The sequence below is a fragment of the Diabrotica undecimpunctata genome, chromosome 2, assembly GCF_040954645.1.
Source record: "Diabrotica undecimpunctata isolate CICGRU chromosome 2, icDiaUnde3, whole genome shotgun sequence".
NCBI lineage: Eukaryota > Metazoa > Arthropoda > Insecta > Coleoptera > Chrysomelidae > Diabrotica > Diabrotica undecimpunctata.
Window position 1 is genome coordinate 155,704,035 of NC_092804.1, and position 114,865 is coordinate 155,818,899.

General features: G+C 33.4%; 3 protein-coding genes across 5 annotated transcripts in view; 1 reads left to right on the forward strand and 2 right to left on the reverse strand.

The window, feature by feature from the left end:
• The window catches only part of VGAT (vesicular GABA transporter), a 13,866-nt gene extending 630 nt beyond the window's left edge, over window positions 1-13,236 (reverse strand). Inside the window, exons 1-4 of the mRNA XM_072521507.1 lie at window positions 12,621-13,236; window positions 9,139-9,505; window positions 6,641-7,114; window positions 1-104 (exon numbers count right to left, since the gene is read on the reverse strand). The exon at window positions 1-104 is cut by the window's left edge and continues 630 nt beyond it. Coding sequence (XP_072377608.1) covers window positions 1-104; window positions 6,641-7,114; window positions 9,139-9,505; window positions 12,621-13,031 — 1,356 coding nt within the window. The 5' untranslated portion in view covers window positions 13,032-13,236. The remainder of the gene's footprint in view (window positions 105-6,640; window positions 7,115-9,138; window positions 9,506-12,620) is intronic.
• A 6,145-nt stretch (window positions 13,237-19,381) lies between these two features.
• tou (bromodomain adjacent to zinc finger domain 2B toutatis) lies at window positions 19,382-109,473 on the forward strand. 3 transcript variants are annotated; one of them, XM_072523806.1, is made up of 25 exons: window positions 19,382-19,787; window positions 37,108-37,243; window positions 37,299-37,418; window positions 38,323-38,562; window positions 41,259-41,469; window positions 42,056-42,442; window positions 48,640-48,853; window positions 49,492-49,714; window positions 49,903-50,223; window positions 50,334-50,633; window positions 54,101-54,219; window positions 54,441-54,595; window positions 58,778-58,982; window positions 62,792-62,836; window positions 64,041-64,939; window positions 66,177-66,348; window positions 76,430-77,122; window positions 79,698-80,077; window positions 80,909-81,203; window positions 83,278-83,456; window positions 84,867-85,068; window positions 86,742-86,863; window positions 93,029-93,301; window positions 94,378-94,692; window positions 102,385-109,473. In XM_072523806.1, the coding sequence occupies exons 3-25, from the start codon at window positions 37,313-37,315 to the stop codon at window positions 102,536-102,538; spliced, it is 6,210 nt and encodes a 2,069-aa protein (XP_072379907.1). In that variant the 5' UTR covers window positions 19,382-19,787; window positions 37,108-37,243; window positions 37,299-37,312; the 3' UTR covers window positions 102,539-109,473. The 3 variants fall into 3 exon arrangements, with proteins under 3 accessions (XP_072379907.1, XP_072379908.1, XP_072379909.1); XM_072523807.1 differs by having other exon boundaries at window positions 50,358-50,633; XM_072523808.1 differs by having other exon boundaries at window positions 48,670-48,853.
• Window positions 109,474-112,067: 2,594 nt separating this feature from the next.
• LOC140433524 (uncharacterized) lies at window positions 112,068-113,028 on the reverse strand. Its single transcript, XM_072521508.1, has 2 exons — window positions 112,506-113,028; window positions 112,068-112,429 (listed from the first exon to the last, which is right to left on the reverse strand). The coding sequence occupies exons 1-2, from the start codon at window positions 112,981-112,983 to the stop codon at window positions 112,080-112,082; spliced, it is 828 nt and encodes a 275-aa protein (XP_072377609.1). The 5' UTR covers window positions 112,984-113,028; the 3' UTR covers window positions 112,068-112,079.
• Between the last annotated feature and the right edge of the window lie 1,837 nt (window positions 113,029-114,865).

Here is a 114,865-nt window from a genome sequence, read left to right on the forward strand (position 1 = left end):
CATCAAAATTGTAAATACAACTACTCCTATCCTCCAAGCCAGGCCCCAGACCTTCAATTCGCCATCTACCGCCCAAATGGAATTGAATGGAGTTTTTGGTTTACCTGGAAAAGGAAAAGTAATAAAGTTCGTAAAATATTAAATACACTGCTCAACAATTGATAAGGATGATTATTATTATTTCAAATATTTTAAAAGTTTGTTGACGTCGTAGTATTTTTTCGTTGGTTATAGTTAGAAAATATATATATATATATATATATATATATATATATATATATATATATATATATATATATATATATATATATGAAAATTTCTGAGTTCTCGGGAAGAACCGCGTTGAGAATTTAAAACTCGACGTTTCGGCACCCATTTTGGAGCCATTATCAAGAGTGTTACGGTTCGGTTCGAGTTCGGGGTCTCAATCTGCCTACTCCCCACACTTGAGACGTACCAGTATCGTGTTCTATATTGCAAGAACTGTCTCTCGGCACTGAGGTCTCAATCTGCCTACTCCTCAGTGTCGAGTGACAACCGGTCTTACCCTGTGTATCTGCTTTTATACTCGCTGTATGCGCGGGAACGGTATGCGCTGACGTGGTCTGAACTGACGTGGCCTGAGCGGTGTGGGCGGGAGGTCGCTGAAGCAGGGGTCGCCATGTTGCCGGCAATCGTTTCGCGTCATCGCGCGTGTTCAAGCTGTTAGGCCGTTTTTCGATTTCGATAGCTTCACGAATGATTCTCGCTTTTAATGAGCGGATGGAAGCGATGTTGCTTTTTCGAAATCTATTTTGTGGCCTGTCTGAATATGATGTTGGGCTAGGGCTGAAGTGGTATCGGAATGTTTGACTGATAGAGAATGTTCGTAAATACGGTTATGGATTCGTCGGTTTGTCTGTCCTACGTATGTACGTGGGCAACTGGAACAAGGTATCTCGTAGACACCATGGTCTTCATTGGGGATTTGGTCTTTTACGGATCTGACGAGATTGGACAATTTGGAATGAGTGGTGAAGATGGTTTTGATATTATGAGGGATAAGAGTTCTACTGATCTTGTCAGTGACACCTTTAATGAAAGGTAGAAAGATTTTGGGTTGATCCGGCGGCAAGGTTTCTTTTTTGGATGGAATGGGGTTTAGAAGTTTTTGATGCTTCTATTGATTTGGGTTTTATGGTAGCCATTTTGTAGGAGTGTTTGTCTTATTGAATTGATTTCGGATGACCTGTGATTGTTGTCGCTAAGTCTTATGGAACGGGAAATAAGAGTGTTGATGACTGAATTAAGTTGGGCGGGGTGATGATGTGACTGGGCATTGAGATAGCGGTTTGTATGAGTGGGTTTCCGGTACACGGAATAGGAAAAACTGTGAGGTGGATTTTTCTGAATAAGAACATCAAGGAATGGCAAAGACGCTTCAGACTCAACTTCCATCGTGAATTGAATGCTGGGATGTATTCCATTCAGGTGGGAGAGGAAGAGATCTAATGTGTCTTTACCATGGGGCCAAATGACAAAGGTGTCATCAACGTACCGTAACCAGCAGGTGGGTTTGAGATTTGACGAGGACAAGGCTACTTTTCGAAATGTTCCATGTAGATATCTGCTATTACGGGAGAGAGGGGCGATCCCATTGGGGCACCTTTGATTTGACGATAGAAATGATTTTGGAACGTGAAATATGTATTAGACATGCAGTGTTTTATAAGAGATAATGTGTCTTGGGGAATTTGATGTTTAGAGTCCAAGATGGAAATGGTTTCATCGATGGAAATGTTGGTGAATAAAGAAACAATGTCAAAACTGACTAGTATATCTGAGGGTGAAATAGAAAAGTTTTTCAGAAGATCAATGAAATGAAAAGAGTTTTTGACAAAGGACGAGGCGTTTTCGGCTAATGGTTGTAAGGATGAAGCGAGATGTTTTGCCAATTTCTGAGTGGGACAGTTGTATGCACTGACGATGGGTCTTAGGGGAACATTGGGCTTATGGATTTTTGGAAGGCCGTATATCTTTGGAATTCGGGATGATTTTTCTCTGGGTATAAAAAATTTTTTGAGGTCTGGAGGTAGAGTAGACTTATTTATAATGGATTTGGTCGTTTTTTCTAGATATGTGGTTGGATCATTTGGGACATGTTTGTATTCTGTAGAATTCAGAAGTTCGGACATTTTGTCGAAATAGTTAGAAGAGTTGAGAATGATGGTGGCATTACCTTTGTCGGCCGGAAGGATGACGATGTCAGGGTTGTTGTAAAGTTCTTTGAGGGCACGTCTTTCTGAAAGACTGATATTTGAAGGTGGGGGTTTGGAAGTACGGAGAATTCTGGCGACATCTTGTATATATATATATATATATATATATATATATATATATATATATATATATATATATTAGGCATACTCATAGAGTATACTTTCATAAGTGAAAATATTGTTCTGCAGCTTCCGGGTTCAAAACAATCTGTCAGACAGAAAACCGATATTTTACATATCTGGAACAATCTATTGGAGATATATACACAAAAAACATTGATGAAATTCGTACCCTTTCAGTTCTCTTATATCTTGCAGGTGCTTATAAAGCTGCATGCGAACTGATGATATCAATACAAGGCATGATAGAGTTAGTTTTAATAAATTATCGCCAATAAGAGATCTCATTACCAAGTGGAACGAAAATTAGAAAAAATGTTTCTCTCATTCGCAATACGTAACCGTGGACGAAAAGTTGGAGGCTTTTACAGGACGGTGCTTGTTCCGCCAGTACATACCAAGCAAACCCAATAGATACGGTTTAAAAATATTTGCACTGTCTGATGCGAAGTTATTTTATACCAGTTACAGGAAAGTATACGTTGGTAAAAACCAGGTGGATGGTCCATACTATCTAGATACTAATACCAAGACAGTAGCGGAACGGGCCTGTCAACATCTCTACGAGTCTAAGAGAAATGTTACCACCGACAATTGGTACACCAGCGTTGATCTTGATATACTCTTAAAGGAAAATGATTTAACTCTCTTGGGTTTCATTCAAGAGGAACGCCAGTGTCATATAAACAAAAAAAAAACAAAAACGTTCTGGTGTATTCCACTATGCACCATGGGGACTACTTTGATCCTGTAACTTGAAAACCGGAAATCATATTGTTATATAACAGCACAAAAAGCGGTGTTGATACCGTAGATAAATTATGCGCACAGTATGATGTGGCACGTTGTATTAAAAGATGGCCTAGGGTTGTTTTGTACAGCCTTTTAAATGTTACAGCAATAAATTCGTTTGTTATTTACAATTGTAACATTCCAAATTCCACAAAGACTCGACGAGAACTTTTTTAGCATTTAGAGTTATGTACAACCGCCAGAAGAATCGTAGCCAAAATGTCTATATACCCAAGACAATAAGGATTCGACTAAAGGAGATCTCTCATTTGGATGAAGATCCAGTTCAAAGAACTCTGAGAGCTATTAGGAGGTGTGGTGACTGTGGATGAAAAAAGAATCGAAAAACGAAATATTTTTGTTCGATTTGTAAAAAGTATCTTTGTTTGGAACATGTAAATCCAATTTGCAATGGCTGTAACAATATTCCTAATTAATTTTATTATGTTTTTGCCATCTCTTATATTTTTTAATGATAAGTGTTAGTGAATAATGTTTTATTTTTGTTTAAGATAGTTCTTGAAGACTGATAGGGTAAGTGTCCTAATAGTCGGCACGGGCCCCGTTATTGACACTTCGAATATTTTTGCTGTTTCATAAGAAAAGGAGGTATCCGTAAATCCTAATCAGTACACTATTTGATAGATTGCGCATTCTTGTTTGTGGGTAATGTAGGTATTGGTTTTGTATTTGCATATGGCTACAGATATTGGCTTGCGATTGTTGACACCATCCTACAAGGTAAGTTTCTTAACAATTTTCTTAAGAATGCAGTAGGTTTGCGATTTGTTTTTATTAGCGGCTCTTCATTAAAAGTGTAGTATTCAGTAATGCCCGTTTTAAGAATACAATTTTACTGAAATTTTGCGTTTATTTTTGCCTATTTTTTAAGTGGTTATTAAAAATAAAAGGGTGCCGGTTACTAGGCCTTGGGGAAGTGCCACGAGCAATGATTGTCAGTTATGCCAATAACTGAAACTCCGTAATTACTGGTAAGATGTAGTTATCGGCATCAGCATAACTGACATTTCGATTATTAATTATTAAACTTTTGAGATGGTTATATATAAATATGAGAAAATAATTAGTTTTTTTTGGTAGGTGAACATTCCATTTTTTTTTCAGATTGTTTACAATGCCAAAAGTCAAAAGGAATACGAAATATCAGAAAAGATATACCGAGGAAGTCCTTCAGAGTGCTTTAACAGACATTGGAAATGAAATGGATAAGAAACTGGCTTCAAGAAAATATGGAATTCCCAGACAAACCCTTCAACATAGACTGAGTGAAAAATTAAAAAAAAACTGGTCACGTGCCTGCAACGTACTTAACAAAACACGAGGAAGACGTGTTGGAGGAGTGGATTACTAACTGCCACAGGAAAGGTTTCCCCAGAAGGAGAGACGATATTCAGTCTTTAGTGAAAACTTTCTCGGACGCCAACCCACGTAAGACTCCATTCAAGGACAACCAACCATGAAGACATTGGTATGAAGCCTTCTTTAAGCGTCATCCAAACTTGACCCTGAGAACTCCAGAAGCGGTTACTAAAGCGAGCAGCTGCGTTTCTGAGAAGGACATAAAAAATTGGTTCTCCAACATCGAAAATTATTTAAAGGAGAAAAATTATTTTGATATATTGCAAGATCCAAAAAGAGTGTTCAACGGGGACGAAATTTGTTTTCTCTTTTGTCCAAAAGAGGATAAGGTTGTCGCTCCTCGCGGTGCTAAAAATGTATAGCAGATGGATCAAGGAACAGCAAAGGCCAATCTTACTGTGATGTTTACCTTCTCAGCTGCTGGCTCAGTAACTCCGCCGATGATCATTTCCCCCTATAGGAGGCTTCCTGTTGCTGTTGCTAAAAGTGTTTCTGATACGTGGGAAATAGGAACAAGCGACAATGGCTGGATGAAATCCAAATTGTTTGTGGACTATATTTTAAATATACTCCATCCCCATCTTTGCAAAAACGAAATACAGTTGCTTGTCATTCTTTTTGTAGATGGTCACAAAACTTACATGAGCTATGAACTAAGTACCCTTTGTACGAGGCTTCAAATAATACTTATTGCATTATATCCAAATGCTACCAGAATCCTTTAACCAGCAGATGTTAGTTGCTTTAAACCTCTGAAGAATGCCTGGAAACGCGCAGTTCGGAAATGGCGAAGAAATAATCCCTTCATTGGATTGACCAAAATTCATTTTGCGTGAAATGAACAAAATGACCAAAGTAACAAAGAGGCCAGAAAAACCAAAACACGTCACCAACTTAACAAACACTTTTGACAGAAAACGAAGATCCGATGACCAAAAAATCCATTATATCAACCCAGCGGAGTTCTCCAAGTTCAAGTAATTTAAGCAATGAGGGGATGTCCACAATCCCAATGCGCCTCCCTAAGGATAATATCATTCGTAATAAGAGATTGTATTTTATATGTACGAAAAATGCAACCGTAGCAAATTTTGGAATTAAGTACCAGAAATGTATGAGAATGTACCATTACAAATGCCTGCTGAAAAAAGATTTATACACACCTCATTATTTATGCAAAGTGTGCCAAAGGAAGGCGTAGTTTTTTATATTTTTTGTTCATGCCATAAATATTTTTATTTTAAGTTTCAATTAAATTTTGTTTATTCGGATACTGTTTTTAGTTCAAAATATTTCAGCTTAAGATATAGTTTTTTTTATTTTATAAATATAAACCTTTATTTTAAATGATTTGAGCTCTTATTGTTTCATTCCATTACTAGGAAAGTGATGCCATTAACTACAGCAAGACGTGTGACAATTACTGCAGGTAGGTGCCAATGACTACAGCCATGTGAATGCCAATAACTACAGTCAACGTGCCAATAACTAGTACTTTCTCTGTTTTTAATTTAAATCAATTTCGTTTAAATATATTAACGTTATTATTGAAAACAGTTTTGTGATCAGAAAGTAGGACATAATACCGCCCAGAATAAAAGTTCCCGAAATTGTGATTCTTTTCTTGTGGAAATCAGAAATATTTTTCCCGGGACATTTCCTTAAAGTGCCAATAACTGGGTGCGTTACCCTATATTATATTCTATTTTTAAATCAATTGTAATTTGTTTAGTAAAAAAAATAAATCAAACTATTACAAAAATTGTGGACTATTTTTTGTGCTACGTAAATAAACATTTTAAATAAATAAAATATGTCAATAATAATAAATTATCTTAAAAAAGCTACAAACAGTAGTACAATAACAACAACAGTTTTATTGAAATTTAAACAAAATTCATCCAGACGACTATTTTTATGACCGGTGTAGTAGGCCGTGTGCGACTACTGATACACAAAATTAAACTGCGTCTACTGAAAGGTTAAATGTGATTTTGTAAACTATGAAATTTGATTTCATACTTTTTAAACAATTTACTTATTGCAATCATTATTACAGATAATAAATAAATGGGATGTTAAATGCTTACCTCTAAAAAATGATCGTTCTAGCAATTCACAAGCTGCATAATACGGAAGTGGATAACTCAAAAGTGCTTTAATAACAAGGCAGATGTTAACAAGTCCTTTAAATCCAGCAGAAGGTAAGTTATTTGTTATAACCTGCTGAGTATCATTTTGAAACGTTAAAAAACATAAATATCCAAATAATGATTTAAATACAGCTGCCCATACGTGGGACCAATCCAACATCCATTGAAACTTGCTCGGGTCTTCCATGTTACCTTCTAGTGTAGGAAGGAAAATTTGCGATGTGTATGAAAAAACAATAACTCCGAGATTGATGGGGAAGTTTTCCCAGTCAACCGACCATTTAACTTTCCTCCAGCCCCAATCACCGATGTACAGAAGACAATATCCAAGGATGATGGCATTAATGAGAATGTGGGACATTGTACACCAAAAAGATAGAATACTTACGCTCTTTAGTGATTTAAGGAAACCTGTAATAAAAAAAATAAGTTTAAGAAATAAGGATTAATTATTATTCTTTCTCGACTAACATTTTTCTTATTTAATAGTTCAGAGTACGTCTCTTTTGTCTCATAAATCAACAAAACTTGTCATACATTAGAAAAGAATTGTTAACATATAGACAAGGTGAAGAGCTCGGGTTCGTTCGGAAAAATATTTCCATAAGATTTGTTTCCATAATCAGTTTCATGGGATACCCCAAAATAAGGTTTAAGAGGTTGCTCAGGCAAGAAGTTGTTCAAATTTTATTAACCCTCTCATGCATAATTTTAACAATTTTTTTTTAGAAAAATTATTTTATTGCGAAATATTAAAAATTAACATTAGAAAATAGTATAGTAAGTGTAAAAACACGAATTTTTTTTTAAACCTAAAAAACAGTCCGTCCCCTCTAGTGGTCACTATGCATTTGCGGAATGAAAATGTTTAAAGCACGATGGACACAGCGGCTCGTTGCACCTTTTGCAGATGTATTTTGTTTTCCTTTTGCAAGCTTTAGAGTGACATCTTCGAGCATTTGGTACATCAATTGGTTGTGGCCAGTGGCCACAATCACTTTGTCTAATTTCAGGAGGTGCATGATGATTCAATTTCTTCTTCTTCAAAATATGAGGTGGTGTACCAGACGAAGGCCTACCTCGTTTATTTTCTTTCTGCGTTTGCTAATTTATTAATGCTCTGGCAAACTTGCTTTAAATTCAAGCAGATCTTTTTTTGTATTTCCGTTTTTCTTGTAAAAAATCCATGCATATACAAGAACATCCTTATCCAAGAACTCTTATGTACTAGCGTTTGTTTCTTCTCCTTAAAGGGGACAAGGCCAAAAACTGGTCCATGAGGTCTACTTCTCCCATTTTTTTTCTTATAAAACTGAACAGAAAATGGTCTGTTCACTTCAATAGTAGTCTTTAGATGTACACCAGCGTTTTGTTTTATTTTGAGGTTCTATTCCAGCACAAGTAGAAACAATGTAAATAGTCTTGTTGTCTAGCCATTTAGAAACAATTATATTGCCACCATCAGTACTTGCAACGGATGAAGTTCCCCTACCCTCTTGTTTCATTTGTTTATCTGTTTACATAACAGAATTACAATTTTGTAGTCGATTCAGTCGGAGAGTTCCCGTCTCCCATATACCTCTTTTATGCAGTTCTTCGATAAGGAGAAGTGAGCAAAATAAATTATCAAAAAATACTTTGTGATTGATTCTAAGTCGTCCTCATTTTTTAGGTTTTTGGTAAGTATTGCTTTATATCTAATTTTCCTTTTAGTGGAATAATTTGCTCATCAACTGATTGGTATTCCTCTGGATCCGTGGCACCTACGAAGTTTTTCTAACATCCACCCCTTGGGCCAGAGGCCAGAGGCATAAATAACTGTTAAGGAGAAATAAAAGATGAGTGCAGTTGCGGTTTGAGCACGTGCAGTTTTCCACACCTATTTCCCATGGCTGAACGGACAGCGCTGACAGCAGACGCGTAGCTGCATACACGAAGAAGATGGCGATTAGAACATTAGAAGATGTGGATTTGTTTTTATACAATTGTTTTTGAGTTTGAGTAGAGCGAGCGCTCATTCATACAATGAGAATTCAAACCAGCAAAAATTTGTGCCATACATCTTGTTTCTCTTTCTTATACACGACACAGCTCGAACGCCCGTCCTGTCATAAGCGCTTCATCAACGAATAAAAAACAATATTTTAAAATTAAATAAGCCCAAAATACTTATCAAATAGTGATAGAAAAAGGATTGATCTTCAATTTAGGCTCTTGGTAAATTCAAAAATAATAAATTTTAGTTATGTTTTTGTCTTGAAAATCGTTATTTTGCGTTTTTTTATAACTTGAAAACTATCAAGTTTACGAAAAAAATACAAGAAGCCTATTTTGTTTAGAATGGTCTAAACGAAATTTAAAAAAAAATCTGCGGACGAACCCGAGCTTTTTACCTAACTATATTAAACAAAACTAACTGGGCAATTTCTTCTTACCTAAAGGAATCAGAAAAATTCCCACGAGCATCATCCAAGATCGAGTATCTATATCTCCATCAGGAAAAGTCCCTATCATCAAGTCGCCACAAACAACTACGTACAGAATGCACGTCATAAGAAGTTCGATAACCTGGGCTATACTGACAATTTTACTTCCATATTTTTTGCCAAAACACTCTTTTGCGATAGCCACGTACGAATCTCTAACTCTGATCTGCTTGCCTGTTTGTACGTCAAATTCATAAAGACATTCAACAAGTATTTTGCCGGTGTAGCAACAAATGTATGCTACACCAATCATTGCTGCGATGGCCCAGTATCCACCTTTAAGAACGGCGAAAGGCAGAGATACGATGAACATACCCTGAAAATACAAAAAGTTGACATTAAAATTGGCAAAAATTTTATATTACATCTGTTTTAAATAAATTAATTATAGCATTAATAATAAAATGTGCAATACCAGTAATAAGGTTTAAACCAAAGTAGACGAATACTTTTAGGGACTATACGGAAACAGTTTTTTACTATATGGGAAAATATTTTAGAGATAATAAATTGTTACAACAAGACTTTTCAACAGAAATACGGATTTTTTTGGCCAGAATAAAAAAAAATTAAGATCCACATTAAATATTTTATCATTACTGTATATAGAAAAAAAGTTATTAAATAAGGCTTTTAATTATGACAAACTGATTGACAAAAAAAAAACATTGAGTTTGCAGAATTAAAATTGAGAAGAAACACAATATAACTAATCAATCTGGGTATATTTGTTTAAGTATTGTTATTGTATTAATACTGTTTAAATATTGTTTGTTTTAATAAATAATGATTATTTAATTCTTATACATGTATAATTATTTGTTTTTCCTTTTTTTCTTAGACTCTGATAATTAAATCAAACTATATACTATATGCTTTGAAACCAAACTACCAAACGGTCACGACGGACAAATAGGCCCCGAATTACAATTTTGCCTAGGGCCCGCTTTAGCCTTAGTCCGCCACTGAATATAACATTTATCTTCAATTTGGTGCTTTTAGAATTCACGTAAATTTAATAGTTTATTACTTATAATAATGTTGTAGATAGGCTTTCTGGAAGAACACAATTTCAATTTTGCAATAAGTATTAAGTGAAACTTCTTGAAATTTTTATATCTGAGTATAACATGTAATATTGTTCCGTATTACATGTTTTGTCCGTGTAATATTGTCCCATATATACCATGCGGTCCATATGTATGGAATAAATTCATTTATAGCGTCGCATAGCACTATTATATATTATCTGAAAGAAACCTGAACCTTTTATTCTTAAATTGACAAATTACAGTATGAAAATATTATTTGCTTCCAGCACCCCCTTTAAATTATAAGCACCCCCTCGAAAATTTTAAATAACAAAGGAAGTCGTGTGGCACCTTGTTAGAAAAAGATTTTAGTCCTCTGTTCAGCAATATAAACTTTTTTGAGTTTGTGCAATCATAACTGAAAAAATTGATTTTTACAATTAAATTAAATGTTCAACTTGACCACCATTATTCACTTCTTAACAATAACCGAGGCGATTTTGGAATTCTCGTACAACATTTTGTACGACCTAGGGGGATATTTTGTTAGTTTCTATCGTTATCCTAACTTTTAAATCAGCAATATTACCGGGTCTATTAAAATATACTTTAAAAATAATCAGGTATTTTCGTATCTGTTCTGCTAAACATTAGGGAAAAACCTTTGAAGATAATAAAATATTAGTCAAAAAGCCAAATAAACAGTTGATATGAATCTAGTAGGCTGCTGTCATTTAGGTATTTAAAGTTACTAAAAGACTTGCATAAAGAAAAATACCACCCTTACAAAGTTCAGTTGGTTCAGGAGTTAAATGAAGATGATCCCGACAGAAGGGAAGAATTCTGTGAAATAATGATGGACAGAATGAACGCAGATTTGCAGTTCATAAACAAAATAGTTTTTTCTGATGAAGCGACGTTTCATTTAAACGGAACGGTTAACAAACTCAGAGAAAATCCTCACTTGGTGTGTGAGACTCACGCAATATCCTAAAAAAATTTAACATTTGGGCTGGTATCATTAACAATAAAATTATTGATCCTTATTTTTTTTAGGGCACAGTTGATGGTGAGGTTTATCTAGATTTTTTGATTAACTTTTTAGTGCCTACATTACGAAGATTTTTTCCTGATGTTAATCATACAAATGAGATAGATCGATCTATTTACTACCAAAAAGACAGAGCCATCCGCATTTGGCACGTATAGTTATAAATTATTTAAACGAGGTTTTCCCAATAGGTGGATTGGAAGACGTAGAAAGATCGAATGGCCGGCTAGATCTCAGATTTGACTCCTCTTGATTACTTCTTATGGGGTTATTTAAAATTTAAAGTATATTTTAATAGACCAAACAGTATTGCTAATTTAAAAGTTAGGATAACGGAAGAAATTAACAAAATAACCGCCGAAGTCGTACAAAATTTGTGCGAGAATTCCAAAATCGCCTCGGCTATTGTCAAAAAGTGAATGGTGGACATTTTGAACATTTAATTTAATTGAAAAATACATTGAAAAATACATTCTAAATATTATGTGACATTATTATCTTCATTCAACCTAAAGTTTTGTGATAGAGACATTATCAAAATTTTACATCTTAAAAATCAATTTTCTTAGTTATGATTGCACCAAACTTAAAAAAACTTATAATAAAACTTAAAAAAATTATATTTCTGAACAAAGGACTAAAATCCCTTTCTAACAAGGTGCCACACGATCCCCTTTGTTATTTAAAATTTTCGAGGGGTGCTTATAATTCAAAGGGGGTGCTGAAAGGGGATAATATTTTCATACTGTAAATTGTCAATTTAAGAATAAAAATCGACCTGTTTCAGGTTTTTTTCAGATAGTTCATAATAACGCCAAAAATGAATTTATTCCGTACATATGGACCGCATGGTATATAATATTGTTTTGAATTAAAATAGTTTTTAAAAAATCGACTTTTGATGCTATTTTAACAATAATTAAACAAACAGTAAAATTATCACATAGCGATCTTGCATTATTTATATATATATATATATATATATATATATATATATATATATATATATATATTGCTTAAAAGTAAAAAATGACGTTTAATCTTTTGCAGATTTTGTTTATTACATATTTTTATCGCCAAATTCATCAAACCAGTTGTTAGATACCTGTATCAGAGTGTTTTGGAAAAATTGTTACTTCCCTGGTCAATTTAAATGATCAAAGTATTTAAAAAATGGAAAAAGATATAAAAAAAAACTAATTACGGAAGTAAATATAATATTAAGATAAACATAAGCATCCACATTGAGTACTGAGGTTATTATGATAGATACTGTAGAATAAGATAAATTACTTTTTATAGGCGATAATGAACATTAAGACATTCTTATTCGTATAGACATTAGTCACCTGTATTGCATTAGTAACATTCCATGCTGCCTGATACTCATTGATTTTAGACACTGTTCTTCCTTCCACAAAATCGGACCCTTCAGAAAAATCAACAGATGACATTCTACTTTGCTGCCTTTGATATGCATTACTAAAATTGCTATCTTCTTGTTGACAGTTATTAATATCATTACTGAGGAACGGATTAATTCCTTTCATATTCATATTACTCATTTCATGATGTTCGTCAACACCTCCATGATTGACTTGATTTTGATTAGGAACTTGGGCAAAATGGACCCTTTCTCTTTCCGATTCGGAAGGCTCGTCGGGTAATCTGTTAGACGGCAAAATTTGTCTTCGAAGCTGATTAGCTACGTTTACGGCAGCGGTGAGTGGAGGAAGACGGATTTGCCCTAGTCGGTTCATTTTTTATATGTGTGTGTGATACACTTGATTCTCCAGACGGCGGATTCAAAGAAAATCAATATCTGGTCACTGTACACAAAACCTTATTTACAAATTTTATCACCCACTAAAATCACCGTGCGACTAAAACAATGAGTCATTGCAGTTCTCAAACGAAAATTCGACAGAAAGATAATTTAGTTTTGAGAATAAGAATGCTGGTCCATCGCAGCATCTCGATTACGTATTTGACATGGCAACAGATTTACAATAGGAACAGCGCAGCTGCGTGAGAAGTATCCCTTTGGAAGAAGGGGGATGATAAATCGTCATTCCTATAAAAATACACACAGGGTGATGTGTAGAAAATTAAGATATATTTTATTAAAATATTCTCTTAGAAATTTGAAAACGTTTTAATTCAATATTAAGTTTTCAAAATATTTTAAAGATACACCAATACAGGGCGAGTCATAAATAATGCAATAAATATGCATATTGCAATAGCAATAAAAATATATTTTCGTAAAAGTAAAAAAAGGTATATCTACTTGTTTGACTTTTAAAATGACTGTTTTCGAGATTTTTTAACATTATTAAATCACTCACTAAATCAATCGAAACAGATTTTGACGTGGACACCACAAGGGAGAAGGAAAAGAGGAAGGCCGAGAAGAAGCTGGAGAGATGGAATTGAAAAAGAACTAGAGGAAAGAGAAATCTCTCCAGGCCTATGGTTAAATAGAGAAGAATACCGATTAGGAGTCGGAAGACGTCGGAGAACGCTGTAAACCGATAGTAGTAGTAGTAAATCACTCACACGGACGATGCGCCACCGCTCGGCATTGTAATTTTCAATAAATAATTATTAGAGAAATAAAGAATTAAAGTAGAGATAAAAATGTCAAGAAAAAGGGGTTATTAATGCATAGAAATAGAAGAGTATGACAGAAAATACGACAGCTTTAATATGCATAAAATTATAAAAGAACGAACAAACACCAAAAAGCGAGCACACTATGGGATACTCAAAGATGATAATGGTAAACTCATTGCAGACATCAAAGATAAACTATGATTTTGACAAGAATTAATAATGAAACTATTCGACGATGATAGAATGATACAAAAAGGACCACAGGAGCAAACAGGACCGAAAATAATAATCTGCGAATTAGAACAGGCCGTTAGAAATGCAAAGACCGCAAAATTAGTAGGCCCAGATCAGATACCCACTGAGCTAATTAAATGCATTGACGAAGAAACACTGCATATTAAATAAGTCGTGTTTAGATATTACATCACCTATTTCGTCGCACCTGTCTTTCATCCATTTTCTTTGGCTAATTTGATCTCCTTTTTTATTCTTCTCTGCAGGTGTTTATATTCTGTTTCATTAGATTTTATCAGTCGACGTTGTTCCATTAATTTCAAGATGTCGTCTGTCATCCATTTATTTTTCTTGATTAAGTTTTTTCTATAATCATTGTTTGTGGAGATTTCGTTAACTTGGTTTTTGGTTTTTGTCGCTGAATTCGTTTTAACCTTAGTTTAATATCGGCTATAAGTGGTTGATGATCAGATTCAATATCTGCCCCAGGAAATGTAGTGACTTTTTTGAAGGCATTTCGGAAACGCTCATTTACAAGTATATAGTCTATTTGATTTCTTGAGGACTCAGGGTTATTGCCATCATCAAATGTGGCTTTCCAAGTGTATAGTCGTCGCTTGGGTAGTTTATACCAGGTGTTTGCATGATCATATCGTTTTCTTTACAAAATTCATACAATCTCTGTCCTCGATCGTTAAGTTGTCCTAGACCATAACGACCTACAGTCTGACCTCGTCGACCTTCCCCAATTTTTGCATTGAAGTCACCTATAATAAATAAAATTTCGTGTTTATTAATTTTCTGTAAGATGTCTTGGATCTGATTATACAACGGAATAATATAATACACTTACATTACAACCGTCCTTTTTACATAATCCTGACGCTGGCTATCTCATTTCGCTGATTCCCAGTAGGTCTATATTCATTCTTTTCTGGAGTTCACACGTTTACAAATAGAGGTAATATGGTCGGACCAAATTAGACTGCTGTTTACGATAACACCAAGGTCGTTATACGAGAACACAGAATCTAATAGCTGCCCATTAAATATCAAAGTACGATACAAGTGGGTTATTTTTACCAATTCGAAGCACTACACATTCATAACACCAAGTTAAAATAGAGGATGTCCAATTGGAGGGTTAGCTGGTTTATGATTGAATTGGCATATATTTTTGTGTCATCGGCGTAGAACGATATTTTACTTGAAACGTAATAAGGAACATCGCTGGTATAAACCGTAAAAAGCAGAGATCCAAAGACAGAACCCTAAGACACTCCACTTTCCACTAACCTGTCCTGTGTAAAAGATTCGCCAACTCTAACTTTGTAATGTCGATCTGTCAGGAAATAATTTATCCAAAGAAGTAAAGTATCGCATACTCCGAAATGTTCTAGCCTATGTAGAAGTCTGCGCTTAGGTAAACGGTCAAAGGCTTTAGAGAAATCTAGATAAACAACAGCAAATTATGAACAGCATAAAAAGAAGAAAACTAGAATATTTGGGTCACATAACCAGAGGAGAAAAATATGAGCTGCTGAGAATTATTATGCAAGGAAGGATCCAAGGAAGAAGAAGCTTAGGAAGAAGACGCATCTCCTGGCTGAAGAACCTTAGAGAATGGTTTAACTGTAGTTCACTACAACTTTTCAGAGCAGCAGCCAACAAAGTGACCATAGCCGTTATGATATCCAACCTCCGATAGGAGATGGAACTTTAAGAAGAAGATAAACAACGTTGACGGGCTGTAAACTGTCAAGGCATGACGCCCAGTTGTTAACGCAATGTAGGAGATTGGTTAGAGTCGAGCGACCAGAGACAAATCCATGTTGTTATGTTGAAATAACATGTTCCTGGAGAAGAAATTTGGTCATCTCCTCGGAAATAATGGCTTTCATGACTTCGCCAACTATTGACAGCAAGCTAATGGAACGATAATTGTTGGGGTCGAGTTTGTTGCCTTTTTTTAAAGTAGGGGTGACGGGTGCTAATTTCCAACTAGAGGGTAAGGAGTTCTGGATAAAAAAGTTTACATAATTTACTTTAAGGGTATTGCAAGCGTATCTGCGCATCTTTTTAACAGTTTTGGTGTTAAACCATTTAAACCAGGTGAAGCGGTTGTGCGAAGTTTAATTAAGTGTTGTTTGACATGATCCACTGTAAATTTAACTTGCTGTAAGGATGCGCTGACACGATTACAGTTAATAGCAGGTAGATAGGCATCATTTGATTCTTTAGTAAAAACCTGTGAAAATGCTAAAGAGAGAGTTTCGGAGAAGATTATTTGTCAGAAGACCATAAAGTCTGGTTGGATTTTTGAAGTAGAAGAATGGAAATTTTTGACATCAAGGAGAAACGTATGTATTTATAGATTTTTTTAATGTTACCACTTTCACTAACATTTGCTTCAAAAATTTTTCTTAGAGTTTTTAAAGATATTTGTAACTTATTTGAAAATCTGCCGTGGCTTTAGAAATCAATGAGAAATCCGGTATGTTTAAATTTATGTCATAGATGTAGTTTGTAATTAATTTGTTTTATTGCTGTTTGATTTATTCAGGCTTTAAGATTGGTTTTATAAATATTACAGAAGGTGGTATTTGTAGAAATTATATTGTGGACGGTATCGAGAAATGCAGTACACATTAATGAGGGGTTGTTTAAGTCTGCAAAAAATAAATGCTAGTCAATTTGAGAGAGTTCAGTGTCAACTTCAGAAAAGTCGGTAGTAGCTTATGTTACAATATGATTTTTGCAGGGTAGTATTGTATTGAACTGAATGTGGGCCGTTATAACTGCATGATCTGACTTTCCTATAGGAGAACTGACTTCGAGAGGTGAAATCAGCTGTTTGTCATTAATAAGCATTAATAAGCAGTAGATCTAAAGTAGAAGGTTGGTTATTAATTCTAAATCTAGTAGGTTCTATGATGAGTTGTATCAGGTTCGAATTTATTACAAAGCTTTTAAATAAATTATGAGCGTTTTCGGCGTCAGATAATGAAGTTTTTGGCTAGGTGATCTCTGGGAAATTAAAATCTCGAGTAATTATAAGACCCACCGTTTAAGCAACCGCTTCAATTGGGCAAGATCGAAGATTTCTTGGACCGTTGATGACCGGTGACAGTGACGAATCGAAATTTGATGTTTGCGTGAGAGACTTTCTAAAACGGGTTATCAGAAGTAAAAATGAAGCATTCCATAAAGATTGCCTCAAAAGAACTGTGAAGTTCAATACATGAACATTAAAGTGCTCTCATGGACTTCGAACAGTCCAGACCTTAATTTTATTGAGATATTGTTGTGGCATAAGGTGAAATAGAAATTGCGTAATGATTCCCATAGAATTATCGCCGATTTGAAGAATAAATAAGGTGAATTATGAGATAGTTTCGGCCCTGACTTGTGTAAATCCTTAAAGAATAAATTTTCGTTTGTCCGAACATTTAGTTGTTAGGGCTCATAATAAGACATAATCAATTAACGACTTAAAAACTCAAATAAATTATCGGCTAAATGAAAGTTATTTAAAAAAGAATTCACAGTCTAAAAACAAATACGATATTATTCAACTCAAAGACCTAGCAAGAAAAGAAAAAGTAAAAACCCCATAAAATAAAAAACGTGGATCGATACAGAAACAGATAGCAAAAATAGAATTAAAAAAGATCCACAAAATACATCGAGAAATACCCGAGAAATATTTACCTGATCAAATAATAAAGAATTAGCAATGGATAACTGAGGACATTCCGAGCATGATGAAAAACAATAAAATTAACTTTTCTTCTTTTAGTGCCCTGTTCTACTGGTCGTTGGTAATCACTCTCACGAATTTTTTGCGGTTTTCAGAGGCTCTTAATAAGGTTAAACTGTTTCATCCGGTCGACTGTCATATTTTGTTGAACCAAGACGTCTTTATTTGTTTTATACCTTTCTTTCCTATGATCATTACACATTTCAAAAGATTCTAATCAATTAAGTATAATGATTTTCACCATCCGGTGGTTTAAGGCTGGTAATGGACCTCGGAGGTAGCGTGAGGTGTCGATCCTCACACTGTAACAAAACTCTAAGAAATATCCACTGTTTGCCGACAAAAAAGTCGGTGGTTCTAGGTATAGGACTCAGCTTTGCCAGCAAATCCTACTCTAGCATCCTCGAAGACATATGTCGCGTAACCACTGGGTGTATGGCCTACAATGGGTGTGTGCTACGCAGCATAGTGGGTAACAGGCGGATTTCCGGCGCCTAAAAACTGGAACAGGTCGACTAATAAAAAAAACCCGAACAAAAACTCTGGTACTTCAAGTATGAGGGGTGGATCGACGTGCTAGGGAAACGTTCGGGAAACGCTTTAGATATGCTAACAATTTTAATAATTCTCCTCGGAATATGGAGAGATTAAAACGACGACCAAAATTGAAACGGAAACGGACATTGAAAATGGCTACATAGAACGCACAAGGTATCAGAAATATACAAAAGAAGTGTTATCGGATCTTGAAAAAATGGAAATCGGTATCTGTGTACTAACGGAAACAAAGAAAAAAGATAAAGGTAACTAAAAATTCCGTAACTATATGGAAATTTACAGCGGTGTACCAAAGATTAATAGAGCCAAAAGGGGTGTAGCTGTATTCATTCACAATAAATTACTAAAATACGTAAAAACACAAGAAGTTGACGAGCAAATTATCATAGTAGAGCTGACGAAAAATGGTCGCAATATACCTAGTTATCATAGGGGTTTATGCTCCCAACAAAAACGCTGGTATAGAAACTAAAGAAAAATTTTACGATAATCTCCTGAACGTATTAAAAGGAATTAAGAAAAACAAGGAGGTATTTAGGAGATAGGAAACTACTTTAAATCAAAACGATGCGCGACTTATTGGCTCATCGTCTTTTTCTCAAAGATATTTAGTTGGTTGCATACTTTATTTCAACCCTGTATATATTTTGTATGTTCCTATTTCTCCTAATTTAACTCGTATATTTTTATTTCTTATAAAGTGCTACTCACTTTATGAAGAATCAAATTAATAAAATTTTCAAACAAGATAATTAATTATTTTTCTAGTTAGTATAACTAAGATATCAATAATGAATAGAATAAGAATATAAGAAAAGTAATCTTTGTTTTAGCAACCCTACTATAAAGCTTCCAATGGCCATCCTTGCCCACATACTATTATGAATGATTTTAATAGAAGCTTTGTTCGGTTCTTCAAGAATCCAGTTCCGAATCGTCGGCGTCGGAGTAGGCCAAATCAAGAATGAGTAGCCGATTCGAATTTACTTCGAATCAATTATTTGGATAACTGTATGTTGCCGCTGCATTGACGGTTCCTTGCGAACCAAAACAAGCCAACAAAAAATGTCTTCTGACTCTTCTGGCTGAATGTAGTCACAAAACTTACTCCTGACCAGGTATGTTCGGCCATCTTGCGACTGAATTGCCGAAATTAATAATAATAACAATGATAAAACGTAAATATTACTAAACGTAAAAATAGTGAATCATCTCATTGATAATTATTCAGAGAATAAGTGTGCATTTTAAAATTGGTTATTGGCTATGTAGTTTGTTTTTGTGATCGTAAGATATGTGCAGTCGGTTTTATTTCCTTATATTGGACTGACAACATAATTACAAACAGGTAATTGTGCTTTTATGATAAATAAAGTATTCATTCATTTGTGCTAATTTATTAAGGTTAATATTATTTTAAATGTAAGTATAATTCATTAGGTGCAGCAGTCTTTTTTTTATTTACCAGCACAAAATAATGTACTTAAGTACTTTGAGTAATGAATTATTTAAGAACTTGTACAATTCGAATGCAATTAACTTTTTGTCGATAACATGTTTTTAGTCACAAATATTTACGTTGCCGTAAGATACTAATGTTTCTTAAAACTTAAAAAGATCTTCCTTTTGTGGTTCATAAAAAGGTTAGAGAGCTACGACCTCTTTTTTAATAGTTGTTCGAAATTGCTACAAACATCGTCATTTCTAAAATAGGAATGTTGACAACAAATTATTTACATAATTAATTAAAGTAAATGAAAATAATGATACAGTAATTCATGGCTATAGTATTACCGTATTACATATGTTTTCTATTAATTTTTTGAAATTTGTATCAATTATTTATGGAAATACCTATATAACATCCAAATTATATCCCAAAGAAGACAGTATTTGAGTATAGTGTATTATTAAGTGAAAAAGAATATAAAAAAATGTAAAAGCATTAACAACAGAAAGATTCAAATTGTTAATCAGAACCATAAATAGGATATCCAATCATCGAACAGTTAGTTCAATGTGTTAAAAAAGAAGTGATTATACTTAATTATTAAAACTTTCATATAAACTAATGTCATATAAGTAATGTATTTGGAAATTCTGCAATGGCATCAAAAACTAAATCAGAAAGACTGTCTATTTTCTTCTCACAAAAAGTACCTGACACTAATGTAATTTTAGTTTTGGATAAATTAATAAATAGTTTTGCATAAATTATAATGTTTGGTAGTTATTCAAGAGAATACAATAATATAGAAAGACAATAATTAAAGAAGCAACAGGAAATTGAATGCATGAATTTGAAGAATAAGAAGGATAGCAGAAGAATAAAAGAATAACAAATTAAACCATTTATTAATTTAAACACAAATACTAAATAGAGTGATCTTGTCACGTTTTTAATAAAATCATGTTGAGTGCTTTTAAAATATCTGTATAATCATGATTAATAATGCATATGCTTAATTTATATGCACATTGTCTTAAAAATTTGTTCTGCAGTCTCTCCAATGTAGTAGAATGAACTTGGTATTGTGGAGACCATACAATAGATACATATTCCACTTTAGATATGACCAAAGTATAATAAACCGTTTTTAAAGCCCAAACAGATAATCTCATACAGTGGTGAATGATAAAGCTTAAAGATTTTAATGAATTAACTCATTTACATCATTTATATGTTGTACAAAACACAACTGTTCATCAAATGTGACTCCCTAAGTCTTTTATTGTTTTGACAGAAGACAATTCATTATCATTAATTGTATAAGAAGTATCATATTTTTTAAAACCTCTATAAAAACTTATATAGCAGTATTTAGCAACATTTATTATTCCCCACCAAATACTCAACTGATCTAAATCTTCTTGAATTAAAGCTAGGTCATCATTGAAATCTATGGACTTAAATAAGTTTAAATCATCTGCAAACATTAGGAAATCACAGTTTCTAAAACATTCTGGTATATCATTCACAAAGATATTAAATAACAAGGGCGAACAGTGAGCTCTTTAGGGTACTCCTGATGTCACCTGAATTATATTTGAATTAAAACAACCTATTCTCACTTGTGTGTGGTCTCTTAAAAAGCTGCTAAACCATCGTAAGGATTGATAACTGAAACCAAAGGCATTTAATTTTATAATAAGATGTTATGATCTACTCTGTCAAATGCCTTGGAGAAGTCAGTATAAATAGTATCCATCTAACTGTTATTCTCCAAGGCGTTTAAAGAGTACTAAATTTGTTATTGTTGATTTATTTGGAGAAAATCCATATTGATTGTGTATTAGGCGCTCTTTACAATAAAATTTTAATTGATCGTGCATTAGTCTATCAAAAAGTTTTGGTATAGAGGATTTTTTACACACTCTTCGATAATTTGTTATGTCTTGTTTATTACCTGATTTAAAAATTGAGCAGATATAAGAATGCTTCCATAAAGTTGGGAAAACCTATGTCTTTAATGACTCAAAAAGAAAAGGATTAGTTATTGAATAAATACAATTCTTTAGAAAATAATCAGGAATACCATCTGGATCACTGCTTAACTTATTAGGTAAGGATAAAATGTTGTTATAAATATCTTTGACTGATATTGAAAAATTAGGTGTATAAAAAGATTGCTGTTTTCCTTTACTTTCAAGTTTTTAATATATTATTGTGGCGAATAAACTGTTGAAAAACATTGACTGAAACAGTTTGCAATATGTTGTCCACTTGTTGCTATAATATTACCATATTATATATTATATTTATTTTACTATAAATATCCAAAAGAAAAATGTAAATATACAAAAAGAAATATTCTTTGTATTTCAGATGTGAATATTAGTAAAGTCTACAATTGCACTGAGCACTTTCTTATTGAAAAAGTGCCTCCAAATTTTTAACGACCACTTTAGCACCTAGCATACAAGTTATCAAGTTTACTGCTCTTCGTGATGTGGGAGGAGCTGTTTTGCCCACTTATTTTTTTCAACTTTTCCAACCAAGTAAGGGACTGACTTATACATCCTCATCTTTAATTTCATTCTCAGAATCAGAATATATTTTTTTTGTCTTTACTATATTCTCTTCACTCTCTTTGTTATTATCGTTCACTACCTCTTCATTATGTTCATCTTCACTGAGAATATTGGTATAAACTTAATATAGATTCATCTGCATATCTAATATTATTAATCAGTCTGCTGTTGACTTTTATTTCAATTGTTATCTCTTGAAGTGATTTTTGAATTATTTCTTCTGAATATAAATTGAACAATAATAATCCTCATTCCCATCAAGATTAAATTTTCCCATCAAGATAATCAAAATTAAAATAGAGATGAGTTATTATTCTTATATGGTTTTTGTATGTTGTATGCAATTGTGACAAATATTATTACTTAATAGCTTTATTGTAAGCAATGGAACCAATAAAGAGTGATTTATTACATCTGTACATATTAGAATAAGTACATTAAATCCAAATAATGCCTTTCATATGTCCATAGCATTCCCAAATTCAGATTCAGTTTTCTGAAAATTCTAAGATATATAATAAATTCTCTGTATAGAAGTAGATTTTCAAATTTTGTTTTCATTTGTTCAAGGAATAATATATCCACCTACTATTTTTGCAAAACTAGATTTTTCTTTTATCCCTTCATTGTTTTTATACCAGAAATTAACAGATATGACAGAAATTTGTTGAATCCAAAAAAATACAAAAAAGTTCTTACAGAACATTACCACTAAATTATAACAAACAGACATGTACCATCTCAGAGATTGCATCAAGTAATTTTATAAATCCGATAAGTAATATTTTTGTACATTTTATGGCAAGATAAGGATTAGATAAAAGCCTATCATTCTAAATGCATTTATAAGAAAATTACAGATAACTTAAAATAGTCATTAGTCTTATAGGCCCATTAACGGTTAGGGTAAACTTTTCTAGTAACAATTCAATCAGCTTCATACTGTTTTAAATATGACCGCAGTTGCAAAAGAAATTGTTAATTTGACTGTTCAGTCTCCATATTTTGAAAACTGGTTTACAATCTCAAGTGCCAAGACCATTTTGTAGCCTAAATACTTGTGAGTGAACTAGTTGTTAATAATTCTCATAAACAGTTCATACACTTGCCTGAGCAATGATATAGGTCTATAAATCTTTAGATCACATTTGTTCTCTTTGTTGTGTAGAATTATTACTAGACTCTCGTTCCAGTTTTTAGGGATTTTGTTATGGAGACATATATATATTTTAGCTCTGCTAGCAATTATTCTGTTGTGTCCTGGAGCTTTATTATTTTTTTGTTGTTTTAAATGGAATCCCTCTATATTTGGTAATACTTCTGATCCCACGTTTTTTATATTTGACAGTCTCTTTTGTTGTTTCATTAGACTGGCTTTGTGAGATATACAAGGTTTTATAGAAGTCTTCAACTATCTTTGCTATTTCATATGAGTCGATCTCTTTCTTATTATTAATTTCTTTTTCTAAGTTTCTAGTTTCTTTTCTAAATAATTTTGATTATTTTCTAAACACCCAGTGTTGGTATTAGACATTTTAAGCCTCTGTTGTTTTCTATGACTTGCTCTATTAATTTTGCTGTGCACTTTAACTGTTTCTTTTTATTTGTATTCCAGTCTAATATCCCAAATTATATTAAAAAAAGATGACATAAAATAAAAGAAATGAATTTAAAATATTGTAAAACTATGAAAAAAGAAAGGAGAAAAATAAAAAAAAAACACTACAAAAGAAAACAGTTCAAAATATGATAAATTTATAATAGGAATGAAAAAACAACTAATCAACTATAAAAAATTATAATTATATATCTTTGTAAAATTAGAGCAGGATTATGTTTGTATACATATCTAATAAATAAAGAAGAAGGCAAGGAGCATTCCTTTAGAGCTGCGGTTCCCAATCTTCTAGCAACTGCGTATCACCTGGAATATTTTGAAGATAAACACTGCAGGGGATCATTTACTTTTCCAAGCCTTTATCAAGACAACAATAAATAGAATTATTTCTCAATTATGCTTTCTAATTTTCATTTAAAAATATATACAGATACACGTTTATTAATAAAATGTTGACAATAAAGGAAAAATAAAACAAATATGCACATTACAGTTTTTTACTCATAGCTCTACAAAAACATAGTGCAATGTTATACAATTGGTACAAACTATCAGCCAAACAAAAAAAATATGCAAATCAACAACAATCAACATTAGTCATTGTGTATCGAGATTAATGCGAAGCTTGGTGCAGTTTGCCTGTGACTAAAGTGTCAATTGCAGGAGTAATTGAACCTAATTTTATTCTTGAGTTCTCGGTAAGACTAACACTCGTTAGTCTGTTATATTTGGGCTATATCCAGCGTAATCGCTTGTTTCACCCACGCGACACGTACCACCTGAAATCTTCCCGCATACCACCAGTGGTATGGGAACCCCTGCAAATACGGCCGATTGGGAACCACTGCTTTAGAACATGCGCATTCAAAATAATTTCATACAGGTAAGATGGCGAATGGACATTGACTCCGAAGCCAATAATCCTCAATGCTTTTCTTGTGGATCCAAAATTATATGACTTCATATGTTGTTCGGAGCACTGGCAAAGTGAAGAAAATTTAAAATTAATTAGCATCTCCGGTTTTTCATTATCTAATTTCTTTTGTAGGGTAAAAAAGAAACAAGGCGGAGTTGCAATTTATGTATAAGAAAATCTTATGTAATCTCTTAATCTAAGTATATATAATGTAGAGCAAAGTTCTGAGTTTTGCGCAATTCATGTACCTTAAATAAAAACCAATATTTTAACTGTATACAGATCGGTAAGGGTGACTTTGACTTGTTTTTGTTGAATTTTGAGAATGTCATAACGTCCTTACTTAGTAAAGCAGACAAACTGATCATACTTGGTGATTTTAATATAAATTTTAAAATTGAATCTGACCCTTTTTTTTTAAATTAAAATCCATTAATATCTTTTGGTCTAAAAGTAACTATAAAATTTTATACTAGAATCACATCCCAATCCAGTAGTTGCATCGACAACATTATGACAAATTTTCTGAAAATATCTACAGAGTGGGCGTATTTGAACCTTGTTTTTCTGGCCATCGAGCTCAATTTTTATTTATTGACTCTGAGCTTAAAGTTGTTGACCATAATCAAACATTTCAACGGTTTATTACTTCTTATGGTTTACAGAAGCTTAAACGTGTGCTAGCTAGTACAAATAAGGACTTTTTCTATGATATTAGGAATGATCCTGATTTTTTAACAGTCTTTCTTACCGACACTTATAACAATTTAATATTAAAGCATTTTCCACTAAAAAAAAGTACGACAAACTGCTGAAAAAACACCCGTGCAATGGTTTAATAATGAATTAAGGTCTTACAGATCTAATCTTTCTCTTATTAAACACATTGCAGATGCCACTAAAGATCCCGATTTTGTCAAAATATATAAACAACAAAAATTTTAATATAATCGGCAATTACAAATTGCAAAAAAGTCCGCTTACTATAATTGTATTACTAATTACAATAATAAACCTAGAGACTGCTGGAAAGTAGTAAATTTCGAAAGAAACAACACAAGATCCAGTTCGGTACAACTTGATCTATCTCCAGACGAAATAAATCAATTTTTTACTACAATTGCAGAAAATATAATTACATCTCTTCCCACTATTAATGTCGATGTCCTCTTCAATTATAGAAATTATTCTTCTCCTAGCAAGTCCTTTTTTTCGTCCCGTTGTGGAAGAAGAGGTCTCTCAAATAATAAAGTCTCTTTAGTAATTCTACTTGTAGGGACGTTCACGAAATTAATATCAAAATTTCAAAAGAAACTTACCAAATAGTTTTAACACCGTTCACTTATCTTAATAATTTAATTCTATCAACTGGAGTATTCTACAAAAAAAAGTGATTGAAAAGGCTATCAAACAACCATTTTATTCCTATTTTGAGACAAATAATTACTTTAGCAACTCACAATATGGATTCTTGGAGGGGCTTGAACGCGGCAATTGCATAGCAATTTTTCTTTGCGTCTTGTCGAAGGCTTTTGAATGCGTTTCACACGACATTTTGCTCCACAAATTAAAATACTATGGAATCAGAGGTAAGATCCCTCTTAAGCTTATAACTTCTTATCTATGTGGCAAGGCGGTAGTGTCTAAGGGTCATCTCTCCGATTTCCTATCCGTAAAACATGGAGTCCCACAAGGTTCGGTCTTAAACCTCTTTTATTATATATATATATATATATATATATATATATATATATATATATATATATATATATATATATATATATATATATATATAATATATCTATTACTGAAAAAGCGATAAACGCTTGTAATCAACGCTGATCAAATAGAATACAAAACTCAAATATTTGGGTGTGCAGCGGAAGATAGGACAAAGAAATGAGCAACTCATTTGACCCCTACAAATTATGACGAAAACTATCCAAAATTGTAGGGGTCAAATGAGTTGCTCATTTCATTTGATAAACATCACGACAACTAACCTCAATTAGTGTAAGATGCAAAATAATTCTTTTTCTGTATTTTGTACTAATTTTTTTTACTGTAGCACCCTGATGATGCAAATAAAGATTTGCAAAAGCTTGGTAGACTAAAAAGAGTACCTGCATACCCAAATATTTGAGTTTTGTATATATATATATATATATATATATATATATATATATATATATATATATATATATATATATATATATATCAACGAGTTGCATAAATTCATATCTCCGTACAAAACCATACAATTCGTAGATGATACGACATACATTACATCAGGAAAAAATAATGATGATTTAAAAATGTCTCATGGGTAATTTTCTACTAAATCTAGCTCATGGTTTGCGGCAAACAAACTAAAACTTAACTCTGATAAAACGCAAAATTTGGTTATATCTGCAAGTAAATTACATAATGATCCATATAACAAAGAGACTGTTAAACTCATCGTCCATGGTTAAACTATTGGGAATAACCATAGATAATCGACTCAACTGGTCGGCTCATATCTCACAACCTAAGAAAAAGCTATCAAGTTAGCAAGGGTTGTTAACTTTGAAACATTAAAAATGACATATTTTTCTTTATTCAACTCTCACCTAAACTGTGGTGTAATCATATGGGACAATTCAACAAATGCACTTAAAATTTTTAGAATGGAAAAGAAAGCTGTTAGGATTTTAGCAGGGGTTAGTTATCTAGAACACGGCTGACCTTTCTTTATCAAATTCAAAATTATGCCGCTACCTACTCTGTTGATATTTCAAGTTCTAACTGAAATTCGCAGAAAACGTGCCCATTTAATAAAGCAGTCTGATGTCCATGTTCACAAGATCCGAAACTGTCACTACCTACGACCAAATCGCTTTAGATTAAGTCTTTCAGAAAAAAATTGTCTTAATTATAATTATTACAATACTTTGCCAAAAACTATTAAACAACTAAGCTGTAATTGTTTCGATAAAGTTATAAAAAAATATCTTGTAAAACATTGTTCTTACTGCTCTGAAGGATATATGACTCATTGCAGAACATCCACTGAACTGCTTACCCTAAATTTTTCATAAATAATGGATGGATTCGACCGTTACTTGATAGAAATTTATTTTATATAACAATAAAACACTGAAAACTTTGTTTTCAAAAACTTCCACAAAATTTATTATAAACTCTTATCACTGCAGCTGTTTCGGCTGATTGCCTTTCTCAAGTGATCTATTTTTGGCATGCGTTTACACTTTATAGTCTTTAATGAAATAGGTCGAGGAGGGGAGAACTGTTTGTCTCAAGTTGGTCATTCAGAATTATATTTGTGTTTTTTAATTTATTAATTTCCATATATTCTAACAAAGATAGCTTAAGGCCTTTATTTTGAATGTGAAGAATTTTAAATTCGTCATTAAAAGAATGATTATGATCTAGAAGGTGAAGTGCGTATGTAGAATCTGTTCTTCTATTATTGAAAGCCCTTTTATGTTCTGCGATTCGTTTATTAAATTTTCTACCAGTTTGACCGATGTAAGTTTTTGGGCAGTTTCCACATTTAAGTTTGTATACACCACTGCGTAAGTGCTTTTTATTTTGGCTATCTTGTTGTTTTTAATATACTTGTCTATGTTGTTATTTGTTCTGAAAGCTAGTGTTATTCCTTTCTTTTTTATTTATACGATTACATATACTGGCAAACTATCAACAAAAATGACCAAACACATAAAAAAGACTATAAAGTGTAAACGCATGTTAAAAAGTAGATCACTTGAGAAAGGCAATCAGCCGAAACAGTTGTAGTGATAAGAGTTTATAATAAATTTTGTGGAAGTTTTTGAAAACAAAGTTTTCAGTGTTTTATTGTTACATTTGCCATAAATGTTTTTCTGTTTAATATGTGTTCGTGTTTGTATATATTTAAGTTACGTTTTATATTCCTTTTTTAATACTATGTATTTTTTTTGGCTTGCTACAAACAATATTTGTATCTGTTATGTAGTTAAATAAATACTCTACTCTACTCAAACACAACAAACTGTGTTTTTTTTACCATTGCAATAAGCTGTGTTCGAATATTTAACACTTTCAGTGTCTAGTTCATAAATTTTCTATTGATGTTGTCATAAGCACTTTTAAAATTAATGAAAAGATGGTGTGTGTCTATATTCCATTCATTAGTTTTTTTCTACGAACTGCTTAAGACAGAGATATATGGTCTATTGTGAATTTCTTTGTGCAGAAACCACATTGATATCCCCACATACTTATTTTTTCTGCATATGGTCTCAGTCTCTCGTATAGAATCTTGTAGGCTGTATTCAGCAACGTTATTGCCTGATTTGCGTTGTAGTTGATCTTCCTTTTTGATCACTAGGTTATTCCATTCCTATGGCAGCCGTTTATAATTCTATATTCTTCTTCTTTAGGTGCCGTCTTCTTAGCGAAGGTTGGCGATGACCTCTGCAAAGTCTTTCCTATTTTGGGCTTTCCTTATTAAACTTTGAAAGTCTTATCCTGTCCAATCTTTGATGTTGCGCAGCCAGGTCATTTGTCGTCTACCCGGGCCGCGTCTGCCTTCTATTTTCCCTTCTATAATAAGCTGAAGGGAGTTATACCTGTCGTGTCTAAATATGTGTCCAAGATAAGACGTTTTACGCTTCTTGACAATTTCTGTGAGTTCACGTTCTCTATTCATACGCCTTAAAACTTCTTCATTTCTAACGCGGTCGGTCCATGGAATTTTCAGCATACGACGAAATACCCACATCTCAAAGCTCTCTAAACGAGCTGACAGTTAACGTCCAAGCTTCCACGCCGTGTAATAGTACACTATATACATAACACTTTATCATGCGGTATCGTAGGGACAAATCAAGATTACGAGTAGTGAATAACTGTCGCATGCATCTTTAAGAAGGTGTTTCTTGCCTGTTCTATTCTACATTTAACCTCTTGTTCTTGATCTAAGGTTTCATGTATCCAACAGCCTATATACTTAAACTTTTTCACTTGTTCTAGATTGTTTTTGACTAGTATGTTTATAACTGGTGTGTGTTTCTTTGAAATTACCATTGTTTTGGTTCTTTTTACATTCACCTTAAGGCCGTATAGTTCTCCTTCTCGCACTACTTTGGTTAACAGAATTTGTAGTTCTTCTTCACTGCCAGCAATCAGTACTGTATCATCGGCATACCTGATATTGTTCACGATTTTTCCATTGACTTTTATTCCTTCTCGTGCTTCATCTAGAGCATGTGCAAAGATGTCCTCTGAGTACAAGTTGAATAATAATGGTGATAGTATACAACCTTGTCTAACTCCTCTTTGGATGTTTATGGTTTCAGTATCACCCATTTCAGTTCTGACAGAGGCGTTTTGGTTCCAGTAGAGTTCACGTATTGTTAATGTCGTTTGGATCCAGTTTACTATTAATTCATGTATGACATTAAATAGCGGGTCTCCGGTTTCTTTTATTAATAATTGTTCAGCTTTTTTCACAGTGTCGTGAGTATCACACTAGGTATCATCTAAACATACAATGTTTCGTTTAGTTTTTCGATACTCGTTATATTTATTCGCTTACATTTTACTTTACAGCTTTGTAAATCTTCCATTTAATTATTTAGAAGCTTTCATTGGTTCTTCAGCTTCATGGATATTACCGCCACATTTTAAAAGGAATACTCCTGTAGGAGCTTAAAAGAAGCTCACAAATTACAGAATTAACAATCATAACCACACTCATTGAGTACAAGCTATTTATCACATTTAACTGAATGGAGTTTTTATACTAAAGCAGTCTCGTAGAACTGCCTCCGTTAGATTCCCGAAAATATAACTACTTAATTCGTAGAAATATTCTAATGTATCCTCTAAACTCCCAAAATGTCGAACACTGATTTAATGGTAGATAAATAATTTTTTCGTTTATGCTTTTTCAAACAGATATTCACATATTTAATAGGACCCAGGTGATAAACTGATAAAGATAAACGGCTTTTACAATTTGCTGTATCGGCGCTATCTCATATTCTAATGAGCTTTTTATTCCACATTCCACGTGGATTAGCTATAGAATAGCGCCAGTATAATAGGGTGACTGCTCAAATTCTTAGAAATTAAAATCTAATTAACCAGACATGTAAACCATTCTTAAAATAAATGTTAGTGACAACATCGATAAGTTTATGCATTTCATTCCATGATTATTTAGCGGTTAATTGCTTCTGGTAAAGTTTCATTTTATTTAATACTTTAGCTAGAAATAGATAAATGTTTGTACATTCTGACCGAAATGCGTGCGACTATATCTGTTTTCATATCTTCTTCTTCTTGTAGTGCCTATCCGTTTCGGATGTTGGCGACTATCATGGCAATCTGTATTTTGCAAACTGCTGGATCAGTAAGAATATTTAGGACTTCATCTGTGTTTGCCACTACGTCCTCTGTCGGTACATATAACTGTCCGACTCAATATCCCAATTAGAAAAATATTTGGCGAAAACTTACAACCCCTCGCCGAAAATGCCTCATCGTTCGCCAAAAACTATTTTCGTTTTATCGCACTTCTTACATAATCCCCTGTCTCAAATTCTTATAGAAGAAACCCTAAATATTCTGGAATCACTCATTTTATCTTTTAAGATCAATTCTACACACAAGTCAAAGGTGCCCCAATGGCCACCCCACTCTCTCATGGAAATCATTGCTAGTCATGAAAGTCATCTCCATTGAAAACTTTAAGACCCGAGCACTATCCTTATCAGTGTTCAAACCTGCATGTTGGTTACGATATATTCACGATATATTCATCATTTGGTCCCATGGTATATTTTCAAACCTTACTATTCCTAGACGTAGTCATAAAGAAAAATCAATTGCAAGGTTTATTTTACTCTACTGAAAAGGCGTCCATACCAACCACTACTATCATTATCCACCTTCCCATTATCCACCTTCACAAATTAATTCAGTCATCAATATTTCAGTCATTTGTTTCAAGATCAATACGCTTTTGCGACGATGCAAGTAGTATTAGATCTTCTCTAAAATATTCCCTCGTCTAAAATGGTTACCACTTCCCTCATCCCCTGACATATATTATATTCAATCTCAATTTAAAGAATCCACACTTGTCATACCAAAGCTTTTCTTTCAGATATTAACGGTGTCGCTGATAAAATAGATAAAATTCCCAAATCAAAAGGAATGAAGACAATATTTACTCCTCTCCAAAAACTTGGAGATCTCTTGATCTCTTGTCCGATCCTTTAAATACTAGAATCCTAACGTACAATACGGGGTTCATGAAATTTCTTATGCAGACTATCCATGATATTACATACTACTACATACAGAGTATATGAACGTTGCATACTGTAACCTTGGAAACCTTTTTTGGATGGTGCTATAAAAGTCACTAGAAAAGGCAGCTAGATGGTTGGTGGAGAGCGAGTCGGGGGTTCGAAACTAGCTTTTGGAACCGGGAATGGATCCAACAATAGAAATATTAAAGATAAGAGAAGATAAGAAAAAGGTCGCCACTTTTTTAGGGTTACAAGGGGAAACGAAAAGAGATAAGGAGATATAATTAGGATCTAAACCAAATATAAGAAAAGATATTAACAGTTAATTGTTAAATAAATGTCGTCAACACACTACATAAACAAATAATAAATATGTTCGGTGGAATTCGTTCACCTACTTACCTAAAAACATATACAGCCTGATCTTTCTCCTGGTCGAAGATATCGTGATAGTTAAATATTTTTATTAGCAAATATTCAGAGATACTGTATTATCGGGAAACTTATTAGGAGTAGATAAATAAAATTCAGTAGGTAAACAAAACAAAATGTATTCAATAACTGAATCACCAGAAGGGTGAATTCCAAAAACAAGAAAAAAACAAATAAATCTACCGTAAATTGGAAAAAAAAAATGCGAAATCTGTCAATATGATAGATATAGAAACATGCACATATAAATAAAATACACTCACCGGCAAAATTAACGGAACACCTTAACAATGCGTCATGTTAGATGTCTCGAAGTTCCTAAACCTGTCGTCTGATTTGAGTGATTTTTTTAGTATGTTATAGTTATATTATTTAAGAATATCGATGTAATAATATTGTTGCTAAACAGGTCACTGTCATTTTATACCGGGTGTAACAATCATACTGTGTTTTTTCCTTAAAGTTCGGAACACCCTGTGGAATATTCTAGCATATATAAAATATTGAAATTAAAACTCATTTATAGCCTCAGGCTTTCTTAACATTTCCTTTTTTGATTCATTTGCTTGTGTTGGAAAATAAAAAAGTTAGGTACTTTAACAATTAGCCATGTTTTTCATCAATAAATGCTCATTTTCTGCTTAGTTTCACCGGCATATTTAAAGGAACAACCATAAAATCTGAGTATTTTCTCTCTAGTCTATATATTGTTATTATTGTTTAGATAATATCATATTACGAATGTTGGTGAAGTATTTTGAATTTATATTACAATGGTAGTACAATATGAAACCTGTTTAAGAAGAAATAAAACACATGTCAGAGTCAAACAGAATACGGACTTTAAACACATTAACTTTATTGTACAGTTTGAACTTAAATTGGTTTTTTTATGCATTTTTTTTGGCTTTAATAGCGTGTGTTTCCCCCACGAGCCCTTACAACTGCAGTTATTCGTCTTCTCATACTTCTGATAACGCTATCGATCAGTTGTTGAGGCAGTCTCTCCCATTCCCTCAATCAAAGCAGTTCTGACTTCCTCTCTGTTTTGAATAGCAGGAACCCGTGCCCTAAGTTTTCTGCCTAGCATGTCCCATACATGCTCTATCGGGTTCAGGTCTGAGTAACAAGCTGGCCAATTCATCGTTGTTATACCCACTTGTAATAAGATATCTGTTACACAGCCTGCGACGCGTGGGCGCGCATAATCCTGCATTAAAATAAAATTTTCGCCAATATATGGTGCAAAAGGTACCACATGATCTTGGAGAATATCTCTGATATACCTATCTGCTGTTAATGCTCCATCATCAATTACCACTAACTCTCTTCTTGCTCCCAAACATATACCGCCCCACACCATAATTAAACCTCCACCAAAAGATACGGTCGTAGTAAAATTGAAAGGGGCATTTCGTTCTCCTTGGCGTCGATAAAATCTTTCTCTACCGTCGATGTAATTTACACAGAAACGGCTCTCGTCCCTAAAGAGATTTTGACTCCAGTGGTTATCATTTCAATTTTGATGCACTGAACCAAATTGTAGTCGTGCTAAACGATGGTGTCTCTGGAGTCTGGGAGCTTTTATGGGCAGATATGACTTGAGATCGGCTTCTTTAAGTCTCCTTCTTACCGTGCGCTCACTTATGGTAGTTCCACGAACATTTTGCAATAGGTTTTTGGTTTGAACTGCCGTTTGACGTCTACTACGTAATATTTGCAACGTTATAAATCGATCATCTACAACCGTGGATAAACGTTTTCTACCTTGTCCCCTTCTTCTTGCATACTCCCCGGTTTGTCTCCAACAACTTACACAACGATGGATGGTTGATGGTGATTTACCAAATATTCCAGCAACTTCCCTGTACGTTCGACCATTGTTACGGCCCTAGCAATATCAGTCGGTATTAAATCACCCATTTTTACTTACTCTTTGCAATAAGAACACCACTGATTAGAACAAATCAAAAGAAAAATCACATCCAACAAACTCAAACAAATTAACTTATCAATTAAATACAAGTTTTTACTTGTTATCAACAGACAGAACGACTGTAAAATGTAAAACACAATACAAATAAACAAATTAATTTTGACATTTTTACATTTAAGACTTTCTTGTAACAAGGAGCATTCAAAGCTATGTAGATATAGTCTATAAAATACAAATATAAAGAAATATTACATTTATAACTTGTTCCTTTAAATTTGCCGGTGTGTGTATTAAATTGTTAACTTCTCATAGCCTACTTTAGGCTTGTTTATTAAACTAAGCAGAAAATGAGGATTTATTGATGAAAAACATGGCTAGTTGTTAACGTACCTAACTTTTTTATTATCAAACACAAGTAAATGAATCAAAAAAGAAAATGTTAAGAACGTCTGAGGCTATAATTGAGTTTTAATTTCAATCTAGAATATTCGACAGGGTGTTCCGAACTTTAAGGAAAAAACACAGTATGATTGTTACACCCGGTATAAAATGACATTGACCTGTCTAGCAACAATATTATTACATCGATATTCTTAAATAATATAACTATAACATACTAAAAAATCACTAAAATCGGACAACAGGTTTAGGAAATTCGAGACATCTAACATGTCCCATTTTTAAGGTGTTCCGTTAATTTTGCCGGTGTGTGTATAACATTAAGAAGAACTTGATGTTTTAAAAAAATATCTAAAAGTGTAAATCAGAAATATCTCACCTTAATGTTTTAGGCTTGTCTCGAGATAACTGGCTTTGTAATAATTTATAGCAAGTATAAAAAATTACTAAATTAATTTACAATAAAGTTGCAGAAGTACAGAGACAAGATTATAAAAATCGGTTTTATCAAAAATTAAAATAAGGACCAACCCGCACTTGGTTCACAAGAAGCTACTCGCACAGTTTTTATTTAAATAATGCATGTTTGTGATTAATATTTGTTAATGAAAAGATATGAAAGTTCTGAAAAGTTCTATTGATGAAATAGTTGTTCCTTAGAGGAATTAATTGCATCAGTGGTTAGCTTTAACCACCGATCAGTAAAATGCTGTCGAAGATAGCCCGTAGATTACTCTAGGAGATAGTGGGAGGTAATATTAATAGTAAGACCACTTACAGTAACTCTAGATTATGTTGTCTCTTAAATCGCACTGAATTTAAACTATACTCAACTTTAGTATCAAACACTGAAGTTAATTTATAATGTATATTTGATCTACTCGGGTGTTAGATCAAACTTCTTGAGATACCATAGAAGTGTATATATACACTTATAAATAAATTCCTCTTAGACTACCAAATGAAAAGTGATTCTTTCTCAAATTGGACAAACTATCCCCTAGAACAGAATAATCCCCACTTAAAAAATTCCTTCTTAACAAGAACGGACTTATTTTCATTTTCGGCGCAAACATATAAAATTAACGGCATTTTTTAAAAAGGGAAGCAAAAAGGCAAATAACTGTACAATATTGAGGGAAAGATTCTCTTTGAAGTAAAGTAGCTGCTTCCTTGACCTAACTGTCACAAGTCGGATAAAGGTAGCTATTTGTTAAAACATTTTATTACTCTCTTCCCAGCGCTAAACGTTCTTTGTTCCCAAAAAAATGACGAAGAAGCCGGTTACTCTCAAATTTGTAAAAAAGCAGCCATAAAGTAATCTACATGTTTCGGTACTTCTTTTAAGGAATAAAAAATGAAAGATTTACGAAGAATTAGGTCTATAAAGATACAAAATTCTAAAGTACCGTTACATTCTCATAAAAGACTATATCGGTACCTCTCATACCAAACAGATTATAATAATAAGATCTATATAAAATATGAGATTCTAGGTGTACTTTCAAAATATCGTTATTAAATTAAAGTAAAATATAATAATTAGTTACTAATCTAATTAAAAAAAAATGCAATACTACTACAAACAGGTCACAAAATTGATGTTTAGAATTCTAGAACTATAGCCATCATTGTTTTCTTTGACAAAATTAATAATTATCCACGAAGATGCTGAAAATCACCATAATTATCTCAATAAAAGAGGTGGCGACACCCGGTTACCTTAAAGATGAAGACCTCTCCCAAAAGCACGATCTTCTTTGTCCATTAATTCACCTCTCACCTTCAAGAATCGTAAATATTCAAAACATAATATTTCTTTTTATTTAAATTATTTTTATCAACGATTTTTTACTTAAAAAATACTACACTGCTGGTTTCAGATTGTCTTCAAATAGCCGAATGTTCAAATAACCAAAATTTCATAAAAATAAATTTAGTAATCACCAAGTTAAAGTTGGTTTAACTCCACAGTTTATTTGTGTTTTCTGTGTTTCCTCTTTGTTAATATACCTCTATTTTTTACAGTTAAAATGAAGCAGTTTTTACAAATATGGACTTACTGACAAACAATTCCGCACTGGTAAAAATTTTAATTACTTCTATGATGATTCTCAATGGTTCAAAAGACAAGTTATTAAAAATATTAAGCAATTGAGATCAAGTAAGTTTTGTATATAGATAAAAAATCAAATGATATACTTTAATATACTTTCTAGATAGCTGAATTGAAATGGAAAAGGAAAATGACAAGAACAATGATGGAAACTCTAACTCCAACAAAGTTTCAAACCAACCAGATCATTCGTCTTTGCTTGATGCTGCCAATCTCTTTGGTGGTGAGTATTAAGTTTTCTTAGATTATGGAAGGAAGATTGTACATAAAAGTATGTTCTTTTATCAGCTCAAACTAGAATTAGAAGAATCTCTGACGATTTGCCTCGTTCCAAAGCTCATGTCTTTGAAATTATGTGTCTCTGAATTTTGTGGTGTCTCTTTTCTGCCATCCATAGTAGATGGTGCCGTGTAGGATGTCCATTACGTAGTAATAAATATGGTTAACAATCCTTTCTCCAAGTGTGTCTTTGATCTGTCGCTACTTGATGGGCCTTTTATATAGTGCAAAACGTGATCACGTGACCAGAGCACATAGTTTTACAGAGAAAGGACGAATACTTTATTTGTTTTTATTACTTTTAGTCATTTAAAATTATATTGTAATTATGTTAAGCATAAAACGAAGAGAGTAAGACAACTAAACCGCCAACGATAAAAGAGGTTGAAATGGCAATCAAACTGCAAAACAATAACAAGGCCCCTGGATGCGATAAAGGAGAAAATGCCAAAAGAGTGGAATAAGAATATTATCTGCCTATTCTATGAAAATGACGATAAACTCCTCTGTCAAAAGGAGGAATCTCCTTGCTGTAGTGTGAATACAAAACATCTGCCAGTATACTTAACCATAGACTACCATCTCTCACAGAGATAATCGGAGAATATTAATCAGGATTTAGGCAAGGAAGATCGACCATCGAACAACTATTCACGGTTAAGCAGGTCTTAAGCAAAGCCTGGAAACATGGCAAAGATATCTGTAATGAGGATGATGTCGATGAGAACGCAAGACATCTTCTTGGTAGTCAATCGTGGGAGAGAATGGCATAAAGAATAAAGAGGTTGGCTGAGGGAATCTAGGACTCAAATTATTCTTTAAATTATCTGTTAAATTGTATTTTTTAGCATACTGGCCCAGAGATGCTGCCGCAAACTTATTTGCTGTTGCAGCTGGTGGTTTTGGTCTTCCGACACACCCATCTTTACCATTCGGAATGATGTCTGCAAGCTCAGCAGGAAGTCGGCCTTCGGCGCTTCCTTCTTCCTACCAATCTACAGTCAACGCATCGGCAGCTGCCTCTGTATACACTAATACTCTCTCTGCTGTAGCTAACCAGGCAGCTAGTTTGGGCATACCGGCTGGTAGTAAGTATTACATTTATAATGTCCTTTCAATTTATTGAACAATATATTTCATATTATGTATAATTATGTTAATAATATCTAAACACGATTGATTTGGTAGCCAATGCTTTTTAGGCGAATGTTGACGCTCTGAAGAGCAATAACAATAAACAATAACCTAAATATTACCCTTATAGTCTTCGTCCTACTTTTTTCTATAGGCAAAAATGCCTATTTCTCCTTCGGGTTATTCCTCGGCTTTTATTTATGTGTTGGTTCCATTCAGTCTTCCTTTTCTTGGTCCACCCATTTATTCTACGAAATATTTTCATTTTTATTTCCAATAGTCTTTGTGTTGCGTTCGAATTAGCTCCAGTTTCAGCAGTGTATGATATGATGATCTGACAAGTTTTATACAGGGTGTTTCATTAATAATTGGAAATATTTTAACTGTAGATTCCTGGGCACACAATATTATGGATTAGCATAAATCACTTAAAATTTTAAAACCTATTTGTACCCATTACTTTGAAACTATTTAACATATCCTTATAATACTTGGTAAGAAGTGTAGGTACTGTGCACCCTGCTAAATTATGTTTAATAAACTTTTCTGGCTACTACCAGAGGCGTACGACAGAGGAAAACGCATGGTTGACCTCTCCCAAATTCTGCACCACTGGCGGAATTGTTATATTAGCACAATTTTTCGATTCTTCAATACTGTGTATGTAAATAATTTACTCTTCATTTGTAACAATAAAGTCATTATTTTTAGAGATATTTGAAGTTCAAAATGAACGACGAGGCTACATTTACACGTAGAGGAGTATTGTAACTGGAGAAACAGCCACAGTTGGAATATTGAAATTCCCCATCTATTTCGAGAGTCACTTTCTCAACATGAATTTAAGATTAATGTATGGTGCAGTATATTTGGAGATAGTTTGTTGGGTCCTTATGAATTACCAGCAAATTTTGGAATGGTAACTCGTATTAACAGTTTCTACAAACACATACACTTTTCGACGATCCAGAAGATTTGCCACTTAATTAATGAAGAGATATGTGATTCATGCAGAATGGAGCTCCGCCTCATTGTCCTTTAATAGTACGGAACTATCTAGATCAGCAATTTCCTCATCGTTTGATGGGGAGAAGTAGTGAAGTTCCGTGGTCGCCTAGAACACCCGAATGTAATCCCTGAGATTTTTATTTCTGGGGTATATGAAATCACTGGTATACCCACAAGAATTAAATAATCGTCAATGACTATGGCAGCAAATATTAAATGCCGTTAATTTTATTGCCAATCAGCCAAACATATTTGTTAAAGTTAGAAGATCGTTTAAGGAAAGAATTCATAAGCTTTTTGAGGTAAATGGGTTTCAGATTGAACATTTGTTATAAAAGGTTTAGTTAAAATGGGTTTTTTGACATTTTCGTGTTATGAAAATTGTCCTTTTATTTATTGTACCTTCTGTATCGTACAACAATAGGCCACTCCGTTCGAGCATTTCTTGTAATTATGTTGTTTGTCTTTACCTCTTTAATAATATTCTTTGTAAAATAAATTTTGAATTAAATTTTAAGAAATACGAGCACTGGTTTTCTATACACTCTGTATACTGAAGTTTGAATGTGATGAGTTTGGTACGGTTGTACTCACAAAAATATGGGCTTTTAATTTTTTAGATAAAAATATGCCTGAAAATAATTAAGTCATGAGACGATAGACCGTTTTCACACTTTATGAACACACTCTATAATAGATGTGTTACATCTTGTATTTGTACTCTGTCAAACGCTTTGGTTAAATCGACAAGGCACATAAATGTCGGTTATATTACAGGGATTTCTCTTGTACTTACTCTCTAACTTACCTAACAAGCCGGTGAGAGCACTCCCCTATCCGCTAGCTGGGGATATATCTGATGGGAGACAGACAACTCCACACCTGAATATGATATAGTGATATTTATTATTAGTTGTACTAAAACAATGAACCTTTGCGTGGCTATTAAATAACGAGACTGACACTGTTACAAGGTAAGTACTCATGCGTCAAACTCGAGTGACCGATTTAGCATGAAGCCTTTTTTAATGCAGTTTCTCCTGCTGCTGTAAATAAATTCCTACAGCCGTAGCTTTCGTTTTCATTGGAATTATTTTTTAGCAACGGAATGTTGTTAAATTTTCATTTCGAACCTGGTATGAGCATTTTAAGGTTAGACGTTGAAAATGATTCGTGCCAGGGTCGCCCTTTCCATTTAAAAACGTGTGAGAATATTTATAAAATCATACATTCTGTAGGAATTGTCAAATAACGCATACAACTAATTTTACATAAGAATTTATACATATAAAGATTGTGTATACAAGTTCCACATTATTTGACAAGGGGTGTCTAGCTCTAAGTACAGCATTCCAATATTGGATCATCGGCTTTATATTTCGGATCTGAAATATGTATTAAAAGGAATAAGATAAGAGTCCATTGAAGCTGTGAAATAGAACACTCTAGGCGTCCTTAAAGAGCTGAAGAGCTAAAGAAGACTTGCTACACTGTTTCAAAAAATGGATGATTCATATGGAGGTTTGTATGAAATGTACAGCATAGTTTCGTTATTTAATACGCGCATTCGAACTTATTGCAGTTTTTAATTGTGTTAAATTAGTATATGTCGAGGATATTCCCTATACTATTTTTTTTCCAGGTGCTGCTTGGTGGTCAATGGCTTCTCAGTTAGCTGCTCAAGATTATCTGGCACGGTTACAAGCATCTGGTCTCAATTTTGCCGGGTTAGGAGGTCCTGCAGATCTCCACTATTCAAGTATGGGACTACAGTCTCTAGCTGGTCAAATGAAAACGCCGAAGAGTTCCTACAAAGGTGGCCATCCTTTGTCATCATCCACGCCACTTTCAAGGTAAACTACAAATAATTAGAAGTAAAGTAGTAGAAATAATTTAGTCCCTTCTAGGTATAGTTAAAAGGAACCACAAAATATAACAAATCAAAACATACATAAATTATTTTAACGCAGTGTCACCGTTGTTATATCATTTTAAGATATTTCCGCTAAGGAAAGATTTTTAAAAGAATTATGTGAAAACATTGAAAGTGTACCTTAGAGTACCAGGATTAACAGAATTCTTAAAAGAAATAGACTAATAAACCCAAGTCTGATAAATTGCCCAATGCAATTATACCGTGTACGGACAATGAGGAGGAGGAGGCTGTAGAGTATCTCTTTAAGTGTTCACTTCGCAGCGTCCCAAAGTTATCCACAGTCTCCCAGAAACATCGTCTGGTCCAATTGCTTTACTATTTTTTATTTTTCGATTTTTTTTCAAATTCCTATCGTGAAACATTACTTTTTTGTCACTTAATACATCTGGAATTTAAAATTTCGAAATGTATTCAGATATTCTGATGATTATATTCGAAATTAATTCTTCTGATATTACTGGAAACAAGAATATCGATAATAATAATATGATTGTTATTTACAGGTCACAAGACCATTCAAAGATGTCCTTGCCATCCAAACTAGATCTCAACAGCATATCTGATCCAATGAAAGCCTCATTAGCTAATTTACACTCGAGTTCACAGTCATCCCGCAGTGGCGTCAAAACTTCTTCAAGTTTAACCATCCAACCAACTTCAAAATCTATCGATAAACATTCTAAACCTAAATCAAGCAATAATGATCCTACCTCCTACAACAAAGGACAGAAAAGTATGTTGTCCAGTAATGAAAGTCCAAATGTGAAAGAATCATCGTCTTCATCTCCAAATATGTTTGCCAGTCCCTTCAGTATTAACAGCAGTATTTCATCAGAGAATTCGGAAGGTGGTCAGGACACTTCGGGTTATCTTCCGCCAGGTGTTTTAGGGTAAGTATTTTGTTTTAAGGCATGTAATGCAGATGGTCATATTTGTTTAAGTGTTATTTAACTTAATTGTGTACTAATAACAGAAAAACTTCGATTTAGGTGCCATAAATTATTATAAACCTTATACAGAAACTGTAAAAATAAGGTCATACTAATATTTTTAAGTCTTCTTGAAGTTCAGGACATAGATAATGTAACGATTTTTTCTTGGAACTATTCCAAGATAAGTCGTGTAGTAAGTAAAATCGTAACTCAATTCTTCTAAATACCAAATTTTATTAAATTTTACGAATTACTTAACGACTTTATGCCTTTACTTACTATCATCGGACTATCAGCAGCCACAAAACTTGCAATTGTTTCGAAAAGAATCTCGTACAATGTATTGTTTCATGGTATCACGCGTATTTGTTCGAGGTCCCTTAAGGAGCATTCTGCGCATATGCGACACCACTCCTTCACATCATGGTACAATGAATACACAAGGTATGATATTGCGCATGACATTTGACAGCTGGCCCAGGAGTGTGACGTAGTTAAGATCGCCTGAACCACCTCGAACCCATTATTACAGCTTAACGTACACATTAATTTTGAAATTATGGTTAAAAAGTGATCTAATTTTTTTAAATGTTTTGTTTTGGTTATAATTGAATAAAAAATATATTTTCAGTAGCGTAAAACCTTTACTTCTCCTAGAGATTCAGGCGAAATATTTATTTTTGTTTTCATACATATACTAATAATATAAGTACTCTTCTTGTATGCAAATCCCTTGAAATTTAAAAATTTTCTGCAGAGGAAATACTGTGAATAGGTAAATAGTAGTAGATTTGCTTATTCTGATTCACTGTCACTCACTTCCAAGCAGTTTTACTGAAATAAAAACAAAATAGAGTACAATAGAGAAAAATCTGTTTTACAATTCAATATGGTATTTTAGATGAGTTATAATGAAATTTAGTAAAATAAAAAATATACACATTACTATAACCTACCGATTATTATATGCAAAATTTACTTATCAAACAATATAATAATATGAAAATAAGACACAAATTAGTTCAAACGCAAAACACAATAAATATCGACTTCAGACGACTTTACACCGGCAAGACAGAAAGCTTGTATAAAAACAAAAGTTCAACAATAATATCGGTTATCAATGGTGACTATTGCAAATTGCAAGTTATGAGATAATAAATATATTTTAAAGTATCTCAATACTGACTGAGTCATCTATTTTATAATAGAAAAATAATTTAGATATATGCTTATATATGTGTCTTTATACAAATGGTGTTTAGTTACTATTTATTTATACTGTATAGTATTTTTTTGTAAAACTGAATTTTTTATTTGCCATTGTATATCTGGTTTTGTACCTTTTTCAAAGTACGCTGTGCAATTGCTTGTTGCAATAGTGACAATGAAGATAAAATCTTTAGGTTTCATACATTTCCTAAAGATAGTGTAACCAGAAAACTGTGGATTATATCTTGTTGTAGATAGGATAATTTTAATTGTAATACTGCAAGAATTTGTTATACACATTTTAAAACTGAAGATTACCAAAGAAATCTACAACAGGAACTTTTAAATTACGTTTCTAAAAAGGGTCTAAAACTCAAACCTGAGTTTAACCCTACCCTTTTAACCAACCAAAAGAAACGCGTACAAGGAGGCGAACACAGAGAGTCCAAAAAGTATGTTGAGCAGCTTCTTACTACTTCTAGGTCAACGACGTAAGTCTAAATCTTTATTTTTATTAATTATTAGTCATGAAACCTTAAATGGTTTTTTCATATCGATTTGTTAAGTAAGAAACTAGCCTCAGCCTGCTATGCAATTTGCAATAAGAACTGTTTCGGAGGAAATCAATTTATCATATTTTTCTTTGTTAAATCATGTTATCATTATTAAAATATACAATGTTATCATTATTATAAACAATACCAAGATAATTTTATGTGTGAATATTACAAAAATGTCATTTTAAATGTTGTGCAATATTGTGTGCCGTCACTACACTCATATTCGATGGCCAGCTAGCTCATTCGATATAAATAAAGTTGACTTTGTCATTATTTATTTTGATTTTGTGTTTAGTTCAGTAGGTATATATACATACAACTTTGGTGTACCTCCATTACCACTTTTCTGTATCTTTTTAAACATCTAAAATATCGAACTCTTGAGGATAAGTTAATTAACCTGTACCTACGCTACGTGTAATAAAAGATAATTAAAACTTGTCTTATAAAGGATATCTATGTTTTATAAAGGATAAATATTATAATAACATAATGTTATCATCTCTTTATAATTACTATAATAAAATTAGCTAAATTATATTAAACAACTTAAAATTAAAAGTCTTTCCTATACAACTACATTCAAAGGTTGCGGGAATAAGCGTTCTTGACTACGTTATGCGCGAAAGCGAACCGATTTTGGAACATTATGTATCATACCTTGTGTATTCATTGTACCATGCACGTACCATGCACAGACCATGAGTATGTATGGTTTGTGGTACCATGCCTTCACATCATCGTGATATCTTCTATAATAAAATCGCTGACTTATGCTTTTCGTCTGTGCTTTGACATTTAACACGTTTACTGCCAAATAGGGTAGTATAAATTCTTCTCCTACGGCTAATTTCTGTTTTTATTGTAATTAGTCATAGAATAGCATAATTAACTCATGTAATTTTTTAAATAAACGTTTGTAACATTTTATGAAAAACGCCATTTTGAAATTGAGAACCAACATTCGGTACACGGAGCGCATGCATGGCTTCGGCCGTGAGACTCGTAAGTCGGTTCTCGCATCATTGCAAGTTTTGACCTGCGTTTTATGCTTGATTCATAGTTATACATTTACCTTCAGTGAGAGTTCATTTCGATACACAATGAGTGATTATAACGAAAAAAATTTGGCACGGTTGCAAAAGTTATGGAACGAAATTCTTTGAAGAAGAAAATGAAGAGGAAGAGCCATTTGAAGGCGATTCTTCAGATGAATCTGAAGTCTCAAATTGAAAATTCTTTAGTTAAGGCAGTTTTACGGCCGAAACGAGGGAAAAGGTGAGTTTTGCTTTATTGTTTTGATTATTGATAGTATATATACAGAGAGCGGTAATGCTGGGATTAATTTTACTTTATTCTACTTTGTCCAAAAAATTTTTTGTTTTGTAATATTCTTACCCGAGTATTTTTGCCTTAGTCTCAGTTTTTAGTTTTATAATAACATTATTTTCACGTCGTTCGATAAGGTTTATACGAATGCTGAACCTATCCAAAAAGATATAATCGCTGTTGCTTCGACATCGAAGCAGTCTCCTCATGTTACGAATATACAATTCTTAGAAGATACCATAGAAGCGGTGATATCTCAGTATTATTGTCCCCAAGAAGATGAAAATTGATAGATTGAAGATAATTAAGATTGCGAAATCATGAATTGGGGACCAGTTGTCTCTAAAACATTTTGATTTCGCAGTAGATTCCATAGGACCAACAGATGAAATTGTGTGTGAAAGTGTGACAGTCCTATTAATTTTTTCAACATATTTTTTGATGAAAATATAGTCAGTCTTATTGTTACTAAAACAAATCGGTATGCACAAGAAAAGCTCAGTGTTGAGATATAACCGAACTCTCGACTTCAAGGATGGAAGAACACTGATGCAGAAGAAATCAGAATATTCTTTTCTATCGTTTTGTGGATGGGTCCAGCAAGATTCCCCAAAATGTCAGATTGCTGGAGAAACAGTAATTTATATTCAGACAAAATTTCAGAACAGATATATACCTCTGCGTATGCTTCATTTTAGTAACAATGAAGACGCGATTGCTAGCGATCGCAATTTGGTAAAATTTAGTCATTTGCTGCAGCTTTTGACAAATAAATTTAGGGATGTTTAAGTTTATGTCCCAGAACGCAAAATTTGTATTGATGAAATATTAGTTCCATTTAGGGGACGGTTGAGCTTCAAACAGTACATAAAAAATAAAAGATTCAAGTTTGGGATAAAGTTATATAAACTTTGTTGTAAAGGAGGCTAAACCTATGATCTTAGAGTTTATTGTGGAAAAGATAAGGATCCAAGTGTAAGTGGTTGAGGTTATAAAGTGGAAACGCACTTGGAGGACACCCTAAGAAAAAATCGCAAATTGAATCCCACTGAAATAGCAGCTAAGAAACTCAAAAAGTAGAGGTTATCACAACAGAACATAATGAAGTGGTTGTTCTAAAGTAGCAAGATAAACGATGTGTGCAAGTACAAAGAAAATAACAAGAGGAGGTGAGGCAATTGAAAATCTCACTGTTATTTGCGATTATAACTATAGCAAAGCATTCATTGGTTTGTCCGATCAACTAAAAGCTTATTCGTCACCGTTAAAAAAGGGATAAAATGGTATAGGAATCTTGCATTCCTTGAGGAGGTACAATCCAAAGACCGTCGTCTTGTAGACACCAAAGTCTAGGTATTCTTGTAAAAAATGCGTAAAGTTTTATTGTTTAAAATGTTTCTTTGAAATTCATAAATGTCATCAATAATGTAGATAGTTTTAAACTTATTTTGTTAATAAGAATGTGTTTTCATTAATAATAAAGATATGTTTACATTAAAGCTTCTAGTTTTCTCATACCTACTTGATAGCAAAACGAAAAAATTATGGGCTCATAACTGGTTTGGGACCCTCAGGCCCAACCTTTTAGTGTTCCATACACCGCAAGGTAATACGTGAACCGTAAGTCCTGAAGGCCATGTGTTGAGTCCCAGAGTCTGGGCGGCTCTTTCAGTTGTGAACCGTATGTTGGTTCACACGGCGTTTAACGTGTTAAGTACTCCTTTTGTCGTTGTAAACCTATACCATTGCGCCCATCAACATTTTAAATTTTTTACTAGTGGACGAAATACCTCCTGTCGTATGAAGTCCGTGGTTGTTCTTCAGTAATATTAGGGCCATCATCGTCCAAATTTGTCATCCCAATTTTTCATTACTTCATACAGTTTACTCTATTGTAGGCCTGTTTAAAATCAATGAAGAGCATGTTATAGATCAATTATTATAGCAATATGTTTGTAGCTAGTTTTGTTAGTTTGAATTTCTGTTAAAGCGAAAATATTTGGTCCGTTGTTGACCTGCCTTTTCTGAATCTGGCTTGGTAATTTCCGAACATCGCATCGCTATACTCGTTGAACTTTCTTCTTTGGAGTTTTAGAGAGAGATTTTACCTGGAGGCGTGTTATTTTTCAGATTCTTTATATCATTTATTATTTCTTGTTCTGTTGGGTCCCAATTAATATACTGCCCTCTTCTATTTCAAAGGCTGCTACTATTTTTTCAATGTCGATGAAAACTTCTGTGAAATATCGTTGCCAGTTTGTCATTATTTGTTCTGATTCGCTTATCAAAATATCGTCATTTCTCATTTATGGATTATGGCTGTTACCCGCGTTCCATTTTTTTTGGATCTTGATAGAAGACTCATATCTTGTTAACTTATTTTCATAGTAATTTTTATTTCTTTATACAATTTGAAACCAAATACCTTTGTTTAAAATTGCTTTAATTAATTTTGACGAATAATGAGTATTAAAATATGCAGATATATTCCTGTGCCTAACCCTTTATTCTGCATTGTTTATTAATGAACTAAAAATCACAAACCTCCAAAATGTTTCAATACTCATGTTATACAATGTTATGAAAACAACAGTTTTGTCATTTAATGCTTGTTTTAGTTTCTGGCAAAGTAGCTATTTCACTGTGCTGTTCGTTCAGTTAATTTAACAAAAAAATCGATAAACTTTTTTATTAAAAAATAAAAATCAAAATTTACATATTTCCGTAAGAAGAGTACGCCACTGGCAAACTGAAAACTTGTCTAACTTGTATATTTGTGTATCGTGAACTCTGAAAACCAAATGCTCATTCCTGGCGTTTTATATATTTTATTTTGTATCTAGGTCTGACCGCCTGAATTTTTACCCTTCAACTTAAAATATGTGTGGTTTACGTGCAATTAAAACACGACAAAATTAGACTATACGAACCTCCATTTCTCTATCCTTTTATTAAAATTTATAAAAAACTAACAGATATGATGAAACAAGCCACTTAGTAAACTATAAATAGCAAGCAATATTTTATAACATGAAACATTACATGTTTTTGTAGTGATCCTAATTCTATTTTGGGCGGTGTTAGGTTACCACCTGACACAGAAATAATCAAGTACACATCATCTATCGTTGGACCGAAAGTACCTGGCACTACAAACCGAGGAAGAAAGAAGACTATCAGTCTTGATCCGCCGTTCGTCAGTCTGCATCCTTCACAGCTTGGCCCAGAAGGACTTATGCAAGCAATGATTAAAAAAAGCAGTTCAAATGTAAGTATTTTGTTACAATATAATTTCAAATATAAGTTTTATACGTTTTTTTTACAAATTTTATGTCTGTATTGAACTACAGAGATATACCAAAAATTTTGCTTCTTTGAAAGCGAATTTATTTTTATTATGGAAAATTTTTTATTATTGGTCGAACTTTTAATTATAGCTAAAAAGAAGATATTAATGAAGTAATAGTAACAGAAGTGGAAGAAAGCATAACTTCCATGAACCCATCACAAGAACCTACAACAACTTGTTTTTCGCGAAAGCCAGAATATCAATGCATCAAAGACCGAATTCTTCTCATTGCATAATCTCGACACAGATATGTAGAACCTGGATGTTCCAAATCCTAGTACTCACCGACGAACATATTCCTATCGTCATGCGCAGGCTAGCGAAACCATTGCTCCCCGCTTCATACATCCTCGCTACCAGCATATTTTCTATCCATACCTATTATCATTCTGCCATTCCTCTGAATTTCTTTGACAACTGCTTCTTTTTCCACTTTTTCAGAACTGCCCGAAAATGGTACTTTAGAGAGTTTGATCGCTAGTTCCGGTCCTCCGAGGCAGTTCCAATTTCCGATTTAAACTCATTTTTAATAAAGTTAATGTTATTTTATTTCATAGGGGCAAGATATTACACCTCCTTCTACACCGCCAACAGACAAAGCGGAGGAGAAGAGGGCTACGAATGGAAACATATCGGATATTACTGCCAGTTATGATGGCACAGAACCGACAGGAGAAACGCCGTTAAATTTGTCGGTCAAACCTACTATGGAGAACACTAGTGTCAATTCACTGGCATCATTGAGCAATATTTCATCAAGTGTCGGATCAGACAGGATATGTAAGTAGTGTTTAATTAATTTTCTGTGCTAATTGACAAATTTCAGATTCCAATTGCCAAGAATGTAATTGAGTTATCGAGTTATTTGTAATATTTTCTTTAACTAAGTTTCTTTCTTTAACTTTAAGTATTATTTTAACTTTGTCTGCTGAATTCTATACATTATTGAATGTAACATTGTTTTCCAGCTCGAAGAAAACCTGGTCCCAAGCCAAGACGAATCATTTCATCTGGAAACCAAATGTCTTCATCTTCAAGCAATTTTTATTCCCACCTATTTTCCCCAGTTGACTCTCCACGACCACCAAGTAGAAACGAAGGCTCTGACGGAGGCAGTTCGACTTCTTCAACATGTACGACTTCCGCCACGATATCTACAAGCGGTACTCCAATATCTCCGGGTCTGAGTTATAGTCAAAAGGAAGGAAGGCCTAGGAACTTGGGAAGAGGAATTAGTAAACCAAAAAAGAATACTGTAGCGTCGTTATTAGCGCAAAGTAGAGCATTAGGTAATTATCTATTTAATTAGTTTGTAAATAACAAACAGCAGGACAAACTATCAAGATTGAAACTAAATCAAGATTGAAATAATGTATTACATTTACATTATGTTCCTTAGGTATTAAACCTGTTCCACTTCTAGATGCGAATGCCTCGATAAATCAACAAATGAGTGTTCTGAAATCAAACTTGATGGCTGCACAGCAATATCTATCCGATACTGGTGACGAGCAAGCGCTTAACAGGCTTCTTCAAGATAAAATTAAAGGTGCACTCAGTGATTCCAGTACAATAGACGCCTCTGATTCTGATAATTTGACCGATTCCAATCATACTGATTCTGAAATGGAGGTAGAGGTGGTGGCAAAGAAACAAAAGCAATACGATGAACGTTTGTTGAGAGTTCCTCTAGAAAAAGGTAAGGAAAATGTTAACAATTTTCACATTGGGTTACATTATTTTATTCAATATTTGTATTAATGCACTGCATTTATATTGATATGTTAAAAATTTGGAAAGTTCAATATCCTCTAATGTGATTTGAATAAAAGTTTAAATTCCTTAGGAACTTGTTAACCACATACAGCTTTATCGTTTATAGTGAAAAGTTATTACACATTAAATTATATGTACATGGTGCTGTCAAAATTGGCATAAAACCGGTATCTCAAAATTTTCGCCTAATTCCTTTTTCAAATGGGACACCCTGTACGTGATTCATTATTTTATAAGAATACGTTTCTCACTGTCGATCTGTATTAATATTCCCAATACCTATCTCTTGCAATTTTTAAAATAAATTATTAACTTCATACATTTTTGTCACGAAATAGTATATTACTTTATGAGGCGGAGACGCATGACTTTTCTTGACGCGCCCGATATTACGCGCCGAACGAAGTGAGGCGCGTAATAGAGGGCAAGTCAAGAAAAGTCGCTTCTTTGCCGAATAAAGTATACTATTTTTTCTTCAAACGTAGCAATTTTCAACCATAAATAGTACAATTCATACGCTATTTTTACTCTAAATTAACTGTGACAACTATCAAAGTCGTCTAGATGTTAGAAATTAAAATAATTAAGTCGTCGGTGGGATTTGCGTCTCCCTGGTTACAGTTGTTTGACAGTTGTTTGCAATTATTAAAGACAGCTTATTGTTATTCACAAGTCGCCAACATCGGGAATGATTGCTGAAAGTTGTTCTCGACCATCAGTATCATCAACAATTACCAATGCGTATCAAGAGTCGGGAACATTTTTGCACGGTTTCAATTTTGAAAATGCCCCATTAACTAATTGTACTTTTAATATTACTATAAATAAAAATGATGTTTAATTGTTGTTAATGACATTTGTATTGTTGCTTTGTGACATGTTTCATATTGTTGCCATGACAACATTTTTCCCTCCGCCGTAAAGAAATGGGAAAAAAAACTGCTGCCGGCGGAGACATTAAACTTTGACAGGATCAAGTTAGATTGGCGATGTCAACGAACTATAGGGGGCGCTTTGACAGATGATCAGCTGATCACGCACGTAGGAAAACAAAACAGAGTTTCCATAATCTTTGTAGGTGAATCATTATTGTGTGTAAAAATTATCTGTATTTATTATTTTTTGTTAATGCAATGGCAAATACAGAAATTGAAGTTAGTCTGCTCGATACTTTGAAATATATAGGAGACACAAAAAGACCTTTAAAAGAAGGCGAGGCCTTGTTAAAGTCTGGCCACGTTTTGTTGTGTGGCAAATATAATATGATATATTATTTCCTAAATATATATAAATAAAACACTTGGTTGTTTTTATATCCCTATTATTCCAAAATGGTACAATTTTTTTATGTTTGATTAGCATAAAAAACAAGCAATATTACGATTTGTTTACTGATCGAATAATAAGTAATTTATTTCTAACCTAAACTAACTAACTTTTTCTAATCTAAAGTCTTACTTAGCAGTTTGTCTTTAGTTACTATTATGACATTTAATATATTTACATATTGTAAATGTCCTAATAGTAACTAAATTATACAATATTATATTTACATTTTACTACTGATCACTTCTGTACAATAGGAGAACTTAACTTTAATATGAACATTGGTAAAACAAATATTAATACATTTAAGACTAGTTACATTAATTACAACAAATTAAGAAACTAAAATTGTGACACTTCAAAATAAAATAAAAGAATGTACTTATGAAAAAAAAAAAACGAAGGAATGTCATGTACGATCTTGTAGATTTTTGTCACGAGGAAAAAAGTGCATACTTATTCTTTCCGATCGATAATTACTGCATTGCGGTGCAGAATAATACTTTTTAACATTTTGTTACCTTATTGTGCTTTATTTAATAATATTTAAAATGTTTATAACTATGTCATGTGTGTATAAATAAATACAAAATGTTTTGTTATCCTACGTGCACTAGTTCAAATTTTTACCGCACCGTGCCGCCTCTTTCGTTTGACATCGCCAATAAGTAATGTCATCATTATTTGACGTTTGAAGAAAATTTATTTATCAAGTAGCTTATAGTATATTCTGACAAATATCAGTTCATGTTTAATAGTAATCTTATTGTATGCCGTTGGGTGACAGTTATATTAATAATTTGCCTAATTTTCTTGACACAATAATAATGGCGCATTTAGGATATACAATAATTAATGTTTTTTTTTTTTAAGAAAAAATCATAAAACTGTAAATTGTTTGTTGAACAGCTGTTCACAGTTTGGTTAGTTATAAGTAAAAGGAACAAGCCCAAGACTCACGTAGTTAATGAAAACTTACAAATAGATATCCTGGGATATTTTGCAGCTACTCCAAATGCATCCTTACGGGAATGGGAGCAATTTTTACAGGTATCGACTAGAACAATTCACAGAATTAAAAAAAAAACATCTTTGGGCCCCTTATTCGTATACACTAGCTCAACATTTATTTACATCCTGGAGAATACGTAAGACCTGTAGAATTTTGTGAATGGGTTTTCATAAAATGCCAAGAAGATAAGATTTTACAAAAAAAATAATTGGTGTGATGAATCGAAGTTTACAAAGAATGGTATATTTAACCGCTATAACAGTCAGTTTTGGAGTGACAAAAATCCTCAGCTCACGTGGGATAGTAAATTTCAAGCGCCCTTTTTGTTAATGTTTTTTGTGCTGTGAAAAATAATCAGATATTCGCTCTCATGATTTATGACGAAAATTTAAACAGAGACCGTTACTGCAACATTTTACGGCAAGTAATTTTATCAGCAATGCACGCTTTACATAATAATGAGGCTAACGAGGATTGCTTTCAACAAGATGGAGCACCGGCTCACAATCTTCGAGGAGTCGGCACATTGCTTGATAAAATATTTAGCGATAGATGGATAACTAGTAAAGGTCTGTTTCTCTGGCCGGCAAGATCCCCACAATTGTCACCGTTAGTTTACTGTATTTGGGGACATGTTAAAAATAAGGTGTTCTCTGAACCTGTGACTACCAAGGAAGATATGATAGATAAAACTAGATTATGATAACGTACTGATTGCGTAAACGTGGTAGCACTACTTAGAGATTCGAATAAGACCACAAAAGATTACTACTTGGCCTTGGAAGAAAAAAAGTTATATTTTCGAAATAAACTGCTTATTAAATCAAATTTAATAGAATTGGCCTTTGTCAGGAAACGTTATATCAACCTTTTTTTAGCACTTATATAATTCCGGTACTAATACACGTTGGTTTTTAATTCTGTTAGCCGTTTGTTGGCATAAATGAGGTGTTTTTCAACAATATACATTACAGTAGTTTTAAGCTATTCCCCAGTGCCTTCTTTGTTCCAGTGTTTTCTTTCTTTTACTGATTTTTGCTTAACTTTCTTAGGTTGGAAAAGAGAAACGATCATTAGAGGTTTGACAAAAAACGGAAACCTAAAGGGCGATGTTACGTATACAGCACCAGATTCCTCGAATAAATTTAAACAAATGTCAGATATTTCACAGGTGAGTACTCCCAAATTCACTTGTTTTGTATAGTTTGATCCAAAAGTTTTTATTGAAGGATTTAATTAATTTTGTGATTGTTTATAATTCGTAAATTAATTGGTCATGTATTTTTATTTGTTCTTATATTAAGCTGCATAAAAAACGGTGACTTTAAAATGTTTACAAGGTTTATAGTGCAAGTGTTCCATCTTTTTCTAATTTTCATCTCGTTTGTCTAGTATTTGGAATACCAAAAATGTTTGGAACTTTCAAAAGAAAATTTTACCTTCAGCTGTAGAATAATATTAGGCGATTACCTACAACCTGTTCCTACAGAAATTCAGTTGGAAGGGAATGAATGTATTCGACTGACAGAAGAGGACATGAATAGAAGGTCAGTATTGTGCGTTTTTATAGATCTTGAATTTTTAGAGGAATGTTAAGTATAATTACAGTACTAGAGGCCCTTGGCGATGTTAATTATATAAGAAACCTTTAAATCATATATTATGTCGATATCGTTTATTGGCATGTTCTTGCTCTTGCGAGATACGTTAAATGTGATTTTAGATTATCAGTAACTGTATGGTTGAAATCTTATATGTTTTTCTTTGGGACAACCGAATACATACTCTCAAATAACTAGAACTTAAATTTTTTTTAAAACGATGCTGTTTTCTAACATGTGAAATAGATATGACAGCTCAAATAAATCAGGTCCATTATCACTTATGTATTTTTCTGATTATCTAACAATAAAACACAGCTGTTTCAGCAGAGTGGCTTTCTCAAGTGATGCATGTTTAATGTGCGTCTTTATACACTTTATAGAATTTAACTGAATAAGTTGAAGAGGGGTGAGCTGTTTGTCTCAAGTTGACCATTCAAAATTATATCTGTATTTTTAATTGATTAATTTCCATAGATTCTAGTAAAGATAGCTTAAGGCCTTTATTTTTAATATGGAGAATTTTAAATTGGTCATTATAAGAATGATTATGATCGTGAAGGTGAAGTGTGTATGTAGAATATGTTTTTCTATTATTGAAATCCCTTTTGTGGTCTGCTATACGTTTGTTAAAGGTTTTACCAGTTTGACCGATGTAAGTTTTTGGACAGTAAGTTTGTATACACCACTGTTTATGACCTTTTTCTTTTGGTTCTTCTCGTTCTTAATATATTTGCTTAAATTGTTGTTTGTTCTGATAGCTGGTGTTATTCCTTTCTTTTTTGTGTATTTGGCTATTTTTGTTGATATTGCCTGTATATGAATCGCGTATTTATGAACGGATATAAGTCACAAGAATGAAGTTTTGAAAAAATTTAAAAAAAATTGTTTATATTTGAAACAAATAAAAAATTTGTGATTTTCCTGGAAATTATTATGTATACTGATTTTAGTTAATTAATAGATATTTTATTTGTTATTCTATTCGTCTGATTATTTCCTGATAAAATTCTTGATAATTTTCAGGAAGATACCTAGTTATCTTTTGAATATCACGTTAATTGGAATGTTTTCATAGGATTAGCGCGTTCTTTCTTTTGGAAGTTAAACATTTTTGGTGTTCTCACTTTTTAGAACAAAGGAACTGGTTAGTGCTCCATCGATAAACTTCAATGTTTCAATAAGCCTTTTTTTGTATGATTGTAGCGGAACTCCATAAAACTTTAAACTGCGAATGACTGCTTTTGTGAACGTTGAATAGATTTAGCGGAAGTTTCAACAGAAAGGCACGTCTTTTTGTAATATTTGGACCACCATTTTTTAAAATCCAAAACGTCGTTAGTTCTGACCATTTGTACAGTAAATTTCTTGCTCTTTGCAGAACTACAGATACGAATTGGAAATTTGTGTACAATTTTTTCAAACTTTCCTGTGTCAGTAAGCGCAAGGCAAAATCGGATCATAACATTGTGTTTATTTTGGCCACCACAGCCGTCACTGTAGAGGTGAAGTTCTTTTACTGTGGTAGGTATGTTTTGCTTCGAATAGTTGAAAATAAAAGAACAAGTTTCATTTGGACCTTTTTTAACCACTTCTTCATGGTAAAGAAAAAACTGGCCACTGTTGTCTTTTAAGTTATGAATACTGAATGGAAATACTGATAACTGATGTAAATAAAAAATATCTTGAACTGGAATCGACGGTAATGAAATGTTTTGCATATAATCGAAGCAAAGTCTAATAACGCTGTCATTTTCTTTGCAAATTTTTTTCGTGTTTTGAATGCTATGATAAAATTTTTTAGAGCGTCTTTTATACACCGTAAGTTCAGCTAAGGCAGCTCTTTTAGCTATTTGATTTAAAGAGGGACTTGTTTGTGCATTTAATATTAAGTTTTTCACATTGGCAGCATGAATCGACTTGCGATCGCCCAAATTTATAGTCAAAATGCTCTTTAAAAATAGTATAATATGTTGAATATTTGACATTAATTCTAGCATGCGTCTCTTTGAATAAGGAATGCATAATTTTTACAATAAGCTTTGCGTCTAGGTATTGATATTCTTTGGATGAATACCTAATGACTTTGTTTGACAGGAAATGAAAAAAAGTGCTCACGTATAATGTGCGTAATATTACCAGGAACAGTTTTTCTATTATTCTGTAGATCCCTCAAATCTTTAGGAGGTTTTCCGAGACGCAAAAGAGCTTGTAATCTTTGTACTGTTTTAGAACTTATGCCGTGTAAACTTAAAAATGCATGTTTACAAACTTTGCGTCGCTTTGTGTTAACTAACACAAGATAGTCAAAGGATGAAGTTCTTTATGATGCTTCTTCTTTACGTAGTCGTCTCTTCTTAATAACTTTCGTCTCTATTAAACCTTGCAGATAAATATCTTGTTCATTTTTTGTTGAAAAAGAATATAATTTTTTTATTATCTCAATTTTGTCTGCTGCGCTTATCTTCTCAAAACATTTTGACTTGCACCTTCAATAAAATAAAATTGTTCAATAAACTACAAAAATAATAAAAACATTTGAAACTTACGTGCAAGGTTTTCCAATGGCCTTTCCTGGAACCATGTGTCCTTGGTAATTTGTATATTGTTGTCCCAACAACCGATTTCTCTTAATTTTAAAAGTTTTATACTCATCTGGGTTTTTAACTCCCTTCTTTCTCTTTTTTCTCAGTATCACTCATATTAAACCAAATATGTAGTATTTTACACAACAATCGCCGAAATATCAAAGTATTTGTCTATAAACATCAACAAAACAACCTGCTTGTCATTTATCACCAAGCAAAATCGCTGCGTTCATGACACTACTAGCGCCAGTCAAAGATCAGCGACAAATTTATGAAACGATATAAGTTAATGACAAACAAAATTTCGTCATAATCTCAATTTACATAAAGTAAGAAGAAGACTTATTCCACGGCTTTCTTATGCAGTTTTTTGTTTAAAATTTGGTTTGTTGTTTGTTAGTAGGATGGTAGGCTGCCAATTTATGTTGTATAGGATGGGATGATGAATTGTGTATAGCGGTGTCAGTGTTTGGGTTTATGAAATACGGAGAACTCATGTTTGTTTTTAAGTCTGATAATTTTTAAATCTAGAAAATTTATGGATTTATTCTGTTCTGTTTCTGTTATTAATTCAATATGACTATAGAGTGAATTTATGTAAGATAAGAATTTGCCAAGTTGCTTGTTAGTTCCTGTAATGCATTGCAGTATATCTCCAACAGTATAAAAACTGTTTGAATACGGGATGTTTTCAAATCTTAAAATTTTAGATGTAGTGATTGCATTTTTAATATTATCTTATAAAAGGTTGTTTATTAGAATAAAAGTTTATAGGAAAAGATTTTTTACGTCAAACTAAATTAATCTGAAGTTGTTGGATAATTGAAAATGTATTATATTAACAAGTTCAATTGTGTTTTTACGGTAAATTCAGTGTGTGTCTGTGTGTGTGCTAAAATAATCTAACATTTGTTTTTTAATTTTATTTTATATGACGGAGCTGCGTAAAAAATACAATTATTAAAAGAGTACAATTATTTAGGTGGCTGTGGGTCATAATATTGAGGTATTTCTGTTCTATTGGAATTAATATTGATTTTAAATTTTCTAACGCCAGTTTAATTTGTTTTTGATATTTTCTCGTCGGATCTCTATTTTGCAATTGCACTTGTATCTATGTTGTTGGCAGTTTTGTTTAACTCTACTTTCATCTACACCTAAATATTCTACAGTTGTTTGATTGTTATGTAGCCTTTCTCTAAAAGTTGTATCTCGCTATTACTGAATTTAGTATCTGTTAAATTTATAAATCTATTGAAAAAACTAGAGTTCGAAAAACTTTTTGTATAATGAATATTGAGTTTTTTTACTATTGCAAATTAGATTAAGTTTCTTCTCCATATTTCATAAGGATCATTTTTCTCTCAAAAGGAAAAACTTAATGTTGGTTATTTAATTATATATCCATATTTTTTTACATTGTGCTTTATTCATTTACTAATTTACATAAATATATAGTTACAAATACATTTTTACATGAAAGAGGAATTCTACATTCTAATCTCATTCTCTTTATTTTATTCCTTTTCTTTTTATGTAGGCTTGAAGAATTTTCATTTTCAATGAGGACAAGTATTCCAGTTGAACAGAGAATCGAGTTGGCAAGAAAGCAGCAAGCAGCTAGAGAAGCAGCACGACAAGACAAAGAGCAGACTAAATTAGCGCATGCGCAAGAAAACGAATATTTTGAGAGGCAAGAACAAATCAAATTCGAAAAGGAAATTAAGCATCCACCAATGATAGAGGTAACAAAATAGATTAACTTGTTTTATTAAAACTGTTTTGAAGCTGTTTAAATATAACGCGTACAATAGATAAAATATTTTGTTTGTAAAAAAAGCAACCTTATATTTGGAAATGTTGATGTTTCGAACATTGAACAGTGAACCAAAATTACAATCATTTTTTTTTTTTTTTTTCAAAAACGTATGCTTCTACGATCCTTTAAAACTGCAACTACGCGTCTTCTCGTAATTCTAACGATGTTATCGTTCATAGTTTAAGTAAGATTTTTGCATATTTTAATTAAAGCAATTTTTACTTTTACTTCTATTTAATTCTTAATTTTCTCCCTGGCATGTCCCAGAGATGTTCATACATTCAGGTCAATTAATGGTTTGTGTTAATTTGGACTGTGTTAATCATTCAGAATTAGTAAGATTGTTCCAGGAACGTTCGATAGATGAGAATGACCTGAAAATCATAACGAACCTTTATATGAATCAAGTGGCACCTGTGAGAGTAGGACTGGAATCTACATATTTCTCAATCGAAAAAGGTGTACCACAGGGTTGCGTTCTGTCACCCCTTCTTTTTAATCTTTACTCTGAAACTATTTTCGATAGAGCCTTAAGTAACACTGAAGATGGAATCAAAATCAACGGACAGACTATTAGTAATCTTGGCTATGCTGATGATACAGTCATAATAGCTGATAGCCAAGAAGTGCTACAACGGCTAATAGATAGAATAAACACTGAAGGAGAACGACTGGGCTTGAAGATTAATATAGACAAGACGAAGGTAATGGTGGTTAGCAGAACACGAAATATGCAATTAAGTATAAGAGTAAACAATAAGAACATCCAAAAGGTCCCCAAGTTCAGATATCTCGGTAGTTGGATAACTGAAGATCTAGATCCAGACATAGAGATACGTAGCAGGATTGAGCAAGCCAGAACAGCATTTACTAATATGAGAACCTTGCTAAGCAACAGCAGCCTTAACTTAACGCTTCGATATCGCTTTGTAAAATGTTACATTTACTCCATACTGCTATATGGTGTAGAAACCTGGACCATAAAGGCCAATGTGATGAACCGATTGGCCTTTGAAATGTGGGTATTTAGAAGACTACTTAAAATTCCCTGGACAGATCACACAACAAATGTCGAAGTATTAAATCGAATGGGCAGAGAACGATAATTGCTGCCAAAAATAAAAATAAGAAAAACTGTTTATCTGGGTCATATATTTCGAAATTCCAAGTACCAGTTCTTAAAGCTTATTATGGAATGGAAGATAGAAGGAAAACGTGGCATCGGAGGAAAGAAATACTCATGGCTTAAAAACATAAGGGATTGGACAAACCTCGCCCATGCACTCTTTAGAGCCACACAAGACCGAGAGGAGTATGCCAGAATTGTCGCCAACATCCACTAATTGGATAGGGCACCATAAGAAGAGAATGGTTTGTATTTCCATCATCATAATAATTAGCTCGACAATCCGTTGTGAATCTTGGCCTGCTCACAAAGAAGTCGATACTCCTATCGATTCCTGGCAACTTCCCACTCTTAGAATCTGTAGGTCTTCTTCCACATCATCAATCCGTCTCCTTCGTGATCGTCCTCTACTTCTTGTGTCCTCTGGTTTTGAAAATGTTAAGCTCTTCGTGTATTCGTGATCTGATATCCTAGCAATGTGTCCAGCCCATCTAAGTCTCTGTACTTCAACGAATTTCACAATATCTCGATCGGTGTATAACTGATATAGTTCAAAGTTGTATCTTCGACGCCATAGCCCATTTTCATTTACGGCCCCAAAAATCTGTCTAAGAATTTTTCTCTCAAAAATACCTAGAAGTCTTTCATCATTTTGAGATACGGTCCACGTTTCAGCCCCATATATCAAAACCGGTCTTATTAAGGTCTTGTATATATTGGGCTGTACTGCACGTTTTATATTTTTATTTTTTAAATGTTTCTGGAGACCGTGAACAGTTCTGTTTCCTATTGCTATGCGTCTTTTTATTCCGTCGCTTGTCGTGTTTGTTGCTTTACTAGCGATCCAAGATATATGAATTCTTTGACTTGCTCAAAGGTATGGTTGTTAATTTGAATTCTCTGTTAGATATTTGGGGGGTTTTTATAAACCAACATATATTTGGTTTTTTCCTCATTTACCATAAGTCCTAATTCACTTGCCGCGTCCGCAAGCCTTGTAAAACACTGCACCATGTCTCTCATACTTCTGCCCACTACAACTTTATCGTCAGCGAATGCGAGAATTTGCGTCGGTCTATTAAAAATAGTTCCATTCATTCTAATATTTAATTGTCTGATTGCCTTTTCCAAGGCAATATTAAAGAGGAGACACGCCAGCGCGCCCCCCTATCTTATACCATTAATAATGTCAAAGAACGTAGAGTTTTCTCATTCGATTCTAACGCATGAGCACACGTTTTGCATTGTTAGTTGGGTCAACTTAACTAACTTAGGTGGGATCCCAAAGTCTATCATTGCATTATATAATGCAGCTCTTTTCACACTGTCATAGGCTGCTTTGAAGTCGACGAAGAGATGGTGTGTATGTATGTTATATTCTAGTGACTTTTCTAGAATTTGCCTATGTGCTTGAATTTGATGTGTAGTTGACTTTCCATCAGTAAATCCGCATTGATATTGACCAACAATATTCTTTGTAACATGTTTAAGTCTTTCAAACAATACATTGCCGAAGATTTTATACGCAGATGTTAACAGAGTAATGCCTCTATAGTTCTTACACTCCAGTTGATCACCCTTTTTATGGAATGGACATATTATTCCTTTGAGCCACTCTTCTGGTACCAATTTATTCTGCCATATACTTAAGTACTATTAATTTATGGATTGCTGCAAAAAGTTGATCACCACCTTTTTTATACATTTCCGAACAGATTTCATCGATTCTTGGAGCTTTATTGTCTTTGAGTTTTAGGATGGCAGTTTACACCTCTTTTCTCACTTATTCCGGTTCCACGAACTTCTTCCAATTCGATTCTAGTTCGAACTACAGCTCTCTGCAGCCGTTGTTGAGCGTCTTCTGCCTTGACCTCTACTTCAACATATTCTTCAGTTTTTCTTTTTCAAATTGTAATGTTAATATGGATCGTCAATCACTCATTATTAACTATTACGATAAAGGTGGTAACGATAAACACAATTGAATCATTTAAAGGTCCGCAGAAGAAAAAATACACGTTAAACCATAATAGTAAAAAGAACATGACCATCGTTATCTACATAGCCAATACGCAAACGAAACATATTCCGGAAAAGATTTGATTTTACTTTTAGAGCTTCTGTACCAGTCGCTCTGATGAATCCTGGTAGGAGGAAATACATATAAGCGAATATACAGAGGCACTATATGTGAAATCAAATCTTAACTGTCTTTTCTTTTATTTCTGTTTACTCTTTATGAGTACAAGAAACCAGTTCACCAAGGATCTTTGCTTGGATGAGAAGATATGTTGTAGAATACAACTTTTAGATTCCCCATGTCTTTCTTACATCTTTTTCATCGTCTGTTTGGCCTTGCAATTTATAGAAGGCACAGATTAAAGCAAAAATCTGAATTTTGGTTTCGTCAACCAAGAAATCTTCGCATTTCTACTTTGGTGTTTCATATTCCTTTCATTTCAGAAAATTGAACTTTACCAGTGGTGATTTGATTGCTTAATTTATTTCATACAAATTACTCACTAGTCTTTCTTCAGGATGTGAAAGCAAAATTCCTAAGAAAAATTTTTTTTTTAGTAACTACACTGATATGTCTTATCTTTTTTTAGGATAAAGAACTAAAAAAGCAGCAAGCCACCCTTCTTAAAGAACAGGTAATTATTTTTTTTTACAAAAATATTTAATAAAATAATAACGCGAATTAAACACATAGTTTGATTTATTTATACTGTTTATTTACTTCTTGTGCAATTTTTATAAAATACAGCTTAAAACTACCTGCTACATAACGAAATTTGTCTTCATAGACGTGATTCGTAAAATTTAAGATATTGAGATAATTTAAGTAAAAAAAATAAGGATAAGACTTACTCACAATCAATTTATTCTACCATCAACGACCGGTTTCGCATAATATAATTTGCTATGCATCTTCAGGTCAACGGTACGTGGTAAACTAAATGCTGAAAATATAATTAACCGTATTAGGGTGCTGTCTGGTATAGAACATACAGCAATTATGTCAATATTATATGTGTGTGATTTTTATATGTGACTTTAAAATTGATTAAATAAAACAAAATAAAACTTAAGTGAAAAAACAATCTAGTAAAATTGAAATTAAATAAATAAATATCACTTACATGCCGATACAAGGATTATGATCAAATGTTTGAGAAAACATAGTTAAAAAATTGTAACGGTAAACATAACAGGTTTACCACACAGGAATGAATTATATGGCCTCAAAAAGAAATTGATAATTTAATTTTAAGCATGCCAATTCGGAGTCAAACTGTAATTAATGCTGCTGGAGGGGACACAGATTATTAAATTAATTTGGTTTTAGATTTTTATATATAAAATTTCCATTAAATTAATGAACTCATAACTCTTGTTTGATTGTTTCATCATAGAGAAATCATATTTCACTGAAATTAAGATTAATTCATTGCTGACTAGTCAGACAATATAGCGATATTACACTTTTTAAAATTCTATCAAATTTGATGTACATGAGAAAAAAACTTTTTGTTTCTTAGACATTATTGATATAAGTGATGGATTCGACCGTTACTTGATGGAAATTCATTTTATCTAACAATAAAACTTATAGTCTAAGTGTCTAAAACTTTTGTTTTAGACACTTATACTATAAAGTGTAAACACATACCAAAAAAAGATCACTTGAGAAAGGCACTCTGCCGAAACAGTTGTAGTGATAACGATTTAAAATAAATTTTGTGGAAGTGTTAAAAACAAAAGTTTTCAGTGTTTTATTGTTAGACATTATTGATATGTTTATTTAAAGAATATTTAAATTTAAAAACTAATACAATCTTTATGTAATTATTGTAGGAACGAGAGAGAAAACGTCAGCACATGATACTCATAAAAACATTGGAAAGTAGACGTAAACTGGAAGCAAGAGAACGTAAAAAACAACAGCTTCTCGCGGAAAAGCAAGCAAACAAGGAAAAGAAACTTGAGCAAAGGAAACAAGAATTGGAAATCCTGTCTGAAATTAGAAAACCGTGTGAAGATCTGGAAATTGATCAGACGTTTTTACCAGAATATGAGCGAATACCTGGTCTGAAATTGTCGGCAAAAGCATTTGGTGATCTCCTGATGGTATTCGAATTTTTGCACAATTTCGGCGAGACTCTAGGTTTCGATATGGAATCTCTTCCTACTTTAAATTCTCTTCAGCATGCTTTACTACCTAGTAAAATGTCGACGGAATACGAAGACGAACTATTTTCGATAATGACTCATCTACTAGTTTGTGCTATTGAAGATCCGGGAATACCCAATCCAGCAAGATACACAACAAATCTAGGCCAAAGTTTAAGACAAGCTGATATAACTCCTTCAAATATATCGGAAATTCTAAGGATATATTTGTACGCCAATGCAACTGGAGAAATTAAGGCTTTAACTGGAATTCATTTCGAAAGAGAACGTGAAAAGAGAATTGCAGATCACCATCAAAATGAAGACGAAATGATTATAACCCAGACGGGAAAGAACGCGCAATATTATGAATTATTACACGGCAATCAGACATACAAACTATCAGATTTGTTGAAAAACCGACCGTTTATGAGCCTTTGTCCCACAACTAAGGCTGAAATTCTAGCATATATTTGTAATGAATTGCTTCAGAACAAGGCTGTTATCAGGCAGATCGAAAATTCTTTGGAAACTGTGATACAACAGAAAAAAGAAAAGTGGTTACTCGACATGAAAATCAGGAAGTGAGTATTTAATATAAATTATGTTTTTTATACTTGATATTTATATTGTATAGGTTCTATATATTTGAAGGGTATTTTAATAACAGATGCATAAAGTACACACAGCGTCAATTAACTCGGACTTTCTCTATAAAACCAATTTTAAAACCTTTATGTAAATAATTCTTTTACAAAAATGATCTCGTATAAAATACCGGTTTTTATGCGGTATTTTAATGAAACAAAAACGCCACAAAAGTTTTACTTTTAAGTTTTTCTATAACTACAGCATTTGTTATAATTGTCAGTTCTATCCAAATTCTGGTTTTGAATAGTCGCTCTACATCAACACAACTAGTTAAATCATATTGTTCTGAAGCCATTTTCTTGTGGCATTTTAAAGTAATTACTATTTAAATGGGAATAAGCCACAATTAAAGGTTAAAGTACGTTTATTGACGTTTCAATTTCCACTTCGGAAATCGTTCATTTTCAAAAATAAAAAAAAAACGATTTCCGAAGTGGAAATTGAAACGTCAATAAACGTACTAGAGAGAGATCAAAATTATATTTCCTCTTAGTCTACCGATTGAAACCCGAATGTTTCAGATCAAATTTAACACTGTTTAAAATAATCTACTGCGTTGCCATGTGTATGATAATTATCGTTTTATACGAATTCTTTAAAGAACAGTTTTAGCAGAAAGGATATAAGTCACATGGAGATGAAATAATACTGTATCAAACAGACAACAAAGGTAGAAATTCCTCTCAATAGACGAGAGAAAGCAGCAGCCAATAGGCTGAAAACAAGAAGTCACTTGTCTCAAGCAATATCACGATCTCTGCAGAACTAATAAAAGGAGGAGACTCTGTATTGAAAGCCATACATGATATAATACTTAACAGATTAAGCAAATACCACAAGAATGGAGTACTGGAGTTTTACTCCCAATGCACAAAAAGGGAGACCAAATCAAATGCAAAATAGATAGCGCAATTACGTTGTCAAAACAATGATGATACATTGATTTGTTCTCTGATGTATCTTTCCTTTCTTATCTATGTAAGATTTCATGTATCTTTCAATGTAAAATACGAATTATAATGAAAATAAAATCTTCTAATGGTAAATCAGTGATTGCTCAAATAAATTGTTGATTAAAATTGTTTTTTACTGACTGGATATTTGTTGAATATCTATTTTTCGATTTGCAAATTAAAACGAATGTATTTAAAATTTTTGACATCATTTTAGGTTAACGCTACTCCACAATAAGAAAATCAGAACTGAAAGCATAGAAAAGTCCCATCTGCGATTTGATGAAGAACCATTAGCAGATTCTCCTTCGTTAAACAAAGACGATCTACTAGATGAAGAAGATAATGAGTTAAGTGATAACGAAAGCGTTGGTACTCAACCAGAGGAGGTAAATATTAACAATAATAATAAAAATAAAATAAAAAGTAGTATACAGTATTGTTGTAGTCTTTCTTCTGTTTAGAGTTTGCTTGTCACACTACGTGCATGTGTGTGTTGAGTTATTTCTTGACTAACATAATTAATCTTAACTACAATCAATATTATTTGAAAAACTAATCACATTACTCAATTTTCGTCATCTTCAGAATTTGGTATTGTTCACAGATCGTCGCTCTCCTTTCCTAGTTCATTTCACTGTTTGGTACATTCAATTGGATATATAGAGATCTGGGTCACTAGGGTTGATGCGAAGAAGGCTAAAAGCGAAACGATTTTGCGCAGACTGGTTTGGCAGAAGTAACGGATATAACTTTGTGATGATTTTGGTGGGGTCTCTATTTTAAATGTAATCGGTTTTTTCCCGACTTTCGTTAGTTTTTTTAAAAGCGGAAGTCAAGAAAAACCGCCAAAAATATATTGTATGGTAAACAATAATATAAAGATAGAGGTAGTTAGTTTTACTCCCATTTCCAACAGGTTATGCATGATTTGATTAAAAATCAAATACAAGAAATTAAGTACCGTTTATGTGCACTCTCCTTCACCAGAAAGATATGGAGGAGAAAGAAGCTTTTTAAAAAGAAGTATACATATGCTATTACACAATTTCGAACAAGATGTAAATTATAGGCGATTTTAATGCAAATATTGGAAAATAGATATCAAACCAGTTATTGTAAATCATAACAAGCATACTAAAATTAATGCACTGAAAGCAAAATCCGTTAACAATGGGGCTGATGACGAATGAACAGAGAGGGTAGCAAACAGAAAAAAGCTATACCGATCATCTTAGAGTATAATAAAACAGAAACTAGAACAAAATACCAACAATATATAATAAAGAAGCGAAGAGAAGTTGTCACGGGCAAAAAGAGACTATCTAAATAAAATAAAAGTAACAAGCAGCACAGTAGTACAAAGAAGTAGAAGATTAGAAGAAGGGATATCAAAATAAAACTATATTCTATAATGAAAAAAAGAATAGGTACTCGAAGGAACAACCAAAGTCCATAGAGATGATTTGACCACTATAAAGAGATTTTTAGGCATGAAGAAGAAAACACTACTTACGACTATGAGAATAAGAGTACCACAACACAGACCGAGAAAACACTTACTAAAAAAGAAAATACAATAGCAAACATGATAGCCGAATGGGGAGATTAGTCTAAAGAAGTTGTTGTGGATGTCCCTTGTCCTCAACATAAGATTAGCACCAAACTTCTAAGTGTTTGATTACAAAGACTGTGATTAATAAATCTTTGTCGAAGCAGCCACCAATTTTACAATTTGTGTTAACACTACTAAATTTAAAAACTTGACCACTTTACTATGTTTTATGCGATAATGCGTGGTGAAAGCGAAATAATTTTACGTAGCGCGTGATGGCCGTCCCAACTGGGGACGTAAGAGTGTATTGTGAGACTTCTAGTGGAGAGTATCAAAACCTATTGTCCTAACCACAACGTGTTGTCTTCTGTAAGGGCTACGTAGAGAACGGGTGAGAGTTATGTAGAGAACGATTGATATTGCCGTTCATACTGGGGACTTGAGAATGTGTTTAGGCCATCAAAGAACCAGCATTTTATAGGAAATTGTAGTAACGGTCTTACATGAATCTTTTCAACGGTTCTTTTAACGATCTTTTTTATTGGCTTCTAGTTTGTGCGTTCAAGAACGTTTTTATAGTCAACTATTAAGGAACCTTGTAGTATTAAGTAACCTTTTAGTAAAAATATAACGATAAAAAATACAGATGTGTGATTTATGGCTTACAGTTACGTATATAAAAGTAATAAAAAATGTCTTAAGACCAGATATTAAAATCTTTTAACGCGAATATATTATGCAGGTGCCTGACCACTGGAAAAACTGGTCTGCAGGTATAGATTAAAAACAATTTGAAAGATTTATGAGACAGTTAACTAACTCTCAATCTATTTTTGTAGTAAAGATACATTTAAAAAGAAATATACTACAAAGAACTAGGGTACAGAGGCGTACACTGTATTATTAATAAAGAAATATATTAGGGCTATATTAAGAAAGAATTAAGTTTTGGCGATACGTTTCACAGTCTGTAATAGAAGTATTTTGCCAAATCATTACAGGAGTATGGGAAGGAAAAAACATGCCAAGTAGATGGACAAATGTATTTTATCTCAGAGATATAACTATCGGATATAGCAGCCTATAAAAAGTTGGCATAATAATCAAATTGGAGAACCTGACGTTGTAAAATATATTAAATTAGCACGCCTTCGATGGGACATGTAATTAGGCGAGATGAAGATGCAACGATCAGAAAAGTTTTCAACCGAAGAAGACCAGTGGGAAGACGAGCCAGAAGAAGACCAAAACTTAGGTATCAAGATAACATAGAGGATGATCTAAAATCCATCGGAGTTAAAGCATGGAGAAGAATTGCCAGAGACAGGGGCGAATGGAAGATTGTTCTGAAGAAGGCTTTGGCTCATAACGAGCTGTAATGCCACTGATGATGATAATAATCAAAAACTGATTAACAGAGATTATTGAAGAGAAATTAGGATAATTAATGCAGGTTTTGAAAAAATAGATCGGTAACTGACCAAATTTTCATAATTCGGACGGATGTCATTTTGCTAAATTATTTGAAATGAGATGATATGGCAAGTGATACTAAATTTTAAAACATTTTTATTACTCGGTATGTTACTTGTGTGCGATTCTGTCACGCCAAAATGATTTAATTGCTAATAAATGTATTACTTAGTATATAATCTCCCGGCATTTTGTATGTTTACGTCACTAAAATATGATTACAATGGTATACCGTAACTTAAAAATTTATTAACAAACAATAGTTGAGAGCTACATGTTTGGTTTATGATAAAATCCTTTGACTATCATCAATCAATCATTGACCATAACCTTCAACAAATCAACGACGAAACACAGGTCGAAGTTTTAAACGAAAGTATCGTAAAAGCCCTTAAAGAAGCGGAGAAGTTGTGCTGTCCTAAAATGAAGAAAAAACATGAGAAAATAAGTCTCAACACTAAAAATCTGATTGAAGAAAGAAGGAGGCTAAAAGACAGGTATAACACAAACTACGCAGAATTTAGTCAACTCAGTAAAACAATAAACAAAGAAATCCAAAAAGACATACGGCAACATAACATGAGAGAGGTGACAAGGATGATAGAGAAAAATAGAAGTCTGAAAGTTCTAAGACACAACATGTCCACAGGAAAAAAGAACATACATAAGTTAAGAAATAAACAAGACGACATTGTGACTGATAAGGAAGAAATAGTGAAAACAGTGGAAGACTTCTACAGACAACTCTATGAAACAAGTGAATCCGATGAAAGACGCCCCTTACCAAAGATAGAGAATCAAGGCTCAGAATTAATGTCGAACATTACTATTGACGAAATTAAAAATGCACTTCGGGTGATGAAGAACAATAAATCCCCAGGTGAAGACAGGGTAATGACCGAAAGCATAAAACTAGGAGGAAATAAGCTCTTACTGACACTTGCTAAACTGTTCAATAAATGTCTGTGCGAAGCGATAACACCGACGCAGTGGAACAACGCGGAAATCATCTTACTTCATAAGAAGGGAGATATCAGCGACCTTAGAAACTACCGCCCCATTAGCTTGTTGTCACAAGTATATAAGCTATTTATTACCAACCAAGAGTTATTACCAACAGGCTAGGAAGTAAGTTGGATTTCTATCAGCCAAGAGAGCAAGCAGGTTTTAGAGCAGGATATGGCACGAATGATCATTTACAAGTAATTAAGAACTTAATAGAAAAGAGTGTTGAATATAACAAGCCATTAGTCATGATATTTGTTGACTACGAAAAAGCTTTCGACACAATAAGTCATCAAAAGATGTTAAAAGCCTTAACAGAGTGCCGTATAGATCATCGCTATATAAACATGATAAAATACATCTATCAAAATGGGACAGCAAGTGTGAAACTGGCAGATAAAAAGACCAACGTATTTAAAATAAAACGGGGAGTGCGACAGGGAGACACAATTTCGCCAAAATTGTTTACAACATTATTAGAGCATATGGTTAAGAACGCAAATCTGAGTGAAAAAGGAATTAATGTCAATGGAGAAATGCTTAGTCATTTGAGGTTTGCTGACGATATTGTCCTTTTTGCTGACAGAATCGATGATTCAGTATCGCAACTGGAGAAACTATACCTGCCTCCCTACAAGTAGGATTAAAAATCAACCACACAAAAACACAAATTATAGTTTATTCGTCTTCCGGGTTTGGACCGTGTCATTTGTGAGTGACCCAAAAGTGGGTTCATCTCGACGTTTCGCTACAATTGTATGTAGCTTCTTCAGGAGAACAAAAAAGAAAGAAAAAAAGAAGAAGAAAAAGACAAGAAGATGGGTAGTTAGCAACGGTAACTCAGTTACTCAACGCAACCAGAGGCGAATACTAACTACCAAGATGGGCATTTGGTCACAGTAACTCAACTACTCAACGCAGCCAGAGGTGAAAACCAAATGCCAGGACAGGGATTCACGTCCAACAGCTCAGAACACTAACGCGTCGAGAGGCAGGGAGTGAATCCGACGGTTACTCCGCTACCGCTCTATTTATAGTCGCGGTGACCTGTCGTGTCGGGACGTATCGGCACACTCCGTGGCGCGAACGTCAAGAAGCGCGCGCTGGCCAATCATGTGGCTGCATCGTGGTAGCGGGACCGGACGGCGGCTCTAGACTGGGATTCCAGATGGGAGACAAGTAGTATCCTTCCTCTCGATTGATATTATGTGGATTTTTACGGATCTCTAGAGATTCGCGGATTTTCCTGGAATAAAAGAAGGGGCTCTTAGAAATGATATGAGTTTTTTCGAACAATATGGAATGACCGGTTTCTTGGCAGTGTTCTGCAACTGCAGAATGGGAGAAAAGACCTGATCGAATGCATCTTTGATGCTCTTGAATCCGAGTTTTGACGGAACGACCAGTTTCGCCAATATACACTTGTCCACATGAACAAGGAATAGAATAGACACCACAGGAAGATAGGGGCGGTAATGGGTCCTTAGGAGAGGGTAGATATTGTGAGATTTTCTTGGGTGGTCGAAAAGTAGTCCTGATACCTTCCTTGCGAAGAATTTTGCCAATCCTATCAGTGACACTTCGAATATACGGAAGAAAAGCCACAGGCGTATTACCCGAAGATTCTGAATTTGTCGTCCTAGGGTGTAAAGGGGGATGTAGATGTCGGTGTGTAATATTTTGAATTGTGGACTTGGAGTAACCGTTGGCGACAAGGGTTTTTTGCAGATGGCCAAGTTCTTCTCTAAGGTTGTCAGGTTCAGAAATCGAAATGGCCCGATGGATGAGAGAGTTGATCACAGAATTCTTTTGGGCAGGATGGTGGTGTGATGAAGCATGTAGGTAACGATTCGTGTGAGTCTTTTTTCTATAAACAGAGTGACCCAATCGGCCATTGGGCTTGGAGGTGACTAACACATCGAGAAAGGGAAGGGACCGATTATTTTCTACTTCCATTGTGAATTTTATACTCGGATGTTGTGAGTTAAGATGATCTAGGAAGGGAGAAAGGGTATGTTGACCATGGGGCCAGATGATAAATGTATCATCCACGTAGCGGAACCAGACTTTTGGTTTTAAGGGGTAAGATTCTAGGGCTAAAGACTCAAAGGCTTCCATGAAAATGTCAGCAATGACAGGGGAAAGGGGAGAACCCATTGGTGTTCCAGATATTTGTTTGTAGAAATTGCCTCTAAAAGAAAAATATGTTGAAAGGAGGCATTTTTCCGCAAGATCTGCCAAAACCAAAGACTTGTTATCATTGGTCAAGTGATCTCGCAGAACAACTAGAGAGTCATGTATGGGGATATTAGTAAATAGGGATGATACATCGAAACTGACGAGAATGTCTTGGGGATCGACCGTGAGGGAGGAGATTAAGGTGATGAAATGTGTGGAATTTCGGACATAAGAAGAGGTACGACCAGTATAGGTCTTAAACTGATTCGACAAGTACTTTGCGAGTTTGTAGGTAGGAGAGTTAATCGTAGTCACAATGGGACGAAGAGGTACGTTGTCTTTATGGATTTTGGGAAGACCGTAAATTCTGGGGCAGATGGAGTTTTTCGGAACTATGGACTTCTTAACATCATCGGAAAGATCGGATTGTTTGATGGCATGGGAAATTTCGCGTTCGACTCTAGGAGTGGGGTCTCGAGAAATTGTGTTATAACAGGATGTATCCCTAAGTAAGTCGTTTACTTTCTCTATGTAGGAAGGAGTATCCAGGATGACTGTGGCATTACCTTTGTCTGCAGGAAGGATTATTATCTCAGAAAGAGAACGGAGATTTTTGAGAGCTATGAATTCCTCACGAGATATATTGGAAGTAGGGATTTTGGCTGTATCAAGACATTTAGCGACGTCAAAGCGGATACGGTCGGCTGGAATTTTAGGAATTGTGCGGAGTGCCGCTTCCACATTTGAAACTATTTCTTCGGTAGGAATTCTGGAAGGAGTGATAGCAAAATTAAGACCTTTAGATAGAAGACTGCTTTCTGCACTTGTTAATTGGTGAGAAGAAAGATTAACGACGGTAGTATTAAGAGGTGAAAGAGAAGTAGAAGTGGTGGAATGTGATTTTTTCTTAGATACAAGGGATTGGAATTTCTTTTTGTGAGTTTCGTTGCTTAGAAGAAGGATTTTATCGGCTTGATGATAGGAAATGCGGTCTAAAAGTGACCAATCATCGACACTAAGAATACTGGAAAGTTCAAGATGCAGCTTAAAAAGTTTTTGGGATTGAAAATTAAGGGTTTTTCGAATATGTTGAATCCGTTCACGAAGTAGAGATAGGCTGGCTCGATGTAGAATTCGGGAAGAAGATGAAGAGGAAATGTGATGTTTTAGAACAAGAAAATTGGGAACCAAGTTATTATCACGACATCTAGAGAGGAAGGTGAGCGAAGAAAGTAGAGATGAAACTTTAGAGCGAAGATTGGAGAACTCTGAGGTTTTGCGGAATATAACCTCCCCGTAGAGGTTGGTCAAATGAAATCGTAGGCTTCCACGGCCAGAGTCAGAATTATAGTTTATTCGTCTTCCGGGTTTGGACCGTGTCATTTGTGAGTGACCCAAAAGTGGGTTCATCTCGACGTTTCGCTACAATTGTATGTAGCTTCTTCAGGAGAACAAAAAAGAAAGAAAAAAAGAAGAAGAAAAAGACAAGAAGATGGGTAGTTAGCAACGGTAACTCAGTTACTCAACGCAACCAGAGGCGAATACTAACTACCAAGATGGGCATTTGGTCACAGTAACTCAACTACTCAACGCAGCCAGAGGTGAAAACCAAATGCCAGGACAGGGATTCACGTCCAACAGCTCAGAACACTAACGCGTCGAGAGGCAGGGAGTGAATCCGACGGTTACTCCGCTACCGCTCTATTTATAGTCGCGGTGACCTGTCGTGTCGGGACGTATCGGCACACTCCGTGGCGCGAACGTCAAGAAGCGCGCGCTGGCCAATCATGTGGCTGCATCGTGGTAGCGGGACCGGACGGCGGCTCTAGACTGGGATTCCAGATGGGAGACAAGTAGTATCCTTCCTCTCGATTGATATTATGTGGATTTTTACGGATCTCTAGAGATTCGCGGATTTTCCTGGAATAAAAGAAGGGGCTCTTAGAAATGATATGAGTTTTTTCGAACAATATGGAATGACCGGTTTCTTGGCAGTGTTCTGCAACTGCAGAATGGGAGAAAAGACCTGATCGAATGCATCTTTGATGCTCTTGAATCCGAGTTTTGACGGAACGACCAGTTTCGCCAATATACACTTGTCCACATGAACAAGGAATAGAATAGACACCACAGGAAGATAGGGGCGGTAATGGGTCCTTAGGAGAGGGTAGATATTGTGAGATTTTCTTGGGTGGTCGAAAAGTAGTCCTGATACCTTCCTTGCGAAGAATTTTGCCAATCCTATCAGTGACACTTCGAATATACGGAAGAAAAGCCACAGGCGTATTACCCGAAGATTCTGAATTTGTCGTCCTAGGGTGTAAAGGGGGATGTAGATGTCGGTGTGTAATATTTTGAATTGTGGACTTGGAGTAACCGTTGGCGACAAGGGTTTTTTGCAGATGGCCAAGTTCTTCTCTAAGGTTGTCAGGTTCAGAAATCGAAATGGCCCGATGGATGAGAGAGTTGATCACAGAATTCTTTTGGGCAGGATGGTGGTGTGATGAAGCATGTAGGTAACGATTCGTGTGAGTCTTTTTTCTATAAACAGAGTGACCCAATCGGCCATTGGGCTTGGAGGTGACTAACACATCGAGAAAGGGAAGGGACCGATTATTTTCTACTTCCATTGTGAATTTTATACTCGGATGTTGTGAGTTAAGATGATCTAGGAAGGGAGAAAGGGTATGTTGACCATGGGGCCAGATGATAAATGTATCATCCACGTAGCGGAACCAGACTTATGGTTTTAAGGGGTAAGATTCTAGGGCTAAAGACTCAAAGGCTTCCATGAAAATGTCAGCAATGACAGGGGAAAGGGGAGAACCCATTGGTGTTCCAGATATTTGTTTGTAGAAATTGCCTCTAAAAGAAAAATATGTTGAAAGGAGGCATTTTTCCGCAAGATCTGCCAAAACCAAAGACTTGTTATCATTGGTCAAGTGATCTCGCAGAACAACTAGAGAGTCATGTATGGGGATATTAGTAAATAGGGATGATACATCGAAACTGACGAGAATGTCTTGGGGATCGACCGTGAGGGAGGAGATTAAGGTGATGAAATGTGTGGAATTTCGGACATAAGAAGAGGTACGACCAGTATAGGTCTTAAACTGATTCGACAAGTACTTTGCGAGTTTGTAGGTAGGAGAGTTAATCGTAGTCACAATGGGACGAAGAGGTACGTTGTCTTTATGGATTTTGGGAAGACCGTAAATTCTGGGGCAGATGGAGTTTTTCGGAACTATGGACTTCTTAACATCATCGGAAAGATCGGATTGTTTGATGGCATGGGAAATTTCGCGTTCGACTCTAGGAGTGGGGTCTCGAGAAATTGTGTTATAACAGGATGTATCCCTAAGTAAGTCGTTTACTTTCTCTATGTAGGAAGGAGTATCCAGGATGACTGTGGCATTACCTTTGTCTGCAGGGTGATACATATGGTGCAGAGACATTAACACTAACCAAGAAAGTAAGAAATAAAATTTGTGTTACCCAAAGAGCCATGGAACGATCGATTTTAGGCATTTCTCGTAGGGATCGGATCACGAACAAGGAAATAAGACGGAGAACAGGAGTGACAGATGCCATAGAAAGAATTATGACCCTTAAGTGGAACTGGGCGGGGCACATAGCTAGAATGTCGGATAACAGATGGACACAGCGAATAATACAGTGGAGACCGAGACAAGAAGCACATCGAAGTAGAGGTCGTCCACCCACAAGATGGTCTGATGACAAAACGGATCGACAAAAATTGGATGCAAACAGCACAAAACAGAAATACATGGAAAAGACTGAGGGAGACCTATATCCAGCAGTGGATAGATCCGGGTTAAATGATGATGATGAAAATCCTTTAGAATTCTTTCATACCAGCATTTTCGTGACCTCTCACGGGGCGTGTGTTATTTTTTTTAATTTGTTTTCTTTGGAAATTTATATTTTACGAAAAATCGTTTCCTGCGAACTGAAACCTCTCTTGTCCTCACGCTGTCTCTACTCTAATAACATTTTAATGTAGCAGTTGTTTTTAATTATTGATCTGTACCATCGACAGGACGCATTGATAAACACTTTTCTCTTTAGACTTATGGGAAGTTCCCTACTAAAAATTTCTCTGTTTGCTATGTTCAGCTCATCCTACACCTATTCTTCTTCAAATAAGAATTACAAGCACTAACTGTACTGTAGTATAAATTTTATTGCTATAAAACTTTTGAACACAATAAATTATTTAATGTATAATAAATTTTTAGGAGGAAGATAACAAATTATCTCCTGAAGAACTAGGAAAGAAACTTGAAAAATTCATAAAAACATCTGAAATTCACTTCAGTACTCTAAAGGCAGCAAGTTTACAATTGCGAGCTATTTGCTTCGGACAAGATAGATACTATCGACGATACTGGTCGCTGCCCAAAGCAGGTGGTATATTCGTAGAAGCAACAGAAAGCGCGGATCCAGATAAAGCGAAAGAGCAAGTGTGTCCAGATAATTCTGAACTTGGCAGTGATGGCGTTCAAGGTTTAAGCGATTTCGATAATTTGAGTCAAAAGGAAGAGGAGGATGATATGGGTATAGATGAAGAGATTAATAGAATAATGGCTGGAAGTGAAGATGATAACGATTCTAAATTGGCGAAGGAAGGCGAAGAAGATGATAGACAAAAATTAAATAGAATCTTTGAAAACGGAGATGTAAATATCAAAACCGAACCAAATGTAAAAGATATCCATAAGAACGCAGATGAAATTGGAGAGAACGCCGAAAAAACCACAAATAGTGATATAGAAACAACTGAAAGTAACGAAGAATTTAATAATACTACAGAGGAGTACGACAATTTTAGTAATAAGCCATTTAGTCTATTCGAGAGGCTAGGCCAATGCGTAGAACGTGAGAATAAGACTGAGGAGGATTTAAAAATGGAAGTAAAAGCTGAAGTAAAGGTAAGAATCTTTATTTGAATTTTCTTTTAGTTTTGGTAACCGAAATCAAATATTTTAGCCTTTACTTTTTTATGTTCATTGGAATTTTTGTTAATAAAAATTTGGTATAGGTTCCTTTCAAAAATTATCTTAAACGGCAGTATCCAGGAATACTGTATCAAGTTTAATACCATAAATTTAATTTTCTGATTGTATTAGTACATAATAAATTCCTAATTTTCGAACAATATCCTTAATGCAATTTGTTTTTGTCTGATAGTTTTACTCTTTGCTTGTGCATACACACGCGCATCCACAATCTAAATCCAGAGGACTTATATGATAGTTACTGGTGGTTGTACAATATGGCAATGTGCCGAGTAGTTCAGGGAAATGAGCAAAAAAGTACCCTGTTTGTAACACAGGCCTTCCAAGAAAACGTAGTTCAGTAGTATCGACCTTTATAACAAGAACCTGTATGTTTCCTGCAGTCGATGTTTTTGGACCTAATTAGTTATTAACAAATTAAGGTCAAAAACGGTCAATTTTCGCAAAACAAATTTGAGAGTAAGAAACTTTTTTTAAACGTTTTTTTAAAATGTTTCTATCCTTATTATTTTGTTGCTTAGAAAATTGCGATTTTTATAATGTTAAACATTTTTTTAGGAATGAACTTATAAACTTATAATATATAATTTATAACATTATATGGTATTTTCGGTTTTTTCGTGCTTAAACTATGGCTAAAGTTTCAAGGTTATAGTAATTCTACGGATAGTTTGTGAAAGAAGAAGATTTATTCTATCAATGTTATTAAAAAAATTAAAAAGAACAATTTTAAATATTGCAAAATTATTTTGCAAAAACATGTCGATCTTTTGCTTATAAACAATGAGAATATTTTTTTAACAATTGCCTGTAGAAAAATTTGGAAAGCTTGCATTTTTTCACAGATTTAAAAAAGAAAAAGTTGTCCTAGGACAATTTGTGACGAAGTTTTAGTCCATTTTTTTTTAATTCATGACAGCTTTATTTATAATAATTAAAACATCTAATTAGCGTCATTTGAAAAAACACACTTTACAATTTTAATGTGCCAACGAAATCGTCCACAAAGCTTCAAAATGTGGTTCCCTAAATCGGCCTGCTTTGAAACTCGCGGGAGTGATGGAGGGGGACGTAGCTGTTAACTGTATCTCGGGTTCTTGTTTATGAATTTCGACGTTTCTTTTTTTAATTTGTATGTACTTTCCGCGTACATTAAGAATATTCATTATTGAAATAAATAAATTGTTAAAAAAAAACCGTCTAATTAGTTTTAAACAATTTCTTTTTTAGTTTTTATTTTTTTTTTTTTAATATTTGAGGTCAATTTCATTGTAAAACATAAATATTTATGATTAATATATACTTCTTTAATAAACTTTAATAATTTATAATAACGTAAATAATTTATAATAGATTTTATGAAAAACAAATTATCCTATCGAATTATTATATAAAAATAGTATTGGTTTATCTGTTTCTTGGTTTTCATATCGACCAGAACCTGAATTGGGAGGAACAAATACAAAATACGACAAAGATTAAGGGTAAAGAAGGGCTATCTAGACTATAGGATTTTACAATAAGTATATTATGCAAACTTTTATTCTGTAATGCTATATGGAGTAATTTTTTGGGGTGCTGCAGTGGAGAGCTCGACTGTCTTTATATATAATATATTTTATTTATATATATTTTGGACTATATATTATAGTCCAAAAAAAGGCAGTCCGGGTGATCTTAGGATTAAAATCGGGAAATCCTGCAGAGGCCGATTCAAATCACTCAATATACTTACTTTCTCAGCCATCTATATATTTAAATGTATTATCTTCCTCTTTAAATATTTTACTTTTTTTATCACGTTGTTACAAATCATGAATATAATACAAGAAGCCTTAATTTGAATTTCCCACTTCACAGATTGTCTCTAAGAGAAGTCCTTTGTATGCGTTAAATTTTACAATAGTCTACCATCTGACATTCAACGGGAAACAAACTATAGAGGTTTTAAAAGAAAGATTTTTCAACAACTGGTTAACATTGAGCCCTATTTCCTTATTTCTATTATAAGAAGCGTCATTAAAAATTATTTCATATCCTACAATTTTCAAGTGGATATCTAAACGTTTAATGTAATGTATTTTCAATCAACACTATTACCAGAGTGTGATTACCGATAATGTAACATGTAATGTATATTAATGATTCACATAGTCAGCGCTACCTCTCTCTTACAAAAAAAAATTGATACGCCAATGGAGAACCAAAAATAACTCAGAATGGTCATCACCATTTCCTGGAATTTAGTGTCTACATTTTTAATACTCAACTATAGACAATACTCTGAACTAAAAACATATTCGCTTCTTATTTTTGATGATTGATACTATTCTCAAAACGAATATCAACATTTTTACTGTTTTCTGCTTCTACAAATTATCTTTTGTTTTTATATTAATTGGCATAATACTTTGTGGATGTTTCTAATTAATTTTTGATACCAATGCAAATGAATTCAAGAAATAAAGGCTTTAAAATTATTTTTTAGGAAGAACTAAAAAATGAAATCCTAAATGAACTCAAAGCAGATATAAAACATGAATATTCGATAGAATCTAATCACGAAAACGACGAAGAACATGAACAGAAATGGTTTAGCATATTAAGTTCTGACACGACGACTTGTGATGAGATCAATCTCAGTTCGGGCGCTAGATGGGAAAATGGAATCGGAGCTTGCACAAAGGACATTATGGAACTGAAAATTCCAGTTTTTCCCCCGCCAAATTCTGATGCATCTGCTTACACAAACTGTGATAGTCCAACGCCTCTTCAGTTGACGCCTGAAGAAAGTTTTCAATTGGAATATATCCGAAAGCACGGAACTATTAAGTGTACTCAAAAAAAGAGCATTCCGTCTAAAATGAGGTAAGTTATTGAACGTAAATTACACCAAAAACACAAAATTATGTTGTTTTTGTGAGAATTTTAATTTTAAGTTTGAGATTGTCATCATTTTTATTTCCAAATTGGTAAGTTTATTATAAAAGTAGTGTTGGAGTTTTAGAAAAATATTATGGGGGTCGCGCTTAGTGGCTATGATACTGACTCACCAAACTGGCGGGCCCAGTTGCGATTCCGAACTCTGACAGCAGAAATTTAACTTTCAAGTTAAATTTTAGGTCAAAATTTTAACTTTCACGTTTGATGTAATTTAAGTGGTTATACTTTTTAGGATAGCACTTTTTTTCGAAAGCGTTCTGTGATGTAGCCCCATAGGATTTTTTATTACTATACCTTTTATAGAGGAATTTTTAAATAAACTTTTTGTGATATATAGTATACAGCCAACTACAGGAATTTAGTTTCGTTGTAAATTTTAAAGAATTATCAAAATAAGTAAAATAAATATGTTTAATTTTTAATATTTTAATTTAATACCTTTATTCTGTACTTTTTTTAATTTCTGTCAAGTACAATTTCCGTAAAAAAAATTGTTTGCATACTTTTTAATTTAAATTGTGACTAGCGAAAAATTTCAAATTTTGAAAAATGGCTCGGAACCCCTGTTACATACTAATTGTTATAAGTCTTGTGAACAAGATAATAATGAGATAAAAATAATAATTTATCATCTAAAAAATGTTTTTATAATAAATTAATAATCTATACAATTTTAAGTTTAAGTTAAGTCAGAGATAATCGTTTAATAGTGAAAATGAAATATGTCTGAGTCAATATATTAAAATTATGTTCCAGGTATGGTTGGTGGCGTATCTTCGATGCAACACAACTCCGAGAAATCTTAGACAATCTGCAAATAAGGGGAATACGCGAGAGAGAATTGAAGAGGAACTTCATAAATATTATGCAGGCGATGTACGATAAAAAAGGAAGACTGGTTATAGAAGAGGGAAATAGGGATTTGACAACTTTAAATGAGGAACCTGTAGATGGAATTAAATATATCGAGGAAAGTGCTCCCGAACCAGAACATTTTAACGCTTACAGTATTGAAATGGAACAAAGGATAGACATGTTTTTATTGGAACAGGTAATTTTTATAAATGTTAATATTCATGTTTATTTTAATTTTCTTTTTTCATTCACTTCCAATTCCGTCAATTAATCAATGGCAGTACATAAGTTGAAGCGACGCTTCTGTACTGGCGTTGTATTACTTTTCTCTATAGTAAAATTCTGAGGTGAGCGTCACAGAAGTAGTGCCATTAGACGAAATAGCAGCTCGTGGTTCGCAGTCACAGTAAACAGTTGGAAGTGTCAATTTACGAGAGAGGAGAATCCGTTATACAAGCTGTATAACTTTTTGAATTTTATTAAAATCTTTAAAAAAAGTAGTAAATAAATAAATAATAAAATTATTTTATTCAATTTAAAAAATAATATTAAAATTTTAAAAATATAGAAAACATTGTATAAAGCTTCGCACTAGTCTACACTTTTTTTATTCAGTAGGGCGTTACTGAAAAAAAAAACGCAGATTTTTTCATATGAGCTAAATTACTGCTAATTTTGTTGACGGTAGATCGGAAAAGGGATGCAGAGGATCTGTTAAACCATGACCACTTCCTTAACTTTTCCCATCCGTTGCAAAACAACCTCCTCTATCTACTCAGCTTATTCGCAGAATTCACCGATATACGAAGATTTCAAAGGCTTCAAGTTTTCTTAGAAGTGTATCTGTTAAAGTCCAACCTTCGACACCATATAAAAGAATAGAGAACACATAAAGTCCTACTAATCTAATTTTCAGTCTCAAAGTAATATTATTTTCATATAAGAGTTTTTTCGTCTTAGAAAATGTAGCTCTGGCCTTCCCTATACTTCCCTTAAATTACAACCAAGATAAGTGATACTGTTGGTTCCCTCCAGTTGTTATCCATAAGCTGTTATCACTACTGGTTGTATTGGCGTTTTACTGACAACCGTTATCTTTGTCTGTGTAATGTTCAGCTTCAGTCCATATTCGTCACATGTTGAAGGTCTTCGTAACTATTTCCAATTAACACCGTGTCATGCGCGTACCTCAAACTATCAATATTGATGCCATTAATTTTGATACTACATTGAACACTATCCAATGCTTTATTGAAAACGAATTTACTCCTCTTCGTATTTGAAGCTGTTAAGAATCATCCTGACCAATCCTAATGTTTGCACGTTGATAACAGTAAAGAATTTTAATGATACATAGGTTTTTATCATCAATACCTACCTGTTGAAGAATGGAATCATTTCAGTATGTTTTACTCGATTAAAGACCTTCTCAAGGTTAATAAAACACATATGAACTGGATGGCCGACATCTCTGCATCTCTGTGCCATAACCTGAATACTAAATAGTGTTTCTCTGATTCCAAGGTTATTGCTGAACCCAAACTGCGTGTCACTAAGTTGTTTTTCTATTTTTTGGTACATCCTTCAGTGCAACATTCGAAGAAATATTTTTAAAACATCGCTCATCAAATTGATGATTCGATAGTAACTACATCTTTTAACATATACCGTTTAAATAAAAAAACAACAAGAAAACTCTCTACTTAATTCACTTTTTGTTGTGAATTATTCTGCCTTTCTATCTTTAATGTTTTTACTATTTATTATTATCATAAGTGGCTCGACAATCCGTTATGGATCTTCGCCTGCTCACAAAGAAGTCGCCACTCCTATCGATTTCTGGCAACTTCCCTCCATCTTCTAACCCCTATAATCTGTAGGTCTTCTTCCACGTCATCAATCCATCTCGTGTTTTTTTTTCGTGTAATTTTACTATTTATACTTTGGCGTTATTCTTTGTTGCTGATAGTTCTGAATTTAAGTTTGGATAAGTACCGAGGAAAGAAAATATAGAGGCTTATGCAATAAGGGGTTAAAACAGTAACCTATTATATATATATATATATATATATATATATATATATATATATATATATATATATATATATATATATATATTAAAAACAAATATTAATAAAATGGACAAAAAATTACTAAAATTTTATCTGCTGAGTTTTGTCATTATTTTTAAATGTATAATCAATGAATGCGCCTTTAAGATTCCATATTTTTGTTGTGTTTAGAAATTATTATAGGTACATATTTTACAGATTGAAACATTGGAAGATAAAGTTGCTAACGCTAGCATGCAGACGAAGGGTTGGAAGCTGCCGAATCGCGATTTGGATGAGCCAACACACGATGAATTTATCGTTCTTGCAAAGGAGAGATTGGCATCGTTGGAGATGAATATTGAAAGAAGATATTTAAAGCCACCCTTAGGAGTCAGGTAAGGTTTATTTTACATTAGAAATATTTAGGGCAGTATTACTGATAGGGTAATTATGATGGATTTTCAAGTTTTTGGGTATGACACCATTCTTGTTATTGTTTGTACAGCGCATGAGAAAAGAAAAAGAAGTGCTTAATTTAGTGAAACAACGTAAGCTTGAGTATCTCGGGCAAGTGATGCGGAACGAAGAAAAATATCGAATTCTTCAACTCGTCATGCAGGGTAAAGTATTTGGCAGGAGAGAACCAGGACGTCGTCGTATCTCGTGGTTAAAAAACCTCCGACAATGGTTTGGGATGACCCCCGCAGAGCTGTTTCGCAGAGCAGTCAACAAAACCATGATAGCCTTGATGATCGCCAATATTCGGACCGGATAAGGCACTGAAGAAGATAAAAAAGATTAAATTACGTTGAAAACCACATCATCCTGGTTATTTATTGTAATAAATGCTTGTTTTCCATCGGCGTTCATCATCTTCAACGGTTATCTTGGAAACGCTTATACCACTCGTAAACACTTGTTTTTTTTTTTTCATAGTATGTTTACCATAGGCCTTTCTTAACATTTTACATACTTTATAACAATTTATTTCATTTTTTACGCAAAATTTAAAATTCTTTGATCTATTTTTTGAAATAAATGAAAATCGCGGAGTTCATAAAAACCGTCGAGCCTTAGCTGTTGCCACAGACAAGGTAAACAATAAATATGGCTACATATTTTCTTATACTTTGGCATGTTCGACATTGAATTCTTTTTGCAACTGTTTTCCATATATTTTCTTTGCAGTCCTCTTTATGTTCTAAAAATAATTATCATCCTTCATTAATAACATTCAACTGCCAAATGGGAGATTTATATTTTAACAAGATGGCGTAGTCTGCCATAAAGCGAAATCCGTAACATCATGGTCTCAGAAACTGAATATTCCTGTTTTAAAATGGCCTTTAATCAGTTCTGATCTATCCCCTAACGAGACTATTTGGCATCGAATGAAAAATGCATTTCGAAATACACCAGTTCGCACAATTCCTGAAGTAAAGGGTAAAGTTCAGGGAATTTGGTATAACTTTCAACCCGATTACTGCCAAACATTAGTAGGTGATTCCTGCTACACCAAAGAATTGATGCTATTTTAAACGCTAAGTATTTAATCCAATTAATTTGCGCCAGACATTACTTGTTCTTTTTGTTTATTTTATTATTATTGTTGTTAAAAAGTATAAGATATTGTTAATTAATTAAAAAACCACATAATATCAAATAAGTTTAATCGTATTGGTTTAATTTATAATCGTTAAATAAATTCTAATTCAGAAAAATAAAATTGTGTTGCATATTTGTTTTGGTCCAATTCAGATGCGTGTGAGCTCGTATATTTACTTTGAATTTCTTTATGGTTTTAGTACTGGTGATCCTCATTTAGCGACGCTTAGTCAAGAATCCTCTTCCAGCACTTTATCTACACAACTAAATTGTGACGAAATACCTAAAGGATTGGCTACGTGGAGGGACGCGGTTAATCGCAGTTTGACGACGGCTCAATTATCAATGTGTCTGTATTCATTGGAAGCTTGTATAGCGTGGGATAAAAGTATCATGAAAGCTGTGAGTATATAATTTATAATTTTGAACTGAAAATTTTAATGATTTTAAAATTGCTTACACATCTAATATTTGAAGTGATCCAAAAACGTTATAATTGGGATACCGATAAAAAAATATAAAAACTATTTTTATATTGAAAAAAGCCTTTAATAAATATGTTGATGTATACAACCACTAAATAGTTGTTTTTGGCACTAGACCGTGTCTGGTTTGTAGTATTTATTGGGTTGGTATTGCCAGTTGGTATTGTTGTTGTCTTGAAATGTAGATGGTGTTTAGTCGTACTTATAAAAGTACTCATGGAAATTGTTTTTTACATGAACTATTCTTATTAGTAATATTCTGATAATAATAATAATATGAATATTATTCGTTATTAACGATTATTAACGTTAATATTATGGTTAAAAGTAAGTTTGATCGTAGCTTATAGCTTAGAGGACGGGCTCTGAATTGAGTAGGAGACGTTCAGTACTTTAGAAAGTATACCTTTGCTTCATAGATCACACAAAAGCTTTTGACTGTATGAAACATTATGAGCTAATGAAATTCTAAATGCAAAAAGACCAGACAATGACCACATACAGCCTCTGTTATACCTATACAGGCACGAACTGGTGCAAGTAAGACTGGAAAGCGGAAACAAGGGAAAAATCTATTATCTGTGGAGTAAGACAAGGATGTCATATGTTCCATGACTGCTCAGAATATTACAAAGAGCACTAGAACATGCAAAAGAGGGTATAAAACTAAATAGTAAACCCCTATCCAATATAAGATACGTTATTAGCAAACTGCAGAAGACGTCTAGCTTCTACTAAACAAACTAACCAGAAAATTAACAGGACTAAAACTAAGATCATGGTCATAGACCGAAACCCGAACTTACAAACAATCATAACTGTCTACGACAAGCAAGATATAATGTAGATCCAGGCCTGGAAATAAGAACAAAAATAAAAATGAATAACAACCACGCTCAGATTTGCCAAATATTACATGTATTCTGTCTTTTTGTATGAAGTAGAGGTTTGAACCATGAAAGTCGTTAAATGAACCACCTTCTGGCCTTCGAAATGTGGATATATCGATGTATGTTTAAAATGACGAAATTTTGAGGAGAATCAGAAAAAAGAACTGTTAACATTAATCAAAATTAGGGAGACCGCATGCCAAGGATATATATCTCGATAGCAGAGATATGAGCTCGCAAAACTAATCATAGAACGAAAAATAGGAGGCCTCAGGGGACATGGCCTAGATAGTATCCCTGGTTGAATAACATCCTTGATTTGACAGGGTTCAATTCACATACACACAAAACCGTACACAGTTCGCCGAAATCGTTGCCAACCTGAACTGATGGAGACATCTCTTGAAGAAGAAAATACTAAAATTATCCTTAAGTACATATGCAGATGTATGTTCATAAATTCAAATTGACAAAAACAACTAAATATATGCTGTAGGTAGTTATCTTTATTATTACTGTGTTTTGATATTTTTGTCAACGTTCTAATATAAAGTTAATTGACTGTATTCTTTTGTTATTACGGAGAAGTGAACATTGAGTTACTCAGTAATAATATTTACAATAATTTTGCAATAGTATTAGCACTAACTTAAAAATGCTTACTTGTTGCTGCTCTCTTAACCAATGTTTGTTTTTTTAGAATTGTCAATTTTGCCAGAGTGGCGATAACGAAGATAAGCTGTTACTCTGTGATGGCTGCGATAAAGGTTATCACACCTATTGTTTTAAACCTAAGATGGATACTATACCAGATGGAGATTGGTAAGAGAAATCTTTTCTACCTAGTTACGTATTTATATATAATATTCTTAATGTTTTAATGTTATTAATATGCTGGCTATTTGAATGAAAGTTTGTACAGTTCCTATGTAGTGTTAATCAACATTTTAAATTTTAAGTTAGATTTTGCTTCCTTCCTTTCCCATTATAAGCACTTCCTATTGTCAACAATCATATTTACTTGTAAACTACGATAGCTAGATTCATTTATCTTGCTTTTAGGGTTTCAGTTGTGACTTAGCATTGAATTTTCAAATAAAATTTTGAAATACTATTAGGGTTTCTGTTATAACTGAGATTTGAAATCTACAAAATAGCGTTTAAATGCCCCTGTTGTTTAATTGATAGATTAGGAAAATAATCCCCATTTTTTAAACGCTAGGAATTTTGTCCTTCGTTCTATATCTTACCTTATCTCTCACATCATCTCTCTCGTTCTGCTGCAAATACAGAGGATAGGATTATTTTCTTGTGGTCTTCTTCAAAGTTAGTTTTCCAATTTGATTTTATTTCTCCTTGGTTCGCGAATAATCTGTCCTTTTTTAACATAACATAACATAAAAAGAAGAAGAAAGAAACTTGTTCGTGGTTTGTATTCTCTTTGTTTTCGGGGATATTTATATGATGGATCTCCTAGAAGTTTCTTTGAAGATTCTATTTCATTTCATGTCCCTTATTATTTTCGAATTTTCTTTTTTGGTTTCTCCATAATATATTATCCAGTTGTGTTTCCTCAACGTTCTTTCTATATATTTTCGTTTTTTTCTTGTATGGCCAATTTTTATTCTTCGTTCTGTCTTTTTCTTTTTTGTTTAATCTTGATTGCTGAAAAATAATACTTTTGTCTTTAATTCCTTCCAATATTCTTCACTGTCTATGTTTATCAGTGTTATTTGTACCAATAAGTGATCCACATTATGCTCTTCTTCATCTTTTTACGTCCAGGATGTTTGTGACGGCACTTTTTGTCTAGGCTTTTGTCTTAACGTCGAGCTTGTTTTTTTTGCAGGTAAAACTGATTAAAAATTCCCCTTTACAATTAGTGTTTTGGTAAACTGAGTATTTGCCGATGGTTCCTGAAAATTATTCTTTGTCTAGTTCTGTAGCCATGTCACCTAACACATCTTTATTTCATTCCTCGGAGAACTGCCATACATTTCTCCTATCTGCTTATATAATTTCTCTTTTATTGCTATATCGTGTTCCTATATTAATTGAGGTGAAAAATGTTTGGTTTCTTTTCTTAGTTTACACAATATCTGATTCAATGCTTTAAAATCTTTGTTGTTGACGTTATTATCAACTACAAAAGCTAGTCCAAATTCTTTATTTCCTCTCTCTTTCTCTCTCCTCCACTGTATATTTTGTATCTTCGTTTTTTATTGCTTTTCTCAATAATTTACTTTCTTGTAGTGCGTTTAATTAAATTTTGTGTTTTTTGAATTCATTGGGTTCAGCTATGCTTAAGCTCTTGATTTATTTAGCGTCAGAACGTTCCTAGTACCGAATACATTAGCCATATTTCTTTGCTGGGTCGTTGAGATAAGAATTTCCTTCTTCTTTGGGTGCCGTATGCTATGCAGAGTCTAGGCGTTCATGCTGGTTGTCGAATGTACAGAGATCCTTCGTTCGCTCTTCTTATTATCGTATTGACATCAAGTATGCCACACCAGTTTCTTATGTCTCTGTACCATGAATTTTTCTTTCGCCCAGTGCCTCTTCGACTTTTATCTTTACCCATCAAGATGGTATGTAGGATATTCAGGTGATTCTATTTGTTATTTCGTAGAATATGGCACAATGATGAAACGTTTCGCTGCTTAATGATTAACATTATCTAAAAATTTTCTTTTGACATTAGCTATTCTTAGAACATCATTTCAAATATGTCATAGGTCAAGAATCTTCTATGCGAGGCTATTTAAAGGTTTTGTAGTTGCAGTTTTCTTTATTACGGAAATTGGTGAACTACTCAATCAATCCGCTAATGCCAAAGGCGGAGTTAAATTTCTGTTGGATTGCAGTGATATAAAGATTGGTAATTAGTGTTATATCACCTAGAATAACATGTTAAAATTCAAAAATGCGTTCAATCCATCTTTTATTGCAGCACTTTCTACCATGGGCCTTTGGAACATGTTGATAATATTTTTTGCGTGCATTTAAAAATTTCTAACTACTGCTACTTTTTTTCACCACTAAACAAGGAGTAAGACAAAAAATAGGTCCAAGTCTTTTGCTGTTCAGAACATTTATGAATGAAATAATCAAGAAACTCAAGTAGCTAGCGAAGACATGGTATATATGTTACCGTAACCTTGAAATAGTTGACATTCATGAATGTGTATTGGTTAACAACGTGGCAATGATAACGAATATAATATGTAATGTAACCTCAACATATGGAGCGATTTGTTAAAACAACTGGAATGACAATGAACAAAACTAATATTTAGGTAATAGTAGTATCCAAGGAACAAAGAGTAGACATTAAGATAAGTGTAACGGACATAGAACAAGTAGAATCGTTCAAATATTTAGCAGTTGAAATAGATCATTTCGACAGTCATTATCATCAACCTGTATGCGTCCACTGCTGGACATAGGTCTCCCTCAGCTCTTTTCATCTGTTTCTGTCTTGTGCGGCTTGCATAAAGTTATTGCTAACACGCTTCAGGTCGTCAGTCCATCTAATTGGTGGGCGCCCTCTGCTCCGTATCGAGAAAGAGAAATAAACGATATAATAAAAGTCAGCAGTGTATATTATACAAAGAATCAAACATTCATCAATTGTAAAGAAATATCTAAAGAAACAAAAATGTTCATTTTTGGAAATAGGCAAAAGAAAGTATATACCTACATATGGCTGTGAAGCATATGAACTAATACAACACGAGAGAAATAGATAAGAGCGGCTGAAATGTTATATCTGAGAAGAGTTAAAAGTGTTCCACAAATAGACAAAGAGAGAAATAATACAATTAGGACAGACCTGGATATTAAATCAATAACACACTTTATAGAACGGCGATAATTTTTCTGGTTAGGACACTTGCACAAAATGGACAGCAAAATACCTGTTAAGCGAAAAAACAGAAAGAACTGGAAACATTTTGTAAATAATACGTAGAAACAGTTTATACCTCTACACGCTGAAGATCCAAAATTGGATTTGGTGTAGAGTATTTATTTAACTACATAACAGATACAAATATTGTTTGTAGCAATTCAAAAAAAAATCATCATCATCATCCAGCCCCATTTTTACATCCATTGTTGGATATAGGCCTCCTCCAAACGTCTCCAGTTCTCTCTATCTCTAGCTGATGCAATCCAGTTTGTTTCTATTCTCCTTAGGTCGTCGGTCCATCGGGTGGGTGGTCTGCCTCGACTTCGCTTGTCGGCTCTTGGTCTCCACTCCAATAATCTCTTCGTCCATCTTCCGTCTTCCATTCTAGCAACATGTCCAGCCCACCTCCACTTTTGTTTATTGATTCGCAGTATAATATCGTCTACGCCAGTTCGTCGGCGTATCTCCTCATTTCTCACGCGATCTTTCAAGGTCAGGCCCAGCATTTATCTCTCCATTCGCCTTTGTGTTACCCTCAGTTTTTAGGCAGTAGCTTTCGTTAAAGTTAGGGTCTCTGCTCCGTAGGTCAAGACTGGTAAGATGCATTGGTTAAATGCCTTCCTTTTCAGGTGAATTGGGGTATTTTTTTTAAAAATGACTCTCATCCTTCTATATGCCGCCCATCCCAACGTGATTCGTCTATTTAGCTCGCAGGTTTGGTTGTCTCTGGTTATTCTAATTTCATGACCCAAGTATGTGTATTTATCGATTAATTCTACCTTGTTGTTATTGATCTGTATCTCTTCGCTGGGAACCATATTGGTCATCATTTTGGTTTTCTTGAAATTTATCTCCAGCCCAGTTTCTTGTAGTATGTCATTCAGTTCTTGGAGCATGTCTTTGATCTCTCCCAGATTATGTGACAGAAGCACGATGTCGTCCGCAAAACGTAGATGGTTTAATCTTTCTCCATCGATGGATATTCCTTTCTGTTGCCATGTTAGTCTTTTAAAGGCATACTCAAGAACGGTAATTAACAGCTTTGGTGACATGGTATCACCTTGCCTGACTCCCCTTTTTATCTTTAATTTATTAGTTGCTGAATGTAGACTTATGGTTGTTCTGACATTTTCATATATATTTTTAACTATATTACAATATCTGTGGTCGACCCTGCAATCTTGTAGTGCTCTTAAGATGGATGGTGGTTCCACTGCATCAAACGCCTTTTTAAAGTCTACAAATATCAATGCCAAGGGGCGGTTATATTCGTTAGTCTTTTCTATCAGGGTTTTTAGGCACTGCAGGTGATCGTTTGTGCCGTAATTAGGGCGGAAACCGGCTTGTTCCCGAGGTTGGTAAAAATCCAGCTTTGTCTCTAATCTGTTCGTTATTATTCGGGTGTATAATTTATAAAGATGGTTAAGGAGACTGATTGGTCTGTATCTTTCCAGGTCTGCTATATCTCCCTTCTTATGTAAGAGTACAGTTATTGAATTATTCCACTTTGTTGGAATATTTTGATTCCATAGGCATAGATTAAAGACCTTTTAAATTTTGGCTATCAGTACTGAGCCTCCTATCTTTATCGCTTCCGTGACGATATCGTCCTCCCCCGGAGCTTTGTTATTCTTCATCTTTTTTAGAGCCGTGTAAATTTCGTCCAAGGAGATTTCTGGGATATCTTCGGAACCCTGATTTTGAACCTTCCTCTGCTTCCTCAAAAAAAATACATAGTATTAAAAAAGGGATATAAAGCGTAACTTAAATATATACAAACAAGAACAGATAATATACAGAAAAACATTATGGCAAAGTTACGGTAAGCAGTTCAGTGGATGTTATGCAATAAGTCATATATTCTTCTGGGCAGTAAAAACAATGTTTCAGAAGATATTTTTTTATAACTTTTTCCAAACTATTACAGCTTAGCTGTTTAATACTTTTTGGTTAAATATTGTTATAGTTATAATTAAGAAAAAAATTTTCTGAAAGACAATCTATAGCGATTTGTTCGTAGGTAGTGACAGTATCGCGTATTGTGAACATGAACATCAGACTGCTTTATTAAATGGACACTTTTGCTGTGAATTTCAGTTAGAACTTGAAATATCAACAAAGCAGGTAGCAGCGTAATAGAGGTCCTAAGACCGAACCTTGTGGAACTCCATGTTTTACTGATAGAAAATCGAAGAGATGACCTTTAGACACTAACGCATGGGGTCTGCCACATAGATAAGAAGTTATAAGCTTAACATGAAACATGCTTACCGTAACTTGTCGTATCAGTTTATTTTGATAAAAGTTTGTAGAAGCTTCTTGTTTTCTTCCTCCGTCTTCTTTATGTGCTGAAAATTTCTTTTGAAGTTAAATCTCCTAACGGTAGCACCTTTGGGCCAAATATTAGGACTATAGACTTCGTCAATTTTATCGAAAGGGAAAGATACCTTATATGTGGAATATTTGTCAGTTCTATGCCATTCCATGCAGTTAAAAGTAATATCGGGTACCAACAATTTTAGATCATCGGCTTTCATATCGACACCTATTCGGGAAACATGTACATGACCTTGTCTAGGAATGGTGTTTACAGTAGAAGATTCGTTGCTTCCAATAATCGGTTTGTTTTCTTTTTTCGATTGGGTATTCCAAGATGAGTGTCCTGTTTTTAGATTGTTTTTTTTTTGTTTATCACTCATGTATGAATGTGTTTTAGAACAAACACAGGGTAGACCTTTTGTCTACAAGGGTAGACTTGTGTTTTTGTTTAATAACCTTTTAACGGGTTCTTGACTGGTAGAATCTGAGTTTCTCGGGTCTGCTTTATTTAAAGTTTTTCGCTAGATGACGATTATATACAGATTCGGAGTGCGTTCTATTTCTTGTTGTTATATAAAAATTTTAAACAGGATGGATTTGATTCTGTTCTTATCGATTTCTAAGACTTACTTGCTATTTTGCATTATTTGTGTTATTTGTGTCTGTATAAGAGTGTCATTAAACTCTAATAAGCAAATTGATTGTACTATATTCTTTATACTTTTTTATGTTTTATACTTAAATTATTTTTTTTACAGGTACTGCACCGAATGTTTAAATAAAGCAACTGGAGATCGTAACTGTCTCGTCTGTAGCAAGAAAATTTCGACAACTGGTTCAAAGTTAGTGTTGTGCGAATTATGTCCTCGTGCGTATCACACCGATTGCATTCAGCCCAACCTACCCAAAATTCCTCGGGGTAAATATTACTGTTTAAATTGCATTTCGAAAAAGCCTCAAAAGAAACCAGTAAAAAAACCTCCTAAGCCAAAAGAGCTTGAAGTTACAGAGCCAGTACAAGCACCAGTCAGGTAACTAATAATTATTTATATATCTACTTAAATTTTTACTTGTTTTTTTTTATATTTATTTTGGATATTAAAGATCTATTATCACCAGATGGGATAGAAGGGCCTGAAAAACTACGGCCATTTATCCATTCCCATGGTGTCTTACAGAGGTTCGACCAGTCTATTCAAAGAACCCTCTGCTTATATTCCATCTTCGGTGGATAACTAACATTTCTCACATGGAAATAAAATAATACAACGTTTAGGAGGTGGACCAGGTCCAGCCACAGAGTCTCAGAGTTCGAAGAACCGGAGCAGAGTCCCGACATCGGACTCCCAGGGTACAGGAGACCCTATGTGAGAACCGAGACCAGGCTGGCCGAGAGACGAAAATGTTGCATATTTATATGTTTCTATATGGCATTTTCCGATCACTCGGCCAATAGAAAAATTGGAAGATGTTTTAAGGCGGGGCAATGCGCATCGGGGTGCATATTAGTCCACGACTAAGGCCCCCGGATGACTATTAGAGCTTCTCTTATTTGGAAATTATTCTAGAAATATTTAAATATAAATGAGGATGTATCGAAATATTCTTAGTCTAGTAAAGAACATGGTGAGCAGTATCTAGTAATGAACAAAGCTTTGGTGAGTACAGGGGCTATTGAAGTAGTTCAAACATGGTTCCACAAAAACAAAATAACTTTGGACAACTTTCTGCGTCTTCTCTCCACATATTTTTCTCGTCAGAAACATAATCATGATTATTCCTTGACAATTCCAAAAAACTGAAGCATGAACTGTTCAGCAGATTTTGTAATACGAAATTTTTTCTGCCTGGGAGAACCAGAGTGACTCCATTCCATGGGTTATTGTTTTGTTTCTGAGTACCCGGGTATAATCGAGAATCAAATTTGTAGGCAGTAAATTCTTAGAAGTAATAGTGACATTTCAGCACTCTTGTAGGTTATTCAAGTTATTTATTATAAATTTTGTGGAAGTTTTGAAAACAAAAGTTTTAGTGTTTTATATGAAAATCATGTATTTACTAAATACTTAAACTAGATCCCCTTAACCAACTTCGGTCTATTTTTTAGCCCTACTCCATCTCACAGCTCCATGACAACAACTGAAGATATATCAGTATTAAATAGTTCTCAAAGTGACACGTCGTCGACAAATGTACTTAACGTAGAGTCTCCATCCACTCCAAATCACAACAAAAAAGATAGGAACAAGAAACTAGCAAAAGAATTCGCTCCGTGTAAAACGTTATTGGAAGATCTGGAATGTCACGACGACGCTTGGCCGTTTTTACTGCCTGTTAACACAAAACAATTTCCTACATACAAGAAGATTATAAAGGTTCCGATGGATTTGTCAACTATCAAGAAAAGGTTGCAAGACCAACAGTGAGTATTTATTTCAATTTAAATCAATAAATTGTATTTAAATCAATTTCCTCATATTGTCTGTTAAATTTTTTTTATATCTAAATTTACTTTGATTTCTTTTGTTTAAAGATTTTGCTTTATCCTTCGACGATTAAAAGTAAAACCCCTATCTAAAGTAAAGTACCACAATTGTAGCGAGTGACTCATGTTTTAATGGTTTTTTATAGGCCAGTAAAATTGGACGTTTACCTTTTAGAAAAAAATATTTTTGTTCCAACAAAAGAAGAAAATTTAATTATTATTTAATAAACAAATTAGTGGATTATTGCAGAATCTGTTTAATCTCTTAAAATTGACAAAAACCTTCTTCTGACTGTATAAAGAATATACGTTCAGGTAGAAGAGACCTCATTTGATATGAAATACATTTCAATAATTTGACTGTTCTATTTTTAAACTGTTCAAATGTTTTGGCAAAGATTTGGGTTTTAGGAAAAATATAACGTGGTCAGCATGTATGATTCAACTTGAAGTTATCTGCAATGTTGTAGATTATATCTTTCTCTAAGGGCGCGTACTGAGTTGAGCAAATTTACTTGAACGTACGCTGTGCGCGCATACACGTTCTTGCGAGTGATTTTGATTTACCGCAATTATTGTACGCCGGAGTGCTCCGGTTGTGCGTCGGTTCGAATATATAAAACAGTTGCACAGAAGCAAGCAGATATATAGTGGATCTGTTTTGCTAAGAGATTTAAAATTTCACGAAACCAGTGGACAATTTCAAAATTTTGTTCGTATGTCTTCTATAGATTTTGAAAAACTAATGTTCCGGTTAAAGAACGACTAGCTATATCCGTGTCTTAGGACCATAGCTTCGTATACAAGTACGCAATGCCTTTTTAAAGTTATCTGGTGATGTATCGTGGTTATACGTCATGAGATTTTTTAAATTTAACCACAAATTTTGACCAACTTCAAAATAATCCTAACATATTGCTCATTTTCTGTTTTTCTTCATATTTATGTACTTGCAATACTTTACCATTCATCGAATTTCTTATTTTGTGAAAGATGCTGAGGATGTTTTCATTGCACTACATTATTTGTAAAAATTTTTCAAAAGAAACAATTTTTAACTAGAATCAAACTGTACGGTATACGGGCACAACCGCTACATTCACAAATACCGTCCAAACTGTACAAATTGACGCATAAATATCGTTTGATATCGTCCAGAAACCGACAACTGACGGATAGCATTCGTGCTGGTTAATTTTATGCGAATTTTGTGCGAATAAATATGCTCAACTCAGTACGCGCCTTAAAGGTGATAATACCTGAGGTCCCCAGATGAAGGCGATGTAACTGGCAACAACGCCATTGTTCGGGTAGTTCTTTTATTGTATGCTATCTGTAAGTCAGTTTCATAATGGCACTCACAGGGGTTTCATAAAGTAGAGAACAGAATTGTTTGTGGTGTTATTAGTGGAAAGCGCTTTTAAGTTTACTTTTTGTGAATTGTGAGTAATTTAGTTTAATTAAATCTGGTGACCAATAATAAATATGATTGACAGTAGTAATAGTGAACCGTGTATCAAAAAGAAACGTCATAATTTATCACGCAAAGAAAAAACTATGATCGGAAATGTGTTTGATTGACTTCGAGCCCGAGAACAAAACATGAATGTAGGCGATGTAGTTACAGTATGTAGTATTTTGACAAAAGTTTCAGAAGCTAGTGTGTCTAAGTAATTATAACAGGAGATGAAAGAAACGATAATAATACTTTGAAGGTTAAGACAAAAGGAATGAAACAAATAAAGTTGGATGATACAACCATACTATAAAAAAATTGCTTCTTCTCCTCTTCAATCTAATGAAAATATTACAAAAAAATCAAGACGTGTTTTGTTACGTACTTTGAACTTAAGGTATTTAAAGAAAAAGAAGAATAGTACCCTTATTGAAAAAGAAGAAATCATTTTATAGCGCAGAAAGTATCTGAAAGAAATAGCAGAACTTCGAAGAGATAAAAAAAACATATTCAGATGAAACATGGTTAAATGAAGGACATACTGTGACAAGAATTTGGCAGGATTTAAATGTGAAAAACAAACGACAAGCTTTTCTAGATGGTTTGTCTATAGGTTTAAAAGTCCCATCTGGAAAGGAAAAACGCCTTATTTATTAGACATATTGGCAGCGACTCAGGATTTGTTTAAGGAGGTTTAAATGCATTATGAACCATTAAATGGAGAAAAGCCGAGATTGCGGATTGGCTTGGTAAAAAAAATATTAAATTCAATGAACCAATTTTGAAAATCGAGTTGCTAATCTTAGCACAGTGTCATAAAGATAAATATAATAAATATGTAGTAGATGAAATGGCGCGATAATGAGGTGTAATTGTAGTTCGATTGCCGCCATGCCATTGCGAGTTAAACTCGATATAACTTATATGGGCTCGAATAAAAAATGAAGTAGCAAGGAACAATGTTACTTTCAAATTAAATAATATACAAAATCTGCTTAATAGTGCCGCTATAAATGTGACCTTACAGTCGTGGATAAAATATATTAAGTAGCTAGTGAAAGAAGAGCAGAATATGTAGAACCTTGATAACTTTATTGAAATTACCATGGAACAAGCTGTTGTAGATCTAGGCGAAGATACTACTGATGAATCTGAAGATGACATAGATGACTTTGTTTAGATTATATATAATGTTAATTTTTATTTGAACATATTTTTTGTATTTTATGGAAATAAATATTCAGTTAAGATGAACCATTTATTACTAGTACTGTTTCGTACCAAGAATTGTTTAAGTAATTCAGGTTTATCTGTACTACAAGTTACTACACGACCATTTTTCTAATCCCATGTCATTAAACCTTATTTGACAATAGGAATTAAATTTAATCATTGAATCAATCATAAGTTTGTTAATTTGAACGGATAAAGGATTTTTCCCAAAAATTATTTTTTTAATAATAACCGCACGTCTATGACTCATTGATTTCCTTTCCTCTAAGACCCACAAAGTTCTACATTGAAAATATGACTCACTCGCTACTACATTATCATGGTACTAGAATATAGTTAGGTCCAGAATATTTCCCGATATTGATTTTTATTTATTACCAGTTATATTTTACCATTTAGGTATTAAAAATGAATTTATATATGCAATAATTTAATTAATTAAAAATTATGTATTACGTATAATATTGTGTTCTTACCTTAATTCTCTGCATTTTTCTCTATATTTCCTCTATATTTTTCTTATCATAATATGATTTAACTGTAATATAAAACAATTCTTATACCTTTAGATATAGCTTCACGAAAAAATTGTTGATTGGAAATCTATTTAAAAATATTTTATTTTAGTTTTTATTACAGTAATCTCGCTTTTCATTTTGGAAATATCAATAACTACATCGCAATTTTTTTATTAAAAGTTTTTGTTAACTCTAATTGTTCTTTCGTTTATATTTTCAAATTTCGTTACTAAAAATCTTAGTCTTCGTCTTGATTATTTTCACATTCTTTATCAAGTATAGGCTGGACCAAAGCATTGCTCTTTCTTTATAATTAAATTTTTCAATTATTTCCTACAACTCAAAATCTGGGCTCTCTGTTAAGACTTCCCAATCATTCAAAAGGAGAGAATACTTACCGAACTTCTTTGATCGTTTCTATCATCATCATCATGCAACCTCTTCTGTCCACTGCTGGATATAGGTCTCTCCCATTTTTCGCCACTCTTCACGGTTCTGTGCTTCAGGCACAGAACCGAATCGTTTCTATAAGTCCAGTTTTTTGAAAGCGTTTGTTTATAATCCAGATAAAATATGTTTCAATGTTGCAACGATCCTTACCATAGCACTTGATAAATCTATACTTTTTTTGTCAAAACTTTCGTCAGTGTTTGCAAAAGCCAAAAATCTTGCATGAGTGAGTGGTTGGCAGGTAAAAACAATTCGAACATTGTTCAATTTTATATTTGGGTGGGAAATTGTGTTATCTAAGAAGAGAAGAACTTTTTTGCATTGCTTTTTAAATTATTCGCCAATAGGTCGGTATCTTTGATTTTATCCAAGCTTTTTTATTGGATCTCAATTGGATTGGCTCTGTACATATATACACGTAATCCTGTGAAACATTGATTTTTTTATATAAATAGTGGATTTTTCTTGTACCGTTCATGTATATACAAACTAAGAAAGGATTACTGTATAAAGGACATATCAAAATAATATTATTTTAGTTAATAACAATTAAAACAATCTAACATAACTTGCCCGGAAGGGATATTGGGGGCTAAAAGATAGAAGAGGAGTCCAGGTGCAATTATGTTCACCTTGCAAATCAGCGCTTATGTGTTTTGAAGGTCACACCGGTGAGCTTTGGGACGTGGGTCTATAGATCTGGGATGGGGTATATTTAGATAAAAAATTTGGAATTGAAACGTACCAATGGAAATGACAGAATTTGGTACTAAAAGAAAGGGGAACTTGACACTTGACCTGTGAGAAGAAGGTTGGTTTAAGAAAGATTCCGAAAGCGTGACAAATATGCCAAACCTCTCTAAGAAACTCAAAATGCATACAATGCACATCAAAAAGAAAGAGAAACAAAAACACACTTACCCGATATTGTCGCTCTACATTCCTGTCAGAATTAACTTATTATGTCCAAAAAGAAAGGAAGATTATAAGAGAGTAACAAATATTATTTGAGACATTACCTCATTTATAGCATATTATGATATTATCAATAATAAAATTTACTATCTAATAAAATATACCTTATATAACGATGGAGAATGGGACAACAGAGAGAGATGGAAACGGTTGAGCGAGGGAAGGCAGTGAATACTGTAGAATCCCTGAATGTATATATAAAATATACCTATAAATTATCTGAACCAAAAGTGTCATAATTATCCTTTGTTTACTAGAGTACTAAACATCAAACTTTTGGGTTGTACACAAATAAATAGGTTATTACGAAATACAAAAAAAAAATTGTAGAACATACCCCATACAAAAAACGTGGCACTGCGCTAAATACATATAAAAATGAAATCAGGTATATTTCCTTAGTTCACCAAATTGAAAACATTCTGCGATTGTATCTCCAACTATTTCGATAAGTTTTAAATTAATTTGAAAAAACTTACAAAGAAGCCTTGCTTCATTTTCCTCTAGTTGGCACTGACTTTAAACTTTTAACTTAATTAAACTTCAAACACTTTATTTAATCTCTACTTAGCTGCCATTGCATCTCTTTAAATGAGACTGTGTGTACTTTTGTAGTACTGTTGTAGTACTTAACTGCTATATTACTATTCCTATTTTTTACTAAAATTAAATTTCGGTGATTTACGAACTCACACATTCTTCTAAGTTCGAACTTCCAAAATGAAAGCGACCATTTCTCGTGGTCGCTCCCAGAGAAGTGACGCGATTCAAGACACATTCTCCCTACGAGGATGGATGGAAATTTCCTCAAGTGGACTTTTGTTTATTCCATGCGTAGCTAGCCGATGTGAGAACTCAGCGATATTTTAAACTCTATACGCGAAACAGAGATAAGACAAAGTTAAAGTGAGACAATTAATATTTCTTTTCGAAAGAGCACTCTGCTAATTATAAACAGAATCCAAAGTTGTTTAGATTATTAACCTTAGAAACGCAAAAAGATTATGAACCATTTTCGGTTCTTATGATTTACAGGGTGAATTAAAAATGCTACACATGTTGGTATGTCCCTTATACTGTAATCCTTTCTTAGTTTTATATGCCTGACTGATGATGAAGTACACATTTTAAACTCAAAACCGGTGGCTGAAACAATACATCATTTAAGGTTAATAAATATAAAGAAATGTGTGTAGAGACTTTTTTTTTCACATCATGGATTTCTTGATTATATGGTATTTTTTTATTAATATTTTTTGTGTCAGTGTAGACAATGGTTCATTGTTGATCGTCCCGCTCTAAATCCGGCTTGTTCTTTATTGAGTTGCAATTATCACAGTTGCTTTTGGCCTTTGTTTTGTAGACAATGGTTCATTGTTGATCGTCCCGCTCTAAATCCGGCTTGTTCTTTTTTCTTCTTTAAGTTCCATCTTCTATCGAAGGTTGGAAATCATCATGGCTATGCGGACTCTGTTGACTGCCGCTCTAAAAAGTTCTGCACTACTGCATTCAAACCATTCCCTTAAGTTCTTAAGCCAGGATATTCTTCGTCTTCTCACATTTCGATTTCCTTGGATTTTGCCTTGCATAATAAGTTGTAATAATGCGTATTTTTGCCCTCTCATCACATGTCCTAAGTACTCAAGTTTTCGTCTTTTGATAGTTAATATTATTTCCGCCTCATTTCCTATCCTTCTAGTTACTTCCACGTTTGACATTCTTTGAATCCATGATATTCGTAGGATTCTTCTGTAACACCTAAATTCAAAAGCGGCCAACTTATTCAGATGGACTTGTTTTAGTGTCCACGCTTCCAAGCCATAAAGAAGAGTAGAGAACACGTAACATCGAAGCATTCTCAGTTCTAACCTTATATCCCGACAACAAAGAAACTTTTCAAGTTTAATGAATGATGCACGTGCTATTTCAATGCGTGTCCTAATTTCTTTGGTTTGGTCTACATCTGATGTTATCCATGTTCCTAAGTATTTATAGTTATTAACACTCTCAATTGCAGTATCTTCAATAGTCAGTTGGATATTTGCATGTGCAGATTTAGTCAGGATCATGCATTTAGTTTTCTTTAAATTTATCTTCAGTCCGTACTCATGACAGCATTCATTAAGGCGTTGCATTACGTTCTGTAAATCATTGTTGTTATCCGTCATTATTACTGTATCGTCTGCAAAACGTAAGTTATTCAAAACTTCTCCATTGATAGATATACCTTCTATTGAGTCTAAGAGCGCTTTTTGAAATACCGCTTTGCTGTAGACATTGAAAAGTAGTGGGGACAGCACGCAACCCTGGCGGACTCCTCTCTGTATTTTGATATTTTGGGTGTACTAGTTGTCAACTCTTACCTTGGCTGAACCTTATCAAATGCCTTTTCAAAGTCTACAAAACATAAGTGCATGTCCTGATTCATATCCATGCATCTCTGAGCCAGCACATTCAAGCCGAACAAAGCATCTCTTGTACTCGCTTGTTCTTTATTGAGTTGCAATTATCACAGTTGCTTTTGGCCTTTGTTTTTGTAGACAATGGTTCATTGTTGATCGTCCCGCTCTAAATTTGGCTTGTTCTTTATTGAGTTGCAATTATCACAGTTGCCTTTGTCCTCTGTTTTTGTATATTTTCGATATATTTTCCATTTTCCATTTTTTGAGGCTTCCCATTGATTGATACAATTCTGAAACAGATTTTTCAATGGAGAGCATAGCTTATCTGTTTCGTTTTTTATTAGTTCTCCTACTAGATTTTCTTGACCTGACGCTTTCTCGTTCTTTAGTGATTTATAAACGTCCTTTACTTCTTTAAAATGTATTCAGAGAAGGGAGCCTTGAGTTATAATCGGATTATTCATGTTTTCACTGGTTTTATTCCATGTTTGGGCCGTTTTCCATGTTAATTTTTTATATTATGTCTTTGGTATTATATTTCCTCATGTTTTTTAATACTTTCCAAGTTCTATATTTAAAGTCATCATTGTTATAGGTACAAAACAAGAGAAGATTTTTGTGTCGACGTAAGGCAAATTTTCAACAACTGTGAAACGTTCAACGAGGATGACAGCCCAGTGGGTAAAGCAGGTCACGCCATGAGACAGTTCTTCGAAGCCAGATGGAACGAACTAACCTTAAATAGTTGAGGATTGCTTCACGCCAAGAGGCAGTAATTGTTAATAAATAAAAACATTTGCCATATTTTTGATAAGAAAAATTCAGGTGTTTTCTGTGTGTGATATTCAACCGATAATAAAAGTGCTAGAGGCTTTTTTGCGATTATAAGTTGCGTAGTCGATCGGACTTAAAATTATTTATAATTTTTTTATGTAATTTTTTAGTTATATTTTTGTATAAGTAATTATTGATCATGTATTATGATACAAAGTATCTGAAAGTATTATTTTTTACTTTATTTTTGTCATAGAGAGTTAGGATGCATGTAAGGTTACTGTAAAGCTCTGAAATTACTTTTTTTCACACTAAACTTTTATATACACACATATAGAAAAATTATCCGGAAAAGCAAATTGTGTCCATAATTCTAAAAATCATAAGTATTGTGTATCAATTGTAATATAAATAGTGGCGCTAATGAGAAAATCACTAAACACTATTAATTTTTTTATATATTTTCACATCACCGTTTTTTAACGTTACCCTTGCAACTTTTGTCAAAAAATTTTTATCATAAAATTGATAATCTATACCGTTTTATAAATATTGCAAAAGTGAGGAAATCGTAGGAGTATAGGTGATTTTTTGGGAGATTTATATCTCTGTCTATTTTTTTGTATGTAATTTTTTCTTCTAAACTAAACTCTTTGTAGATGGCATTGTGTCCCCTGTATGACTGTCGTTTCAGTTTTTATACCCTGCCTATGTGTATTAAATTCACACTGAGTGTTACTTAATTGTGTACATTGGTTAGTGGTTTACTACTAACATGATTGTTGAATAAATATTTAAATAAATATTATTTTCATCTCCAATTATATCTGATAAGAAATAAACTATAAAGTCTTTTTGTTTTGTAATTTTGGTTTTCGGATTTCAAAGGTTTTTAGATAAATATAACTGGTCTTCTGCATGCCCGATAGAAATTCTGTTAAGCTGGAGATTTTTTCAATAATAAATAAATCACAAAAGCAGATATGAATTTTTTTAATACACCTTGATATGTTATTAAATAAACTCCTTAACAAAATTAACACATTACTTATAATGTCAACATTTACCAAAAAACCTTCACTGGTAAAAATTGTAACAAAAACTTTTAACTAACTTTTAATATAATATACATACTACTAACACTAATGCGTACTAGTAAGTTGCAGATGGTGGCTTTGGACATATTTTCCCATTCAGAAACCATTGTTTTTTTAAGTTTCTTAAATCCTGTAGGAGCAGTTGCAGCCGCCCATTTAAGTATATTTCTCAAGTACTACATGTTATTCCGATCTTCCGGACTTTTAACCCCGCAGTCGTGACGTGAAAAAAGTTGAGAGAACAAACATTTTTTTTTCTTTTTTGAAATATTTATTATACGTGAAACACCTTATAAATTATTATTCAAAAATTAAAATGATGGGTTTTAAATATGTCAATAAAGTATAATTGGAAAAAATGAAACAAAAAATTAAACTAGGCCATTTGATCTGTGTTTTGTACGCACTTTGCACAAATACTGATCAAATGTTAAAGGCACAGAGATACTTTACAGTTGTTACAGGAGAATCTAATTTTTCGCTTTTTTTTTCCACTCGCACATTACTCAACGACCTGTACCTCCTGTTTTCTCTGGTTCGGGTTGTAAATTGAACTCTGAGGCACCAGTCAGTTCTCTCAGTTTCCCCCTCATTACATTAGACAAGTGAATATCAGCTGACCTTCTGAGCATATATGTGCATGTGTCAGTTGATTAACAAGTGTATATCGAAAAGTTCTTCGAGCTACGAGATTATCTTCTTCAGTGTTAAAATTATATCTAACGTAGCTATTACTTCCTGATACATTTATTAGAGTGTAAAAAACCGTTGACAATCTTTTTGTATTTCTCGTAACATCATAATTCCCTGCCATTTGGTCAACCATATCGATTCCTGTTTTGTTGTACTAGTGTATGATTATTGGTTTTCCACTTTCTTCGTCAACGCCATCGTTGTCACAGAAAGAAGAAATAAGCAGGACATTAAATTTTCCCTTGTAATACAAGGTACCTCTTGTATTACTGCGTATAGTTCCTATCATAATTAGCCCATATTCGTTCAACACCGTCTTGCAGAGGTGAATACTGGTAAACCATCTACTCATAAATACGTTGCGTTTGTTTCCCCTAATAGGTTTAACCAACCGAGTTACTAAGTCCTCTGGGAAGTTACTCTGTACAAAAGGTCCTTCTGGTTGTACTTCCACATAACCTCAAAGCTGAATAGCATCTCATCTATCTTTACGTATTTTGACAACAAAAAATTTTACTCATAGTTTTTCACAACTAATTCAAAAAGGTCTATCATAGGAGCAAGTTTGTCAAGAAGCTTGCTATCTGCCTTAGTAGTCTGATCATGGAAACGAAGATGAAGCAACAGAAATTGAAACCGCTGAAGAGAGGGAAAAGCACAGTCTAAGCCTTTTAGGAGAGTTCCCATTGGTAGAAAAAGTTCTTTCACGTTCAATATTTATTTTATATCTGTACTCCAGCCAAAAAAAGTATACCAAGCAAGGCTTTAATTTCAATTGCGTCAGTTTTTCGGTAGTACGCCTCTCTCTTATAATTTTCGGCCGAAATTTTGGATATCCTGATTTGTATGGTCGACAACTATATTGATTATGTCGGCATCATAATATTTTCTCCATATAGTGACAGATTCCGTCATATTTTTGCTTGGAGTTTTAGGACCAGGTAACTGGGTTATGAGGTTTTTTGCTGGAACACGAGTTCGGATGTATGAAGGTGGTGCATGTACAGCCCATCTCGTTATTTTATCCTTACATAATAATACAATATACCTTTGCTCAAGCACGTCCATCTCTTCTTCATCACCGGCAGCATCTTGAAATCGTTGCTGTGTTTGATTCTTCCTGTTTCACACTAGCAAGCAAAGCATCTGTTCTCTTGTGCTCCGTTTCCGAATACTACGTTTTTATGTTATAAAAAAAACTTGCCTCTAAAACTTATAAAATATTAATCGTGAGTAGTGACCACGGTGTGAGAGACCCGTGGACGTATAAATAAAGATTTACTTATACGTCCATGGAGAGACCAGATTTTGAAACCTAATATCGCACAGGCAAATACTTGTCAGCAACTGACCATCCTACAGGCTGAAAGGTCGACACGAGTTAGGAAGCTACTAACTGGGATTGGCAGCTCCCTCATTCTGTTAGTAAAAGAATTTACTTGGTTTATATGCAAAAAGTTTATTATTTTAATGAACGTATAGTTACATACGAGATATCACAGGGCACTATGGATAAAAATAGGTTTACTGTAAGACACATTTTGATTTATTGACTTATAGAAGGTCTCTGGCTGAAAAAAAAAAAAATAACAAATGATCAAATCCTACCAAACGACATAGCAAATGAAAGGGGGGGATATAACGAATATATACAGATAGAAAAACAAATCAAATTAATACTTATAATTTCAACGTAATTTAAGAAGTTTTCACTTCTGTCGGTACTCCCCCGAGTGCAATATTTTATTGTTTTGCCAGTTCTGGATAATGTCTATGAATGTCCAAAATTCAATTTATCGGTCATTAAGTTTAAAACCGTTTGTTGTGTATAACCTCTTCCAAACTGCTTTGTTCCTGCACCCACGTACCCATTAAATTTTAGGAGTAACCCGTTTGGTTCCCTTGACATATAAAGCTTCATGTCATATTTATGGCGTTTACTTTTAATAAATTGTTTAAAAAAAAAACGTCTTCTCCATACAAGCATGGCCTCATCAAGTGATAGTTCTTTCCCAGGATACTAAATTTCTGACATCTGGTTATTGAAAAAATCAAGCACAGGCCGAATTTTTTACAGACGGTCGAGTACGTTATTTTCGTCTGAATTTGAAGAAAAATGTAGAAGTCCCATTATCAGCATGTATCTATGACGACTGATATGCTGCCGAAAAATCGGTGTGTTGAACAGAGAATCTGTCTTCCAATAATTTTTCAGCCGATTTAGTTTGATAGTACCTCTATGGTAAAGTAAACCTAAAGATTTCAGTTCATCCGATCTGAATGATTTCCATCTTGTGATCCGGGCGGACTCTGTTTGACTTGAGAGAAATACTTCTTCTGCATACTTATTAGTTTCTCCTATGATTAAATCACAAATCTGTATTATTAAAAATTAGACGAAAATAATCATTGGGTCTTAAAGTATATTACTTTCATCTCGAACTAAATCTTAATATACCTTCATTTTTACGTCCCCTTAACTAAAACGTCAAATTTTAGCTGCAAAATAATTAATGTAATAGTTTACTAAAAATTAGAATAAAATGGATTTAAAAAATAAAAATGAAATTAAGATATAAAATTAAATGTCTTTAACACTGCGAGAAGTGAAACAAGCTGCTAAAATTGCATCATTGAATTTATTCCCAGAAAAATCAAGAAAATTGTATATGGCAGCCTATGAAACTCTTTTTAACTGGAGAAAGGAAAAAAAAATATATAAAATCGATCTCACAATCGTCATGTTGGTGTATTTTACAGAACTAGCTACAAAAATAAATCGTCGGCACTAGGGGCCCAATAATCAATTCCTAGAGGTACTATTAATATATATTATATAAAGGAATAAATATGAAAACATAAGAAATTATAAGCTTTATTAATGCGAAAAAGTGAAGGTTTTCAACCTAGAAAAGCTAATACTTTCACTGGAAAAGATATTAATGATTTGTTTACTAAAGGATCAGACGAAAAGTACTGTGCAAGTAAGGTAAGATAGATTAAAGTTTCTTTATACATTACATCTAGTTATATGTTTTTAAGGTTGCACTAATAATAAAAACAATGGATGCTTGTCGGAGTAGGGATGTATTGCAAGAAAATTAATTATTTATAGGACATTTGATCAGCTTATTTAGTAAATATGCCTAAAACTAAGACAAAAGTGCCTCGAAAAGTTGCAGATTCTACTCCCATCTATTTGCTACCTTAAAAGGGTCCATTTTAGTGGCATTGGTTAAATAAATCGCGATAATTAAACTGGCTGGCGGATACTTGTTTTAATATGAATTAACACTAACACTTAGCAGTTACCAATACTTCACAGATACACCACAGAATAAATACCAAGCTTTCAATTATTTCGCCTGTAATAAGAATCTGCTGACTCAATACTGAACAGATCCTAGTGAGATTTCCGATTAGAACTTTTAACTTTTTTTTTTTTCGATTTTCCCATATTTCTTATCATTATGACTCCCACCGGTTCTCTCGATCATCTAGTCAGTCTGTAAAATGCTCTTTTACCTGGTCGTAACCAGTCCGTATTATTACTCTTTTATCCTTTCAATACGTGCCAATAGCATCCAATTCACTGTGTAGTTCATAGTGCGTCCATGGTATCATTGGTCGTACGATTTTTCTTTTCGAAGCTTTTTAGTTCTTCCTCTCTTGTTAAATCTTACATTACTATTGTTGTTTCTAAACTGCTATTGGCGTTGTTTTGTCTCATAAGAGGTATGTATTCTGCTGCTTTTTTAATCCAGGTCTTTGTGTTGTTCCATTGGTATCGTGTTATTTCATTCGTTCAGATTCTTACCATCAAAGACAACCATCCACTTAATTTTTTATTTTTTTTTTTTTGTAATATCTACCTTTTAAATTAGTGGACATTTTTTTGTTATTGTTAACAAGAAAAGAGATGGGAACTATGCTTACTGAGTTAGATGCTGCCTGTAGGGAAGTTGGTTTGAACTAAATTTTAGAAAGACACAATACATGACAAATCTGGTACCAAGCGAAAATCCAAAAGTCGACTGCAACGAAATAGGATAAATTCATAAATATAGATAATTAAGTCATGAGATCCAAATTACTCGAACTGAAAGGAAAAATCCCTTTAGTATAGGCCACATGTGGAGCTCTATTAAACATCTTCAAGAGTAACATGCACCCAAACAATTTCCTTAACCCAGGCTACACCAACCAAACTTAGAGTAGCCAAAGACGAATGGAACGCTCGCTACTTGGACTGACTCTCAGAGACAGAGTTAGAAACGAAGAAATAAGAAGGACAGGCGTCACAGATTCCATAGAGCGCATAGCATGGCTGAAGTGGAACTGGGCGAACTTTGTTGTCAGAATGAATGACGAGCGGTGGATCCAAAAAATAACATTGTGGAGATCACGTGCTGATAGTAGAAGCAGAGGTAGACAACCTACACGGTGTACAGACGACGTGAAAATAATCGCTGGGAATTGGCTGCAGGAAGCTCAAGACCGGCATAACTGGAAGAAATGATGATCTTTTGTTATAAATCATATATGACATTAATGCAATTTGATACCTGTACAAGGGACGTTTTCTAACACATCCAGAGATCCAACTTTCTGAGATCATATAAAGGCGGCAGTCATTCAGTGTGTCCAATTTTGTCGAAATAAAAATGAAAAAAAAATCGATTCTTCAGATTTGTTGCATTGCGTCTGGTGACACAAATTACGAAAACAAGTTGTATAAAATATATTTAGTGACAAACTATGATAGCTAGAGCAATTTTGATTTTGGAATTCATCCGTTGAATCTATGAAAATGTTGATTTTTTTTAATTATTCCTATAGGCCACACTTTGTAATTTTTCTATTTAATTTTTTAAAATAGATACACAATGCATAGGCGATATGAGTGATGACAGATTTTTTTATTGTTAATTAATTATGGATCTTTACAGTAACAAAAAAAATCGGAAGTAGTGTTAATCGCTCAAAGACAAGATGTACTATTTTATATTATGGTAAATGAACAATTGATGTACTTAGAACGGTAGCTAGGTAATTGTTTGAGAACTTTCAATTAGGCTATGTAATTAATGTATAATATTTATTATATTTGCTTATACATTTTTACGTGTTTTATTTCCAGAAATAAAATTATCTATTATAGCACAATTTATTTTGGACACTAACTGCAAAATGTGTAGGACACACAATCTGATATGTTTTATTGGCAGACTAAATTTCGCAGATTATTCTGATAAATCTGACAATCTGATATGGATTATTGGCAGACTATTCGCAAATTGAATCGAAATAAAAATATAAATACTTTGTTTTGTGAGTTCCGTCTGTACATACGAGGATTAGTACAACCAAAAGTACAAAGGGTATAGAAAAACTGATGACAGATTCGGGATTAAAAGTTATTTGGACGAAAATCTTGCTATTCATTATGTTCCCAAGAATTGGGATGAAATAATATCAGTCAAACAGGGCACCATGCCATAAAAAATATAATTGTTTAATGTAATGTTTATAAAATAAAGATCATATTGAAAATGACAAACAGCCGAAACGTTTAAACAATTAAGTATTTTATTTATAACAGGCCGATAAACCCAGGAATATATATATATATATATATATATATATATATATATATATATATATATATTGTTTTGTTTCTACTTCTTTCTTTATGTATTTGTTATAAAAAATTTATACTTATATTTATTATGAATTAATAATAATGAAACAAACATTTTTTGGGCTAGCTCAAATTGGTAAATAATCTCAGGGTTTTACGTCATTCAATCACAGAAAGGCAAAATCAAATGAAGCTCATAGATAAATAAAATTCAAAAATAAAATCTAACCGTATATTAAAAAAATTGTTTCTACCAAAGAAATAAACACAAATTTTAATGACAGCATAAATTGCACAAAACAGACAATCTATGAAAAGAGTAAGTAATTAAATATAAAAAAAGGCATATAAAAAAAATACCGCAAGTCTATTTTACCAGTATAGATACAATAATGAATTATGGTTGCAAAAAATGATTTAAAAATATTATGAAATTGTTTATGTAAAAGTTCCTGTCAAAATACACTGAAGTCTTTATGCGTCAATGAAACAGAAGTCCTCGCAACGGAGAAGATTGTTAGAAAGAAATATAGAGGTATATCTGAATACCTTGGAACAATTTTTATTTACGATGTCGGATACTATTATATGAGTACTTATCACTGAATTTAATTTTAACTTTTCAAAAAATATTACTTTGCACTTGTTACTTTTACGGATACCTACAAGGCTTATGGTTAACGGAGACCGACACTTTTTTACTTTTTTTTCTTAAACACAAACTGCTCCTTTCAACTATCGGGAATCAACTCTCCACTGTCGCTAAACTCACTATCGTTTTCTTTCATTCCAAAAACTCTTTTGGCTTAACACCCCCTTCCATCAATAACCTTCCTTCCTTTTCATTGGTCAAAACAAATATGCCTCTTTCTTCATTTCAACGTCTTCAAATTTCCCAGTCGTAAGTACTTTAACATTTTCTAGGAACTCAAAATTCCCGACTTCTTTCAAACAACCATTTTCCTTAATCTTACGTTCAAACACGAATTGTTCTTAAATGCACTTCAAAATCAATAAACAAGTCCATGAATATTATCGATTAGATTACAAATACGTTACCAAAGATAACTGTATACTGGGTAAAACCAATACCTATGTTAACAATAGACAACAACAATAATCCTAACTCATATATATTACTTAAAGTTATACATACTTAACTTTGATTTATAGTAAAAGGAGTTGATGTCTCCACAACGTGTCTGGAAAGCTGCCTGTAAATTAATACAGACAGTAATACACTCACGTGCTTTTCTTCTTTGCTCATTTTTACCTTTTTTAATACGTGACATGATATTTTTCCTTTAAATGACGATCATAATTTTCCTGTAAATGGACCTTACTCTTCGCGTTTTTATACTCTTCACACGTACCGCACTGATCTTTCTTAGGATGGAAAAATGATAAATTAAATTTATTCCTAAAAATTCGTGAGAACATGGTGACATTCCCATAACTTTTATTTTCTTCCATATAAATTGTTTTAAAATCTCTATAGATGTCAGCTATTGGCTGAGAACTATCTCTATAGATGTACCGCTACTAGCAAATAGTAGTAGTATAGCACACTTACTTAAAAAAAAAATATATCTAAATGTTACTGCAATACTGTCATATAAGTGAGTTGTTACACTGTTGCTGAATGGAGTTCTACAAAAATAGTTATGGCTATAATAGACATAAATCGCCATCTAGCGCTTATATAACAAAATATCTTTTCGGCAGTGATGCTGACGAAAGTTTAACAAAATACCCATTTAATGCAACAAAAATTTAAAAAAACATTGAATTTCGACTTGTGACAGTGTTGTTGCCGATGTGCGATGTAAATACATATGTATATGTATAATATAACTGTATTAAACATCATAAATAGAGAGTTAGAACTATAAGAAAGATTACGAAAAGAAAGTCGTCGTATCTAGGCCACATAACCTAAATTGATTGTGTTTTAGTGACTGAATGAGGAAATTAAACATGATATTTTAACTAAACCCGCAATATGTAGTTTGCACAATTTCAGCTTTTTTTAGCTGTTTTTACAGGTTATTTAAATAGCTTTTTAAAGTTTTTTTCTTTTTATTGTTAAAATGGGTTATACATACCAAAATAATGTTGACAATTCGGACAAGTGTGATAAGTATAACTGCACGATTTCATATAATATGGTAACAAACAACAAGGCCAGCATAAAAATATACACAAAATAAGGGCTATCCAATGAGAAAAACCAGTTCTTTCCCTTTCTATTTCTGTAGTTACTATTACTCTACACACTGGACAAATGAGATGTAAAGGATCTGGTCCAAAAATTATTGTATCTGAAGAAACTGTATGAGCCATCTCATTATAAAATATACCTTCTGCTTCGGCGTAAGAAGGTGGTGGCAGTTTAGGTATAAAGGAGTCTGTAGACTTAAGGATTGCCTGAGGGCCTATAAAATGATATCTATGAGTATCTAAAAATACAGATCAGAAAATTGTTTATAACATAATGATAATGATAAGAACCTTGTCTCATAACTGAGGAATATGAAGGAAGTGTCTGTTTGACTGGAACAACTATCTCGTTTCTCCGTGGCACATGCTCATTATTTCTGGGACCACAAGCACATAATATGGATTCATTACTAGTATTGTTTTGTGAATGCACCAATACATCAACAGCCCTGGAAGTACTTGGACCTCCATTATAGAAAGTTTCTGCTGACCCAATACTAAAAGGATCCAAAGTACTCACTTCATCCAACACATTGTACTCTAAAATTTCTCCCAAAATATCTTTTACTGTTACTAATTTTGTGACTGATTTATTTTCATTCGGTTCACTTTGTGGTAATTGTATTACAGTGCAATTTAGAACTTCATTAATGATCTGTTTGACAGTTCGTTTATTTGATTTATCTTCTGGTTGAGGTTTACTGTCCGAAGATACGCTTGTTTCAGATGATTCGGCTATTTTGTCTTCGTCTTTCTCATCTTCTTCCATTTTTGATTACTAAAAACATTTTGACATTTTATAATAGTGACTTATGTCAAAAGTATCATACTCTAGCTCAAATTAATGAAGCGACGCGAGTTTTGGATGCGCAGTGACAAAATTCGAAATAGTGGGAGCAGCTTACCTGTTACTTTGATGCAGAGTTATTAGCCCAGGAAAATAACCTCTTTGGCTATCAGCAAAAGTAATGCATTTGAAACAAAATTGAGAGAAAGAAATTTTTTTTTAATTGGCATAGACTAGGTGTCAATCATCCAGTTACAACATGACTAATACCTTAAACATAAAAATTTAATGACCGTAAAGTCAATAAAATATCAATAACGAAGAGCGGAATAATATGCTTTAGTACTACCTAACCTTTCTTATGAAGGGAGGCTTGAGACAAGCAAAGGGAGATTTTAGGCAAGCATAGGGAGGGTTGAGACAACAGTAGTGGGTAACGATAAAGTCATGAGTTAAAATCAAATTTATTAAAAAAAGTAACTAGGTATTATTTATCCCTGCACGAACAATAATAAAAAAAAATAGAAACATATAAAAAATATGCCAAAATAGCATGTATTTAATTAGAACAAATTTTCATATTTAGAAAAATCAACTGAAAAAGAAAGGGTCCTATGTGTTCTAGCTATTCCTCCAGTAAAGGAGGGGTTTGGTAACTTAAAAAGATCGTTCCTCGGTGCACAACATTCTGTAGCACAGAATCTTGAGCAGTATTTTTTTAATCCATATTTTCTTATAATATTTCTACACATAAGTTTCTTTATAACTTGCTTTGATCTATTTTGCTCACACTCTTTGTATGAATGTCTTAGTTGTTCCTTCATAACCTGACCAAAAAGAATCTTTTTTTAATTTCATCAACTTTAAATTTCTTTCTTGGAGTACACGCTGTTTCATCGATAATCAAATCAGTTTTCGTTAGTGGTATTTAAGGAGTTCTGGGCTGTTTTATCTCTAGCTCTTTTTTTCCTCTTTAACTCTCTGATACCTTTTTTTATATTTTTCTCAGCGGCGGCCGGCCAGGTGAAGTAGGTGAAGGTGAGGTTCACCAAAAAAATATAATTAAATTGAGACAAATAAATAAAAAATGAAAGCAACATTATTATATCTAAATTCTGAAATCAATTATTTATTCTCTTTTAATTAATCTAAAAATTAAAAAAGACAACTAGCTTTATTAGCAGTACCTACTTGACGGTCAAGTCCTGACTAGCTAGTGTGTCACTAGCCGTGTAGGATTCAGGAATAGGTGAATATCATTTTTGAAATGCGAAATCCATCTGCATAAACGTTCACGGTTGCCATGGCAACGTGACGTCTACCTATCCTTAGTGATAGCTGCGAAAACTGGTGAGTGCAGTTCCGTCTAAAAATATATTATCCGTCTTCACCCACTGTTGGATGTGTATTTGGTATTTCTATTTTTCGGAAATTTCTCTCAGCGACAATATTTTGAAATTTAGTCTATTATATAAATATTTTTTATATAGTGTAGTGTATAGTATAGTATTTATTAGTTTAGTTTAGTCACAGTATTAATTTTATTTGTTTAGTGCACTTTATTAATACATTTCTCTGTGGTTTGTTTCGGATTTCGGATATAAAGTGTTATCGTGGATTTCGTTTGGACAAAAATAATTTTAGACAGACATGAATCCAATTAATGACTTCTTCTTCTTCGTCCTATGCCGTCTCCATTAACGGAGGTTGGCGACCACATTTCTAAAAGTTTCTCTGTCTTTTGCAGCGTGGAATAATTCGTCTACAGTCGTGTTTGTCCAGTCTCGAATATTTCGCAGCCATGATTTCCTCTTTCTACCTATTCCCGTTTTGCCATCGACTCTACCCTGCATGATGACCTGCA

Excerpts from the sequence above, each read along its gene's own strand:
- tou (XM_072523806.1), top strand. The coding sequence starts at position 37,313 with ATGGAAAAGGAAAATGACAAGAACAATGATGGAAACTCTAACTCCAAC. Across the intron at positions 38,563-41,258 it reads TTTGGGCATACCGGCTGGTA|GTGCTGCTTGGTGGTCAATG; the intron begins GTAAGTATTACA and ends TTTTTTTTCCAG. Across the intron at positions 64,940-66,176 it reads CTCGACATGAAAATCAGGAA|GTTAACGCTACTCCACAATA; the intron begins GTGAGTATTTAA and ends ACATCATTTTAG.
- LOC140433524 (XM_072521508.1), bottom strand. The coding sequence starts at position 112,983 with ATGGAAGAAGATGAGAAAGACGAAGACAAAATAGCCGAATCATCTGAA. Across the intron at positions 112,430-112,505 it reads TTCCTCAGTTATGAGACAAG|GCCCTCAGGCAATCCTTAAG; the intron begins GTTCTTATCATT and ends ATCATTTTATAG.